General features: G+C 49.8%; 6 protein-coding genes and 1 non-coding gene across 14 annotated transcripts in view; 4 read left to right on the forward strand and 3 right to left on the reverse strand.

Moving 5' to 3' along the window:
• The first annotated feature begins 3,792 nt into the window (after positions 1–3,792).
• Positions 3,793–19,291, forward strand: ROBO3 (roundabout guidance receptor 3). The gene is made up of 28 exons (XM_053928412.1): positions 3,793–4,139; positions 7,038–7,364; positions 7,738–7,895; positions 8,315–8,435; positions 8,529–8,667; positions 8,950–9,077; positions 9,322–9,446; positions 10,617–10,788; positions 11,105–11,310; positions 11,516–11,597; positions 11,901–12,066; positions 12,450–12,616; positions 13,065–13,186; positions 13,345–13,570; positions 13,779–13,900; positions 14,148–14,319; positions 14,433–14,618; positions 15,397–15,420; positions 15,503–15,545; positions 15,728–15,867; positions 16,163–16,357; positions 16,485–16,623; positions 16,761–16,973; positions 17,333–17,484; positions 17,595–17,705; positions 17,913–18,074; positions 18,554–18,738; positions 19,039–19,291. Exons 1-28 carry the CDS (start codon positions 3,980–3,982, stop codon positions 19,048–19,050), a joined length of 4,155 nt encoding a protein of 1,384 aa, XP_053784387.1. The 5' UTR covers positions 3,793–3,979; the 3' UTR covers positions 19,051–19,291.
• A 1,554-nt stretch (positions 19,292–20,845) lies between these two features.
• ROBO4 (roundabout guidance receptor 4) lies at positions 20,846–39,863 on the reverse strand. 2 transcript variants are annotated; one of them, XM_024557368.4, is made up of 19 exons: positions 39,469–39,863; positions 33,544–33,791; positions 32,876–33,205; positions 32,453–32,610; positions 32,138–32,258; positions 31,714–31,841; positions 31,386–31,614; positions 31,028–31,140; positions 30,463–30,631; positions 30,120–30,305; positions 29,952–29,994; positions 27,937–28,073; positions 27,552–27,815; positions 23,978–24,085; positions 23,664–23,799; positions 23,285–23,518; positions 22,832–23,190; positions 21,620–21,825; positions 20,846–21,502 (listed from the first exon to the last, which is right to left on the reverse strand). In XM_024557368.4, the coding sequence occupies exons 2-18, from the start codon at positions 33,611–33,613 to the stop codon at positions 21,668–21,670; spliced, it is 2,943 nt and encodes a 980-aa protein (XP_024413136.2). In that variant the 5' UTR covers positions 33,614–33,791; positions 39,469–39,863; the 3' UTR covers positions 20,846–21,502; positions 21,620–21,667. The 2 variants fall into 2 exon arrangements, with proteins under 2 accessions (XP_024413136.2, XP_045048834.2); XM_045192899.3 differs by having other exon boundaries at positions 27,937–28,076.
• Positions 39,604–40,635, forward strand: HEPN1 (hepatocellular carcinoma, down-regulated 1). The gene is given in 3 exon segments (XM_053928178.1): positions 39,604–39,607; positions 40,344–40,378; positions 40,381–40,635. Coding segments are annotated over 3 exon segments (294 nt in total).
• Positions 39,918–54,525, reverse strand: HEPACAM (hepatic and glial cell adhesion molecule). 2 transcript variants are annotated; one of them, XM_024557200.4, is made up of 7 exons: positions 54,235–54,525; positions 44,620–44,961; positions 43,629–43,910; positions 43,265–43,364; positions 42,544–42,773; positions 42,332–42,402; positions 39,918–41,758 (listed from the first exon to the last, which is right to left on the reverse strand). In XM_024557200.4, the coding sequence occupies exons 1-7, from the start codon at positions 54,317–54,319 to the stop codon at positions 41,468–41,470; spliced, it is 1,401 nt and encodes a 466-aa protein (XP_024412968.3). In that variant the 5' UTR covers positions 54,320–54,525; the 3' UTR covers positions 39,918–41,467. The 2 variants fall into 2 exon arrangements, with proteins under 2 accessions (XP_024412968.3, XP_045048835.2); XM_045192900.3 differs by having other exon boundaries at positions 42,332–42,399; positions 54,235–54,515.
• A 3,630-nt stretch (positions 54,526–58,155) lies between these two features.
• CCDC15 (coiled-coil domain containing 15) lies at positions 58,156–111,867 on the forward strand. Of its 4 annotated transcripts, none has more exons than XM_053928773.2 (14): positions 58,156–58,709; positions 64,436–64,624; positions 66,783–66,932; positions 69,950–70,126; positions 76,603–76,716; positions 80,723–80,845; positions 81,099–81,716; positions 83,273–83,383; positions 85,233–85,352; positions 90,452–90,544; positions 91,696–91,799; positions 103,625–103,801; positions 104,088–104,236; positions 105,446–111,867. In XM_053928773.2, the coding sequence occupies exons 2-14, from the start codon at positions 64,457–64,459 to the stop codon at positions 105,568–105,570; spliced, it is 2,229 nt and encodes a 742-aa protein (XP_053784748.1). In that variant the 5' UTR covers positions 58,156–58,709; positions 64,436–64,456; the 3' UTR covers positions 105,571–111,867. The 4 variants fall into 4 exon arrangements, with proteins under 4 accessions (XP_053784748.1, XP_045048838.2, XP_053784749.1 ...); XM_045192903.2 differs by lacking the exon at positions 58,156–58,709 and adding an exon at positions 63,912–64,058; XM_053928774.1 differs by lacking the exon at positions 58,156–58,709 and adding an exon at positions 63,912–64,058 and having other exon boundaries at positions 81,138–81,716.
• LOC112301969 (small nucleolar RNA SNORA72) lies at positions 101,121–101,252 on the reverse strand. The gene has a single exon (XR_002974523.2). It is a non-coding gene; the product is annotated as a small nucleolar RNA SNORA72 (small nucleolar RNA).
• A 13,330-nt stretch (positions 111,868–125,197) lies between the features above and the next one.
• SLC37A2 (solute carrier family 37 member 2) overlaps positions 125,198–138,518 on the forward strand; it is a 24,429-nt gene continuing 11,108 nt past the window's right edge. For all 3 annotated transcript variants that reach the window (XM_053928781.2, XM_053928782.2, XM_053928783.2), the window contains exons 1-2: positions 125,198–125,529; positions 138,454–138,518. The exon at positions 138,454–138,518 is cut by the window's right edge and continues 17 nt beyond it. In XM_053928781.2, the coding sequence (XP_053784756.1) occupies positions 125,471–125,529; positions 138,454–138,518 (124 nt within the window). In that variant the 5' untranslated portion in view covers positions 125,198–125,470. The remainder of the gene's footprint in view (positions 125,530–138,453) is intronic.

The following is a 138,518-nucleotide window of genomic DNA, read 5'->3' on the forward strand; positions in this document are numbered from 1 at the left end:
CTCTCCCCACAGGCTCCCCCGCTGGACCCCTGTGGGGAAGGGGGTCCTCTTGGGCAGGGGGCCCTGCCTTATTATTTCAGCAGCTGCAGGGCTTGAGCCAACAAACCCTGGCTCCTGCCAGGGGCAGGCCCCAGCTGCCTGCTTTCCTGCATCGGATGTCTGCTCTTTGCTTTCCAAGTCCCCCTCCTGTTTGGCCCTCTGGCTCCTGCTGGCTGGTCACTGCCCTGCCCCCTGGCATCATAACTATGAAGCCAGCAACCCTGCTGGCCATTTACAGGCATAGCCTAGTGAGGGTGGGGGACAGATGTTAGTTCCTTGTCTCTCCCTCCTCCCCACCACCACCAAAACACACACATATGCTCAGTGTGTCTCAGTGCCCTGGGAAGGGGTCCAGGCAGAGAGAGTGATGGGAAGCTGCAGACCCGAGGGGGATGTAAATGGACTAGGCGGTGTGTGTGTGTGTGTGCATTGGGGAGGCCAGTGGAGTAATCAGTATGAGATGGGGGGGTGGGCAGTATTGTCCTCAGGCTGCCCTCCCGGGAAATTACATGCCAGCAGCTTCATCCACTACCAGCTGGCATGCAGGCTTCGGACCACCAAGAAGCCTCCCGTATAGTTCTAGCCCAGTCCCTGAAAATTCCCGGCTACATTTTCTGGCCAGTGTGCTGGCACTAACAAGGAAGTTGGCCTGGTGGGGTCACTGTTCCCTCCGTCAACATACACACGCAGGCACACACACTTCTTCCCACCAGATGCCACAACACGATCAGAATGAACTTACCCTCTACCTTCCAGACTGAACTCTCCCCAGCTACCCTGCCCCCTCTGCTCTCTCTTCTTTCTGCCAATGCCCCTTTAAAGCCTCCTTTTCTCCTGTCTGCCCTTTCTGAAGTGCAGACTGTTGTCAATATAACCCTTGCAAAGAAGCAGTCTCCTGGGGCAGCAGAAGGAAGGGGCTCTGAACTCGGAGTCTCTCTTCAGCCTGAGATGGAAACTTCTAAGTCACCTGAACGGAACCCCAGATGAAGGCCCTCCGGTACAGTGCAGGTACTCGGAGTGTTTTACCTGCTACACAAGCACCCATATGCGGCCCAGCATGGCTGTGAATGCGGCCCAACACAAATCATAAATTTACTTAAAACATTATGAGATTTTTTGGTGTGTGTGATTACGTGTTACAATGTATTTAACGTGTGGCCCAAGACAACTCTTCTTCTTCCAGGGTGGCCCAGAGACACCAGAAGTTTGGACACCCCTGGACTACAGGGTAAGAATGGACACAGATGCAGAGATCTACCTATCTAAGCCACAGGTAGAAGCAGAGTTGCGTGGGTAATGTGGGGGGAGTGGGCAGGCAGCGAAGAGATAGGGAGGCAAACCCCTTCCAGAACTGCCTATGGGCACAGGCTGCAAAGGCGCAGGGTCAGGAAGGCAGAAGAAGACTGGAGACTGGCTGGAGGGCGTGACCCTGCTGGGCCTTCTCTGCCCACTCCGCCCCACTCCCTACTGGGCCCAGGGCCCTAGGAACATAGGGTGAGGGGGGGAACTTAGGCTATGGGGGGCAGGTATTTATTCTTCAGGACACCCCAGTTGAGTGTTCCACCCTCTTTTGGCATTAGGTTTGGGTTGGTTTAAAGGGAGAGCATTATGAAGCTACAGAGAAGTACAAAGAAAAAAGAGCAGAGAGAAACAAGAATAGAAGTGGAGAGAGGGGAAGGAGTATGGAGAAGGTGTGAGGGTAGAGGAGGGATAGGAGATGTGGGCCGGGAGAGTGCTGGAAAGAAGGAGAATGACCCCACCGTTCGTCCAGCCCCCACGCCCAGAAGATGGAGATCAGGAAGCAGCCTTGCCCAGGGGCTGAGTCCCAGCCTCCACTCAGGGAACCCTGAGCAAATACTCCCTTATCCCCACATAAAAGGCCAATTAACTGCGACGTCTCTGCGAACAAATCCGCTAACAGGGTGACAAGCCCCTAGACACCAGCAGGCCCCGTGTTTGCTGAGGCTGATGGGAGCAAATCAGGGGATTAGGATGGGCAGGGGCCACAGGCAGCGTGCTGCTTCCTGTCTTCCGCAGCCCGCCCAGTCCTGCAGGACCCCAGGGTTTCTGTCCCGGTTCAGCCTCTGGTGTGAAGGAGCCCAGGTGACCCAGGAATGAGAACCTGGAGCCTCCAAGCAGAACAACTGAGGTCCAGAGTGGTGGTGTCTGCTAACTGGGTTGGTCATCCCAAAGCTATCCCATACCATCTCTCTTACCTGAATGCAACCTGGCCCTGGAGCAAGGGGCTGATGTCAAATGACATCTCTTAGTATACTGGTGCTCCCAGAGGAAGAGGCGTGTCACTAGCCCTGTTCCCACCTGCCCTACTCTCAGCCTCAAGGATTGAAGTTGTCTGTAGGGGCCAGATTCCCAGCCCAGCTCCCACAGGGAAGTGCTGCCTCTCTCCGTGGGGCTGTTGGGCCCCAAGCCTCCAGCACTCCGTGTTCCGGCCCTGCTACGTCACCAGCAGAGCTGAGGCAAGGGGGTCGAAGACACCTAACCACCAGTTAGAGGCCCCTAATGGCTGGCGTGTGGGTTGAGAGAGGACAAGCCCCTACCCCTTGAGAAAGTGTGGGGTTCCCTTGAGGGCTGTCTGCCTGAGATACTCCAGCCCTGGACTCCGCTTACTCTGGAGTCTCTGGCTGTGGAGCATCCGCTTCTCTGGATCTAGACCTGTTCACCTGCCCCCTCCCGGTCAGAGGTGGCTGCCCCACCAAGGTGGAGTCATCACACAGAGCCTGAGGGCTGAGCCGTCCACCCACCACTCAGCAGTCTGCAGGGCCTTACCCCAGATAAGAAGGCTCTCTCTTTCCCTGATACCCCAAGGCCATCCTAGCCCAGGAAGGTGTGTGTGTTGGGGGAGGGTCACTGGGAGATGTTTAGGTATACAGAACGCTGGGTGAGGGGTCATGCCCCGCCCCCCACGCCCCAGAACGACACTATCAGGTTCGAACAGACTTGCACAAGTTTTGCACCAACCCTGCCTCTTCTCTTGCACTTGCCCTTAGAGAAACAACATTGCTCTTTGTCTTTGTCCCGCATTCCCTGTCTACCCTTCAGTCTCCCCCAAAAGGTGGAACAGTGTAATAAAACGTGTCGTGTCGTCGGAGAGGGATGCAAAAGTATGCAAATCGATGCGACCTGCCTGGTGTCCCTGGGCTTTCTCCCTGCAGTTTCATCCCTGTTCGGTGTCTCTCCAGGAACTACTAGGTTAGGGTCAAGACGCCCCACCTCATCTCCTGGACTCTCCGTTGCAAACCGGGTGACTGCAGGCGAAGGGGTGGACGCGCGTGGAATTGTTCTCCATCCACCCCCAATTCCCGCCCCAAACCACCCGTTTCCCGCGTTTCCGCGGATAAATCTGGGGACCTGGGAGGAAGTGGAAGGCCAGGGTTTCTAGAGAGTGAGGAGCGACCCTGAGCTTTGCCTCGGGTTCCCTAAGGGCCGGGAAAAGGGAGGGAGGATTTCTGTTCTAAAGCCAGGCAGGACAGAGCCCGACCGAGCCGCCTTTCCCATTTCGCGGTCTTTAAGAAAGGAGGGAACTCCAGCGTCGCCCAGAACCGACTCGGGGCTCGGGGCGGGGACTCCAACTAGCGCTAAACTGCTCTAGTCTCTGGCCCTGCTAGTGGCCGTCGGGGAGGAGGTGGGAGGGTGGAGAGTGTCGGATTAATCCCTTAATTACGCTGTGATCGGCGTGGCACCTGCTTTCCGCCGCCCAGCTCCCGGGGGACCGCGGCTCTGAGCGCCGGAGAGAAGGACGAGGGAAGGCGGAGGGCACGCGGAGGCACGCGCGGCACCGGGCGCCGGCCGGCGGGACAGCGGCACCGTGGCTGGGGCGGAGCGCAGAGGCTGTAGAGGGGCTTGCGGCTCCCGGCCCGCGGGTCTCGGACCCAGGGCCCGGGCCCCGAGCCCCCTGCCCCGGTCCCGGCCGGGTCGCGCGATGCTGCGCTACCTGCTCAAAACGCTGCTGCAGATGAACTTGTTCGCGGACTCCCTGGCCACGGACCCGTCCAACTCCAGCGACCTGCTCTTCGGCTTCAACTCCTCGGGGGCGGCGCTCAACCACAGCCTGCTGCCCCCGGGAGAGTCTCCTCTCAACGGTAAGCCCCTGCCCCGTGGGGATGCCGGGTCCCGAACGGGCTGGGGTCGGAGGGCGGTGTGGAGGGGAGGCCAAGCGCTCCAGCCGCACGTCTGGGCCGAGGGGCGCCCCCCAGAGCCTCCCCGGGCGGTGGGCCCCAAGGGGTGGTTTGGGACTTTGAGCACCTGGGTGGGGCGGGGGGTGGTACCCGCGGAGAGCGAGGGTTTGGGAGGAGACGGCTGCCGAGCCCCTCCCTCCCCAGCTCCCCAGCCGAACCCCGGCTGTCCCAGCGCGGGGCGCCGCCCCTGGGGGTGGGCGAGGGCGAGCTGGGGGATGCCGGGACCCACTGCGGGGAGGGCAGCGGAGGGCCGCGGTGGGCGGCGGGCCTGGGCCGCGCCGAGCCACTTGGGGGCCCCCCCCGGCGGCAGGTTTTCCTCCGGGACCCGAAGTTTGCCAAGAATTCACTTAGGACGGGAGTGAGGTTGGATGTGTCGGCTAAGGGCTGCGACCTTTTCAGGACACTTACGAGTTCGCCCCTTAGAGAGGGCTCGCAGCCGGCCCACCCGGCAGAGCTGCGGCGGGCACGCAGCGCCGGCGGCCAGGTAGTCAGCGCTAATTATCGTGATTAATAAGTGGCCGGGGCCGCGCGCTCGTCCCGCGCCGCGGGAGCCGGGGAGAGGCCGGAGCTCGCCCCCTGCCGGCCGCGTCGGGAACTCCCGCGTTCCCTGGCACCTTGGCCCGAGGTCCCTCTGGTTCCTTCCCAGCCGGGCGGGACCAATTGGCTTCCTCCAACTCGAATCTGGGGCGACTGCTGTGCTGGAGACCCCAAGGCAGGGAGAAAGGAGACCTGGGCGGGCTGTGTGTGTGTGTGTGTGTGTGTGTGTGTGTGTGTGAACTCCAGGTGCTGGGGGGAAGCCCCAGAGCCCCATTAGCATGACCGTTAGCTATTCATTAGCTTCTGTGGAAGCCTCTCCTGAGACCCAGAATGACAGGGACGAAATTCCAGAGAAAGGGCGCCTGCAGCTGTGTCTACAGGAATTAGGGGAAAGCGCCCACCATAAAGGTGGGCTGCGCAGGAGGCAGCGGGAGGAAGGCGGGGAACGAGCCGGGAGTCTCCAATCTCCTGACCTCCCAGTTCCCCGGAGGTTAAGCACAGAGCCCTGCTCACAGACGCCTCACACACGCGCCTGCACCCACCTAGCGCTCTGGCAGAGTGGTTTCACTCTGCACTGTCTGCGTGAGGTTTGTAGGGAAGGAACTGATGGTCACTTTGGTGGCGAAGGAAACAAATTCAGAGAGGATGGACAGTACCCCAATGGTCACCAACGCAGGACAAATCTTGGCAAAACAGACCTGCCTATTTCCATCACATACGACGGCTATGCAGAGGGCAAAGGGGAAGACTGGGGCCGGGTGCAATCTGATCTGATGCAGGTAGAGACGGTAGGAGCCAAGATAAGGTCAAGTGGGCGGGGAGGAAGAACCCTTAAGTAATCTTAGAACGGTCACGTTTATTGAGCTCCCCGAGTGCTTTGCACACAGTGTGGTCTTATGATGACCCCTCACGACTTCCGCCTCACAGATAAAGAAGCTGAGACTCAGAGAAGCTCAATAATTTGCCCACGTTCTTACAGCAGCTAGTGTGGAAGTTTGAGATTCCCGCCCTGCTGGGTTCCAGCCAACCCCTGACTTCTTAACCATTTCCGTGCTGCTCGCCTCGGCCTTTACCTACACTGGGCCTGGGGTGGGATGGAGGGGAACTGGGTGAGAACCAGACGTTTCCATCCAGAAGGGAAGTCGAGAAAATTACTCTCTTTCCTAAGTGGGAGGGAGACCGATCTTCTTGTCCCTGGTCCGTTAGAGACGCTCCCCAGGAGAGCGGCTACAGGCAACCCATCCAGCTTCCTCTCCATCGGAACTCCTGAGTGTGGGCAGGAAGTAAAAAACGCAGCCCCACTCCGAGGCTGCAAGCAGAGGGCCCCGCGGATTCTGGAACAGAGTGGGAGAAGCGGAGTGGGGGCGGGGGGTGGGGGTGGAGAAGTCTAGTAGACGCTGATTGGAAAAGGATACAGATTGCGCGAGGCGGCAGCGGCGCCTGCTGGCCGCCAGGGGTCACAAAGCCACTTGCGATGAGGCTGGGGTACGCGGGCAGGGAGGGCTCTGCGATCCCGGGTCCAAAGGCACTGCAGAAGACCAAGCGAGCAGAAGTCTGCGGACCAGTGAGGGGCGGGAGCAGAACACGAGGTGAACGGATCGGAAAGAACCGGGGAAGGAGAGGAATTCCTTTCTCAATGGTTCTCAGCCTCTCTTGGCTGCATCCACCTGGAGAACAATCTGATGAACCCTGTGCCCTCCCAGAAAAAAGTGTTACTCACGTTTCCACTACTGTTTGCATTGGTTCAATTCCTGTCACTTCACAGGACCCCGAAACACGACTTTCTGGGGGTGTCAACAGCAGAAAGTGCCAGCTCATAGGCTCCCAGGCCCAGCCCATCATTCACACCTTCCCTGTCCCGAGGGACCCCAGGCCTGGACACGTTCTCCCTGTCGCTGCCCAAGACCGCGCTGAGGCGGAGAACCCAATTTGTCCCTGGTGCCCGAGTCACAGAGCAAGGACACCTGTGAACCAGTGCGGCTGCGGGATGAAACCAGTCAGCTAGAGGCGCGGGTGGCTCTTCACTCGCCACTAGACCTGGCTGGAGGGGAGACAGGTGTCCCGACTCCTTGACTTATCTGCGCGTCTGTAGGCACCTCCTTTCCAGTCCAAGAATGTGGGGGGCATCTTCCAAGAAGAAGAACACGGACCCTACAGAGAGAGAGGGTGGGCAGCAGTGACAGACAGGGTCCTTTTTTTCTCCGGAGCCTCCGTCTTTCCCCAGCTTCCCTGTCTGAATGCTCTGTGTCCCTCCCATCCCCCCAGGGACCAGGGTCGGGCCGGAGGACGCGATGCCGCGCATCGTGGAGCAGCCGCCAGATCTGCTGGTGTCGCGAGGCGAACCGGCCACGCTGCCCTGCCGTGCGGAGGGCCGGCCCCGGCCCAACATCGAGTGGTACAAAAATGGGGCACGCGTGGCCACCGCGCGCGAGGACCCGCGCGCGCACCGCCTGCTGCTGCCCAGCGGTGCCCTCTTCTTCCCGCGCATCGTGCACGGGCGCCGCGCACGGCCCGACGAGGGTGTCTACACTTGTGTGGCGCGCAACTACCTGGGGGCGGCGGCCAGCAGGAATGCTTCGCTGGAAGTGGCAGGTGAAGGCCCGTCGTCAGCTGGTTGCGCTAGAGCCTGGGGGCGCGCGGGAGGGCGCGGGGTTAATCCCGTCCAGAACTGGTCCCATCTCCACCGATTCAACGTTTTCCTTTGGAACCCTAACTTTGGTTTCTAAGGCCCACGCCTGGGCCTGGTATTTTCGCACCTGTGGCGGTTGGGGGGCGGGGGGGGGAACGGTTATATACAGGGGTGGGCAAAAGTAGGTTTACAGCTGCATTGTGACCTTCTTTTGAGTTAATGAAACTATTACAATAATAACCCACCTGTCTTTTTCTATACAAACAACTGTAAACCTGCTTTTGCTCATCCCTGCTTCCTCTCTCTCTCTCTCTCTCTCTGTCTCTTTCTCTCCAGTCCTCCGCGATGACTTCCGGCAGTCTCCTGGGAACGCGGTGGTGGCAGTAGGGGAGCCAGCTGTAATGGAATGCGTGCCCCCCCGCGGCCACCCGGAGCCAGCGGTGTCTTGGAGGAAGGGCAACGCCCCAGTCAAGGAGGAGGAGGGAAGGATCACGGTGAGGCCCCGCCCCGCCGGCAGACAGGAGGGGCGGGGCCCCGCGCTGGGGTTCCGACACCTGCGTGCTGCAGGAAAGCCTGAATCTGGGGGCGATGGAAGGCAGGGGATAGTGCTTGGGGCGACAAGGCAGGTTTGAGATCGGGATCTTGGCTGACTAGAAGCTGAGGGTGAGCTGCTCAGTGAGGGACACGGGAGGATGGGTGAGATGAATTTGGGGTAAGACGGCAGGGAGCATGATGCTCCCGGGGACCAGTGGGAGAAAAGACGGACGTGATCCCCACCTTGGGCAAAACAAAGATTCCTTATCTAGAATGGGTTTCCTTCCCTGGTTTTCTTGATGAGTTTGTTGTGAAAATCAAATAAATAAATATGCTTTGATGGCTACGAAGGACCAAGGTTACTGTTGTTACTCCGCAGATCCGTGGAGGGAAGCTGATGATGTCACACACGCACAAGAGCGACGCGGGGATGTATGTGTGCGTGGCCTCCAACATGGCAGGGGAACGCGAGAGCGCGGCGGCCGAACTTGCGGTTCTGGGTAGGCGCATGCAGTACTGGAGTTACGGGAGCAGAGCCTGGGGAGTAGCAGCCGTGCAAAACCCCTGGCTGTTCGCTCACTCCCACTCCGCAGAGCGCCCCTCATTCCTGCGGAGACCAGTGAACCAGGTGGTCCTGGCTAATGCCCCTGTGGATTTCCCATGCGAGGTGCAGGGGGATCCCCCACCTCGCCTGCACTGGCGCAAGGAGGACGGAGAACTGCCCTCGGGCAGGTGAGAATCCCCTTCCCCCTGCCTGTGAGGAGACCCAACCTGCTTAAGAGTGTGTGTGCCCTGCCCCAGAAAACTGGAAGGCAGACCCCTCCTCACACAGAGAAGTCTGTGCGCAGAGATATGTATGGACCCGCCCTCTCCAGTCCCCACCTCCCTTCATGGAGCTCCGGTCCCTGTAGAGGCCGGCCGTGTCTCTGTACCCTGCCCTGGTGTCTGTCCTGGGGGAGACAGAAGGGGTGTGTAGCTATGGCCAACCCAGCCTGGGGGTGGGGAGTGGAGCAGGTATGAGATCCGGAGTGACCACAGCCTTTGGATTGGCCGCGTGAGTGCTGAAGATGAGGGGACCTACACCTGTGTGGCGGAGAACAGCGTGGGCCGAGTGGAAGCGTCTGGCTCCCTCAGTGTTCACGGTGAGACCCGCCCCACGGCAGGGGTGGAGTGAGGGAAGGTGGCAGGTGGGCCGAAGGAGAGAACGAGGGAGAAAGGACAAGCCAGAGATGTGGGGTCACCTGCGACTTGTAGGAGAAAGAGACGGGCTAGACAGGTTAGAGCACGAGATACTCAAGCCAAGCTTGGGCCTCTATCTCCTGTTCCCTCGGCCTCCCTTCTTAGTACCCCCGACTCCCTGTTCCTTTTCTCCCCTCCCCTTGCCAGTGCCACCTCAGCTGGTGACCCAGCCCCAGGACCAGATGGCAGCCACTGGAGAGAGCGTGACTTTCCAGTGCGAGACCAAAGGAAACCCCCCGCCTGCCATCTTCTGGCAGAAGGAGGGAAGCCAAGTAGGTGCCAGCTCCTCGGCCCTTCCCCCCAGCTTCTCCTCTGGGTCTTAGCCCCCTCCCTTCTCTCGGGGTTCTGCTTTACCTTCTGTCCTCCCAGGAACACTTGCAGGTTATTTAGGAGCATTAAATAAGATTATGAACATAAAAAGACCTGGAATGTATCCAACAGTTTTTAAATAAATGATACTATATTTAGGTGGTAGGGAACAGTCCTGCATAGTAATTCCTTGGAATCTTTCTCTTTGGGTCAAGGCTGTCCCGCGGATGCAGCAAATCCAATCAGAACCCCCCTTCCCCAGACCCCTGGGGCCTGGGCTTTCATACACTGCTCTGGAAAGCAAGTGGCTCTGCGCCAAAGTTTGCTCAGGGCTGAACAGGACTTGCTCTTCTAGTTGTTAGAAGCCTCCACCAGGGGGCGCCCACAGTCCCCCCTCTTCAATGTTAGCAAACAAATCCCAGAACACAACTGGAGTGAACATTAACTGAAGTTCCAACCCAAGTGAGTTCCTGTAAGGGAAAGGAGGAATCTTGCTACTAAAAAACAAGATCAGTGTAATAAAATGACTTAGATTAACCTCACCCCACTGGGAAACCGGGCCACCTATTACCTCATTCCAAATCCGCTGCCACGATTTTCCCAGCGTCTCTAGCGTCAGTCTGCTGCATTTTCATTAGATTCTGAAATGAATAAAAACGCTGATGGTAGTAGAGGGTGGGAATGGGTGTCAGCCAGGGGCTCAGCATGGTGCCATTTACCCTGAGACCCAAACCTTTGTCACTACGTTCCAAGTATGTATCTAATGTAAGACGGTAGAGCCAGAAAGAAGGGGAAGGTATTGAACATTTATCACGCAATGTATTAAAAGAGTCTCATATGACTACTTCTTTTAGTCTTCATTACTATCCTCTAAGAGTCATATTTGGGGGAATTGGGCCTCAGGAAGTTTAAATAGCTTGCACAGAGCTGGGAAGTACATCCCAAGATCATCTAATAAAACCGCTCATTTTTGTGAATAGGTTTAACTAGTTTGCGCAAGGCCACAGAACTGGCTGGGGACGGAGTAGGAATTGGAACCTTAGGATGCTCTGGATTCGGGCGTTGGTGGGAATGGGGAGCCCTCTGCCAGCTGCCTGCTCTTCCCCTACCTTGGTTCCCTGCTCTGTCCCCAGGTCCTGCTTTTCCCCAGTCAGTCCCTTCAGCCCACAGGGCGCTTCTCAGTGTCTCCCAGAGGCCAGCTGAACATCACCGCAGTGCAGAGTGCGGATGCTGGCTACTATGTGTGCCAGGCTGTCAGTGTGGCTGGCAGCATCCTGGCCAAGGCCCTGCTGAAGGTAAAAGGAGGTATGTGCATATGGCAGTAAGCCAGGACCCGTGGCCCGGAAGGAAATGGTGGCTTAAAGCGATCTGTTTTTCTTGGATTCTCCATAATAAGTCTGCAAGGGGCGGGGTGTGCTCTTGACACAGGTCCTTGAAGTTTGGAAGTTCGGCACGGAAGTCGCTAATAGATGGCTGGTTCCAGGCAGAGGCTATAGCTGGTTATGGAGGAGGGAGAGGTGTGGGGGAAGGAGAGATGTGGAGGACCCGAAAACGGGGACAAGGGGCTGGTTGCCTGAACCGAGGATCCTCCTCTGAGATACCCAAGTTCTTCCTCTCTCAGCCTCGACGGATGGGCTGCCTCCCATCATCCTCCAGGGACCAGCAAATCAGACAGTGGCACTTGGCTCCTCTGTGTGGCTGCCATGCAGAGTGACCGGGAACCCTCAACCTAGTGTCCAATGGAAGAAGGATGGGCAGTGGCTGCGGGGGAATGACCTACAGCTCAACCTGATGGCCAATGGTACCCTGTACATCACCAACGTGCAGGTGGGTCTCACCCTGGGGCCCGAGTAGCTGAGAACGCCCAACTCCAGAGAGTACCCACTGGGACTCAAACTCCATTCTAACCGTCTGCTCTCTCAGACCACCTACAGTGTACAACCTCCTCCCCATCCTTCTGAATACCCGCCTCGACCCTCGCACCCTCCCTTGTTCCACACCCAGCGTGCCAGTCCTCTCCCCTCTCCTACAGGAGATGCACCTGGGCTTCTACAGCTGTGTGGCCCAGAGTTCCACAGGGGAGGCCGCCTGGAGTGCCTGGCTTAGGAGGTGGGGTGAGTTTCTCCTCCGCCCCCTACTTTGCTAGCACCGTTCTCCAAACATCCTTCAAGGCAGTCAATACTCACCCAACCCCAGGACTGGCTTTATCTTCCCAATGCTGTGGCCGTGGTAGTGGGGGGAGGAAGGCGGAAGTGGTGTCCTCGGGAGGCGGATGTGAGCAGCATGTGCACTGTGTCCCTCTCTCCACAGTCACTGTCACAGCACTGTCTGGTAATTCTCCCCAGGGCTCCTCTGGGGAGAAGGCAGTCTACATTCTTTCCCCATTCTTCTACTTAAACATTATCTCCTCACTGCAGAAGACGGGGGAGAATCACCAGACCCGCCTACAGAACCCAGTACCCCTCCGGGGCCTCCCTCTCAGCCAGTGGTCACCGAGGTCACCAAGAACAGCATTACCCTGACCTGGAAGCCCAACCCGCAGGCTGGGGCCACAGTTACCTCTTATGTGATAGAGGCCTTCAGGTACAGAGAAAATTTTGAGTGCAAACCTGGAATGTTAAAAGGAGGGGACCCTGTGCCCTTAAGGTCTTTGCTATTGTGGGGAAAGGCTTGCCCGTTCCCTATCCCAGGGTGAGGAGGCCATAGGGGGGCCATAGAGAATGGAGGAGCCCTGGCTGGTGTGGCTCAGTGGATTGAGCACTGGCCTGCGAACCAAAGGGTTGCTGGTTCGATTCCCAGTCAGGGCACATGCTTGGGTTGTGGGTCAGGTCCCCAGTAGGGGGCCCGTGAGAGGCAACCACACATTGTTGTTTCTCTCCCTCTCTCTAAAAAACAAAAGAGAATGAGAGGGAGTAGGCAGGTTGGAGGTTGCTTGGCTCAGACAACTCTGTCACTTCCCATTGCAGCCCAGGGGCTGGCAACACATGGCGGACAGTGGCAGACGGTGTGCAGCTGGAGACACACACCATCAGTGGTCTACAGCCCAATGCCATCTACCTGTTCCTGGTGCGAGCTGTGGGAGCCTGGGGCCTCAGTGAGCCCAGCCCCGTCTCTGAGCCTGTCCGCACCCAGGGTAAGGCTCGCGGGGACGACAGTCACACTGCACATGGCGCGGTGGCAGCTCTTTCCCGCTGTGCCAGGGCTACACTGGTGGCTGGCAGGTCATGCTTCTGTCTCATTGAGGGAACAAGAGGAGAAAGAGGAGGAGGAAGAGGGAGGAGAGGGGGAGGGAGAGGGCGCAGGGAGGAAGAAGAAGGAGGGGAAGAAGAGAGAGGCAGTGGCAGGAGGGTGGGGTGATTCAGCCACCTTGGTGGCTCCTCACTTCTGAGTGTCTTACCCACAGCGTATGTAGAGTATCAGGACTCCCCCCACACCAAGCCCCTCTCGACCCTGGGGTGTGCCCTGGAGCACTAAGCAGTGCAGTCTGTGGGGGGGGGCAGTCCGAGGCAGAACTTAGCATACAGTCAGTCCTGGCTGCCTGTCCCTGCGGGCCCCTGCTGAGTGGGCTCTTTGGTCAATAGACAGCAACCCTTCCAGGCCAGTGGAGGACACATGGAGAGGCCAGCCGGGACTGGCCGAAGTGGCTGTGCGCGTGCAGGAGCCTGTAGTCCTTGGGCCCCGGACCCTGCAGGTGTCCTGGACTGTGAGTGTGCTGTAGGGATGAGGTGAAGGGCACAGATAATGGTGGGGGACGTAGGGGCCTCCAAGAATGGGTACAGGAGAGTGGGAAGTGAGCGGCTGGGCCTGGAGGAATTGTGTGGCCCTAGCCTCTCCTGGTATGTTTCCTCTTGCCTCCTACAGGTAGATGGCCCGGTCCAGCTGGTGCAAGGTTTCCGGGTGTCTTGGAAGGTAGCAGGTCCCAATGGGGGAAGCTGGACAGTGCTGGACCTACAGTCCCCAAGCCAGCAAAGTACTGTGCTCAGAGGACTCCCCCCAGGGACCCGAATTCAGATCAAGGTGCAAGCGCAAGGCCAGGCGGGGCTGGGTGCTGACAGTCCCTTGGTGACTGGGAGCATTCCTGAGGAGGGTAAGGGGGTGGGGCACCGATCTGCTGGATGCACAGGAGGGAAGTGGGAGTGGGGGAGCATGGGAGTTTGCAGGGGAAGAGTGAGGCAGGTGGGTGGGAAGGGGGTGCTTTTGTTCCCGAAGGTGTTATAGCTGGGAGGGGGGAGCTTGGGGCCTGAGGGGCAGCTTGCAATGACTGTGTCCTGCTCACCGAGTTCTACCCTGACCAGCCCCCAGTGGTCCCCCCCAGGGAGTGGCAGTGGCCTTGGGGGGTGAAGGCAACAGCAGTATCACTGTGTCCTGGGAACCTCCACTCCCCTCCCAGCAAAATGGGGTCATCAAGGAATACCAGGTACAGGGTGTGCGAAGGGACTGGGTGGGAGGGGGAGGAGGACCAGGGCTAGGATTAGGAAGGATCTAGTGCTGGCTTTGTGGCTGGGGATGGGGCTCTGGGAGGGGAGAGAGGTTCCAGTGTTCCCTCTAGGCTGAATTATGCCTGGTTAAGCCCCGCTGTGCGGTTCAGAGCGGCAAGTTTCCACGTGAGGCCAGAATCCGGTTTCTGACTCTCAACCTGGGTCTTGGCCCCCCACCCTCCCCAGATCTGGTGCCTGGGGAATGACAGCCGCTTCCACCTCAATCGGTCCGCGGCGGGTTGGGCGCACTCTGCGGTGCTCCAGGGACTGCTGCCAGGTGTCCGCTACCGGACCCAGGTGGCAGCGGTCACCAGCGCTGGCGTGGGCGTGGCCAGTGCCCCGGTGTCTGTGCAGCTGCGTGAGTCTGGAGGTGGGGGGTGGTGGGCGGGCGCAGCTGGAAAGTAAAGGGGGTCCCGGAATGGCTCCTGGGTTTCCAGGCCCCTATGCTGCTCATGGCTCTGACCCCCACAGCGACCCCACCGGAACTGGAGCCCGCGCTCGAGGTGGGCCAGGGGCTGGCGGAGCGGCTGGCCAGGGTGCTGCGAGAGCCGGCTTTCCTGGCAGGCGGGGGTGCGGCCTGCGGGGCGCTGCTCCTCGGGCTCGGTGGCGCTCTCTGCCGGCGCCGCAGGCAGCGCAAGGAGCTGAGCCATTACACAGGTGAGAGCGGGCGTCGAGCCGGGCACCCACCGCGGATGGAGGAGCCTGTGGAACTCCGAGCGAAGAGTGGGCGCGGAGGGGGCGGGGCCAGGAGGGGCGGGGCCTGAGTCTGAGTCTGGGGGCGGGGTAGGGCTTGCCCTTAAGACGCCTTTTTTTTTTTAAAGTCTGGAAAGAATTTATTAGGAAGCTTTTTAGTCACAGTGAATGAAAAGCCATGGACAGAAGAACCGAGATCTCCAGATTCTGGCACTGGGCTTAAAACACTAGTTAGAAGCTAATAAACACTATCTTACCTAAGTCCCAATCTTACCTCAACCAGAGACGCCCACGAACATAGAAATGAGATGCCCGTGCTCCCCAGACTGCTTAACCTAAGGCAGTCGGTGTCCGAAAATGGGGGCCAGTCTGGAGAAGAAACGTTCGTGGGGGTGGACCTGGTAGGAGGGGGTGACCAGGAGCCCAGGCAGTACGTTGCCAGGCGGGGATCTGGTTGGAGACTGAGTTCTGCTACCTCCTAGTAAGGGGCGAGTCTGGAGAGATCTCAGTTTCCCTGGATCAGGGGTTCGCAATCTTGGCTACACGTGGGAATCCCTCGGGGAGCTTTAAAGAAACACGGATGCCGGAGTCCCTCTCACTCCCAGAAATTCTGATGAAATAGGCCCAGGGTGCATCCTGGGTGGTGGAGTTGGATCCGGGCCAAGGAGTGGACAAGAGTGTGGGTATTTCTGAACTTTTCCCATTTCCCCTCTTCTTTCTCCCATGGGATCCTTTTCGGAAGCCTCCTTTGCCTACACACCTGCAGGTAAGCCACCACGGACTGCCTTGTGGGGTTCAGACCCCAGTACTGGCTCTTCTCTGATCCGGTCTCCCCTCATCCTCCCCAGTGTCCTTCCCACACTCAGAGGGCCTCTCGGGAGCCAGTTCCAGGTAATTCTCTCAACTCATCTCCTGAGCATCGTCCCTTCTACCTTGCTTTCCAGGCCTCACTACCCCTTCTGCCCCAGACTCCACCACTACCGCTGTCCTATTGCTCCTGATCGCCCCTGTCCTCCTCTGCCTTCCCTGGCCTCTCAAGCTTTCTGCCCCAACGTTCCCATGCTCTCCCTCAGGCCACCTGTGGGCCTTGGCCCTGCTCCCTACCCCTGGCTGGCAGACTCCTGGCCCCACCCATCTCAAAGCCCCTCAGCCCAGGAACCCAGGGGAAGCTGCCGCCCCAGCAATCCCGACCCAGATGACAGATATTACAATGGTGAGGAGTTCTAATTCCCTCAAGGGCCCACCTGGCCCCAGCACCCTTCTCTCCTCTCAACCTACTGGGGCACACTGAAGGGAGCTGAGGAGCCCTAGTGTTCCTGAGGCTGGTGAGCCCCCGGGAGGATGTGAGTTGGGGGAGTGACCCCTGCATCCTGGTTTGGAAAGTAAGGTTTGGGGCAGGGGAAGAAGCGATCTGGCGGGATTTCCTTTTGCCCTCCATTCTGTTGTCCTCTGTTTTTCCGTGTCTGCCCCTGCCTCCTCCCCTGCGCCTCCCTCTTTCTCCTCCTCAGAAGCTGGAATCTCCCTCTACCTGGCTCAGACGGCCCGGGGCGCTGCTGCCTCTCCCGAGGGTCCTGTCTATAGCACCATTGACCCTGCCGGGGAGGAGCTGCAGACCTTCTACGGGGGCTTCCCCGCAAACTCCTCAGGGGACCCGGGAACCTGGAGCCCGTATGCTCCTCCGGAATGGAGCCAGGAAGACAGTGGTATGACTCCAGTTCCTCATGCCCCACACTTCTCCTCTGGGACCTAGCTCAGCATTTCCTCCTGACAAGTCTTACCTCGGCCTCCTTCCTGCCCAAATATTGGTGTGCCCCGTCCTACTCTCCTCAGGGCCCAGAGGAGGCAAGGTGAAGCTTCTGGGGAAACCTGTGCAGATGCCTTCCCTCATCTGGCCAGAAGCCTTGCCACCCCCTCCTTCTTCCTGTGAGCTGAGCGGCCTCCAGGGACCTGAGGAAGAGCTCGAGGGCAGGTAAGGATGCATCCTACAACAGATGCCCAATGTATGGGGCCAGCCCAGGGCCACCTTCAGGGCAGGGCAGAGAGCTGGGAGAAGAAGGGAAGTGGCCACAGGAAGGCCATCCCCACCCTCCTGCCTCTTTTCCCCAGCTCAGAGCCAGGAGAGTGGTGCCCGCCAGTGCCTGAGAGGAGCCACCTGGCAGAGCCCAGCTCCAGTGGAGGGCGCTTGGTCCCTGCATCCCGAGGGGAGACCCCTTCTCCCACACCTTCCTATGGACAGCAGTCCACAGCCACTCTGACCCCCTCACCTCCTGACCCTCCCCAGCCCCTCACTGACAATACCCATCTCCACCAGGTACCCAGGTAGGGAGGCCTAGGGCACCTTGCACATTGTAGGCCCTCGTACATACCTGTTCAGTGGGTGGATGGGGGAGGTCTCATGGCTGTATGAGGGTGGAAGTGTGGTTCAGGGAGGAACCCAGAGGCTAATGAGGTCCCTTACCCACTTCAGACGGTTTCTCCACTGGAGTGACTTTGCAAGCTCCTGGAGTGTTTCAGAGACGTGGCTTTCCTCCTGCTCCGCTAGCCCGGGAGCCCGCGTGGGGGGTGGCTACGTGTCGTTCATCTGGGTATTAGGCTGAGTGTCTAACACAGTGCCTGGCACGTAGTCGGCACTTGGTGTTTATGGAGCAGACACGTGCTAAGGCCTTATGTCATTGCAGGAGGGTGCCCCTTGAGCCAAGTTCCCCTCTCAGTGGGTCCCAGCCCACTCTGAATAGCCACGAAGCGAGGCCTGTGGGCCTGGCGGCTGGCCCCACAGCCTCCCAACACTTCAGCCCCAGCCCTGTCCCTGGCACAGCCAGCAGTGCCCCAGGTGAGTCTGTAGAACCTCAGCTCGTCCTGCTGTCCCTGCCCCAGAGCTCGTGTACCCTTCCTCCCAGACCTTCTCTCACATCGCTCCTCTCCTGTCTCCTAATGCTGCAGGGAGGACCCGACAGGTGCCTGGGGAGAGCACTCCTCCGCTCCAAGGGCCCCGTGCCCAAGTTCGGAAGAAGCCTAAGGCTGTTCCCTACAGGCGGGAGCATAGTCCTGGGGGTGAGGGGGCCATGGGCCTGGGGGGCGGTGACAGTCAGTAGCAGAGACAGGGAAACCAAGGGTGAGCCCTGGAAGCTAGGGAAGGAGGGAGCAGGCCAACCCAAATCTTGGGCTGTTCATTTGCAACCTCCTAGTGCCCAGGAGTAGGGGTGGGAGAGGCTGGTACCAGGGAAGCAGGAGACTCTACTGAAACAGGTCTCTCTGCAGACTTGCCCCCACCACCCTTGCCACCACCGGAGGAAGAGGCAAGCTGGGCCTCAGGGCTGAGAGCAGCAGGCAGCATGTCCTCCTTGGAACGGGAGCACAGTGGGGAGAGAAGAATGGTGCAGGCAGGGGCCCTGGGGACCCATCGAGGCCCCCTCCTGGACGGTAAGGAGGGCCAGGGCGGGCTGGAGGGCCACTGCTATGTATGAAGGTGGGCTTTAGGACTGGGGGCTGATGGGACGGTCCAGACAGTACCATCAATGGACTAACTCCAACCTAGCTCACCCCTCAGTTTCAGTTGGGTCCCCGAATTTGATCAACACCAAAGACACTTGTCTCTCCAGCTGCCTCGAAGCAAATCCCCCCGAGGTTCCCAAGGACTGAAGCCCCAATGAGGAAAGAATAGGGATGGGTGTTCTGTCCCTCCTTCCCCGAGGACAGAGGTCCCTGCAGGTTTCTGAACACACATTATGTCAAGGCCATGGGCTGGGCACCCTGCTTCTCAGCCCCCACGATGACCTGAGCCCTTTGCCCGCCCTCAACTCTTCTCCCAGAGCTGGGATGGTGGTTGGGGTGGCATAGCGACCCAGTGGTGGCGTTCTGCTGCTGCCTGGGAACAGCTGCCCTTGTCTCTTGTGCTGCAGAAGAGGCCTGGCCCCCTTACAGCCGACCGAGCTTCCTGTCCCGGGGCCAGGCCACCAGCACCTGCTCCACAGCTGGCAGCAACTCTTCCAGAGGCTCCAGCAGCTCCCGGGGCTCCCGGGGCCCTGGCCGGAGCCGGAGCCGGAGCCGGAGCCAGAGCCAAAGGCCAGGACGGAAATGCCGAGAGGTGGGGGCTAGGGATCACAAAACTGGGAGCGGAGGGCTAGGGAGGGGGGACCAAGGGATGACTGGAAAGAGGAGGATGAGGAGGCTTGCAGGAAGTGAAAAGGAGAGGGCCCAGGGAGTGAGGGGCAGGAAGAATCCTGGAGAACAGTGACAAAGGTCAAGACAAGATGACACATTGTACAGGAGGCTGGGGACCCACAGAAGTGGGTCAGGGGTGAGGCTGACGAGAAAAGAGGCACATCCCCTCTTGTGGCCTGTTTGCTCTGGGCCAGGCCTTGTAAACCAACCTTTCTCTCTCTAGGAACCAAGATAACCCTTGAGATGAGCTTTGATGAGAATATCCGCAGTTCCACGGGGAAAGGCTTGTCCCAGGGCTGGGAGCCTGGATGAGAGCCCCTCCCCTGGTAAACGAGGGGGTGCAAAGAGGAGCAGGGAGGGGTCTCTTCCCTCCCAGCAGTGAAGTGGGGCTCCCTGAACCATTGGCCTAGGAGCCAGAGAGATAGCGTCCTACCTGACACCCAGCTGCCAAAAAGACAATAAAGAGTCCCATCGGAGTCCTGGGCCATTTGTCTGGTTTTTGCAGGATGGGGGGAAAGGCGGTCGCGAGGGGTGTGTATCAATGCGCTTCCTTTTGAACTCTGTCAAAACTGTGCATGAGGACAGGGCTGAGACCCGACCTGTCCTGCCTCCCAAAGGAGCTGAAGTCACTGTCGCCCCAGTTACAACCAGAGGGACTTTCCAAATGACCAACCAGAGGAAACTTGTCCTATCCTCGGAGAACTAAGCCAGGTCCTCCCTTAGTGCCTCCTGGGGGCGGGGCGAGGGGAGGGGCAGCGTATCTTCTCTCGTGCAAGGGAACATGCCCTGGTAATAGTAATTTTTCCAATGGAAAGAAAGGAGGAGCTGATGGAGAAACCCTGGCGAAGAAGGAAAACCAGGCTTGTCAAACCCCTGGCCGCCTCCTCACAGGGGGTGTGTGCAGTCACCTGCTGGCCTGATCTGGCCGAGATGTGATCGGTTTGGCTGGCACAGAATTTCTAAAACTTTTGGCCACGAATGCCATAGTGCCTGTCACCCCCCCACTCACAGTCAATACCACTCACTGGTTGGCTGAGGTCTGTTTCCTTCTTGTCTGCTCCACCCCGGGTTCAGCAGCCTCCCTGGACTCTCAGGGCATTGCCCCTGTCCTACAGGGCCAGGCTCTGACCTCTCCAGCCGCTTTGGCCTGAACGCGTACAAATCCCTTTTCCTCCTTTGGCCTAGCGAACAGGGTTGGAATGTTTTTAAAAGGAATTTTACCAGGAAGCTAAAAGAAAAGTCAAGTCCTTAAAAGGAAAAGCAGTGAGAAAGAGGGAGGATGTGTATTTGCAGCGCTGGGCCCTGCCCCCACCCCAGGGCCACCCCCAGCAGCCCAGCCTGGCCAGAGGGGGTAGTCCTGGCAGCTCCAGCCCCCGCCCCGCCTGGCTCAGCCTCCAAAACAGAGTGGCCTCCAGTAGAGCTTCTGGGGTCTGGGGCGTTACCGTCCTCTTTCCAATGGACCCTCCATGAAGGAAGGTGTCTTCCTGTGGCCCTGGCCATGTTTAGCACATCCCCCCAACTTGTGGATTCGGCCCTTGACCTTTCCTGCCAGGTGAGGAAGGTGCCACTACCTGCCCTCAGGGACTTTCCGGTGGCTTAGGCCCTGGGAGTCCTGCTCCACCGTTTCTCTGGTTCGCTGTTTTGGGGGAAGGGCATTCACTGGCCAGCCGTGACAGTGGTCCCACTGTTTGTGGGAAGAGCTCCTTTGCCTCTTTGAAGAAACCACCTGTGACTTGTCTTCGGGGAGGGGCTGGGGCCTCTGAGAGCTGGGGCTGTCTTCCCAGGGGAGGATGCTAAGACCAGTGGACCCGGACAAAGCCCCAACTCTCCCTTTTCTAGATTCTGCTTAAAGTTTGGCTTCAAAAATGAGCATAATTCTCCCCTTAGTCATAGGACAGAGGCGAATGACACTCCAAAGTGCCAACGAAGCCTCCAATGAATGCTTGCTCCCTTCCTAGAGCAGGTGACTCTCCCCGATCTCCAGGGGCCCTCCCCAAAACGATGCTCCGGGGAAAGAGCTCACAGAACCCAAGTCATTGCCATTTTATAGCATCAATTCCTTAAGCTCACAGTGACAGCAGTGTGAGGGGGGTGTTTCTGTCCCGCATTCCACGCATCCCTCCCTTCAGCTCCCTCCCTGGGTCTATCTGGAACCTTGGCCTTGGTGCTGAGTTCTGCCTCGTGGCCTCGGGCTCCCTGCCCTGTATTTCCTTTGCAAGGTGCGATGGGAGCGGGGCCCCCCATGGAGCAACGGTCGGGGGGCTGAGGGGAGGCTTGAGGAGCCCTTTCTTCCACAAGCTGCCTCTGTCCCCCAGAAAGACCCCTGGCCCCCCACTTCTCATGATCTTCATGGGTGGGAAGTTAGGAGGCGGGCCGCTCCTGATGCTCAGCAGGCTGGCTGTGGGATTGGACAGAGCAGAGGAAAAGCGAGGGCCTCAGGTGGTGGGAGCTCTCTGCTGCCGAGGCTGCAGGCAGCTTAGCTCTGATCTTGTGTCGTTTCACTGGTTTTCGCAACCAAGGGGGGAGAGCTTTCCTGCAGGCCCGTCAGGCAAGATGTGCCCACTGCAGAGGCGCACAGACCGAGAGCTACGGCCCAGGGCCCAGCTGTCCCTCAGGGCCAGTGGCTGTCAGGAGAGGGAGTTCCCGCTCTCTTCTCGGGGGTCTCAGGGACATGCCTCAGGAGGAGTCTATAGGAGAATCGAACACAGTGGAGTTATCACCCTGCACCTATCTCTCCTGCCGCATCCCAGGCTCCCTTGTGGCTCCTCCTCAGAACCACACAAATGAGGCCGATGGACACTCACTGCCAGCCTTGGGTGCAGGACAGCTGAGATGACTCTCTGGGGAGAGTTCTAGGAGTCCGGGGGCCAGGGAGGCAGCCCCCGTCCCAGTTGCTGGATGTGGTTGCTCTCCACGTCCTCTAGCCAGGCTGACCTCCACTCCCACACGGGCAGGGAGAGGGTGGGCGTCAGGAAGAGGTCATCCCGAGGGGAGGGAGGTGGTGAGGCACCTGTGTGGGGGAGTAGAGATATTTGCGGAGGGCTGGCCTTCACCCCTGGGAACCAGTTTAGGGCACAAAGCCTGAGGCCAACTTAAGGCACCCACCCAACCCTAAACAGAATCTCAACGCAACTTGGCCCGCCAGTCTCAGCGGCCCCAGCCCCAGGGACAGGAGTACAGTCGGTTAGTTTGTTTAGAGAGAAGATCTCCGCCTGGCCTTCTGCCCCTACTCTCCCTTCACTCCCCCACTCCCTGGCACCCTCTTCTCCCTCCAGATGGGAACTTCTGCCCTGGATGCTCCTTGCTCTCTCATTCACCACAAGCCTGGTTGTTTTTCTTGGGGGCAGAGGGTAGAGTTAGGGTTCATAGGATGGGTATGGGGTACTAATAGAGCAGGTGAGGACAGGAACACCAAAGGGGCGGGGGGGGGGGGGGAGCTGACTGCCTCTGTTAACATGGAGACAGTGATCCCACTCTGTTAGACATGAGAAGGGTTGGCCTGGTTGTCCCTCCCCGCAGCCGCGGGAAGGCGAGAAGAAGGGCCTGGAAGCACAGCAGAGGTAAGACAGAAGACAGGACTTCCCACAGCGAGGAGGACCCTGAAACTCTGGGCTAGAGGAGAGGAGAGGCAGGGAACCCCCTCTCCTGGAGGCCCGTGTCTGGGGGAGAGGGAAGGGAATGGTGATGCAACTGGCTGCCTCCAGCCTTTGGACTTGACAGCTTGCCCTTGTCCTCATGGGTGACCTTGGGCAAGGTAATGAAACTGTTTGACTTACAATAGCCTCGCCTGGAGAAGAATAAAGACTATGCCTCATACAGGTGTTGTTATTGGATGTATGTAAAGTGCTTATCATAGAGCCTGAGACGTAGTCATCATTTAACAGAAACTAGCTGCGTTAAGGACAACGACAACCAATGACGAAGACCATGAGTAGGAGGCTTTGCCTCTTGGTTGGAAAGGAGGGGTTCTTATAGGAGCTGTGTCCGCTCCAAGGGGTGGGGGTGATCTAAGGTACCTGTGAAGACACAATCTGCCTCCCTGGGCTCCAGACCAAAGCCAAGGCTGTCCACGGCCACCGCCAGGGCCCGGGCGAAGTGGGCATCGGCGAGGAAGGAGCCATCGGAGGAGCTGACCAGGCTGGCTCTGGCACTGGGGGCGTTGTCCTCGGAGGCTGAGCCCCAGCCATTGGCCAAGGAGCCCTCACTGGGGGTGGGGGTGAGGCAGGGCCGAGGTGGGCACAGCAAACCCCTCACCTCGGACCCTGCCCCTCCTCCGGCCCTGCCCATGTCCGCGAGCTCTGACGCTGTTGGAAAGCTGATGTACCCATAGGTGCTGGGGGGTGAAGGAGCCCTTGGCATGGGAGACACAGCGTTCCTAGGAAGGGGCAAAATGGGAGACAGTGGGTAGGGGGGAGACATTCTGTCTGAGGGAGGGTGGAACGAGGTAGGGTTTTACTCAGGCCACTCACCTGGGGGTCTCCTCACCCTCACTGAGCTCCAGGCACAGGGCTACCTCCTCAGGAGTCAGCACACTGTCCTGATCCTCCCCCAGGGACGACAGTGAAGAGCTGGACAGGCGGCTGGAGGTTGGGCTGGGGCCAGAGAGGGAAGAGGCCTGGTGGCTGGAGTGGCGGAGAGTACTGGAGGGGATGGGGGTTGCTGGCAGTGGGAAGGAGGGGGAAACTTGGGGCTCCACCAAGTGCCTGATTGGGGTAAGACAGAGATGGCAGGGTGGTTAGAGCTATTTTTCAAGTCCTTGTTCACCCCTCCCCCAGCCCCGTCCAAGCTCAGCTAACACCCCCCGCCCCTCAACCCCCAACCCTGCTTTTTGACCCTGTGTCCTCTTACTGGGTCTGTTGATTCTGAGTGGGGGGTCCAGGAGAAGAGAGGGGTGCCGGTGGGAGAGGGCGAGTCAGCTCATTGGAGGAGCCGAGGATCTGTGGTCCCAGGGCCCGCCAGGCAACCAGAGCTCGAGGCACAGCTCCTGGCCATGAGAATGGCAGAAGCCCCATCAGCCCCAGACCCCAGCCTCCCTCTGCCCACCCCTCCCTCAGCTTCCTGTCCCTTCATCCCACCCATCCAGCTTCCTCAAGGACAGGTGAAGCCAGCTATGAGGGCTGGTGGGCCCTGGCACCCCACCTCATCACCTCTCTTCCTCTCACCTGGGCTTTGGGACAGGTTCTTGGAGCCTTTATTCCCCACCTCCCAGACGCAGAGCTCCACAGGGTGGCTGGCCCGGAGCAGCGGGGAGCTGTTGGCCTGGTGCAGCTCTGCAGAGGGAGAGCCAGCCATGAGAGGCAAGTCAGGGTGGGCCTCTCAGACCCCGACCACAGGCTTGGTCTTCAGCCCTGTATTCAATTACACTCTAGGGCCCCTGAACACAGGGAAAAGACGGAAGAACCTCCTCCACCTTTTCCCCACCCCCACTCCCCTTCAGCCTGGCAGCTGTGATAAGGTGGAAGGCGCATTAGGCTTAGAGTCAAAAAATGGGCCCTCATGGCCCAGCCGAGCCACGCACAGCTGTGTGACCTTCGGCAAGCCCATGAACCTTTCTGAGCCTCAGTTTCATTTGTAAGCACCCACCTCAAACGAGGGCTTTTCCCATTAACCAAAAACAGATCAGAGCCCCGGGCAAGAATCAATGAATGAACGCATCAATACATGGAACAACAAAATCGATATTTCTTTCTCTCTCTCCCTCCCTCCCTCTCTCTAAATTCAATAAATAAAAATTAAAAAAACAACTATTCTTGTTTAAATAAAACGTAGATCGGGAAGTTCCTGGCGCCTAATGGCTTTCTTTTCCTTTACTGTGTGCATTCCGGTCTTCCTGGCCTCTGCCCTCACGTGGCCGCTCTTCTCGGCAGTTTTGGCCCTGTGAAGGCACACACACACTCCTTCTTTCCTTGGAGAGAGCCTGTTAATTCCTGTCGTTGACACTGTGACAACCTCAGGTGGTTCTGGCCAGCCCTGCCCTGAGAACCCTGCGCGTCTCTCGCCCTGGGAGATGGGTTGCACGGTGAAATCGTGCTGAATACGGGGGAGACAAAAACAAGTCAGCCCAGGCCAGGCCAGGTGGGATGGGCAGAGGGACGTTAGAAGAGAAATGTGTGTTGGTCTGACCCAGAGAGGCAATGCCCCGCCCATAGATAGATAGTCAATATGTGTTGAATAAATGAGTGGCTGATGGATGCTATTATAGATGCAGATGTGAACATGGATGCATGTGACTCACACAGGTGAATCATGTAGGAGCTGGCAGCTTGCACACTCAGAGACCAGGCTGAGTGAACTCTGACAGTAGAGAAGCTGAGGGAGCTGAAAGAGCAGGCCCAGCTGTGTGCAATGCTTCCTGGTCAGACCAACACCCAAGTGGATCTAAGTTTAAACCAGAGAGGAACTGGGTCATAGAAACAGAAAACAATAGATTTCCCCAAGACCAGGAGCCAGGACACCAAGCAAAGGAGGACAAAGGAGGAAAGAAACAGCCTTCAGATTAGTCCCGTGATCAGAAGCCCAGACCGAAGAGCAGGCAGGAGCTGTCTAGCCTGACCTCACAGAGCTGGGGGCCACCGTGGGCAGTTCGGAGCAGGGGTGAGACTGGGAGCCCACCTGGGCCCCGGGAACCCATGTGTACAGTGGCCAGATCTCTGCCACTGGGGATAAAAACCCACACAATGGCTGGAGTTCCTCTGTCCAAGTTGGCTTTTGTACTTTGGCTGGTTTGGTTTGTATACATTCCCCGTAGCTGTCGTGCAACCTAGGGAGGCTGACTTCAGAGGCTCCAGCTCCGCTATCATCAGCTTCCTCTTCTCTAGTGCCCAGCTTTTTAACGAAGCTCAGAAATGGGGACCCTTGATGGGTGGGGGGTAGCACGGAAAGGGAAGGGAAAAGGCCATGTTCGTTCCGGTCCCTTTCATTTCCTCTAAAGGATTCTGGTAACAAGAAGCCTTCTCCCACTTTGCTTGGAATTACTTGGATTTTAGTTTCAATGTTCTTTGAATAAACTACACAATAAAAATATTTTCAAAGTTAGACCAAATCTCATTGGCTATGTCTGAATTGCAATACACATTGGTTTGAAATAATGAGGATATTCAGTCTCTGTATCTGGCAAAGTACACAGAACTAAGAACCTGATGTAACAGGTGAGACACGAGAGAGTGCAGTTGTGATATCGACCGTGGAGAAAAACCCCAGCTAAGGTCGAACAATAAGAAAAAGGAGTCAGTAAGTTGAGGGGAGCAGTGAGAGCCAGCCAGTTTTAGAAAATGAAGCGTCACCAGCCTGGGACCAGGGGACAGCAGGAGGGCCAAGGCCATGGCTGTGGACAAGATCAGAGCATGACCTTGCCATATAGCTGCTGAGGTCCAGGGAGGCAGAGGTGGGCCAGGTCTCCACCAGTCCACAGGGGTCACTGTGGTCCACCCGTCCTGGACAGTGGTGGGGTGGGGCTGGGCTGAGGAGACGCATGGCAAACGGAGGACCTAAACCCCTGAGGGACGTTAGGAAGCCTCATCTCAGAACTGGAACCTTTCTTAAGAATCGACGGCAGAAAACTCCTCACCCTTTTCCAGTAGTATTAATGCTCTAAGAAGGGCTTTACGCTACATTCAAGGCCACGCCGTTCTCTTTCGGGGAGCTGGTTTCTAAACGAGATTTACGCAACCTCTTTTTAGTTGGTATTGTATTGCCACCGAGAATTTCTAATGCGAAGGCTTTGAGGCAAAGCTGGGGGGAAAAATGCCAGCTTCACTAATATTTAGTGTAATAAAATTTTGAATATTGGATAAGCTCTTCATTACTCTGGATCTGTATTTGTCTTAATAAAAGTTCGATTATAAGGTTTGAGAAAATTGGCTGTTGGACATTTGTAAATCTCCCTAATCAGTAAAGAGGGCCCGTGAAGAGAGCAGATGGGGAGCAGGCCAAGGTTCAGAGGCGGGGGAAAGGAGTCAGCGAGAGGGCAGGATTTCCCGAGGACGCTCCCAGGGAGGCCAGTGTGGCCTTTGGGGGCAGACCTCGCTGACTTCTGCAGCTTACTGATGGGACATTTTGAACAAGTTACCCAGTTCTGCTCCTCTTTCTCTATCTGTAAAGTCCGAGAAATCTACCAAGCCAGCATGTCGTGAGGATTCAATGATGTAAAGATAAGGAAAGCACCTAATGCAGTGGTTGCTAAAGGAACAGGGCCTGGAATTATTTCTCTCTGGGAAGTCAGAGCGGGCTGCTGGAAGACGGGGACGTTTGGCAGAAAGGGAGTAGCCCTTCTCAGGGGAGCCGGGCCTGGCAGGCTCCTGTGCAGTTGGTCACGGGAGCAGGGGCTTCGTGCCAGCACTGTTCACATTCTGCCAGGTTCTAGAAAGACTAGTGTGCCAGTCAGGCACTTTCCTTAGGCTTTGAGCCCTTAGAGGTCAAGGACTGTATCTTGGGTCTCTTGGGTCCCTGTGTCTGGCATATAGTTGTGCTTACTAAATGTTTGTTGAGTTGAGTTGACCACAGAAGCAGGGCCCCCTACTGGCGTGGCCAAAGTGAAACATGAATGCCGTGTAAGGAAAAACTGAGGCCAGTGACTCCTAGCAGAGTGCTTTGGTGGTGGGCACCCCCAGGATGGGAGAATGAAAGCCGAGGGTGGGGTGGTACCTATGCCCGTCTTCAAGCTACATACCCCCTCCCCCCTCCCCTGGTCCCTCCTCCCACCTACGCCAGGCTGGGCTCTGTCTTCCCTATCCTTACCCTGCTTCTTTTTGGCTTTCCAAGCCTCTGCAGGGGCCCCAGAAAGGCGTGGGGAGGAGAGCCCCCTGCGGCCGCTGAGGCTGTCTGAACTGGCCCAGGGGCTGGAGAGCCGGGCCAGCTGGGCGGGGTGATGCCTGATAGTTGAGGCCTGGGGGCTTGGCCGGGCTGCAGGGCTGGCGGGCACCTCAGCGATGAGTGAGCCATAGAAAGTCCTGGTGTCAGGAAGCAGGGGCACACCAGGGCTGCGGGGATCCCAGGAGATCACTGCAGCAAAAAACGACAGGAGGCTAATATTACAGTGAACTCATCCTGTAGCCCCCGTCCCTCCCCAGAAGTGGGGTGTCTGCTCCACTGCTGGCCCTGGGCCCCCACTGGGCAGGCTCACGGGAGCGGCGATGGTCTAGTGGGTCCCGGGGGTCCACTCCCAGCCGGCTGCTAAGGCTGCTGCTGCTGCTCAGGTCCCGAGAGCCCGAGGTGGACCGCCAGGTGTCTGCCAGCCAGGGAGAGCCACTGTGATCCATCCTGCTGTGGTGGAGCAGTGGGAGGTGGGGGGAGCATGAGAAACGAGGGGTGAAGTGAGAACCAGAGGGTAGCTGGAGGGGCTGAGGGGATGGTGGCGGAGGCTTTATTCTGCCTACTTTTCACAGCCCTTCTGACTCCTTACAACCTCCACCCCAAACTCAGTGTCCTTAGCTATTCTGGAATCAGAGGACGTCCAGGTTGCCCAGAGCTAGGAGGTATTAAAGAGAAACAGCTGTGTGCTAAAATAAAAAGAACATGTATCGGGAGCCAGACAAACTCGGTTTGAAAATGCCCGTCTGCTGCAGCCCAGCTGTGCAGCCCTGGGACTAAGCTTGTCGGCCTCCCTAAGCCCCAGTTTCTGCTTCTGTAGAAGTAACAACCTTCGGCGCACGACTGATGCTGCGAGCTGGAGTGAAATGTGGCAGAGTAGGAGCTTGCCACGTGAATGTTCACCTCTCCCTCTAGTCTGCTTCCCTTTGGACGGGGTCGGGGTGTGCTGGCTGCCTGAGTGGTCTTTCAACAACAGGGATCAGAGTGAAGTACTTCTCTGCCCAAAACCTTCGGTGGCTCCCCATTTACCCAGAGAGAGCCCAGCTGCCTAGCATGGCTCCAGGGTCTTTGCTGGCCTGGCTTCCAGCTCCCCAGCCTTATCCTTTGCTCTTACTCGGCTCGCACGCTGTGCCCCAGCCAGACCAAATGGTTTTCTTTCCCTGTGATGGCAGAGGCTACTTCTGGCTGCCCTCTTTGGCCTTTTCCTTCTTACTGTCCGGGTACATGTGACATCTTCCTCCCGTATTTCCCCACCCTAGCCTCCGCCATGTATCTTGCACAGGCTGTGCACTTCCAGCTGTGGTTGCATTCACACACTAGCATGGATGTCTCTGTCTGGACTGAGTTCCCGGCAGACGGAGACTGTTCAAAAGGAATGAATGACTCTCCCTCAAGGTCAGGGATAAAGTCCCGGGGAGGAAGGGCAGAGAAAGTTCAGGGCAGAGCAGACAGAGCCCAGGAGTCACTAATGAGAAAGGCCGGTGAGCACAGAACAACGCAGGAACACAGCACCGGCTTGGGACCTTGCTCCGAGCTGAGAAACTGACAGCAAAATGGCCTGGCACATAGTAGGTGCTCAATAAGCTTCTGTTGAAAGGTGCAGACCCGGGATGTGAAACCTCCCAGAGGAAATCTAATGGCATAAAGAGCAGGAGGATGTGGGAAGAGAAATGGTTATTTAGTGTAAAGCTCATCCAGCAGGAGGAGAAAGGATGCTTTCTTTCTCTGTATTTTGTCTCGTACCTGCAGGCAGCCAATCACATTTGGAGCAGAAGTACCTGCAACTCCCGGTTGCTGAGAACAAGGAGTAAGAATCTACGCTGTAGGGGCAGAGTGCCCTCTCCCGGAACAGGCAGGTGGGTGGGTTATCGTGAAGGAAAGACGGCTCCATAGGTTGAGTGATTTACCGAAAGCAAAGGCACTGCTAGGTGAACACTGAGCGGATGGAGAAAATCAGAAATTAGGCTGGTCCTGCCGGGCTGGGTATTCTCCACCCAGGAGATTAGTCAGCAAGAAAGCGTAGTCAGTACATTAGTGAGAGAGAGGCTGGCACCAGGAGCACTGGATTAGGAGTCCAGCAGGCCAGCTGCGTGGCCTTGGGCAAAGTCACTTAAGTTTATGACTCTCAGTTTACTCTCCTGTCCAGTGGAGTGACAGCAACATCATTGAAAGCGAACATAAGTCTCACTTGGAGTCGAGGAGAGATCCGGGGCGAGGACTCCACACTGCCTGGAGTATAGGGGACTCCGTCCAATTCTCTGTCCTAGCTCCACTAACCCTTGTCCCCTGTCCCTCCCTCACCTCAGGCCACCCCCTGTCACCTCTCACCTGTGTTTTAGGATGGCGTCCTCACTGGTGTATCTGTACAGACCTGATTGGGGGCAGGAAAAAGGCTAAGTCAAGAGTCCCCAGCACCAGGCTGGAGAGCTCACCCCCCACAGTGCTCTGACGGGAACCAGGGGTCCTGGCCACCCGCAGTCCACTTCACAGTCTCACCTGGGCCCAGGCGCACCGCAGCTCGGCGCCGGCAGTGGACACACACAGCGATGCCCAGCAGCAGCAGCCAGAGCGCAACGCCCCCGGTGGCAATGACCTCTGGACGCCTCAAGGTGGCTCTCAGCTGCTCCAGGGTCCACGGACCAGGGTCACTGGGTTCTCGGGCGGCTTGCTCCATGGCCTGCTCTGTATGGGATTGGAGCTCAGGGGTAGGGGCAGGGGAGGCACTGGGAGTCGGGCAGAGAAGGGACAGGGGCTGGAAATGGGAGATGGGCGCAGGCAGAGAGGAAGGTGGGGATTGGGGCTGAGGGGTACAAGGGGGACCTGTGGATGCCGCCCTCACCTAAAATGAGGCAGACGGGGCTGCTGGGCTCCCCAGCCCCAGCCCCAGTGACTGCGGCCACCTGCACACAGTAGGAACCTGGCGACTGGGTGGCAATCTCCAGCTGGGTCTGCTCCCCTGCCACCGTCCAGTTGGTTGGGGTCGATGAGGTGTTGCCCAGGGTCCACACCTGAGGACAAGAAGCAGGGGTGAGCAGCGTCCCTGGGGCACCGTCCCAGCTGCTAAGCCTCTGCGATCAGACTCTGGTCCGGTGGCCATCCTGCTTGCCGTTTACCGGGGGACAGTCCCTGCTCCACTTGCACCCACACTTCGGTCCCTGTCCTGTGCCCTACATTTCCGACTCTAACCTCACTGTCCACATCTGTAAGTTGGGGGTAAGAGCCCAGGCGGGCTGAGATGAGGTGCGGTCAGATCGGTAGCCACTTGGCAGTGTCTGGCAGGCACTCACTTAGCAGCAGGAAGTGTTCCTTGCTTTCTCAGAGCCCAGCGCAAGGGTGTGCAGGATGCCGGGGGAGAGGGAGGTGCTGCCACCGCTAGGAAGGGGTGTGTCAGCCTGTGGGCGCACCTGGTAGCCACGGAGGATGCCATTGTGGTTCTCAGCCGGTGGTGGCACCCAGGTCACAAGGATGCTGCCATTGCCAGGTTTGAGGGTCACCTCCTGAGGAGGGGCACTGGGCACTGGGGAGAGGGAGCCAGGCTTTTAGGAATGCTGAGGGAGAGGACTCGGGGAAAGAGCTGGGATGGAAACACAGGGCCAGAGGCCACACTGATGGCAATGCGACCTCTGCTCGCCTGACCAGAGCAGGAGGGAGTCCAGGAGCAGGACCCCCCCCCCCAGCCTGGAAAGGGACAGTCTTCCAGGGCCCCCAGACAAGAAGGGACCAGAGGGCCTGTTATAGGGTCCCCGGGCATCTGTCCCTGACCTTGTTCGGGCAGCCTCAGGAGCAGCACGTTGCTGTCAGGGCCACGAGCCCGGCCGGAGGATGGCCTCACCTTGAACTCGTAGTCTTGGCCCCAGTGGAGGCCCCCCAGCTCCGCACTCTGCCAGCCCGCCAGCAGGGCCTCTGCCCATGGGGCGGCCTGGCCTCCAGGTACCGTCTGGGCCCTGAACAGCGCTGTGTAGGACTGAGCGGGCGCAGCAGGGCCGCTCACCTGGGAAAGCATCCGGAGAAAGGCACAGGGCTCAGGGACTCGTGACCGGTCCTTTCCTGAGCTCTGGCCTGGCTCCTACCCCTGGATGCGGGGCCTCACCTTCCAGCTGAGCCACACAGCAGGCCCAGCCTTGGTGCCCTTTGAGGGATCCGGGTTCAGCAGGGTCACGTTTTCTAGGTGAATGCGCACAGCCAGAAGCTCCAGGGGCTCCCTGTAGCCCTGAGGCTCTGTGGGAGAATGAGGCTGGGGTGGGTCTACAGGCCCAAGTGAAGGAAGGAGGAGCAGAGCACCCCTTAGCCGCCGAGAAACCCAAACCCCCAGGTGGCCCAGGACTAGAGCACAGCTATGTCCACTTCAGGCTGGGGAAACCTCCTCTGCAGTGGGATCCCCACCACTCGGATGCTGGCCCCAGCATGAGCCCCACATACCCCGACCTCAGCCCCAACCAGACCACACCAGCCTAACTGGACTCCCACCCACACCCCTTGCCACACTGGCCCTGACGTCAGCTACCCTCCCTTACCCTGGACCGTCACCCTGGCTGCCCGGCTCTCCCGTTGTCCTGCGTTGTTGGTGGCCATACACATATAGGTCCCTTCATCACTCTTCTCTGTTCTAAGCATCATCAGGGAGCCCCTGGACACCTGTCAGGGCCAGGTGCATCGTGAGTCACCCACGTGGGGAGGGGCTCTGCCTGCGGAGGGAAGCTTAAGGCCTCACTGCCTTCCTTTCCTCAAATGCTGCAGGGGACTTGAGGTGGGAAGGGGGGTCAGTGCCTCGGGGTATGCCCAGGAGTGCCCAGGACAAGAGGAGACATGGGGAAGGGAGCTACACTCACCGTGTGCCGCCCCGGCTGGAGGGCCAGTGGTTTTCCATCCTTCCACCACGAGACTGTGGGCTCTGGGTGGCCCCAGGGCGGCCCACATTTCAGGATCACTGGCTCGCCCACCGTGGCCACTGTGTCCTGAGGCTGGATCTGGAAATCCTCCCGAAGGACTGTGGGGAGGATGGAGGCTCTGCAGGGAGCAGTGTCCAGTCCTCCCCTCCCCAAAGGCCCCCTCGGTGTCCCCTGCCACACCTGCCCCATTCTGACTCGTATACACTCTCAGAGCCCCACCTCCCAAGGGTTCCATCCGGGGCCACTCCATCCTCTGTTTACCAGCCTGAGCCGCCCCTCACAGATAGCCCCTCAAACTTCCCTCGCTGCCGGCATTTCACCACAGCTGTGCCCTGCGCGCCGGCCTCCCCTCCCAGGCCTCACCAGGCACAGACAGCCGGGCACCACGGCTCACGGCTGTGCCCAGCTTGTTGCTGGCCTCACACGTGTAGATGCCCAGGACTGTGGAGAGGGCCTGGCTGTTGTGAGCACGTCCCCGGGCGGGGGGCTGATACAGCAGCAGGGTTCCATCAGGGAGGAGGTTGTGTACGTCCGGGGGCCCCATGCTCAGGGGCTGCCCGTTCAGTAGCCAGCGGATGGTGGGAGGTGGCTGGCCTGAGGCTCGGCAGCTCATCTTGGTGGGGCCAGGGTCCTGGAGCAGCTGGTCCTGTGGGTGGACTATGATCTGGGGTGGGGAGTCCTGGGCCATGCCTCCTGGAAGGGAAAGGAGGTGGAGCCTGGTCTGACTGCCCTCCCCTCCCCCGCTTCCCCTGCATGCCTTGTCTGCCCTCTCTCATCTGAGGATGAATTCCCAAATAACAACCTAGCTGAAAGGGGAGCAGGAGTTTTGAACTCTCAATCTGTCTGTCTCTCTGTCTTACACACACACACACACACACACACACACACACAATCATCATCATCATCATCATCATCATCATCTCTGGTGCCCCTACAGTAAAAGGGAGGCAAAGGAGCAAGGGGGCCTCTTCTTCCCTGGCCAGGCCGTGGATCGAGGAAGCTTGGGCTAGGAGAGGGGACGCCACACTCACCGGTGCTGAGCAGAAGCAGGAGAGGCAGGGGCCACTGGAGCCCAAGGAGGCCCGCCCCTCCGGAGCCCATGGCTGCTCTCAGGTCTCTGTCCTGGTCGCCAGCACTTTGTCCTGTTGCTCTGAGCTCATAGCCAGGGAAGGAGGGGCAGGCCGGGCCAGTGCTGGGTGTTTGCGGCTGAGACTGCCCGGGAGGGAAGCAGCTTTGAGGAAACCGATGCTTCCTGCCTGGCCCTCGGTGCCTTGAAGAACTGGGAGGGGCCCAGAGGAGAGAGACTCTCTGACCTTGACCGTTTAGCCATAACCCCTGACTTCAACCCCAGCCCTAAGGTTTACCTGGTGACCTAGTCTGGGATTTCTTTTCTCTTTTTTGATTTTATTTGTTTATTTTTAGAGAGAGGAAAGGAGGGAGAATGAGAGGGAGAGAAATATCGATCGGTTGCTTCTTGTACGTGCTCCCCATTGGGGACTGAACCCTCAACCCTGGAACGTACCCTGACCGGGAATTGATCCGGTGACCTTTTGATTTGTGGGACAACGCCCAAACCACTGAGCCACACCAGTCAGGGCTAGTCTGGGATTTATCAAAGGTAATCCTCACACTAAGCAAACCTCTAACCACAGCCTTGATCCTTAAACCCTAAGCCTCCATTTAAACTTTGAATCCCCACCCTTATTCCTTTGCTTCCGAGTGACCCTGGCTACAGTGGAACAGAAACCCAGAGGTGGAAGTTCTGGGCACAGCACAAAGGAGCTGAGGGCAGAGGAAAGTGGGCTATGGGCTGAGGAAACTAAGTGGGGTGGAGCGGTCAATCCTTGGTCCACTCCCCAAGGATAGATGGGGCTGGGGTGGGGGTAGGACAGAAGACAGGAAGGATTCAGAGGCTCTGGACAAGCTGGGGCGGCCACCGTGTATTCCTATTCAGCTCGGAGACAGGTGAAATAAGCTTCTGGGAGAGCTTGGGCACGTTCCTTAACCCCCACAAGTCACTCTCCTTACCTGCAAGGGGTAATAATAACTGTAGTGTGTACCTTGATGGCCGGAATGAGAATGAAATGAGATAAAACATAACTCACGTAGTGCAGTCACCTAATGCATTATAAGCGATCAGCGAGTTTAGCCAATATTGTTATTTTCATGCACGCTCCATCACTGCGACTATTCAAGCATCCTCGGCAGGGATACTTTTCAGGCCCTGGAATGGTGGTTAGAGTCAACGGTCTTGGAGTCTTTCCAGCCCTGAAACCCTGTGTCTGCTGCAGACAGGCCTGTAGCTTCTGAGCCCGCGATGTCAGTGCTCACACCAGCCCCCTCCGTAGAGAGAGGCTGCATTCTCTTCTCAGAGCCCACCACCTCCTGTTTACAGGTCTCTTCCTCCCAAATCTGGAATCTCAGTCATTTCCTGGAGCTGTTCCCGGAAAGCCAAGGCTGGGCTCTGGGGGCTCAAAGGAAGATTGTCCAGCCTTTGTTTCCAATTGTTCCTGGCCAGCTCCTCAGAGGGGCCCCTAACCCAGCTGACTCCCTCCCTTCCTCCCCTTCCCAGCCTGGCCTCACTGCCAGCCACAGCCCTAACAGCCTATCAAGGGTTGGGAAGGCCCCCTTTACAGCTCCTCTTTCCACTCAAATGCAGACCAAGACTGATGGAGACAATTGAAGCAAGAGAACACCCTGGTTTCAACAACCTGTGCGTGTCCATGGGGGCAGGGGGGGCGGCGGTGGTGGTGGTTAGAATAGAGTGAAAATAACAGGGTGACAGAGCTGGAAGGGTGGGAATTGGGGTCAGAGAGTAAGCTTGGTGTTTCAGAGGTGGAGGAGCTAAGGGCAGTGACAAAGTCCACCCCACGAGCGCCAGGCGGAGTGGAGTAGAGTGTATCGGGCCACGGATCTGCAGACCCAGGGTGACGAAGTGGGTATTCCTATGGACACCGAAGTCGGCCAAGGACGTGGTAAGGCAGATGGATTTAGTGCGCACACTGACAGCTGCAGCTTCCTGGATGCAGAGCCCCGAAGGCTGCCTGGCCCCGACTGCGTGCTCCGCAGGAATGCTGCGGTCTGCCGTCCCTCGTCAGTCTCTTCTGCTCATGCGCTGGACTTGTGGAGATGAGCCAAGTTCTCTGCTAACGATATAATGTGTATAATCCAGAAAGATGGTGTGAACTTCCCTCAGGGGAAAAGATGGCGAGTGCCAAAGGAATTCAGATTCATGGCTAGCCCTGTCCTCAGTCGAGTGAGAACGGACAGGTGATGCAGCAGCGAGGAGAGGTGGCAGGGTGGTACTGCAGGAACAGAGCCCCAGAGGCTATGGCGGCCTGAGCGCCGGCCCCTGCCCCACAGTCCCGGCCTCATCCCTGGAGATCGCCTGCATTGCGTTGCGCTGCTTTTTACCCCACTGCATTCTGCCGCGTTGTATTGCCTCGCATTGCATTCCATGACTCTGCATTCCACCGCATTCCATTCCAGCCTCTCCATCCCCAGGCTCTGGAGAGCCAAGTGCTAAGAACCGATGGGGATAGAAGGGGCCAATGCCTCTGAGCTATTTCTGTAGCACGTGAGGGCTCCTTCCCCTTACTTGGTTCAAGCATTGAAGGCACTCAGGGATCCAGGGAGCGATGGCCAAGGGGAATTCCCAACAGTAAGGTGAGTCTGGAGAGCTCCCAGAGACCACAGTGCTCATTTCCCACATCCTGACTGTTTCCTTTCCACGCACTGAGGAAGAGCTGACTGCATGGGTCAAAAGGACACTTAGTCACTGGGGGTTGCCGTCAATCTTGAGGAAGCTCTGCTCCTTGCCCAGGTTATGTGCTGACCCAGTGACCAACTGCGAGAGTACCTTGCATTCCTCTCTGGTTTTAAAGTTTTGTGTTTTGTGAGTGACTCATAGCTGCTTGTAAGAGGGGAGAGAGAGGACAGGGGTGGAGTGCCCTTCCCCAGGACCTTCCAGAGGAAATTTTTCCACCTCTGGCTCCGGCCTTCTTATTTCATGTTCTCTGATGATACAGCCAGGGAGGTCTGCTGGCCAAGCTGATGGGGCAAAAGGCAAGAATTCCGGGGGGACTGAAGCCAGGTTGAGATCCCGGAACCACAAGCAGAGAGACCTTGAATAAGTCACATAACCTCTCTGAGCCCTACTTCCCTTGTCTGTGAAATGTCTGTACGCACCCGCAACCTTTCGGTGTACAGGATGGCGCTCCAGCCACCTGAGCCACCCGGCCAGGGCTCTCCTTTCGGATTTTAAAGAAAATCCCTACCCTAGAGTCAAAACTATGCTGACATATTGTCTTCTTAAAGTGCAATTTTTTCACGTGCAGTCTTTGATCTATCACTAATTGATTATTTTATATGGCTTGAAGTAGGGATACATTTTGTTTTCCAGGTAGTAACCAATAATCCCAGCACTACTTATCGCTCAGTACCGGTCAGTGCCTGGTAATGATTTCTCAGTCACACATCAAATGTTCATATCGGTAGAGCTTGTTTCACTGGTCTATTTGTCCGTTCCTGTGTGAACACGCACCGCAGGACCTCAATTACTGGAGCTGTATAAGAAGTTCTGACGTTGTCCTATAAGCCGCAAAGGGTTTTTTTCTTTTTCTTTTTTTTTTGTAAAGCAAGTGCCTTACTGAAGCTTTGATTTCCAAGGCATCTATTTCAGAGTGGCATCCGCTTCAATGGAGGCTTTTAAAATAAACACATTGCCAGCCACACTGGAGACAAAGGGCCAGGCTGCCTCCCCCTGCTGAGTTTTCTTTGTTTTAGAGATCGTGACTGATTCAGTAACTGACCATTTTGGGCCACTTGTTGATGTTTTTTTCTTCCCTGCTTTCAATTTCCTCTCTTATGTTTTAAATTCACCAATCAAGAGTGATCCCAGGCAGCACTTGGCCCCCAAACTTGCTATGTGGCCCCAGGGGCGTGGGGGGGGGTGCTGTGTGATTTCCAGGTCCTGGGAGTAATGACCTTTATTTTTTCAAAGTTTCTTGGTGGCTTTTGCCGAAGGGCATCTTGCATTCGTAGTAAGAACCGAGAAGCTGGGTCCAACCACAACATCGGTTCCCAATACTCCGAGGGTGACACAGAACAGGTATCCGGTGGCTGATCCCTGCCCCCTTCTTTCTCAGAAGTGTCTTGGCTATTTTTGCGCCTTTCAGCTTGTCCTTGAAAAGCTTATAGAATTGACTGAATACATAGAAAGAACCGATACTGTATAACATTAACTCTTCCTACTCATGGACATGCCTACCTCCTTCTTTATTCAGGCCATCTTTAATGCCTTTTGATAAAGTTTTATAATTTGCTTTATATATAGATCTTCCGCACAAGTTGTGAAATGTATTCTTAGCTAACTTGTTAAACCTCCTGTTGAGATTATTTGCAAAGATTGTTGCGACAATCCCTACCATTCGGTATGCTTGTCCCTTTGCAACGCTTCTTGCCCCTCCGGTCAAGAAGTGGAATATTTTTCGGAACCCCTTGAAGCTAGGCTGGCTTTGTAAATTGCTCTGGCCCACAGAATACAGGGGAAGTGACACTGTGGAGCCTTGAAGTCTAAGCCTCGAGAGGTTGTGCAGCTTCTGCCCTTGACCTTGTAAGACGGCCCTGCGACAACCATGTGAAGAGGCTCTGTTTAGCCACAGAGAGCAGTGATGAGCGGTTCTAACTGAGAATTCGAAAACCCACTGGCCAACAGCCAGTGTGTATCGGCAGGCCTGTGAGTGAGGCCATCGTCAGCACCCAGCTCCAGTCCAAGTTCCTGGATGATACTGTCGCGCAAGAGACTTCACACAACACCAGCAAAGGAGTGGCCAGGCCGAGTCCAGCCCAAATTACTGACACAAAGAATGTGTTGAAATAAAGTGATTATGCTTTTCTAAGTCACCCAGTTGTGGGTTGGATTGTTACAGAGCCATGAAGAACTGACGTGCGCTGAGATCATGTCTAATAGTTCGTAGATTCTTCTGTGTTTTCTACACAGAAAAATCATACACTCTAAATATAATGACATTTTTGGTTTTTTATTTCCCACATTTATACCTTTTTGTTTCTTTTCTTGCTTTACCAGTACAATGTTGAAGACAAGCGGTGATTATGATTTCATATTTTTCGTCTCCTTGTTTGCGTGCACCTTATTCTGAGTAATTTCTTCACATACACCTTCCAATGAACAAACTCTCTTCATGTATACTTAATCTGTTAACTTTTTCATTTACACTTTATTTCAATAAATTATATTTTTATCTGTAAAAATTCTATTTTGTTTATTTTCAAATCTGGTCACTTCTGCTAGTCTCTGGCTGCTTGTTAATTTTTGTGATTTCGTCTTTTATTTATCTAATACAATTGTTTTATATTTTATAGCTGATAGTCTCAACATCCGAAGGCCTTGAGGGTCTGAATCTATTGCTTCTTAATCTGCTGACTCCTACTTGCGGCGATTTGTTTCCTTCTGTGTTTAACGACCTTTCACCTTTGGTTCGTCTCAATCCCTGAAAATTTCAGGATATGCTTTTCTCCAGAGAGGATTTGCGTTTTTATTTGAGAAACCTAGGACACTACCAACTGGGGACCCTTTCCAAGATACCAGCTAATGGAGGAGGAGTCTCCGGTTCAGCTCCCCGACCTTGTCACTGGTCCCCGTCTAGTTTCCACTACAGGGCTGCACAGAGCTTGTCCCTGGGCCACCCACGTTGTGTGAGGGCTACGGTCAAGCTCTTCTACACGCTGCTCCTTCTGCCTGGAACGTGTGCTCTTTCCTCTTCTTTTTTTCTCCACCCGATTAAGTAATCTTTCTATGGTAAGACCAAGTTCAGGCCTGTTCGCCCCCTAGGTACCCTAACCTGGGTTAGATACCACTCTTACAGGCTCCCAGAGCACCCCGCATCTACCTCTGCCATTGCGTTCCCCGTCCTGTATTGTAACAATCGGCTTACCCATCCGTCTTCCTCCACGAGACCTGGTTTGGGCAGGAGCCATGGCAGAGTTTCCCCAGCGTCTGTCACAGGGCCTGGCCCCTGGTCGATTAACGAGCGTTTTTGAATAAATGAAAAGAATACCTGAATAGATGAATGGGTGAGTGAGTGATGATTTTGGAATGGACAATTTGGGGTTTGCAAAGAGGGTGAAGGATGGTGAAGGAAGAGGAGAACAAAAGAGAAAAGGGAAATGACTCGTGTTTGAAAGTTTGTTTTGTTCTCCTTGCTTAAGTGGAAGAAAGGTGTCATTTCATTTCGTCAAAAGTTTATTGAGCATCCAGTCTGTGCTAGGCACTCTGCTAGATGCTAGAAATACAAAGATGAGGATCCAAACAAAATAAAATAGAAACAAACCCGACTTCCTCACTCTCCCACCACCCCCAGCCCGCTCCCCCCACCCACCCCAGGCAGATGTGGCTGGAGCCTGGGAAGCTGGGCCTGGGCCCCAGGGATTCAGCAGCAGGGCATGGAGCGCAGCAGGGCTCTCATCTCCTCTCACGCTAACCTCCACTCCTGCCTCTCAGGGCCGACCAGCACATACCCCTTCTCCAAGTGCTGCACCTCTCACCTGCCTGAGCAACCCACCCTGCGTGTATCACCTCTGGATGAGGCACCTGGGGAGGTTAGGGGAGTGCTGGTTAACCGAGGGAGCTGCGAAAGCACACCTGCCCAAATGAGCAGAGAGCGGTGCACAGGCACCGGCTGCTGGGCTGGGCAGTCTGACAGGTAAAGGTGGAGGGCCCAGCTGGAGATATTTTTGCCCTTGGTGCTGGGACAAAACTTGCTCCGGTGTGAAGCGTGGGGAACAGGGGCCTTGGGAATTGCTCTGTGAGATGGTGGGGAGCCAGAACTGGAGTTTAGGAGGTTGAGGAGGGGCCAGGGATGCAAGGACCCCTAGAGGCACTGGGGAACAGAGGTCAGAAGACCCAGAAGGTCTCTTCCTTCAGCTTTTTAGTTGCCCTCTCTCCTCACACAGTGGATTATTGTCTCTCCTACAAACTGTTCCATAGGCGGGGGCATGGGCAGGGCCTGGCTACACAGTGGCCAGCTTCTCTGAATTCTGATGTTGGTGTGGTTAGGGAGTCTGCCCTTCTCCTGTCCCTTGCCCTTCTCCTTGGGATCTGAGTATCTGGGAGCAGTGCAGGGAGGAGGCGGGAGGGCTGCATCATGTCTCCCTGATGTCCTGGGGAGCCGTGAGCCTTCCCCACCCCCCACCCCCCTCCACTTCTCTGCAAAGTCAAATCTCACTCTCTCACAGCTGGAGGGAGCTCAACAGCCTTTCCGGGAGGAATGATTGTTTGAAAGGCTCGTTTTGTAAGGAACTGGGAGAAAGCATAGGTGTGAGGGTTTAAACACAGTCCTTCACTTCATCTAGCTGTCTGGGCCCGGGGAGGGAGTGAGAATCCCCTTCCCTCTGGGAATAGACACAGGAAGAACGCTTAGGAACAGCACGCTGTAGACACTGTAACTGGCATTCGACTTCCGCTTAGTTTAGACAGTTGTGCGTTTTGGGCAGAAGGCCTCTCTCCTCTGGGCTTGCCGGAAAAAGTGCCTGAGTCCTTCAAAGGGGGGTGGGGAGGTGGGTGGGAAGCAGGAGAGCTCCCTAGGGAGGGCACGGGATAGTAACAGGAGTGAGGTTACTGATGTTAGTTTCCCTAAGACCCTTGAAGGACTGGGCTGGAAATGTAATATCTATATGGTCCTAAGGGGTACAATCCGTATTCACCGGAAACACCGCCAGTGAATCGGAATCAAACGCGACCCGGTTTCCTCCCCAAATCCTTCTCCGGCGCCCCTCTGCGTCCCCCATTTGCACTCGCTCACCCACGTCTTCAGACGAGACCCGTGCGCCTCGAGCGCCCCCGCGGGGACCTCCCCTCGTCCAGCTTTATGGCCTCTCCGACCTCCCCGGCGGCAGCGCGCGTGTACCCCTGGGGGAGGGCGGGTCCCGGGAGGTTCAGGCGCTGATCCCCACCGGGCCGGCCTCCTCCTGCTCGCGGATCAGGCGCGCGCCCGCAGTCCGAAGTGCACGCGAGCGACCAGGCGAGCCGGGGGCCCGGGACGGCGACGAGTGCGTTCGGCCCGGGGCAGGGGAGGGCACGGGCGAGCGCGGGTACCGGCGGGCAGAGCGCACGGGCAGCCCGGGCGAGCGGCCGGGAACTGCCGGTGACACGGAGTAGGCGGGCGGCCCGGGCTCCGTCGCGCTCCGGGGCTCTGTCGCAGGCTCCTCCTCGGCCTCCGGGACGTCCTGCAAGGACAGGAGCCAGGGTCAGCGGCCGGCGGCCGGGTCTGGGGGCGCGACTGGTGTTCCAGGGCGCCGGGAACATCGAAGTGAAGCAGATAGTTCGCTCCATCCTCCCACCTCTTGGAAGGGGGCAGAGAGAGGTCTGATTTTCCCGTTTTGTTTTTTTTGTTTTTGTTTTCCATGCACGACCCTTAGCGTGGTGCCTAGCAGATAGTAGGTGGTCGGTAAATACTGCAATGCGTTAACTTGAGTGCTTTGTCTCCTGACTGTCCCCCTTCCACCTGTCTCTGGCAGCCTGGGACAGAGTTAGGTATGGAATAGAGGTGGTGTCCAAAGACCTAGGCTGGAAGCCTGGCCCTGCCACTTAGTTCCTTCACTGACCATGGGCTAGTCATTTCACCTGTGTCGGCCTTATTTCTCTAATCTATAAGGTGGAGGTGGCAGGAATATTTCTCAGGTTATTCTGAGTTCTATTAAGGGATATCCGCGTGGTATGGCTTCCTAGTGCCAGGACGCGGTAGGGGCCCTGGGGTGGGGGGATGGGGTGTGCAAGACACCCAGCCCAGAGCTGCTCACCTTATCCTTCAGGATATAGAGCGCCATGGGGTTCTTCCGCTCCTGCTCCGCGCTTCGGGGAAGGGCATCTGCTGCACAGGACAATGAATGGGGTGGCTGGCCTGGCACAGGCCCTCTCCCCACCAGTCAGCACCTAGACTCCGCTCCCCAAGTGGCCAGTCAAGGCCCCACCACAACCACCACCAAAGACTCCACAACACGTGGGCTCCTACCTTGGACGCACCGCTCCCTGCTCTGCAGTCTTCGGGCCGTTGGTGGAGGAAGGGGCCCGGCAGAGCCGGCTTCCTTGTGGCCCACTTCTGCCTTTTCCCAGCAGCCCGCTGGTCTGGGTGAGGACTGGACGGGTGAGTGGGCCGCTGGGAGCTCACCTTCTGGTTTCAGGCCGTCATCGTTCTGGTCCATGTGTTCCAGGGAGTTTTGCTTCTCCAGTTTCCTCTTCTTTCTGTAAAGCCAGCCGGCACCCCATGAACAGAGCTGCCGAGTGTGAGCAGGAGGAGGTCTGGGGTGGGGGACAACGGGCGGCATGATGGCCTGGTGACAGGAGCATGGGCTGGAATGAGTCACCTCTGAGGCTGCATCCTGCCAGTTGCAAGCGTGGTGACTGTGGGCGAGTCATTTAACCCACGTGAGTCTGCATCCTTACCCTTAAACTATAGGTGGTCATACTTAAAAGGTGGCACACGAACCCCAAACACACTGCCCTGCCCACAAAAGGTGCCCTGCAAGTGAAGCCATTGTTAACTGTGCAGGGCAGACAGGGGCTGTGAGCGCAAGGGATGGTTCCATTCACAGTACACACAGTGGTGGGAGGGGTCTCCTGGGAGGAAGTGCAGGGCCCTGGGAAGGAAGCCATTTAAAGAGACTTAAGAAGAGAGCTTGGGGTTGTGGATGGAAGGATGGGGTGCTCAGGGTGTGTAGAACTTGAGGAGTTACCCAGACTTTTTGGAGGGTTTCCAGCAGGCACAGACCGTCACCAAGGTCACAAGGAGGAAGATGCCTCCTGTGGACAAGATGATGTAGAGTGAGCTTCTTCCTAGGGAGAGAGAAAGGCGGAGAAGTGAGGGAGACTTCAGAGGAGGCACAAGGTGGGGTGAGGAGAGCTTCCTGCAGGGGATGGAAGAGAGAATGAGCCCCAGGCCGCATGGCTGGCCCATGGCAGAGCATGCCCAGAGCCCGCCTCCCACCTGTGGCCATCCTCCATGGAGACTTGGCCCCATCTCTCTCTCCCTCTGTCTGGGATGTCTGTAGTACTGTCAGGGCTTTGGGTCCTGAAGGGAGGGCAGGCAGGGAGACTCACTGTACACAGTGATTTTGATGGGCAGGCTGCGGCCCTGGCTGATGGGGTTCTCCACCACACAGCTGTACAGGTCGTCGTCCTCCATGAGCACGCGGGTGATGGTGAGCACCTTCTGGTCAGGGGACAGGAGCATTCTCGAGTCATTGAGGAGGGGCTTGCCACCCTTCAGCCAGGTGTAGCTGGGCTTGGTGCCATTCTCGTGAGAGCAGTTCAGGGCGAAGGCTTCGCTGAGCTCCAGTACGGTGGTCGAAGCCACTGACACCTGCGGCCTGGAGATGGGCACTGAGCCCAGGGAGGGGAGCCTGTGAGCCACGGGCCAGAGAGCTTCTCTCTTCCCCTTCTTCCCACCTTCAACACAGCACAACTCAGTCTGTGCTCTGAGAGGCCCTTCAGAGATCATAAGCTGAGTTCTTTACCACCACCCGCCTACCGATCCGTCCGTCCATCCATCCATCCATTTATTCATCCATCGCTTGTTTGCCAGCTATTTTTTGAGCACCTACTAAGCACAGGAGGTACGATGCTGAATAAGACAGCCATGGCCCCTGTCTCATGGACCTTCCCTTCCCTTCTCCCCAAATACCTTCCTAAGATGTCTTAAACCTTCCCAGCGTGGAACTGTGAAGCCTAAGTCCCGCTGTCCAGGTTCAGATGTTGGCTCGATCACTTTCTAGCTGCATGACTCGCACAAGTTACTCAACCTCTTGTGCCTCAGTTTCCTCTTCTGCAAATGGGGATGATGATACTAACTCTCCCTAGATTATTATGAGCATTAAATGAGTCGGGATATGCAAAGCCCTTAAAATAATTTCTGGCACATATCATTTTATCATTTTATCATTTTGCTGCATCCTCCTATCTGCTAACTGCTAACATCCAGCCAACTCACTCCCAGCTCCCCGGTGGTTTGGGTGTTGGCTCTCCCGGGCTCCAGCAGACCCTTCCCAGTATCAGGCCCGGGCCCAATACCTTCCCTGCCAGCGCGTGTTACCGTCGACAGTGAGGTTAATGGTCTTCTCCCCGGTGAAGGTGTCATCAGTGATGGAGATCTCAACCTCATAGGTGCCCTCATCCGCCAGCTGCAGGTCGCTGAGCAACAGGGAGCCGTTTTCAAAGAGGCGGATGCGGTCTCGGTAGTCAGGCCGCAGGGTGCCAATGACCTCTGTGCCGATGGACTGTACCACGGTCACTGGCTTGTCCCTCTTCAGCTGCCACTTCACCACAGGCTTGTCGCTGCTGGTGCTGCTGTACTGCACAGAAAGCAGGGCCGACTTCCCCACCGTGCCATGGATCAGGCGGACCGGGCTGGTGATGTTCACCCCCTGTAGGGGCTCTGGGGACAGAGGCCCGTGGGCAGAGGGCACCGTCAGGCACTTGGCTTCTGCCCCACTCCCACCATTAAGTCCTCTGATCTCTTCGTGCCTCCCCCGTTCTAGGCCCATCACACCTGTCAGTCCCACCTTCTTAGTCACTGCTGCCGTCTCTTCTCCCCCTGTGGCTGTGGGCCCCTCTGTTCCTCCGTCATCCCTCACACCCATTCCAGTGCCCTTGACCTTTCTTCTAGCTGGCCCTCTGCCTCTGGCAGTTTCCCTCATTGCCCTCCTCTTGAGGAAGATTCCAGCTCACCCACACCCTGAGTGCTCCATTTATAGAAATATTTATCGAGCACTTACCATGTGCAAGATGCTGTTCTGTATCCTTGGGATACATCGATGTGCAAAACAGACAAACAGACAAAGTCTTTAACCCATGTAGCTTATAAGTCATTAGACCATAGGGTGAATCTGTCAGGTTTTCTTATTGGTTGGGAATTGGAAGAGTGAGGTGGGTGGGGCCGTGGAAAAAGCATAGGGACAGAGATTCACAAAGAAAGGAGTACATCACAGGACAGCGCCAATAAAGGGGAGTTTAGGGACTGAAGACCACAGGGCCACCCTCCAGTCAGACCAGGAGCCTCTCCTATCCTTGCCTCAACTGCTTGTAGCATCTTTCCAGGCCCGCCCAGTGCAGAACAGCCCTGCAACCGGGTGGACAGTTTTGGAAATTCACCCCAGCTCCAGCCCAGTGTGTATCCCCTTTAGCAGAGGGATTTAGGGTGGGCAAAACCAGAAGTGTGGGATCAGCAGGCCCGGTGAGCTTGGGCTCCACCAGCCAACTGGCTGTGTGGCTTTGGGCAAGTCCTCTTTCTAGGCCTCACTCTCCTCGTTTAGAAAATAAGGATAATAACAATAACGAGGACAACTGCTGTGTCAGGTGCACAGTGGAAAAATGTAGTGTGTGTGTCAGTTGTTGTGTGGCGCAGAGACACAGAGATTTGACATCGGAGAAGTCACTCATGTGTTCAGGGCTCAGGTTTTCCATAGGTCAGAGGAGTAGTGATTCGCATGGTTTCACTGGTTTGTTTCCGCCTGCAATTCTGGGATTTTACCATCTCGTCCCATGGCCGCCCCAATGGCTGCCCCGTCTGGAGCCACATCCCACATGTCAGGGGTGTCTGAGGCACTTTGGGGCCTGACACATGCTGTTTGTTGGTGTCACCTGGCCTCGAAGAGCAGCACCACCACCTGAAGAAGAGCCTTCTGAAGAAGATGACAGTTGGGAATGGGGCTGAATTTAGCTGGACAGACACATATATGTCAGGTCTTAGTCCTTCTGTGTCCCCAACTGCTTATTTTGACTGTCCCTGCCTCTGAAATTCCCTCTGTCTCCACGCGCCACCCCACCGCCCCCAGCCCCCAGCCCATTTCCTACTCCGCTACCGCTGCTGCTGTCTAGGTTTGGGCAGCTGTCTCCCTCCATTCCTTGTTCCTCTTCTTGTGCTGAGAGGGCCCAGACCAAGCCCAGAGGCAATTACACTAAAAGGTCAGTTGTAAATTTAATTGAGTTCAATGAATGCGTTCAATTCACTTTTAGAACAAGTGCTTTGTTAAGCAGTGAGATCATAGTTTTTTGAAAATGGTCAAGAAAAGGCCAGTTGACTATTCTTTCACGTCTTTGTGCCTCAGTTTCCCTTGTGTTTCATGAGGTGGTGGGACCGCATGATCTTTAGGGGTCTTTCAACTCTGGCATTCATTACCTGCCAGGCAGGCTGGAATCATAAAACTTTCAGTGTAGAAGCGACTACTCATGATTAAAGCCACCATATGTATAAATAGTATGTGCTTGTTATTGAGAGGAGTCAATTTGGGAGAGGAGAATGGATAATTCAGTTATTTTCAGTTATTTTATGTTATTAAAAGCATTTTTGTTCCCATAGAACCTTACATAAAAATGAAAAGAAATGAGATCTAGCTCCAGCTCCCCTGATTTGGCGGAGAAGGTGGTGGGTCCCCGAGTCCCATCATCCCCACTAACTAGGAGAGCCACTAGAAATCCCAGGACTCTGTGGATCAGACTGAGATCCATGTGACCACAGGGTCCTTAAGATTTCTTCCGGTTCCGGTTCCCGTTTCTGTGGTTATCGTCCTGCCTAGCAACTGCTAGTTCCCAGACTTAGCTTGATTTAGAAAAGCAAGCTTTTAACTTTCCCTGAATAGGCAAATAGGCCTGGTTATGTGTGACTTGGGGTGGCCCCGAACAAAATCGTTGTGCCCCCTAAGTCCATGATGGTGACGATCAAATCTTTGGGAAATACCTAAGCCCCTGCCTCAGGACCCAGTCCGGAGCAGTGGGGTATGCACGTGAGGGTCATATCTGCAGAGACATCCTGGGGCTGAGGAACCCCAAGCACAGACTCTGAGGGTCTTATTTCTTCCTTCCAGGCAGCTGGACCATGACAGTCCCAGCCCCAAGGAAAAGTGGAAGGCATTGCCCCTCCCCCTTCTATCTTTGATGGCTGTCCCTTGAGCTTCCCCCGCGTACACTCTCTCCTGCCCCATACAAAGTCCTACCGATCCTTCTGTGATGTCTTTCCCCCGCAAGCCTGCTCTTTCTACCAACTTAAAGTTGATTTTTCAGGACGCAAACACTGGAGAAGCTACAGCATATGGACTGTGCCAGGTCTTACCCTCCTCCAGGTAGGGGCCTCCCCTTCCTGGGATGCACAGGAGTGTGCCTGGGTGTCAGGGGTGAATGCAGCGGTCTTTCTCAGAAGCTGACAAAGAGAGCATTTTGTCCAGCAAACACTGTTTCCCAAAATTCTTGCCAAAGCTGGAGACTGTATTAAGGTCAGGGTACCACCACTCTCAAGGGACACAGAGAACTGGGACGGATGCCAAAGCAGGACACAGAAATGAGGAAGTGGCTAACAACTGTGATCCACTGTAGAAATAAAAGGGACCAGGACTATTCAACCTTGAGAAGTGATTAGCTTCACTATTGTCCCCTAGTCTCTGAGGCATCATTTTGTAGGAAGTTTCTCTTCCCACTGGAGGCTGAGCAAAAGGAAACGGACATTGCGGCAAGATGTACCTGTCACTTTAAACAGTGCCACACTGGGTCAGGCAGGTGGCTTTCCTCAAGTAGGATTTTGACCTGCTGTGAAAGTGGCCGTGTCAAGCTTTAAAGTATAAGACTATATCTGCCAATAGCCATGGGCTCCCCTAATAGCCTCTCCCTGCTCCTCCTTGCTTGGCAAAGGTTTCCATTTACTGATGTTTGCCTTAAATTTACCTTTTAAAAGTGCCAGGGAGACGGTGCCAAACATGTATTGTAGGATTTGGTCTATGTACAGCTGACCCACAATCTCTAACAGCACAGACTGCAGTTCCATCCCTTTCTCGGGTGAAGGAGTTTTTGTTCTGTTTGAATCTGTCTCCACAAGGAAGTCCCTCCATCCCCTTGGCCACATGGACACCCTTCTCTGGACTTTCTTTTTTGAGGTGTGGTGACCAGAAACACATGTAATAATCCAAGGGCAGTATGCAGTATGGTTTTCTAAAAGAAAAACTATTGCTTTCTGATTTTTTTTCTTAAAATCCAATTACCACATCCCAGTGGGGAGAGTACTAGTGTTGCACCATCGACACCGCCCGGCTTTTTTTTTTTTTTTTTTCTTTATTCTCACCCAAGGACATCTTTTCATTGCTGAGAGACAGAGAGAGAGAGAGAGAGAGAGAGAGAGAGAGAGATGCAAGAGAAACATTGACTGGCCACTTCGCACATGCACCCCAATCAGGGATTGAACCTGGGACCCCTTCATGCATGGAACACTGTTCCAACCAACTGAGCCACACTGACCAGGACTGATTTTGACTTTCAACATCCTTCCTAATGAGTGATGCTCTGAGAAAACGGCCCACTCCCTGGTCCTGCTGTACAAGGGCATCACCGAGTGCGAACATGTTGGGGTTATGGTGTTGCATTCTTATGTTGCTCCTGTTGAGACCGACGAGGGTCCACAAGAGTGTGAGATCATTTTAAATTTTAACCACTTAGTAATGTAGGAGAAAACCAAGGAGCAGAAATTGTGAAGAAGGCCTCTGGGATTCGGAATGGAAGCGATTCCTGGTAGCTCTAAAGAGTATAGACGTTCAGTAATGTGCGCCCAGCCAACAGTATCACAAACGTGGAGTACACAGAGAACTCGATGTTTGGATTGGAACAATCACTGTGGTTCAGCTGTCAATTCTCCCAAACTGACGTATGAACTTAATACAATGCCAAACAAAGTTCCAGGCCGTTTCCTTTGTGATGTTGGCGCAGACACACAAATAGATCAATGGGACAGGATAGAGAGTCCAGCAACAGACTTGTATACAACCGTTTGACTCAGGACAAAGGTGCCATCGCCATGTACTGGGGAAAGGACTTTTCCCCCAATAAATAGTGCTGGGCCACGTAGGGAAAAGGGGAATCTTGACCCTTCACACCTTACACAAATATCAGTTCTAGACAGGTTGTAGATCTAAGTGTGAAAGGTAAAACAATAATGCTTTAAAAGAAAAACAGAGGACACTATCTCCACAACCTGAGGACAAACACAGATTTCTCACAAAGAACACAAGAGGGCGGCACGCGTGAAAGAAGGAAATGACATGTCGGACACAATAAAATCAAGAGCTTCTGTTCATCCAAAGACACCCTGAGGACAGTGAAAAGGCAAGCTGTGGAGCAGGAGAAATTTCTCATACATATCCGAAAGGGAGCCATATCCTAAATATGATTTTTAAGCTCCTACAAATCAATAATTTTGTTAAAAATTCCGGAAACTCAATAGAAAATGGGCAAAAGACTCGGAATACGTCTTTCACAAAATAGGATATCCAAATGACTAATAAAAATTTGAAAAACATGTAACTTCATTATAACCATGGAAATGCAATTTTAAACCATACTTTGATACCACCTCAAACTCACTAGGATGGTTAAAATGAAAAAGAAAGATACACCTTGGCTGGTGTGGCTCAGTGGATTGAGCACTGGTCTGCAAACCACAAGGTTGCTGGTTTGATTCCCAGTCAGGACACATGCCTGGGTTGCAGGCCAGGTCCCCAGCTGGGGGCATGCAAGAGGCAACTGATCAGTGTATCTCCTATACACTGATGTTTCTCTCCCTCTCTTTCTCCTTCCTTTCTCCTCTCTCTAAAAGTAATAAATAAAACCTTTAAAGAAAACGAAAGATACAGGTGTTGGTGGGAAAGTATACTGATGCAACCACTTTTGAAAACTGTTTGACCCTATCTACTAAAGCTTAATACGTGCGTATAACTCAGCAATTCTACTCCTAGGTATGTTCTCCAAAGAAAGGTGTATGTCTGTTTACCAAAAGATACACACTACAATGTTTTAACAACTCTATTCATAAAGCCCCAAACAGGAAACGACATGGATGAACACATATGGTGTTCAGTGAAAGAAACCAGACACAAAAGCATGCCTACATGTGACTGTGTTTGCATAAAGTGCAAAGACAGCCCTGGCCCGTGTGGCTCAGTTGGTTGGGGTGTCATCCCATAAACCGGAGGGTCATGGGTTTGATTCCCAGTCAGGGCACGTGCCTAGGCTGTGGGTTTGGTAAGGGCACGTATGAGAGGCAGTCAGTTGACGTTTCTCTCCTTCCCTTCCCGCTTCTGTAAAATCCATGAGCATGTCCTCCAGTGAGGATAAAAAATAATTAAAGTTCAAAGACGTGCAAAATTAACCTGTATTGGAAGTTAGGGTATCACCGAAACCCTGCAGGGGAGGGCAACCGCAACCGAAATTGTGTGGGGGTTCTTCTGAGGTGCTGAAGTGTTCTGTCATTTGATTGCGGGCATGGATGACGTGACTTTGTTCACTTTTGAAAGGTTTATCAAGTTGTATCCTTATGCTAAGTGCATTTTCCTGTGTGTAATTTTTAATTGGAAAACAAACAAACACACAATAACACCTCCCATGTGAAGGTGATACTCGGACTGAGAGAGGGGAACCTGGGCAAAGGACTTCTTTCTACTGGGTCCTCAGAGAATGGAATAGTTACGGGATCCCAGGGAGCAATACGTTGCAAGCCAGATTATCCAGGTTTATGGCATGCGTGTTTATGTCTATAAAATAGTGTCCCAGCCTCTAGAAAAGCCTCACTTGCATGTTCCACGAATTGGGCTGTGATGAATTTAGGAAAGCTTCGTTAGTCCACACTGGGGCCCGAGCAGCAAAGACTGAGTGTTACTTGTCTGAGGCTAGCTTGCTGGTTGCTGCCACAGCATGGGAGATTAAGGTGAATCTTTGGGAGCTGGGGTGATATGGTCCAAGCCCCCCTTTTAGAGACAGTCTTAAAAGCCGTATTTCCCAGCCTCCTTTGCAGTTAGGTATGGCAAGGTGACTGAGTTCTAGCTAACGAATCAGCGGAAGTGAGAGGTACCACTATAGGCTGGTTTAGGGCCCCCTCGCCCGCATTTTTAAAATTCTCTACATGAAAGAAAGAGAGATGAACCTCAGGGGGACCTTGGGGAACACAAGTCAAAGCTGACTGAGCTCCGTCAGCTTGGCCCCTGAAAAACTCCCTGGAGCAGAGTCCTTCCTCATCCCAGGCCTAGCCTGGGACTTCGTTGAGCTACTCCATGCTTCTTGCCAAGAGCTTAAACTTGGGAATTTATTTGTCACAGAAGTTGGCATTTTCCTAACTAATATATTGATGATGGCAGAAGTTTCTTATAGAACCTCAGCCCTTTATTGCTCTGAATTCACAGCAGTACAATGGCCTGAGCCTGCACTTATTTCTTACCTGTCATAGGTCATATTTCTTACCTAGGTCATAGGTCATATTTCATATCTTATTAGCATAGTTTATATTTAGAATTTTTTTGCTATATTTAGTAAGTTACATTCTCCCACACTTTGGGCCCTTCGTCACCTTTTGTTTTTGCACAGTAACACCGACAAACAACACCTTTCTATAGTTTTTTCCGTATCCTTTGATGACGTGTAGGAGTTATGGTCATCTCTGATTTGTATATTGCCCATGCACTTCCTATTCCCAGTATCCTGTATCCAAACCCACAGCTCTCACTGTTACCCCAGGTCCCGGTAATTTCCACCGAGACCGTTCTCAGTAAGGCTGGTAGCAACCCCTTAAATGCCATCTCTAATGGACTCTTCTAGGTCCTTATTACACCGAACTCTTCGATACCTCTGATGTCGATTCTCCAGAAAACTCTCAACTCCCTTGACTTCCTGGGTACCACAGTCTTGTAGTTCTCCTTCTGTCCATGGACTATTGCTTCTTGGTCTCCTCAATGGGACTTTCCCCCCCACAAATCTTGGGGTTACTCAGTGTTCAACTTTCAACCCATTTTTCTCATCCTGGATGCTATTATCCAATCTCATTGTTTTAAATCTTACCCGTGGGCTAAGAGCTTCCACATGCCTCTCATCAGCCCTGACTTCCCTGCCCCCCAGCTTCAGGCTATTCAACACTTTCTCACAGGTGTGTTGTAGGCATGCCAACCTCGACATGGACAATAGGAATTATTGTATCCCCAACATCCCCTTGTTCATTTACTGTTTCACATAGAAACCTTCCCGCCCTCTCTGGACCCTCCCACTTCTGACTTTCCCTCCAAAATATTATCTCAATACATCTCATTCCCTCTATCTTTATTCTAGTCCCAGTGCATGTTATTTCTCTCCTGAACCATTGCATTAGCCTTGAATTGTGTCCCTTCAAATTCATATGTTGAAGTCCTAACTCCCAGCACCTCAGAAGGTGACCTTATTTAGCAGTGGGGTCATTGCAAAGGTAATTAGCTGAGATGAGGTCATACTAGAGGAAGGTAGGCCCATAATCCAATGACGGGTGGCCCTGTAGAAGGGGGAAAATTGGACGCAGACACAGGCACAGGGAGAATGGCATGTGAAGATTGTAGTTATGCTGGCACAAGCCAAGGAATGACTAGAAGCAGCGTTCTAGAATAGATCCTTTCCTAGCCCCGTCAGCTGGGCCTGGCCGACATCTTTGTCTCAAACCTTTAGTCTCCGAAGCTGTGAGACAGTAAAGTTCTGTTGCTCAGCCCACCCAGTTTGCGGTTCTTCATTCGCGCCACCCTAGGAAACGTGTACAGGGTTCCTTTTCCGTCTCGTTTGCCCCCAATTTCCCCGCCGACGCCTCACTGCAGAGTGAGCCATCCACAGTCCACTCCTGGCCCTGCCAGCCCCCAGACTGAAGCCTTTCAATCCTCCCTGCTCCATCGCCTACGGACTGCACTCTGGTGGACTTACTGCCATTGACGCGGCCCTTGCCTAACTCAGCTCACTCTTTCCTCTCCAGCAAAGGAGAGTGGCTGGGCTGTTCCCAGGCACAGGATGCCATTTCAGGCTGCCGACCTTTGCCCATTTTCCCAACTACAATGCCCACTCACGTCCTGCCCCCACCTATTTTTCTGCTCCTTCGGAATTTAGTGCAGACATTCCCAGGTGACCCCTCCTGATATCCCCCCAGCCTCTCTTGCACCACCAGCACCGGTTCCTGCTGGGGCAGGTGACCTGTCTGGGATCCGGGCATCTTCTTCGTACCTGACTCGTAATAGTTTTGTGTTTTTATTAAAGTGATCTTCGCATCTGTTCGCCCGACTAAACTGTGAATTCCTAGGCTCTCTGGAACAGTGTGTGCATGTGTGTGTATGTCAATAAATGTACTTAAAATAAGGTGAATTCTCCAAATAGTTGGCAGGGGGTGGCATAGGAGGCAGGTGTCTATGGTGCGGGGTGACTTATGAGTAGTCTGGTGTTCATCTCCAAAATCAGGAGGCTTGTTATCTCCAAACATCTTACATCTCTCACTGTTTTACACGCAAAGAAGCCAAGGTGGGGGGCTGGGGAAGCACAAAACCAAGAGTCCCCTATCCCTTCCAGCCCCACCGTAATCCTTGGAAAGAATGCTGAATTGGCCCGTGCCAATGAGACGTCCTATAAGAAATGGCTCATTGCCCTTCATCTAATGTCCTGAATGCCGTGGGAGCTCCAAAGTCATGCAGCCCGGTGGGGGAGTGGGCAGGGGCCGGGCAGCAGGCAACAGAGTGAAGAAATACATTCACCACTAATGCCCGAGTTCACTGAGATTCTTCCCACGGCGGCAGCTCTCTCCCCTCCTCCCCTCCTAAAGGCATTCTGGCCCTGCACGCTCCCCTCCCTCACCTTTGGGAGCCCCGGTCCCTTCTCCGAACCCTTTCTTACCCTCCTGGTCTCCTACCTGTCTGGATCAGGATAAGGTACACGAAAGGAGTGAGGCGCAGGGCGCTGAAGGCTCTGGACAGGGCTCCCCTTTCTCTCCTCATTTTGGGTGGCGTTCTCCAGCTCTGGTGCAGACAATTAGCATGATTTCTTCACTCCGGGCACGTCCCTTTGTACCACTCGGAGTTTCTCTGCCCGAGCACAACCCTGCCAACTTCCCTCAGAACACACAGAGCTTTGTGTATTGCTGGACTCGTTGTTTCTTCTCCTTCAGACCTGGCATCTGCTTGTTTCAAAGCCCTGCACCCCCAGTTCAGAAGGGGGTATCTGCTGAGGAGATAATCTCCAGCGGGGGCGCCAACCTGACGGGTCCCCCGGGGGGCTCAGCATTTCTTCCCTGTCTGTGCTGAGCCCCACACTCCGGGGGGAGATGAGGATTGGGGCTAAATGGGGACTGGGCCGGGACACAGGCTAAATTGTCCCAACCTATGCTGTCTCCACTGCACACTCCTTGTTTCTGAAAAGGGGTGTGTGTGCCGGGAACAGCCCTGCAAAAGGTCTTCAATAGGGAAGTATAAGAGCTTTTAAAAGGCTGGGGAATGAGGCCTGACCAGTGTGGCTCAGTTGGTTGGGTGTCATCCGGCAAAGCGAAGGGTCACTGGTTTGATTCTTGCACACGCCTGGGTTGCAGGTTTGGTCCCCCGTCGGGGTACCGATTGATGTTTCTCTCCCTCTCTACCTCCTGTCCCCTCTGCCTAAAAATAAATAAATAAATAATTTTAAAAAAATGGCTGGGGAATGAGAGACTCCAGAGAACTGCTAAAGAAATGAAAAAACCCTTGTTTCACCCCAAAGGAAGAAGATTGGACCATGGCCTGAATCCTATTATTTTCATACATGTCAGGTCCTACTTGGGTCCTATTCTTATCCTAGAATCACACGGATGCTGGGGTCCTCTCCCCAGAAGCCACTGCGCTGATTCTTCCCCGGCCTCCAGCTAATTTTCTACAACATGTCAGAGCAATGATAAGGTGGCTCCAGAACTCCTGGGGCCCTGTCACCAGCGTCTCGGCCTGCTTACCTCCTTTCGTCTCCAGGCTTTGCTAAGGAGAGTCACCCCAGCTCTGTCAGGCCCCCTCTATTAGCACGTCCAGCATTCTCAGGAGGGCCGTCTGTAGGACAGATGGTCGCTAACTACACCATCTTGGGGCAGGCTCAGCACCTTAACCCTCAATTTCACATCTGCGAAATGGGGAAACAGCAGCTCCCTTGCAGGAATTGGTGGGAGTACTAATGAAGATTTGGTTCAGGGAGTGCCTAGGAGATTCTTTGTTACAAAGACGACATTATAAGCTTTAAAAAAAAATGCCTTAAAAATTTTGTTTATTCCTGCAGGAAATCTTTGTGTTGTGATGAGACCAAAGTTTACAGCTCCCCTTTTGGTCATCTCTAACCCTCGCCTTAGTTTTGCAGTGGTTACCTCTCAAAAAATACTCATTTTACATCCTGGAGAAAGCCTGAGTAATCCAGGTTTCTAGAACTAAAGACCCACTGCGTAGTCCAACGAGCCGAAGGATGGGGAGAAGAGCTGGGAAGCACTGGTTTTGAACTTCACAGAGGAACTCCAAGAAACATTCTGATTTACGTAAATATGATTTTCCCCCCTTTTGTGTTTCTGTGTCTATCACTTTTCCCTAGACAGCTTGAGGCACCGGCCTCCCTCTGGAAGAGCTAACATTGCTTCAGCCGGTAAACAACGAAAAAGAGAAAGTCAATCTTTAGCTTCTGACATAGTATTTTAGAGTCCGTAGCAAGAAAGCCTTGAAAGCCAAGCTCTGTAAGGGACAAAAAGACATTTTAATTTCTTTTATCTACCCCTTTGAAGTATCATAGAACAATGGCCTGTGGACTGGATAACAGAGTTCTCATACAGGACTATAGACAAATGGCCTCTTTTGTCTGTGATGGCCAGGCCTTAAGGCTTATTGTCTGAGGGTACAAGGAGTATATAACCTTCAGGGAATAGCCAGAAGTCTGCTTTTTTTTAGCCTAAAGACTGTGGAAAGAAAAATGTGATAGAAGAAGACCAAAGAGAGATATAAATTCTCAACATCCCCCCTTCCCCTGCCCTAGAAATTAACCTAAGCTCCTTCTACCCTCCTTCTACCCATGGAGAGTATGCAAGTGCCTCGAGTGCCCAGGGCTCCCTTGAGGGGACCCGGAGGAGCTAGAGGGTAAAGAACTGGCAGAGGGCAAACTTGGAGCAAAGGGGCCACGCTGCGCAGGCAATGACGGGGGCCCTGCTGGGAGTCATGCAAGCAGCGGCTCAGACCAGGGAGCCACCAGACTCCTGCGGAGACCAGTGGGAACCCTGAGACCGCCACGTAGGTCCGGGCGCATTGTTTCCTTCCGTTGCCGCAAGTTCACCAAAGCCATATCGCCTGTACGCACGCCCACCCTCCTTAGAGAGGAGCTGGGCTGCGGGAGGGAATGCGAAAGACTGACTGAGCAACTGCCAGAGTTGTCCAAGCAGAGGCTGAGCTTCCTCAAGGGAATGTCCAAGGGGTTGTCAGACTGAGCTTCCCAGGACGGATTAACGTTTAGTTTTCCTCTGCAGGCCCTGGGGGTGGGAGGCTCCTGGGAAGATCCTGCGAAGGCACAGAGGTACTACAGTTCCTTTGTACTTCTGAATGTAGTAGGAGCAATTTTGCAATTCTGTTTCTCGTATTTTTAAAGTGAGTAGACCTATAGAAGTTTAATTTTAATTTTTCTACCCCCACCTGAGGACATCTTTTCATTGCTTTTAGAGAGAGAGGAAAGGAGAGAGAAAGAGAGAAACATCGATTGGTTGCCTCCTGTATGCACCTGACCCAGGATCAAACTGGTAACCTAGCTACGTGCCTTTACCAGGGACTGAACCCACAACCCTTTGATGTATGGGGCAACACTCCAATCAACTGAGCCACTCAATACTTTTTTTAACCTTAAAGTGTATTTATACTTGTCAATCTGCCTGTCCAGCTTTTGAATCCTAAAATGTGGTTACTGCAGCCATCTCCTCATTAGCCTGGGAAATTCTCTGGGGCAGAACTGTAACTCTTTACTCTCACGGGTCTCCTCAGAGGGCCCAGGTTCGAGTTCCACATAGTGTGGCTGCTGAAACGATGGTGCAGACAGACTGCGTGCCCACCAGCAGTCGTGGCCTTGCTTGGCCGAGGCTCATGCCCCCTCCCCCTCTGAGCATTACGACAGATGCATTTCCAAGGGCATTGTCCTCTTCTGGGCAGCACAGGCCAGTCTTCCTGGCCCGTCTGCTGTACATGGTTGCTTCAGGCTGCTCCACATTTGGCACCTGGTCTGGGACTCTGGGATCCTCACTCCTCACCCCTTTATGGGGGCAGCCCTGGCCTGCCACCCTCAGACCTCTGTGCTGAGCACTCAGACGTGCCCCTGAACTCAGAAAGCAGCTCCTGCCCCAATACACACACACACACACACACACACACACACACACGAATGATATGTAAGTAACTGCCGATTTTAATAACTCGACTGTTAGATTTCAGGATGTCCCCACCCACTCGGCCTGTTCCTTTGTTTCCAGGCTCCAGGAAGAATGTTCTGGCCCTGACGTTACTACGAGAGAGGTTCTGGCCTTACTAATGCCATGCATGCATGACATCAGGGGTGACTTTTATATATAGCATGTCCCCTCCATTTCTTTCTTCACTTCCTGTTATTGAGTCACACCTGTTTCCTCCACTGAATTGTAAATAATTTTTCATAGCAGAATGAAAAAAGAAATCTTCCGACAAAGGACACCCAAATGTCTCTTCCAGAGGGAATGGTCTTTAGCAATAAAAATATTTAGATATGTCTCATGGAGTGGAAGGTAAGGTCTTAAGCACAAATAGTCAAGGAACAAAAAGATAAACCGCTGGGTGTTAGAAATAAACAGGAATTTGGGGGTGGGGAAAGACAAGAGGAGAGAAATGAAGCAGGGGAGAGGAGATGGGAGAGCCACAGGGAGGGGAGCTGAAGCAGACTGAAGAGCAGCTTGTATTGGTCCACTGTAAAACCCTTCCTCTTCCGTCTTCTTCGAGACTTTCCGAAAAGTTCACCACACAGCAATGCAGCACGCGTGTGCTCTAGCGGATGGCATGCAGCTGAGGATAGGGTAGCCACCCCCTCGATTAGGTTATATTATGGAAGACCCAGACTTAGCAGCCCAGAGAGAGAGAGACTGTCTAGTTGGTGCCATGTTGTGAAAGGGCCACAGGGCAGCAACGGCTGGTAGCCTCGAGGTGCTGAGAGCAACCCTGGGCCAACAGCTGGCAAGATCATAGGGCCCTCAGTCCTAAATCACAAGGGACTGAATTCTAACAACCACACGAGTTTGGAAGAGGATCGGAGCTCCAGAAAGGAACACCCACCAGCCAACACCTGAGCCGAAGACCCACCAAGCTGTGCCTGCACTCCTGACCCACAGAAACTGTAAGATACTAAATGCATGTTCTTTCAAGCTGCTAAACTTGCGGTGTTCTGTTGTGCAGCATAGAAAACTAGTACAGGTGAGAGAGAGAGATTATATCCTGTGAAAACAAGAATTAGGAGTCAGAGGTTGTCGGGAGAACCTAGGACTTTGGAATTTGGAGCAATAGTGGTTATCTTAGTTTGGATTCCAGAGGCAGACCCTGTGGCAAGAAGTTAATTAGTTTATTCAAAGATGAGCCCAGTAAAACCAGGTGGTATATTGGGAAAATGAGTCAGGGAAGGGAAGGAAGACAATAAAGGCTGACTATCTTGGGCAGCTACAACCTAATCCTTTTAGGGAACTCAGAGAGATAGTGCAGAATGTGCTTCAGAGTTATCCCATCCAAGGGGCTGGGGAGTTGGGATATTAGTCACCATCTGCTCCCAGATGTGGGCTGAGGGATGCTCCTGTGGGGTGAGGTGAGGCTAATTCCTCAGACCGCTGACTGAGCTCACACAGAGGCATCTTGTCCAACTCTCCCTCCTCGAACTTCTTGCAGTGTGTGTGCATGCACACGAGTGCGTGTGCGCATGTGTGTGTGTGTAAGCCCCTCCTCACTTTACTCTGTCAGGCACTCGGTACCTATTTGTTTATTTAATTCTCCCAATACTCCTTTTAGGTAGAGATTATAACCCCATTTTACAAAGAGGAAAACCTAAAATTTTAGGAGTTTAGCCTCTTGCGAAGGTCCTATAGATGCTAAGTGGCAGAACTTGGATTAGGAACCCAGCTGATCACCACCAGAGTTTAGGCTTCCCACGGCCTCCCTGACTCTCAGTGGGGAGCTGCCCTCCTGAATGTGTGAGCTTCAGGCCTGGCCTAACCTTTCACCTCTGGCATTTACTCTCTGACTAAGCTCCATGTTGGAAGGTGGCCTCTCTGCCCACTCCTCATGCCCCCTACTACTGCTGAAACTCTTTTTGATTCTTTGTTCCATAAACCTATATGTGAGTGGTGCCAGAGTCGTCCATGCCATAAGTTCAGTTTGCCAGGATGGAGAGAGAGGAAGGTCCCAGGAAGCCAATGTCCGCCGGAGAGTTTGCCGAGCTGTGGCATTGCCTGGGAAACAAGGAGTGTGTGAGGCTTTGTGCTGAGAGGGGGCAGGGCCTTGCTGCTCCAGCAGCCACCAAACAAGAGACAGATTAGCTAGCTCTCTTTGGAACAAAACAAGTTTCTGTGGGCCTGGACAGTGAGGAATGGCCCTCCCTGAGAGCATTTTTTCTTTCCTTTTGCTTTTTTTAAAGTTCTCCTAGGTAGCCCTCCTCTTGATCGCTATTGAGAAACATCAAATAGAAAGCGGGGATCAGGTCAAATGTTCCTCCTGCCTTTCCATAGCCTCATCCTGAACACTGGTTTGGCTGCCTGCCGATGTCTGTAAATGTGAGGAGTCTCTCAGAGGAAGAGCATTCTGCAGAGATATGGTGTCTCCGTATGGGTTTGTTCGGAAAATATGTGATCAGCGTGGTATGCGGTCCTGGGTACATTTCTGCGAGGTGGAGAGGTGGTGCTCTCATTTCCATACTGGAAAACTGGACAACACCAAAGCCTTTTATGCTGAGAGTAAATATTTGATTTCTGAATAGAATTCCTGCCCCCTCAGAAACTGAGCGGAACTCAGGCTTGTGTCCATGGTTGCTGAACGTGCCCTATTCAGCAGCTCTCCAGAGGAACAAAGAAGAGACATTAATTGGCTTTAAAGTGTTGGAAAGATCCAGTTTGCTGACCTATTTAAGATGAAGCCAGGACATTCTAGAGAGCATCTCTGGAGTTCTGTTCTTCTAAAGCTTCAGTGATCCAATAAAAACAGGTTGAAAAATCATAGAGGAGCCACACACCATCCCTAACGCATGCAAGGCTTCCTTGTTCCCCTTCTCCTGGGTCCTCAGACAGAGTCCTCCCACCAACCATGTCCCGGACAGATTTACTTCCATCTTCCCTCTCTTGCCCTCTGCCCAAAGAGGGAGGGGCAGAAATGGAAATCAGCTAGCCTGCTGTGTGAAGAGTACTCCACATTCCTGAGATTAGTAATGATGCTGGTGGAAATGGGGTCCTTTCGCGGAATTGCAAGAAAAGTATTCCTGGGACCTATGCCTGGGAGCATGAGATGTGGTGGTATGATTTATGGGGGTTGAAATAAAAGACTTCCCCCAGTTTCCCAATGTCTCATCTTCATCTGTCTCACTGTGGAAGAAGTCCAGCCTTGTCTTCATCAAGCCCAGAAGAAGGGCCAGGGTCCAGAAAGTTTAGTCCAGTTCAGCCTCTGTCCGAATCCAGCTAGCTTAGTCTCTGTTTCCTGCTGCACTCCAGCCAGCGCTGCATTGCTGTACCCAGGTTTGCACTTGGAGCTGTGTTTGGAACCTGCACTTGGGCCTGCATGACTGCTAGGTTTGTGTGGCTGTTACAGAGAGAGAACCCATGAACAAATGGGCGAGCACATGAATGAACACGTGTTACTGAGAGAGAGAGGTCTTTATTAAGATATGATGATGTTAACTCAGGGTTTCAAAGTGACCAATCTATTTCCAATCATTTGAGGGCTTGTGCTGGGTCCTCTCCCTAACCAATCCATTTCCTAGATCTTCCAGGGTTTTGTGCCTTTTATTCAATTCGATCTTTCCCAGGCTAGAGGTCTCCCCGCTATGGTTGCCATCTTGGCTCCTAATGCACATGCCTCATAGTAAAAGGACCTCCCCCTGCACTGTCTTGGCTTCCACTGGCCCTGGTCCCAGCAGAGGAATTTCCCCTGCTCCTCCCCCTAATAATCCAGCTACTGGGATAGATGAAATTAAGTCCCTGTGGTGAAGGATGCAGTGGTCCCCAGGGAAGCCTTTGAATGCTGTGACTTCCTAATGAATCAGGCCTATTGTCTGATTCAGTTCCCTAGTTTATCAGGCTTACTGTCTAATTCCATTTGCTCCCTTCCTTTATTAATACTAACTAGCTCCCTGCACTAACAGTAAGAGGAGTGGGATGTGGGAAAGGGGAAAAGTGGTTTATTCTAAAGTAACAGAAGCCACAACCCCTGTCTGTGTGCTTAAATATAGTTGGGAAAGCAGCATCTAAATCTATAAGTATAATTGGTGACACATTTGCATCACCCTTTACAAATTGCCTTTTCAAATATTATTTTATCTATTCTTTTAACAACTCTGTGTGTGGGATTTTGTAAAGGAGAAATTGGAGCTCAGAGAGGTTAAGTAACTTGCTCAAAGTCACACAGTTTGTAAGTCCACATTCTTCAGACCCAGCCTGTGCGTCTTTGTCTAGCTTCTCCACTCCTGAAAGAAGTTGCCTTCAGTCAGAAGTAAAAGTCAGTATAAAAGGGAAGGCTCTGAGACAAGATGTGAAGTGGGGGATAAGGTGGGCAAAAGGACCATAAAAACCAAAGCTTAATTAGCAAGAGAAACATTGGGTCCTCAGTGGTGAGTCCAGGGACACTAAGAAGATAGATTGTCATACACAGGATTGAACATAGAGAGAAACAGCTTTCTTAAAAGGCCTCAACTAAGTCGCTAGGGGAGAAAGCCTTGAAGCCAAGCCAACATTTTCACTCCTGGTGGTTCTTACAGGGTCCAGCTTGGTGTAGTTTACAGATCCTTGCAGAGGTAGCCCTCCAGGAGTCTGCATCTGGTTTGCTGCCCAACAAGCTAAGGAATGTGATTTGTCAAGATTTTTTGGATGTAAGTGACAGAAGTTTAACCTGAACGATTTGAAGGAAAAGAGGAAGAATTTCTTCCATCGTGTAACAAAATATTGGAGGGAACTGGAATAATAGGAAAGCAGATTGTTAAAAGCCTTCATGGTTATCACTCATCTCTCTTGTTCAGCTCCTGGTGTCAGCTTCATTTTCTCAAGCCTTTGGACACTTAGATGGGAGCCATGGTTCCGGACACAGGGTCAGTGGCTCTCCATCCCAGCACCTTTCAGTGGCTAACGATGCTCTACATGATTGCCACCCCTCGGCTTTTGACCCCGTCTCAACACTCCCTGTCACCCTGCTCTCATCACACCAGCATTCTAGCCAGGCAGGGCCCACTCAGCTCAGAGTGATTACACTCGCTGTTCCCTCTCCCTGAAACATTCCTTTATAAAATTCTTCCTTGAAGATTGCAGTAGCCTGCCTGTTATCTTGAGACTGCACTGGAGTTTTTGCTGGAGAGAGCCTGGGAGAGGCCTTCTATCCTATCTAAAATGTCATGTCGCCTCCCACTAACACGCTACCCTTTTTCTGTTTTTCAATACTCATCCGATCAATGTATTTACTTATTCATGTGTTTATTTGGTTACTACTACATTGCAAATTCCATGAGCAAGGGATATTTGTCTGTTTTGTTACTATTTATTTTTTCCAGTGCCCAGAACAGTACTGGTATATAAAAAGCTCTCAAACTCTATGTTTGTTTTTTTTTAAGATTTTACTTATTTATTTTTAGACAGAGGGGAATGGAGGGAGAGAAACATCAACACGTGGTTGCTTGTCATGCACCCCCAACTGGGGACCTGGCCTGCAACCCATGCTTGTACCCTAACTGGGAATCGAACTGACTACAGTCGGTTTGCAGGCCAGCACTCAACCACTAAGCCACACCAGGCAGAGTTCAAATGCTGTGTTAAAGGAACGAATTAGTGGGTATTTCCCAGGGATGATAAAGTGCCGAGGATTATAACAGAGCTTGGAGCAGCAGGCGTGGGGACCACTCACTAGGCTGCGAGGTTCAAATACATGAATATGTAAAAGTAACGAGGCGTGCAAAGGATGACTATGACTTATTGCTCCTCCACGAAGCTCTGTCAGCTCCGCATTTTTTCTTCCTTTTCCCGTGCTCCCCTCAATTGGGACGCCTGCCGCCCAGCCTGTCAGCTCTCCAGTCCGGCGAATCCCCGTTCCTGGAGGATTTGGGAGGGTCTCAACGTTAAACCTATGGCGGCCCATCAGTCCGCCAGGCACACCGCCGCGACAAGCCTGGAACGCTGTCCCGCGAACCCACTCGCTTCCGCCCTAATCCTCGCGCCCTCACAAGTCCCGCCCCCGCAGCGGAAGTGACGGACACCTAACCCCGCCCACACGCCCTACCAGCCCCAGGGAGGTGACTGGTAATCCGGAAGGGGCGGGTTCAGGAAGACTGAGGGGCGGGGCGGCCTACCCGAAAGTGGCGGTTTATTGGAGGCGGTTGCTTTGGTGTCTAGAGTAGCTCGAGTCTGGCGAGTCGCCGGTGCTATCTCAACAGGCGTGGGACCCCGAGGCCTCAGAAGTAGGCTTTTATCTGTCCCGAGGCCCCCTCCTCGTTCAGCGTCTCCCCCATAAACGGGTACGGATTATTTGGACTCTGCCTCACACCCAGGTTCTCACCCCCGCCCTCCCAGCCGCCTTTCTCTCGGGCTGCTAGGCTCAGTCCTCCCCGTCACCTCGCTGTGCCACTGCTGGGGACAGCCCTCGTTCTGTCAATCACACCTGCCTGTCTCTCCCTGTGCCCCCCATCATTCCTTCCACAAGGCTATGTTTAAGCCCCCCGCCTCCCCTTATTCCCACTTCTTTTTCCATTCCTTCTTCCAGAATCTTCGTTCTTCCACTCGCTGCCTTCTCCAAGGCTTCTCTCCGTTTCGGGACACTGTGGCTCATGTGTTAGGAAGTGGAGCTGTCACGCGATCGTTTGAAGGTTTTATGCTTTTCCTTTCTCCTAACCAGGAGTCACAGGTGCCAGGAAGTATGGCCTCCCTCAGGAAGCCTCGAAATAGCACCAAGTTGCCCTTGGCTTTAAACCCCTTGAAGAGCAAGGACGTGCTGGCAGTGCTGGCCGAGAGGAACCAGGCTGTAGTGCCAGTGGGCGCGTGGGTGGAACCTGCCTCCCCACAGAGTTCGGAAATCCCAGCCTATGTGAGTGTCAGCGTGAGCCAAAATGGTGGTGTCCCGCCCCATCTTTCTTATCAGCCTCCTTGGTGTGCCATAAATAGATATATTCTTGCATTAGGATTATAGAACAAACACGTATGTATTGGCCGAGACTTACATGCATGTTATATATTTCAGTTTGCGTCACAAACTCTTGATTGCTTGTTATGTACATGCAATCGGCACTGTATCTTCCAGGCATTTCTGCAGTGTCGTCCAGGCGACAGTCGGCCTCATTGCATGTAACGTTAGTTGATTGCTTCAAGTTTTTGGTAAGTTTGTAATGGGGATTCAGGCAACAAGCAGCCATGGAATAGAGGAGGAAGAGATTACTTCTGACTGGGGTTTTGAGAAAGCTTAGCTGTAAGCTCCAGGAGGACAGAGACCTTTATGTTGTGTTCATTGCTGTCCCGGCTTTAGTGGGTCTGCAGGGAATGCTGGCTGAATGAATGAATGAATGAATGAGGAAATACGCTCTGGGTCGGTCCTTAGAGACTGGATATGCTGTAAGTTAAAGACAGTAAGGAGGAAGGAGCATTTGGAATGAAGGGACAGTTGCCAAGTTTACCTGTGTGCCTGTTTCCATGGTAACGCTCACTTGCTCATATGTACTAATGAACGCACCAGGACAATTTCGTAACAAGACTTTTATCGTCTTTCACCAAACTGTTTCACTTAGCTATGTGTTCGAATTTTCTTGTGGCACTTACCGTATTACATTCACAGCAAGTTGTTTACATATCTAACCGCTGGATCGTGAGCTCCTAGATCACCGGGGAATAATCTTATTTATCATTGCGTTTCCACATTTATCTTAGTGTCTAATAAATAGGGGCATTCGGTAAATATTTATGGAATGCAGAATATGCGTGAAGGTCTTCTGAATGTGTAGACAGGGTGGCGAGTATGAAGGGGAAAAGTATGGGGTTTGTTTACTTAGTGGTCCTTGTTATCAGAAAAGAAATATGTTTCCAGCAAATGTTAAACAGTAATGCAATGTTGTAGATTCACTTATTTTATTTATGTTTGTATGCATATATGCACATATTCATTTATTTATTGCTGCGCTGCCTACTTTCAGGAAGGATTTTGAGAGTCTGGGTACTACATGATTAAGTGCTAAGACTGTGGTATTTAGAGAAGAAAGATAAGACTTTGTGAATACTGATCAGGGACTCAAATGGGATAAAATGTTCCAAATTGCTTAGAGTATGTTTTGTAATTGAGCATGACTTAAATATTGAGTACTGTTATGCTCAACCTCTGTGTTATATACTGTAGAGGAAATGAAGGAGAATTAAATATATTTCCTGACCTCAAAGAGATCATGCTCTAATGGGGGAATCAAGAAAACTGTATTCAGTTAACATTCATCAGAGGTCCCGTAGCATAAGAGACCCCAGAGCAGGGGTGTCAAACTCATTTTCATTGGGGGCCACATCAGCCTCATGGTTGCCTTCAAAGGGCCAAATGTGATTTCAACTCCTTAACAGTTAAGGAGTAGTTACATGTATACAGTCCTAAAATTATTTCAGCCCTTTGAAGGCAACCGCGAGGCTGATGTGGCCCCCCACCCCCCGTGAAAATGAGTGTGACACCCCTGCCTTGAGAAAGAAAGGATTGTGGAAGGTACTGGGAGGTGAGTATGAGGTGATCTTGAAGACTGAGTAGGCCCTTCCTAGGTAGAGATTACAGGGAGAGCATGCTGGGTTAAAAATGGGGCATAATTCTGAGTGTGAAGGCATTTAGAATAAGACGTCTTTGGTGAGTGGCGAGCAGTCTGGGGTATCTCTACTGTTTTACCCTCTTTAGAAGATGTATGGCAAAGGATAGATTTGCATTGGTTTATTAAAAATTAATGAAGGTGCTGTTTGTTGTCAGTTCAGTGAAAAATTGAGATTTGATTTGAGTCCTCACAGATTCCAGTTTTGAGTTTGTGATTTGCTTTGAAGATCTCGGTACTCACTAGCTATGTCTCGACTCTCATCTCCGAACCCCTGTGATTTCCTTACTCAACTGGGAATTTTGGATTATAGAACTGAGTTATTCTTTTCAGGATTGTTTCCCAACTGGTTTGTGTTTATAACAGAGCCCTAATGGGGAAAACTGTTGACATTTTATTTTCTATCTTTCCTCTTTGAAGACTTCAGCACATATGATTGAAAAAGAACTAAACGAACACCTAAGAAAAAAACAAGAAGCTTTGAAGCATTTTCAGAGACAAGTCAAATACCGAGTAAATCAACAAGTCAGGCTGAGAAAGAAGCAACAGCTTCAGAAGTTGTACGAAGCAGTAAGTGCAAAGTGAGCCCAGAGTGAGTGGCAAGTGTGCATGTTATGAGACAAGTGATCCCGTGCCTTAGATTCCATGCTTTGTATGATCGATTTGCTAGGGTGGGGAGGGCAGTGGATGTGCGTGGAGAGAAACCGTGTTTTATTCCTGTGTTGTTCTGGCTCATTTTTTGCTTTCCGTAGTTAAAAACTGTCAGAGCTTTGGATTCAGATTTAGGCTTGACTTCTGGCTCATGCTATTTTTTAAAATTAAAGTTATTGATGTAGCCTTGGTTCATAGTATAAATTTCAGGTGTGCCACATAATTCATTGGCTGTGTACTCTACTGCGTGCTCATCCCCCAGCGTCCAGTTTCCCTTTGTTACCAGGTATTGGGCCCTCTCTACCCATTTTGCCCTTCCCTCTGGTGACCGCCATTCTGTCGTCTGTTATCTCTGAGTCTGTTTTTGTTCGTTTTGGTAGTGTGCAGCTTTTTGGTTGATATTTCACATACGAGTGAAATACACTTTTTGTCCTTTTTGAGTTATTTTACTTAGCATAATACCCTCCAGACCCATCCATGTTGCCACAATAGTAATTTGTGTGTGTGTGTGTGTATTGTATATGGCTAAGTAGTAGTATTTGGTTGTGTGTGTGTGTGTGTGTGTATATCTCACATCTTCTTCATCCATTCATCCGCTGACGGGCACTCAGGTTGTTTCCGTGTCTTGGCCGTTGTAAATAATGCCGCAGTAAACAGAGGTGCATATATCTTTATGAATTAGTGTCTTTATACTTTTCAAGCAAATACCCAGAACAGCAATTGCTGGGTCATATGGTAGTTCTATTCTTAATTTTTAAGGAAATCCCTATACTTTCTTCCGCAGTGGCTGCACCAATTTCCGCTCCCACCAGCACTGTACAAGGGTTCCCTGTCCTCCACAGCCTCTCCAGCACTTGCTGTTTCTTGTCTGTTTGAGAGTGGCCACCCCGACAGGCGTGAGGTCGTGTCTCACTGTGGTTTTGATTTGCGTCTCTCTAGTAACTACTGATGTCGAACATCTTCTCGTGTCTGTTGGCCATCTCTGTGTCTTCCTTGGAAAAATGTTTAGATCCCTGCACATATTTTAAGCCTATGTCTTTGGTTTTTGTTGTTGTTGAGTTATATGAGTTCTTTCTATATTTTAGATGTTAACCCCTTATCGGACGTGCCATTTGTGAACATCTTCCCATTTGGTTGGTTGCCTGTGGCAGACTCCGGCCAGCAGAGTCTGTGTTGTGGCTGAGGACCAAATGCACACACACTACAGCCGCCCTGTGGAGAAAAAGGGACGGTACGGTCCTCTCTGAGGATGAGAGTCCTGTGGCCACTCTCTCAAGGGGAGAGCGTGCCAACCTCGCCCGGACGGGCTTTTATTGTTTTTCTCGGGTCTTACATCAAAGAAAGATTTATTATCTATTACATAGAATGTTGTCTACATCTTAGGTACAATCAAGGAGGGAAAGGTGGCGAGTTGATTACGCTCCGTCCTTGGGAAAATTCATACAGGCTTTGGCAAGACAGGCAATAAACATCGACTGTTGCAGACCAGGGTGAGGGAGTCTTAGCAAGAGCAAGCCACAACCGTCTGAATGTACTTTCTAGGCCTGGTCCCCACGGGAAAACCCGGTCTGAGGGTCTGGCTCCTGCCCGCCACTTCGCTGCTGTAGGCTTTCGATGCAAGGCTGAGTCACATTTGCCCCAGTTCCCTACAGCGGCCCCTTTATTTTGCCGATGGTTTCTTTCGCTCTGCAGAAGCTGTTTAGTGTGATGTAGTCCCGGTTGTTTACTTCTGCTTTTGTTTTCCTTTGGAGTCAAATTCACAAAACCATCTCTGAGGCCCTGTACACCCCCTGAACTATTAGGCCCACCCAGGCTGTTTCCAGTAGCTTTTCCATAGGAATGACTTGTCTTGGCTCGTGCTTCAGATTTTCTTAAATTCTTTCAAGTAAGCAGCATCTGGCCTCAGCAAACCCTTAGCTCTTGCTGAGTGGCCCCAAGCCTGGCACTAGCAGCAGCTGGCCTTGGTTCACAGCGTAGCCTCGCCTGGGCACCTCCAAGAGTAGCAGCCATCTCTTTGCTACTTTGTAGCTCCTGTACAACTTTTGTTTTCTTTCCCTGGGCTGCTTTCCCCTGGAGGTGGTGTTCCTGTTGTGAAAATTGACTTCTGAGTGACCAGGGTGGTGAGTGCCCCTGCTGTGTCCAGGTTGCCTTGGTCTGGGGGCACCGCCTTATGGGTAGGGAGGAGCTGGGTTTGCAAGCCTGCAATGCTGCCTCCTTGTTCCTAGTGGCTGCCAGCACCCCTGTGCTCCTAGACAAATCTCTGCTGCGGCTACTGGGTCCCGAGCAATAGGGGGTGGTGGGAGGGGTAGGGAGCCAGATTCTTGGGCACTGAGGCGGCTTCTGCCCCTCTGAACCTCTCCTGGGCCATAGTGTGGGAACTGCCCTGTGACCCCTCCACCGTGACTGTTAGCTGGGGCCACAGGGGCTGTCCAGCTGCATCTGTAGACACCGTCCTTGTCCATCCCTCCATCCTGTCTCCCCTGGGTGTTCCAATATGCCCACCTCAGATGTACCGATGTGTGGGTCCTCAGCTGTGTTTGTGTGCTGAGCAGAGGACCTTTATTGTATTATAGATGTCTGACATGCTGAAAATTTAAGGGGAGATGCAAAGGGGTCTTCTCACTTCTCCGTGATGCTGACCTGGCTTATGCTATTTTATTAGCCATGTGATCTTGGGCTAATGACTTCACTCCTCTGGACTGTAGTTTCTTCACCTATAAAGTGGAGATATTCTTGTCTTAAGAGGCTGTTGTGGGAATTGGATAGGATAAAGTTATAGCATGTGGTAAGTACCTGGTAAATGTTACTTTAAAGCTTTCTGCTACCTCCCCCGACACCAATTTTGAACTTTGGGCTGCTTATAGGCATTATTTGATTGCGCTGGATTGGAGTTGAATCTTACCAGAATCATGTCACTTTCTTTTTTTGGTGTGTAGGCAGAAAAAGAAGGCTCTATAGCCATGCATTTTTCAGATCCAGCACACTTAACCCCTAAAAGAACGAGTGTTTTCCCCAACAATTTGAATGCTGCTGGTGGAAGCACTTCCCAGATGCTTGGGGACGGACTAGAAGACAGAGAGAACCAGAATCAATTATTCCAACAAGCCCAGGCTGTAAGTACATATTGTGTTTTACGTCTGTGATTTTTTTTTAGATGGATGACATATCTAGGATATGAAGTAGAGGTTAGGAGGTATCATAGTCAACTTCACTTTTTATCACCTCCTTTTATCTTTGTAAAGTGCAGAATTAATGGGATGATGTTTATTTTCATAAATATTTTTTTAAATGTATATTTATTTTTATTATGATACTTTGAATCATCTAATGTGAGGTGCTAAAGTATTAAATTTCAAACCTTATTAGAAAAAGCTTTGGGTCAAAGGACATACATTTTCCCAATTTTATTTGAATTGTGTTTGGGTAAGTTTGTAGCATTTGGACAGAAGTGATTCCTAACCACTGTTGCAAAAAGGTTTAATACATTCATTTTCTCTCCTTTGATGAGTAAATAGATCCAAAAGTCAAGTAACAATATAGGAAACTGTCAGTTAACGCATTCAGAGTCTTTTTAAGCTTGGCTTGTATTTAGTGATTCATTTAACGTACCCGATGTTTAAAAATTAACCACCAAGTAGTAGATCCATCCACTTGACTCGTGTGACGCCATCCCATCAACTCCCCTCTTCCTGCGCCTGAGCTTTAGTCCAGTTGATACATTTTTCGGGTTTGTTATGGGAATTATTCTTCATCTTATCACTGAAAGATTGTATTCCTAGTGATAGTGAAGGGAGAGTGAAATGTGGGAAATGGTGATTATGTGAAAATGAAAGTTGTGTAAGTGCCAATGTGCTGGTCCTAAGTCTGAAGCAAATGCAACTGTGCTAATAGAGTAAACAGGGAGAGCTTTACAAGCACGTTATGCTAATTAGTTTTAAAAAAAATGTGTTTTCTTTGTCCCAAACTACAACTTTTTCTTGTCTGTTTGGTTTGTAGCCATCATTTTTATAATCATTTTTCTTTTCTTTTGTAAGACTATGAACACTTTGTTGAGCAAATAGTTATTGAGCCGGGCACTGCGTAAAAGAAAAGGGATAGAACGTCGACTAAGACAGACATAGCCCTTGCCTGTGTTGGCCTTGTAGCTACGAAGTCCACGGAACTGAGGATTTTTCTTTGCCTGTACAATACATGAATAGATCAGTCCACCAGATACATTGTTTGTTAAACATTGTAGAGATACTAATGGAATGTGAAATAGGGCCCTTTGTGGGGTTTGTATTTACAAGTAGAGACACAAAGCTAATAGACCTCCAATTTATTAGATATTAAGATAGAGACATTTGCTGTGTCGGGTGATAAAATTGTGGGAGTTCAAAAACATTTAAATTCCAAAGGACTAGTTAGGGCAGAATTCCTGGAAGAGGTGGACTTGAGCTGTGTATTTTGAGTTGTTAAGCTGAATTGAACTGGTAAATGCAAGAGAATTTTGAGATAGGAGGCGCAGTTAAAAGTCTAGAATAGGTAACGGGCTTGGCGTATTTGGGAACAAGTGATAGAACCTTTCTGATGATAGTTTACAGAGGAGAAAACAGCAAATGCGGTTAGATACGTAGGAGGAAATCAGGTTAGGAGAAGCTTAAAGGTTACAAAACTTTAAAAAGTTTTTATACTGTTTTTTCTTAAAAGAAGATGAACAGCTGAAGAATGTTCAGTGACTGAAACTACTTTAAGCCTATAAACTTGCCCACACAGTATCGTGACGATGCTTGCTAATTTTACCGTTTCTGTTGCGGTTTTTGTCCACTAGATGGCACTAAGAGCTAGGCAATGAGACCTCAAGCTCCGATGCCTTCGGTTTATCTATTAAACTGATTGAATAAATGGTGAATGCAATTCACTTCCTTAACGTTAGTGGCTTGGAGTGATAAAAACATAGAATCTTGCTTGGAATAATTCGTCCTTTATTTAAGGATGAAATGGTTTGATTTCTGGGGTATATTTCAGCTTAACAATAACCCACAACCTTCGGACCAACTTGATTTCTGGGGTATATTTCAAAATAATGTAAAGGTGAGGTAAAGTAGGGGGTTATAAATCAAGATTAGCTGGGAGTTGATTTGTGAAGTCTGGTCGATGTGTATGTGGGGTTTGTTGTAGTATTCTGTCTACTTCTGTGTATGCCTGAAGTTTCCAACATGTTTGAATTTATTTGCATTTTAAATTAAGTGTTAGAAAAGACCTTTTCTAGTCTAACCTCTCTCTAAGGAATTCTTTTTGTTGTAGAATGTCTCAGATATATATCTGTAAGTAAGAGTGAAGATATACATATATTTGAATATATATTTATATTTGAATATATATCAAACTATATACATCTAGTTTCTGCTAGAAAACACTGCCACTATTGATCAACTCACTTTTTAGATGTTTATTTAATTTTTAGAAAGTTTGAAATTATTACAAGTCTTTTTTCAGTAAAGTGGGTGAAAATCTTCCTCCCTTTAATTTTTACCCTTTGGGCCTCGTTTCGTACTCTCAGGTAATAGAGAATAAAATACCGTGGTGACTTCTAAGAATACGTCAAGGAGATGATTGTACCTGTTCTTTTTCTACTTTTGGACTTCTCCATTCCCAATGCCCGCTTGTTTTCACATGAGATAAGATTGGGCCCCTGAAGTTAGGGTCCACAGTTCTAGAACTGGGAGAGACTGCAAGTGCTCGCACGGAGCTAGCCCAGCCCCTGGGCTGATGCCTACCGCTAGGGGCTGGGTTTCTGCGGCGTCCCTTGGTAACTTCATTTCGGTGAGGAATTGAACAGCTGACCTTTCTTACCATATACTAACTTTCTATTTATCTATAGACTATTAAGTTCGCCACCATTTCTTTTCTAGCATGGTATATCACAGCTTTTTGTTTTTGTTTTTCATTTTCATTTTCTTTTTATAATGCAAGTTTTTCAGCTTTTTCAAACTGGGAAATAGCAATTAATTTTGGTAGTTAAGTGAAGGTTTAAGAGATGTGGGGATAACCTGCTAAGTTTTCTGTAATCTATCATTGAATAAAAACAGGCATTTTTGGCTGCAAGTGTTCAGGCTAACCCAAGCAAGGGGTACGTTTATTTTAAGCATGTGCATGGGGTAATAAAGGCAGAATCACAAACTCACACAAATCGAATTCCTTTAGGAGCCTGCAGCCAGAGGGACTTTCTGGATCTGCAGTAGCTCTGGTGATCCCAACAGCATGGGACCTTTGACCTTCACACTAGTATTTGGTCGTTAACTTGATTGGTTCTCCTGTTCTCTGAGGGTGCCCAACCTTCCTGAGCTTGAGGGGTCTCCCAGGACCTGAAACCTTCATTGCTAAACCTCGCACGGTTCCTGGCAAACTGAGAGACTTGGTCTCCCTGTATCTACATGTGTGCTTCTCACTTACTGATTTTTCTACTGTTACCTGGTACTCTCATCATCACAGCTCTGAAACTTTGGCGTACTGGAGACGTCTTTAGCCTTGTTTTTCCGGTTTAGCACCTCTTAGGTTCGGTTCCTGTCTCTGACTACTTCCTAGCTCATCAGGTAAGATAAGGAGTCTTTTTTGGCCCAGCCTGCCTTTTTATATTAGGTCTCGGCTACTAGCCAGCCTGTAGCTTGGTGTGCCTACTTAATGGTAAAAGAAAGCTAATGCAATTGATGCATTGCTTTGGGGTTCATGGGATATAATTAGGTAATCATGTGAGTTGAAGTTTTAATTATATACTATTTTTGTGGCCATTCAAAAGTTAAACACATTTAAAAATCAGTCTGCTGTCATTTGCAAATGAGCTGCATTGTACCTTGATTGTAACTTTGGGTAGACTTGTATGGCATTAACACACATTTAAACTTGGTATTAGGTCCTCATGGCAATAGAGTAAGTGGAATTCCATAAATGTGAGAATCGTCTGTACTCTTTTCCCATGGCCTATGTAGTGTTACTACACTATGTTTCATTTATACAGTTACATATAAATTCCATCTTTCTAATCCCTCAGTGTCTAAAAAATTACATTAAAAAGAACTGAAGAAAATAGGAACAATGAATGGGGAACAATACCATAGACATACAATCTATACATTTGTTTAACTGTATACTATATATTTGAAGCTTTAAAATTTCATTTTACTATGTGATCATTGTTTGCTTTAGATTTTGAGATTTAAGCCTCAAAATTTATTTGTATAGAACACTTTTATTTTATCAGCCAGAAATCCCTTTGCTTATTGGTAGTTATATTTACTAGGCTTTCTTTGTAATTATGAATAACTCATTTGCATCGGGGAGTCTTCAAGTCTTGGTTAAAGATTCAGTGCTGGTCTTTATTAATAAAAGCTACACAGGTTTGAAAACTGTGTCTAAGCTTTCAGTATAGAAAGGATTTGGGTCAAGTTTTGTGTTTTGAGGAGTCACATACAACACATGCACAGACACATAGGTATGTTTTTAACTTACATATGCAAATACATGCATGTATGTTGTGCATACAAATGCATATATACATACACACACTCACAAATGTATGTAATGCTCATCATTATCTTGCAATAAGATAAATATAATTACATACCTACTCATTTTACATAATTTGATTTGTAACATCCCTGCAGTTTCTGTTTTTGTTTGATGCTTGTTAACAGTGACCTCGGCCCTTGTATTAGTTTCCTGTGGCTGCTGTAACACATTACCTCAAACTCAGTGGCTTCCAAAGGCAGAAGTGTATTCTCTCACAGTTCTGAAGGCCAGCAGTCCACAGTCAGTGTGGGTGAGCCAAGGTCAAGGCATCGGCAGGGCTGTGTTTCTTCCGTAGATTCTAGGGGGAAATGCGTCTCTTGAGTCTTCCTGCTCTGGGTGTCTGCTGGCATTCCTGTGCTCGTGGCCACCAAAGGCCAGTCTCTGCCTTTGCCTTTCCATCACCTTCCCCTGTTCCCTGCGTCAGATCTTCCCTACCTCTTAGGAGGGTATTTGTGATGGCATTTAGGGCCCATCTGGATAATCCAGTATTATTTCCTCATCTCAAGATCTTTAACTTAATCACACCTGCAAAGGTCCTTTCTCCTTTTAAAGAAACAATGAAAGGTTTCAGGGATTAGGACCGGATATCTTCTGGGTAGTCATTGTTCAGTTCTCATAGCAGTTCATTGAAAGGGCCTTTGGGCTGAGGTTTGATGAAGGGTTTTGGTAATGACAGAGAACAGAATGAATACAATGTATATTCCATCGGCTGGACCAGTTGAATTCCTGTGTAAGGGACTAAAGTCAGTCTGTGACTCTAACAGAGGCTTAGACTTGATGGGAACGGGAAACTGTGGACTCTAATTCAAATCTGTTACGTCGTGCAGGGCAATGACATGCGTCGTACTTGGCAATGAGTACAAGTAGGCATGTTCATGGCTTTGTATTTTTTCATAACCTCAACTGCACATGTGTCTCTTTTTGCATTGTTAGTAACTGTTGTGACCTCTTCAGCCACTCCGTGCTAACTAACCAAATGTAGAAATCTTACTCTTAGAATAAAGAGTGATGTTTCAAGCTGATTTCTCTGGCTTGAGGTAGAGACCTTCCAAAAGCAAGGACAAAACAGTGGTGATATGCTGAAAGGAAACCGGGCTGAGAGTGGGAGTGTTTTTATCCCTAGTCACTGTTAGGAACAATCATAAAGCATTTATTATTTATGTCTGTAAACCATAGCCATGATTTCCCTTCAAGGGGGAATTAACCTCTTCAGACTTCCACTGGCTGGGTTAGAGCTGGTCCCTGCTTTGCTCTCACTTTACTGAGTGATGGAGGGATATGCTTTTCTCCCATGTGATAGGTAGTGTCAGCCTGAAAAAAAAAGGTACTTTGCTCATTTCTGTATTTTCCTTAAAGGAACATTCTATACATATTTGTGAAAGCTGTGCTTCTCTGAAAAAGAAATCAAAGTAGGTGCGGACTGAAATGACTGGGTAGCGATTAGGAGTAAACGCAAAGTCAACAGTTAGTATTAATGCTCATTATCAGCTGCTCCTTGGAGTACTTAAAACTGATGGGCTCTGTTGAGACGCTTGAGTTTGCGTTCTTAGTTAACTTAGTGGTGAAAGAGGGGTTTATGTCAATAGAAGAAAAGAATTTTAGGAGGAATAGAGAAATCTAGCAAGGAGTGATAAAAGGCAATTAGGTGTGCAAGGACCAGTTGAAGAAATAAAGGAATAATTCTTATTGAGAAGATGGATAGAAGGTAAGGAATGTGTCTGTTCAGTAATTTCTAAGTGTATAAATTCAAACTTTCAGGTTCTGATATTTTTGTGCACATAATATAAAACATGCATTATTATAAAATAATTTGAGTAATAGCATTTATAATCAAGTTATGAAATCAGTCTGTCAGAATAACAAAGATAGTGTTGTAAAGACATTATCAGCGGGTCCCAGTCTCCTTTGCAAGTAATCCTCTTGTCTTAGGCCTGGCATTTTTTCATAACAGGGGCCTGTTTTCGTGTTGGAACACTTTAGTGGATTTGGTATTAAGACTTTATCCAGTTTTTGTTTGCTTTTTCCCCCCTTTTGCTGGCAGCTGAGTCAAACCATGAAACAGGCGCGTCACCGGCTGGCGTCCTTTAAAACTGTGAGTGAAAAAAATGCATCAGCGTTTCCAGATGATACAAGGAAGAGCTTTTCCACCCAAGAGGTAAATTAATTTTTAGTAAATTGTTTTTAAAAAGAGATAAAAATACAGATGAAGATTTATTGATATCTCATCTCACCATTATTTAGATCTATAAAATAATTGGAAATAACCTTAAATATTCAATAGTAGGGAATGGTTAAAAAATTATGATGTATTTCTGTATAGCCAGTCTAAAAAATATCGGGCTTTCAAAGAACATCTGAAGACAAGGGAAGGTGTCTGCAATCTAAAGGTCAGTGAAGAAAGTAGGGAACAAAATTATATACAATAGAACCTCAATTAAACAACTCATTCAGCCCATGTTGAAGGGACATCTGCAATTGCCAAGGCATTGTCCTGGGGGCAGGGTTTGCAGTGGTGGAAGGGGGACCGGGATCCCTGGAGGAGGAGCTTCTGTGCTAGTGGGGCGGCCTGTGACAAGTGAGTGAGTAGATGTCGATTCTATTCTGTGAGGAACATCATTTCAAATGGTGAGTGTTATGAAAAAAATAAAGCAAAACAGAGGGGTGGGGAGAGGACGCCATGTGCGTAGACAAAGAGGTCAAGGTCAATCCATACCAATTGTTTCTGGGTTGTTTTACTGCAAGGGGGTTTTATTTTCTTCTCCTGGTTTTCTTCAAAAATTTTCTGTATTGTAGCTATTTTGCTTTCTGATTAGGAAAAAATGCCAGTGTTTTTTTTTAATTGTTTTGATTCAAAACATAAGGTAAGAGTGAATAGTGGGAACCCAAATGTGGAACTAGACTTAAAATGATATTTAAGGCTATAGTTGTAAAATAGCATCACTTTGGGACCTACTTATTTCGGGGTTCACAAATTTAGATGCTAAACTCATGTACTTTCCTGTGTTTACTTAATTTTAGGATTGATTTCAAGTTTTGATAGGCAGAATCTCGAAAAATGGACCATTAGTCTTTTTTGCTCTTCTTTTTTTTCACATCATCACCTGTGTCTTATTTAGTTCTTTCTCAGTGTCGCTTCCTATTTGGTATTCTTTTACATTTTCCTAGGTTATGCATGTATGTATTAGTTTTGGTATTTTTTCCTTAAGTATTTCCACACAACAGTCAAAAACACCTGTCCCTTACATGTTTGCAGTTGGTAAAATACTAAACTGTAATGTCTTCCTCTCCAGCGTGAGGTAAGGCATTTACGCTGAAACATGAAAACACAAGTGGACGTTGTGTTTGTGCACGAATGCCATTCCATCTTAGATGCTTCAGAACGGGTCCGTTTTCCAGCATCGTCTCGTTGCAACTCACGGTGGATTTTCGTTTGTACTTACATTCTTCTCAGCGACTTACCCTGGATTTGGCCCTAGTGTAGTTTGGGCCAGCGATTGGCTCCAGGATCCCGTTAGAATGAGGCAGTTGGACACATTCCATTAAACCAATAAAAAGCGTTATCAGCTTTTAGAGACCAATATTTTATATGGCATGGAGCATGTGCAGACCATTCAGTTGTTTTTCTGCGAAGAGTACTGTTCACAGGTCCGACTGAAATAATTACCCAGTAGAAGGGAGGAGGGTTAAGTCTGAGATAACAGTCTCGCGTAAGCCAGTTTTATGTCCAAGATGCCATTTAAGTGTAATACATTGTTACTATGACAATGATGAGGATGAACTCAGTCCGCTGCCTGATTCCGAACAGTGTATGTGTGGTTTTTGAGTATAACATCAGAAACAAATGTACTCTTAGAATTTAGAATGATTAAGAAATCAGGGGAATTTTTCTGTATATCAAGAATGTAGTCTTTCCCTCAGATCCGAAGTTTCCTATTCCCTCAGTTGTCTGAAGTGGGGATCTTCCAGTCAGAAGGGCAAACAGCCTGTGACCTATTTGAGCTCGGGTTTCCTTGCCTTGTCAGACTTGTTTTCACTGACATTACGCCCTGTCTGGTTATTGCTGTTCCAGATCTGAAGATATAAATCGAAGATATACTTGCTCGCCCTGTGTCAGGTCACCGAGACAAAATCATAAGCCTTCCGGAGTAGTTACTGGCTAGGATAGGGGCAAATTGTCATTGATACACGACAGCCTGCTGCACTCCACGTTTCATGTGTGAATGACTTATTCATACAATTGTGCACTTGAAGTCGAGCTATTTGGGTTTTTATTCTGTATTAGACTACCATAACCTGCTAGATCAGGCCAGATCTTTCCTACAAACCCACCTTATTCTCGTGAGCGTACTGCCATATTGCTTTCCTAGGCCATTTATATTCGTGTTGATTTTTTTCAGAAAGCACTTTGTAGGAAACCAGCATCCATCCGGGCAAACACAGGGACAGAAGGAGAGCCACCCTTTAAGGGTTATCGAGGTCTTTGAGAACTGCAGGGTGCCACAGATTTGTGCCATGTCAGGGTGGAAAACGTAAAGCGTGGAGGGGAGAAAAGAATGGCTTGTTAGAACTATCCACAGGTATTGAAGGATGGTTTTTAAACTATTTTATTGAGATTCATAATTCACATACCCAACAATTCACCCATTTAAAATGTACAGTTCAGTGGTTTTTAATATATTCGCAGGGCTGTGTAACACTCACCACAATCCAAATTGGAGCGTTCTCCTCACCCCTGAGAGAAGCCCCGTACCTGTTAGCTGTCGTTCCCAATTCCCTCCGTCCCTGTCCCCAGTCCTAAGCACCACCAATCTACCTTCTGTCTCTGTAGATTTGCTTGTTGCAGTATTTCATGTAAATGGAATCATAATATGTGGTCTTTCGTGGCTTCTTTTCCCTTGCCTAATATTTTCAAAGTTCACTCACTTGTAGCGTGTATCAGCACTTCCTTTTATTACCGAGTCATATTGCGTTGTGTGGCCACATCGCATTGGCGTACCCATTCCTTCAGTTAGTTGATGGACGTTTGATCGTTTCCACTTCTCGGCTTTTGTGAATAATTGTGCTGTGAGCAGTCATGTACGTGTTCTTGTGTGGATATGCATTTCTCTAGTTAGTGGAATTTCTGGGTCATATGGTCACTTTGTGTTTGTTATTATTACTGCTGATAGGAAACAGCCAAGCTGAGGGTTTCAGTTTCCTTACACCCTCTCCCATACTTGCCCTCGCCCCCTTTTTGAGCATGGCCGTCCTGGTGGGTGTGAAGTGCTATCACTCTGTACTTTCGATTTGTATTTTCCTAATCTCTAATGATCTCGAGCATCTTTTCATGTGCTTGTTGCCCATCTGCATATTTCTTGTGGAGAAAATATCAACATGATATCCGTTTTTTAATTGGGTTATTTGTCTTTTTATTATCTAATTATAAGAGTTCTTTACATATTCTGGGTACAAATCAGATACATGATTTGCAAGCATTTTCTCCCCTTCTGTGGGCTGTCATTTCACCTTCTTAGTGCTGTCATTCGCAGCACAGAGTTTTGCATTCGGGGTAGTCCAGGTTATCTGTTCTCTCTTCCGTTGCTTGTTCTTTCGGCGCAGCACCTAACACACCACTGCTGCACCTGAAGGCACGAAGACTGCCTCCTGCGTGCTCGTCTGAGAATTTTGTAGCCCGGCTGTTGCCTGTGGGTCTGTGGCCCATCGTAGTTCATTTTTATCTGTGGCGCGGGGAAGTGTTCTGTCTTAGTTCTTTTGCGTGTGGATATCTACTTGTCCCGACACAATTCTTTGAAAAAGCTATTCTTTCTCCATCTAATTGTCTTTACACTCTTTTCGAAAATTAGTTGACTGTAAATGTAAGAGTGTATGTTGTCTTTGCAATATTGTCTTCAGAGATCCACGAAGATGGAGATTTTTCTGTTTGTTTAGATCTTCTTTAATTTGTTTCCACGCCATTTTACAGTTTTCAGTGTACCTGCTTGCACGTCTCTTGTGCTGTCCTGTTTCTATAATATTTGACTATACTGACCTACTAAAAGTATATCAGTAGTGTGCTGACGCCTAGGGTTTTATTGCAATCACATTGTTTTTTCCTGAAATAGATACATTTGGGATTTTTCAGATTTTTTATTTAAGAAATGTTTCGTTTGTGTGTTCTTTAGGAACCGGACTCTGAGGAATCTTCGTCCATTACAATAGACAAGAGAGGGAGAGAAAATTTGTGTTGGTCGGACCGACAGGATCTGCTTTTGGGGGACAAGGACAGACCTTTCGGCAGAGTTCGGGTAAAGCAGAGTGAAAGGAGATAGTGTAATAGAAATTAAACTAATTGCAGTTTGGACCAGGGATGCCAGTACTGTCGTACCGGTTTGGGATTGTAGGTCTAGGTTGAGCTGAGCAAAGACTATAATTTCACATTTTATTTTAATAATTGTTTGACTGCCATATCCTCTCAAGATCGTTTGGGGAGTCTTGTGGAAAACCCAGAGTGGTGCTACTACCTGGAATTCTATATTTGATGTTTATGTTCACTTTTAGAAAATACAGTTCAAAAATCCATTATTTGCTGTGATGAAGGAGGAAGAGCCAAAGAAGGCAGGCCTTCAGGGCCCCCAGGATGTTCTGTCAGAAACCCAGGATTCCCTTCCGGAAGCCCCCAGTGATTTGGCAGGAGTCCAGAGCACTGAGCTGGAAGCCTGGAATATTGAGCCCGGAGGCCAAGCTGTGGAGCCCAAGGCCCAGGTCATTAAGACAGAAACTCAAGGTATTATGCTGGCAGCCCAGAGTGTTGAACTTGAAGACGAAAGTATTCATTTGGAAGTCCAGGAGTTTCTACCCCCAAATCACGCTTTTCTACCCAAAGACCAGAATGTTCTACCCACATGTCAGGACCAGACCTTTCTGCCCAATGACAAGGATATTCTACTCAAATGTCAGGACCAACATTTTCTGTGCAAAGTCCAGACTATTCAACCCAAATGCCAGGACCCGGCTTTTATACCACAAGGTCCAAACGAGGATTTTGTGCCCAAAGACCAGCATATTCTACTCAGATGTCAAGAGCAGCATTTTCTACCCGGAGACCAGTGTGTTTTGACCAGAGAACAGAATTCTCTGCCCACATGTGAAGACCAGGACTTTCTACCCAGATACCAGGTAAAACAGTGGAAAGGAGATATAGCAAGAAGAAATAAGCTACTTAAGGTTTGGAGTTGGATTTACGGGGACTATATTGTGACTGACTTGGAGATTAATAGTTGGAAAAATCATTTCCTGGTTGATTTCTAAAAGCTCTAGAGTTCTCATTTAAGTCTTAAAGTAATATCAGCAGCATATTACCCCTGTCAGGACAATTTACCTTAAAAAAACCCTTCATTAGGGAAACTATTTGTGGCAGCTGTCATCTGCCTTGACAGTGGAAGGGCGGGTAAAAGAGTCCCCACCGCTGTCCAACAGCACCTGTCAACCCAGGTTCCCAGGCCAGCCCACCACCAGACGTCACTTAGGCCAAAGTAAGGAGAAAGGGATCAACAGGAAGTAAATTTTGGGGGGCGGTTCTTAGTGGCTGGGCTTATGTGGACTAGAGTATAGAGTTTTGTTTTATTCCATAAGATGTCCAGTTAAACTCTGACCTCAGATAACTCCGAATTCTCAATGTAGCCTAAAGTAGTATTGGTTTAACTGTCTTTCTTATCTGAACAGTTGATGTTTTGTGTTCTTTTTTTAAGAAAGCAATTTAAAGCAGCCAGCCTCAATTTCGGTTGGTAGGAGAGGGGAGAGGTATTTCCTTTGGAGGCCCATCGGGTCTTCCCCACAGGCGACAAGCTCAGGTGTCCATCAGGCGCCAGCAGGAACTGAGTTGTTCCGGGTTCAGTTTGGAGCTTGCAAAGATTGTTCTCAGCTAGACTCTAGAACTGACAAAAAGTATGGTTTTCTGCTTTATTCCACAGAATTTCACATTATCCCGAGTTTAAAAAATTACCATAAGGTTCTCAATGAAGCCTGGAATATTATTGCTATCATATTACTCCTACTAAACATTTACAGTTTGTATTTTTCCTTTTACAAAGCATGCTTTGAGGAGCCATATTATGATGCAATAAATGAGAAAGGGGAAGAAAGATGACTTTTCTCCAGCGGGTTGTCAGTCTCTGACTCCTAAAGGCCAGGACCAGGCCTTCCTCAGAGATCGGGCAGAGCAGGATAAGAGAGAGATAAACGGGAAATCAAGTGACTGGGTTTTAGAGATTCTCAACCACTGGTAATGCGAAGGGTGGAGTCAGGTGCAAAAGTCCCTAGTCTAGTGACCTGTCTCAGTCAAATCAGTTCTGTCGTTCACAAGGCTGATAAGTCGTGTTCACATTCTTATTGTAGAACCAGACTGTTTTAACTTACAAAGATGATGTTACAACTTTTGCTGAAGTCTGTGGCATTACCTCCCGGTAATTGCCCCCTACACGAATCACGTGGGAAGGAGTTACAGATCCTCAATAACTTAAAATTTGAGGAGTTTGTCGTGTATATGGTTTGGGATTAAAAATTAAGGTCTACAGAGCTGAGCTAAAAATGGAACATCCTTGTTCAGATGAAAAAGTATCAGAATATCCTCACCTGGTACCATTTCCCTGGAGTTCTCGCCGCAGCCTACAATATTGTGATTAGCACGTTGCCCTGGGTGGACAATTTCTTTCCTGTGTTTGCCGTTCCTTTAGAACACATTGTTCAAGCAGCCGGCATCTTTTGTGAGAGAAGAGACAGGGAGAGGTGACTTGCCTCTGGAGTGCCGTCACCGTGTCAGCCCTCACGCCACCTCTGGAGACCAGGTACAGCAGGACACCGTGGGAGGGCTCTCGCTTTCCAAAAGAGAAAGAGACAGAATTACTTCCGATTTGGGCTGGAGCTTGTCAGGCTGTATACAGACATGCATGGGATGCAGAGAATTAAGGCTTCTAGAGTTTGTCTATTTCAAAATGAGCCCATTCTGAAGACTCCAGGTGAGAAAGCATCCCTCTTTCATTTGGGCTAAATGAGAGACGGGTTTCGTATAATATAGGTTGGTTAACAGTAAGTTTTTTGTTTCTAACTCAAGTCGTTTAGCATGTTTATTTGACCTTATACATTGTCTTATAGTACCGAAGGGATTCTGTTCTCTGTCAGCTGAAGCAGTTTACCAAACCCAGGCGTACAGTTCGCAAACAGTTATGGTGAAGGATAAAACAAGCTGTTTGCTGCCTCAAAGCTTCCAGAACCTTACCACCTCTAGTGTTTGTGCACAGAATGGGGACACCAAGTAGGAGTACTTGTGGAAATGCCACCGGCTCGTGGCCTGGCTGCACCTTGGGAAAGTGCTGGCAGTATTATAAAAACGTTGCCTTGTTACCTTATTTTCTTTCCAATGTGTTGTTGAATGAAGACTTTCCCCATGCAGAAAAAAAGAAAAGTGCCAGAATAATCTGGGATTTGCTTTAAAACACTCCAGGAAAAAAGTGCGAGAAGAGATAAATGAAAAAGTAAAATGCTGCTAACTGTTGAAGCTGGGTGACAGGTACCTTGGGGATCACTGTCTGTTTGTACCCCCACTTTGTTGTGTGCTTGGAAGTTCCATATCACACACACACACACACACACACACACACACACACACACACACCCCAACCGTTAAGTTACCCCCGTGTCATTATTCTGGGACTGTCACTGTGGTCTGTGTTCCTGTCACTAACTCCTCCTTTCTGCTCAGACAGTTAGTTTTGTGTTTTGTTATTCCTTTAAAACAAGTATATTGAGCAGCCTGATTTTTTGAGAGGTGAGAGTTTGGAAGAGGAATTGGTTCCAGAGTGCCGTCAGTGTGTTTCGCCCGGTATTCAAGACCAAGCCTCTCCCGGAGAATAAATGGAGCGAGCTTCGGTGCGGAGTCAGTGGCCGGGAGTGAATTGCTTATGTTTTGGCTCAGGATGGACAGGGCAGTGCGGTAGCCGCTCCGGGGCTGAGTTTTGAGGTCAGGAGTAATGGACGAAGGTGCAGTATCCTGTCATTCTGCGAGGTGCCACCCCGTTCTGACCTGTTGCTGCCCTGATGATGCTTCTGCGTGGAAAACCGACGTCCAGTGTTACGTTGCCTCCTAGCACGGGGACTCTGAGCACGCCCCACCCTGGAGAGGGGGGTTAGTTCTGGGGGGCTGTGCATATGTCTCACGTGACATCCAGGATCCAGGCTCTGTCAGCGAGCAGGCAGAGCAAAGAATGAGCAGCAAAAAGTAAATTGGAGTTTGATCTGAGCTTGCTAGAGCTGTGCTGCTGACAACAGTGATGATGATGATGATGATGATAGCATTGTCTCTTATTAATAATATCAATATATTAATATTATGATTAACAGCTTACATTCTTAAGCACTTAGCCATGCTAAAATTGTTTTACAATTTTGCATCCATTGTCTCAATTAATTCTCACAATAACCCTGGGAGATAGATTCTATTATCGTCCTCGTTTTATAGATGAAGAAACTTAACGATTGCTTTGTGGATACTGTTAAGATCCATAGTACTGGCAAGAAGTATAATGTCTACTTTTATGCCGTAATGTGTCCGACTATTCTGACCTCTTTAGATGACCTCAGGGCTACCGATGCAGCCTACCGTATTTTCACCTGGGGGGGCGCTTCTGTGTCTCTTAGAGCTTCTACCCCAGGCAGCAGCCGACTGCCGGGACGGCGGAAAGGAGGGGAGATCTGCTTCTGGACGGCCACCAGCATCTTCCACCCAAGCACCTGCGAGAGGTTTCCGGCAGAAGACAGGTAGAGCAGACCGATGAGGAGGAGCCCTAGGTTAAAACAGGCCGATAGGCACTCACTGAGCTGGGAGGGGTCGGGCTAGCAAAAAGCAGGTTCTTGTTTGATTTCATAGCGTGTGGAACCTGGACTGACCTAAGGTGGTTCCAGGGCTCTCACTGAAACCTGGGGTATTGCCAGGAGTACTGTTGCCTATCGGGCAACATATTTTATATGTGTGTTCCCTATAGAAGGTGTATTTCTGGTGGCCATTGTAGTTATGGTGTGAGAGGAGAAGAAATGAGTGGTTTTGAGGGGGAGGGGTCAGGAGGATCTTCTGCCAGATGACCGGGACTAGATCCCCATCAGTGACCAGGACTAGATCCCCGTCAGTGACTGGGACTAGATCCCCATTGGTGAGCTGGTGGAGCGTAAGGCAGGGTCACCAGGAAAAACACTGCTCACAGTCTGGGCTGGAGCTTGTTGAATTATGGTTTAGTGCCGAAGATTTGGTGTGTTGAGTTAAGATCAATAGTTGTTCAAGAAAATACTAGAATACCTTGGCCTGCTATGATTTTTCCAGGGCTTAACTGAAGTCTACTTTATTCCCGTTAGAATTTTACCACTGTCTGGATAATTTCTATATTGCAGTTTTATGTTGTTATCTTAAAAATAGCCTTCAGGCAGCAGCCAGCATTGTTACAATATATGAAAGTGATAAAGAGAAATTTCCTCTTGGCCCTGTTAAGAGAGCAGAAAGAAAAGGAGGCAAAAAGGCAGAAAGTAGGCTTCGGGCCGAGGTGTTCAGAACTAAACTGTCACTCTTGTGACTTTTCGTGTGTGTCTGTGAGGTCGGCCTGAGGGGACGCTGTCTGTGTTTCTTCCCTACGTCGTCATTTGTGTACCCTGCAGAACGCCAGGCACATTTCTACCTCAGGTCTTTTGCATATTTTTCCTCGGCCTGGATATTCTTTTCTTCTTTTCTTCACAAAACTGGTCCTTTCTCATCCTTCAGGTTTCAGCTAAAACGTCCCCTCCTTAGAAAAGACTGCCCTGAGCAATTGATCAAAAATAGGTTCCCCCCTTATCTTTTTATCCCTGCATTTGTTGCCTTCTCAGTACACAAAACACTTCGTGCGCTTTGTAATTATTTCCTTACTGACCTGTTTCACACCGGCCTGTAAGCTTCGTGAGGGGGGGAGCACACCCGCTCAGTTTACCAGTGTGTGGGCGGCCTTAGCACAGTGCTGGGCCCTGCCGTCTCTTCCTAAATATTTTGCATCAGTGCGTGAGTCGCACTGAGCACCTGTGAGGGGCTAGCTGTCACCCAGGTACAGACTGTCAAAGTCAGAGCTCTGGACACGACGCAGCACGCGCATTTCTGAAGGAGAGACCGAGACGTAAGCAGATGGTTATGAAGCAAGGCAGCTAGATGTAGAGGAGGCGCACGCATTGAAGATCTCAGCCCTTGGTCAGTCCTTTCTCTTCTTTTTTTTTAAGATTTTATTTATTTATTTTTACAGAGAGGGGAAGGGGAGGAGCAAGAGAGGGAGAGAAACATCAATGTGTGGTTGCCTCTTGCGCGCCCCGTGCTAGGGACCTGGCCTGCAGCCCAGGCTTGTACGCTGACTGGGTATCGAACCCATGACCCTTTGGTTCACAGTCCGGCACTCAATACATTGAGGCACACCAGCCAGGTCTCGGTCAGTCCTTTCTCATTTTAGGTTCCCAAATGATTGAGCCTTACGGAAGAAAACACTTTGTAGATTTGAACCACAGTCATACCAGCGTTTACAGTCCCAGCTGGGGCCCTGGTACTGCCTAGCACTGTCCTTGCCTGCCCTTCCCATAGCCCACACGGATAATTCTAAACCTTAGACACCTCTTGAAGTTCTTGCTGCCCCCCCCACCCGCCCCCGTAGTCTCTGGCTTCCCTAGAGAAAACACAAGCCATTACGCAGTAACTGCCTCGGCCGTTTACTTTTTGCCAGGCTTCCTATTCCTAGCACCTCGGAGGAAGCGTCGTCTCCCTTCGGACCCATATTCCGGACTCTCTTGCCACCTTTTCTTCTGGGCCCAGTTTTGAATGTTACATTGTAAGAGGCTGGTTTCTGTTAAAATCCTCTACAGAATGGCGCATCTTTTTGTGGGTTTGTTGCAGCAGGCATCAGCCTGGCTAGGTTCAGGCCCTGAGTCGTCCCTCACCCTCTGTGGACAGTGGCTCCAGAGCGAGTTCAGTTCTCAGAGCCTTCGTGGGACGCCTCCAGGCCCAGCCCGTGCACGCACACGTCTCGCAGTGACGCTGGGGCATGTGCCGGGCTGCATGCAGAATTGAAGGGCCCATTTCCGGCTTGCTCCTCTTCAGGCTACCCACGCCCGGCACGCTGCAGACACCGCAGGCCACATTCGCAGTGACCATCAGCGAGGTGGAAGGAGGCCAGCAGTGGGCTCGCTCCTTTGCCAATGCTGCAAGTCCGGCTCTTACTTTTTTGAAAGCAGAAAAGAATTTCATTTTTATTGTAACAAAAGTAAACAAAGAAAAAACCCACAAAAAACCCTAGAGAGAACCATTGTGAGCCTTTGCTATTTCTTATTTTCCAGTTTTGTCTAAAACAGACAAATAATTTTGAAAATAATAACCTTATTGAGTGCGCAGTCTTGTTACTCACGGTGGTGGTCTGCAGCGTGGCCTCCCACACCAAAGGAGCGGACCCCGGGCTTTCGCTCCCAGGGAGGCCACCAGGGTGAGGTTCCTGTGTGCCTCTGATCACGTTTCTGTCAGCTGATCAGTATGTTACCTTGTTTTATGTGGGTTTCTGCTTAAAGACCCCTTATTTTAATATATAGGGTGGGGCAAAAGTAGTTTACAGTTGTGAGTACGAGAAACACAGTTCGTTCTTGTATTATCACTTACTAATTACTGTATTATTTTCCATATGAACAACTGTAAACCTACTTTTGCCCCACCCTGTAGATTGTTGATTAGTTAACATTGAACTTGGGGTCAATAGCACCGCAGCTTAGGCCTGAATAAAGCTTTTCTAATGCAGGTATATTCCCCACAAGACGCATCACAGCCTTCTCAGGCTTAGGAATGCTAGATAGTGGCGTTGTGCTTTGGGGCCGTTTTAAACAGAAGTTCACCAACAAAAAGCAAAAACCTTGCTCTAAATGTACCCTGAAAAGGCTTCCAGTTTACATATGAAGGCCGAAACAAAACCTTGTCCAGCCCCCGCAGATAATGCGCACACCTCGCAGCGCAAACGCTCACAGTCTATGCGCGCCCGCAAGTGACCACAGAAACACCGCGAGCGTCCATCCTGGGATTCCAAAGAAATTTTAGCAAATAGGTGAATGAATAAGTAAGGAATATAGGAATAAGGAGGACCGACTATAGTTTACACACCCTACAATTCACCCACTTAAAGTGTACAATTCTGTGTTTTTAATGTGGTCAAAAGGTTGTGCAAACATCACCTCAATTTCAGAACATCAGCATCCCCCCAAAAGTGCTGTACTCACTAGCAGCCCTTTTCCCCTCACCCTCACCCCCAATCCTAGGCATCCGCTAATCTACTTTCTGTCTCTCTAGATTTGCCTTTTCTGGGCCTTTCATATAAATGGGATCATGCCATATATGGCCTTTTGGGGCTGGTTTATTTCACCGAGCATCGTGTTTTCAATGTCCATTGACCTTGTAGCATGTAGTTCTACTTCATTCCGTTCCATTGGATACTATTTGATTTTATGCATTTAGCGCCTTTTATTTATCCACTTGCCAGGATAGACACTGGGCCTGTTCCACTCCTTGGCTGTTATGGGTAACGCTGCCGTGAGCATGTGCGTGCACCCTTCTGGGTGACATGCGTTCCCACTTCTCTTGGGTGTGCTCGTAGGGGTGGAATTGCTGGGACACGTGCCACTGTATGCTGAGCCTTTGGAGGAGCTGCCACGTGGGTTCCCACAGTGGCCATACAGTGCTTCATTCCCGCCAGCAGTGAAGGGGGCTCCAGCTCTGTACGTCCTTACCACCATTGTCGTCCCCGTCTTTTTAACTATAGCTGTCGCAATGGGTGTGGTGCGGCACCTCATTCTGGCCTTGACTTACACGTTCCTGATGGTTCATCTTGAGCATCTTTTCATGTGTGTGTGTTGGCCATTTGTGTGTCTTCTTTGGAAAACTGCCTCAGGTTCTCTGCCGAATTCATAATTGGGTTATTTGCCTTTTGACTGTTGAGGAATGTGAGTTTTTATCATATTCTGCACACAGGTTCCTTACTAGTTATATGATTCATAAACGTTCTGTCCGTCTGTGGGTTGTCCTTTTACTCTCTCGGTGGTTTCCTTTGTAGCGCAAAAGTTGTTAGTCTTGACGAAGACCAGTTTATCTGCTTTTTCTTTTGTGGCTTGTGATTTTGGTGTCGTGTATAAGAGACCATTGCCTAATCCAAGGTCATGAAGATTTACTCTTTTGTGTTCCTGTGGTAATTTTATGTCTCTTAGATTTAGGTCTGTGATTTACTTTGAATTAGTTTTTATATATGGTGTCCTATAGGGGTCCAACTTCATTCCTTTTCATGTGGATATCTGGTTTCCCAACCACTATTTCTTGAAAAGATTATTTTTACCCATTGAATTCTCTTGGCACTCTTACCAAAAATCATTTGAGTGTAAAAATATAAGGGTTTATTTTTAAACTGTCATTTCTGTTTTGTTGATCTAAGAGTATTTATTTTTAGAGAGAGGGGGAGAGAGGAAGAAAGAGAGGGAGAGAAACATCGATGTGAGAGAGAAACATCCATGTGGCCTTCTCATATGCGCCCCAGCCAGGGACCAAACCTGCAACCCAGGCATGTGCCCTGACCAGGGATTGAACTGGTGACCTTTCACTTTGCGGGACGATGCCCAGCCCGCTGAGCCACACTGCTCAGGGCTCTGTCTTATTGATGTGTATGTCTGTCCTTACGCCGGTACCACCCTCCCTGGATTACTTTAGTTTTCTGGTTAAGTTTTGAAATTGGGAAGCATGAATCCTCCAACTTTGTCTTCTATTTCAAGATCATCTCAGCTATTCTGGGTCCCTTGCAATTTCATATGAATTTAAGAATCATCTTGTCAATTAACAGGTTTACGATAAATACCAATCAAGATCGAACAGTGAATTCCAGATGCCACTGGCACTTCAGCTTGGAGTGGATCAGGAAGAAGACAGAAAGGAGGTATGTAATGGTAACTGCCTTTGGACACCAGCGTTTCTACTATAACAGTATACATGAAATGGGGAACAATTTGTTGTGTCCTAATAATTAAGAGTTAATACTACAAATTCCCTAGATAAAGGCAAAGAAATTACTTGAGTCATTATAATAAGTTAAACTTCTCTTCTAAGCTCCTAGGATTTCGGGTACCTTGATGGGAAATCAGAGATGGGAAATCAGAGGTGTAATCCTAGTGAACTTCAGTTACTGATATTGGCCACAATAACTCATTCAAAGGAATTAGAGTTTTAATTATGGCTTGTTTTTTTTTTCTTTTCCATCCAAAGGGTGTTTTTGACACTGGCCACATACCCAAATCAGATGTGGGACTTTTTTCAGATACGTTTTTTTCAGACTGGAGAAGACAAGGTGGGGGCATCTGTGTTTTAGCAAAGCACCACTGGAGATTGTGCTGCGTCTTCCACACTGAGAGCAGCTGTTAGACTTTTCACAGTTTTACTGAGAGCACACTAGCTACTCAGACGGCAAAAACATGTCCGCGTATACTAGGACCACTTGAACGAATAGCTTGTGACCTTGAAAGAGAACATACAAATCCAGAGGTGTGAATGTTTCACACACGTAGTCGTGGCCCTGGCTTTCATTACACTTGTTCCCTTCAAAAGCAGAAATTCCTCAGTCCTCCTCTCCTGCCCACCACGTCAGGCCAGGCGTAGGGTGTGCTGTGGTGTGGTTTGAATTCTGAAAAGTTAGAGCGACTGTTTTGTTAGCATATTCGTCTCACATTCTTTCGGGGGCCTTGCTTCCGTGGTACTTACCGCTTGGGAATAGTAAATACGGTATATATTTTACCATATCAAATATAGTCATTCCCTCGAGTGCCGCTGCCAAAGGACCACACTAAGGGCAAACTAAATTAGTACTTCTTTCTCTGACTTGTTCGTAACATCTAACAACTATGTATTTGAAAATATAAAGCTCTTGCTGTATGTGATACTATCCTGAGCCACTATAAATAGAAGGAAATTAAGGGCCTAGTCCCATGTGGCTTCTGTGTCATATAGTTTTCTTGTCTAAGACACAAAGATAATTCCTCCCTTGGAAAGTCCTTTGAGAACAGAATCTTAACAATTTTAACTTCCTTCCTTTAGCGTCAAAAGCAATACCTGAGATACAGACGGCTGTTCATGGACATTGAAAGAGAACAAGTAAAAGAACAACAAAGGCAAAAAGAACATAGGAGGAGAATCGAGAAGTGAGTTTTTTCATCCTCACTGTGATCTTTAAACTATCAGTTAAGATGACTTTGGAAGCTAAGGTTTAGAAATAGCCAGTGGTTTTGCCTTCTGATCCATAGTGGGAACAACTAACTTTAATCCAGATAGAAATATTCGTAGATGGTTAAGAGCTATGTTTTTTTAAGTAGACTTAACTTTTTTGGAAATAGTTATAGGTTCACAGCAAAGTTAAGCGGAAGTACAGAGAGTTCCCATTTCCCCCCTGCCTGTACACACGGGCAGCCTCCCCACTGGTACCGTCCTGTACCACCGTGGTACCTCTGTTACAACGGATGGACCCCCTGTGGACACACTACACCCCATCCTTCCCATTCAGATTCACTTGTGGTGTGGTAGGTCTTCACAGTGTCGACAAATTGTAATGACGTGTGTCCATCGTTACAGTATCATGCGGAATAGTTGTGCTCTGTTCATCTCCCCCTCCCCCGGCCCCGGCAACCACTGACCTTTTTACCGTCTCCACGGTTTGCTGTCCCCAGAATGTGACAGAGCTGTAACCATGCAGCATATAGCCTTTCAGTTGGTGCCTTTCACTTAGTGATATGCTTTTAAGTCCTTCCAGTGCTTTTTCAGGGCTCGCTAGCTCATTTCCTTTTAGAACGGAGTAATAGTCTGTTGTCTGAATGTGCTACAGTTCATTTATCCATTCCCTTACTGAAGGACATCCGACCAAAGGACGTGGGGTAGCTGGGTGGATAAGAACACAAGACCCATATATATGCTGCCTGCAAGAGACCCACTTCAGATTGAAAGGCACGCAGAGCCTGAAAATAAAGGGTGCGTAGCGCAGCAGAGGGAATCCAGTCACCTGATGGTGTAATAAATGTATCTGGTGTCAGGTGGGTGCTGGCAATATTGCGGGGGACACTCTGTAAAGTGTCCGATTGTCTAACTCTTATGCTGTCCCCCGAAACTAATTCAAAATAATACAGAGTTTAAACTCTAAATGAAAAACGAAATGTAAAAGTTAAAAAAGGCTAAAAATCAGTGTTTTTGATTTATATCTTAAGAAGCTCGGGAAAAAGCAGCAAATCAGACCTGAAGAAAGAGGTCGTACCGTTCGCTCGGACACGTAGGTCAGGTTTGTCACACTACAGGCTAGTTGTTCAGCCATAACTAAAGATAGAAGGGAAATTTAATTTAGTTCATTTAACTGAAGCCAAGACATCCTTGCTATGGGCATCTTATGTCCAACCTAAATCTTCTTGTGGCGTGTCTGCCACATGGCGTAGTCAGTGGGGAATTCTTCTTCAGCTGTACTGCTGACCTTTTTGGAAGCTTTTCTGCTTAAGGCTTTTGTTATATTGCCATTTTCTTACTGGATAATCTTTTTTCTTTTTGGATTTATATGCTCGATCCTAGAAAAAAATACGAAGGTCTCTGTCTCACAGATGGCACCAGAAAATTAAATCTTGTTGATAGTTTGCAAATAATTAAAAATTATTTTTGGCTTTTTTCTGCTTGAAGAAACGAAATCATTTATGCCTTCTCTTGAATGGAGGTTGTATGATTTAAAGTCAAAAGCACTTTCACAGCATTCTAACACATACATTTGCTTTCTAAACAGGAACTGATAAAAGCTGCTTTACCTCAGCCAGTTGTAATAAGAATCAAATAACATGTTTTTATTCTTTCATTTAGCAGCTGTTTATTGAGCATCTATTAACTGGTAGATATGACGCGAGACTTAGGGGGTCTTCAAGAAATGAAAGACGTGAGCGCACTCTTCAGGGTCTTACTAGATGCATTTTACTGACTGATGGGGAGGCAGATAAGTGAGCGGATAATTACAGTACCTTGTAGTACGTGTTACAAGGCAGTATAGCATGTGGTTAAGAACACGGACAGATATGTGTTCAAGTCCCTGCTCTGCTGCTCAGCCACTGCGTGACTTTGGGAAAGAACATGTCTGAGCCTTAGTCTCTTCTCTGTAAAACAGGGACAACAATGTGGTATGTGTAACTCATGACGTGGCTGTGAGCACTGAATAACGTAACATATGAATGTACTTGACACAGAACCTGGCACGGAGTATGTGCTCAAGAAATGCTAGTTGCCGCCCTGGCCCGAGTGGCCCAGTTGGTTGGACATTGTTCCACAGAGCGAAAGGGCGCCCATTTGATTCCCGGTCAGGGCACAGGCCAGGTCCCCGGTCAGGTGCGTGCGAGAGGCAACTAATCGATGTTTCTCTCTCTCTCTTTCTCCCTCCCTCCCCCTCTCTATTAAATAAATAAATAATAAGTAAGTAAGTAAACAAATAAATAAAATCCTTTTAAAAAATATTAGTTGCCAAATATTTAAGGGAGAAAGTTACACCAAGTTTTACATAAAATATTCCAGAGAATAGAAAACAGGGAATACCTCCCAAATAATTATAGAGGTCAGTATAACCTTAATACCAATCTAACAAGGACATTTATAAAATAACAATGTTATAGACTAATTTCTCTTATAAAATCCTCAAGGAAAATATTAGTAAAATAGAAGAATTTTTTAATATCTCTAGAAGAAAGACATCACTTGACTATACGAGAGCCTAGAGACTGGGTTGTGAACCCACAGTTGGGCCTGTAGTGTGGCAGGACAGAGAAGGCTTCCTGAGCTGCGTTTGGAAGGGTTCGAAGCAGCAGTGTGAGAGGAAAAGGGAGTTGGGTTGGGGGAGGGATACATGGGAGTTCTGGCAGAAGGAACGGCACTGCGAAAGCGCTGACTCTGGAAGAATAGGACAGCGCTGGCCCTGCTGGGATCGGGGCGCACACAGTGGGAGGAGGCGAGCTTTGAGAAGTAAGCGCAGACAGGACCCCAGAGAGCTTTGTGTGTCGTGAGAAGGAGTTCGGGTTTCACCCTGCAAACACGAGCCATGGAGAGGCATCACAGGGAATGATGACTGAAACTGGGTGTTAGGAGGTTATGGAAGGAATACACTTACAGAGAAGACGAGCAGTGAAATTCGTTGTTTAAAAAGATCATTCTGTATCAAGTCCTTACTCTGTGTCAGGCACTCTGCCTGATGGTCTCTAGTTGACACACAGTCCTGCAGGGCAGCGGTGGCCGCCCTTTGCTGCATGTTTCAGAGGCATTCGGCCATTTCCTCACTTCACTACCCTTAGGGGATAAATTTTATTCTTTCCATTTTACAGAGGAAAATAATTTGCCTAAGTCTCACTTAACAACGGCAGAACTGGGACTCAGCCCCAGATTTATTTGGCTCTATCATCTAACCCCTTTGGAGTCCGTAACACGGCCTTTCGGAGAAGCCAGGGCCAGGGAGGCCATGAGGAGGAGGAAGTATTTAGAGCGTAAAAGAGACAAGTGAAAGGATTTTGTGAGAGAAATCAAGGATAAGTCCCAGGCTTATGGCTTAGACCACCAGGTAAACGCAGTATCATAGAACAGATTTGCCAGGAACAGGTGGTAGAGGTGGGGAGTACCCATTTAGTTTGGAGCACTTTGGGTTTTGTGTGCTTCCAGGAAATCCGAGTAGGGAGTCCAGTGGGAACTGTTCAGTTACTTTCGGGAATGATCTCAGAAATCACTAGAATACTGTCAGCTTCAGGCACTGGGGGACAGGGAGAAAGATCGAACGGAAAAACAGGATCAGCAGGCCCAGATCTAGACCACGCCAGATTAGACCCTAATCCTGATCCCTCAATGAGGAGGACTCTGCCACTTCCTCGAGAAGTTATTTTTCAAGCGGCTCTTTAACCCCCAGAACAAACCTGTTTCTTAATCTTAGAAGCACAATTCCTTTTATTTGCTAATAATGGTGTTGGTAAAGTTACGTGACTGCTCAAGAAGAAAGAATCCATAGAGATGTTATACATGTGTGTATATATGCACATGTGTATACACATGTGTACGCACACACGTGTGTACACATATGTATACACATACGTGTGTGCTCACACACACACATACACCTTATTTTGGCTTCAGATCTCTATTTTAGTTGAACTTTGTAAAGGGTCAGTAGTATGGCCAAGTCATATGGCAGGTGACCGAGTAACAAGAAGAGTGTTTGAGTTGTTGAAATTATAAGAATACTATATTTTCAATGTAGTTTGCCTGTGATGCCACTTTATTTTCAGGCATCTCTTCAAAATGTAAATAGTGACCTCTACTTGTTGCTTTGTTGTACAAACACCTGGGATGGCAATGTTTTATATTCTTACTCCCTTAAAAATGTTAAAGTCACAGTTGACATTCAGTGTTATATTCATTACAGGTGTACAGCACGGTGGCTGGACATTTATATAACTTACAAAGTGAAATCCCCCAGATAAGTCTAGTTCCCACCCGGCACCATACATGGTTATTACAATACTATTGACTGTCTTCCCCCTGGTGCACTTCACGTCCTCTGGACTATTTGGTAACTGCCGACCTGTGCTTCTTAAGCTCTACACCTCCCCCCACCAGCCCCCAGACTCCTCCCATCTGACAACCACCAGTTTGTTCTCTGTATCTGTGAGTTTGTTTCTGTTTTGTTTATTTAGTCTGTTATTTAAGCTCCACATATAAGAGAAATCATATGGTATTTGTCTTTCTCTGACTTCTCCACTTACCATCATACCCTCTAAGCCTATTCATGTTGTTGCAAAGGGTAAGACTTCATTCTTTTTTATGGCCAAGTAATATTCCAAGTGTGTATGTAGCATATCTTTATTTGGTCGTCTCTCCTCAAGCACTTAGGTAGCTTCTGTATTTGGCTATTGTATATGAACCTCCTTCTTTGTCTCTTGGTACAGCCTTTGTTTTAAAGTCTATTTTCTCTTACATGAGTATTGCTTCCCCAGCTCTTTTTTTGGTTTCCATTTGCACCGAGTATCTTTTTTCAGCCTTTTTTCATCCCTTTACTTTTAGTCTGTGTGTGTCTTTTGATCTGAAGCGAGTCTCTTGCAGACAGCATGTGTATGGGTCTTGTCTTATATATTCAAACTACCCTGTGTCTTTTAATTGGAGTATTTAATCCATTTACATTTAAAGTGATTATTGATAGGTTTATATTTATTACCATTTTATTCTTTATAATTATGTTCTCTCTCTTTTCTTTCTTCTTCTTAAAGAAGTCCCTTTAACATTTCTGGTAATACTGCTTTGGTGATGATGAACTCCTTTAGCTTTTTCTCTTCTGGGAATCTCTTTATGTCCCCTTCAATTCCAAACGACAGCCTTGCTGGGTAGAATAGTCTTGGTTGTAGGTCTTTGCTTTTCATCACTCTGAATATTTTGTGCTGGCCTCTCTGGCCTGCAAAGTTCCTGTTGAAAAGTCAGTTGACAGTCTTCTGGGACCTTGCTGCTTTGTAATTCTCACTCCTTTTTACTAGAAGTCTGACAGTGGTTTCAGAACGCCTTTGGCAAGCCAGCAAACCGCTATAATTGCATTCACGTCAGTAAAAATATAATTGTATGTCATGTCAATGTAATTGTATTCGTGTCAGTCGGGAAAAAAACATATTGACATGTTGATTTCTGACCTAGTTTAGTTTCTGCTGTGTATAAGTCAAAGGTATATTTATGCAAGTGGCCTTAAAAACATCAGATTAGATTACAAACGTGTTTATAGAATGATTGTTTGTATCACCTTTTTTAGGTAGCTTTGTCATTTTTGATTTTGTGGTCCTTTTTGAAACTACTCTGTGGCAGTTAGTTATTAACCTGAGAATCCGAGCAAAGCTGTGGGTTCTTTTCCCAATTATACCATTGAAGCCCTGTGGTGGGGACGTCAGCTTGGCAGGTAGTTAAATTGGTTTGAATTCGGGGCAGTGGTCTGTGACGGAGCCTTAGCTGTATGAGCTCTCGGTGGCAGTGGGTGGCGACCGAGGCAGATGACAGACAAGACGTCACGTAGGGAGCAGGTACAAAGGAAGAAATGGAGAATGCCAGATACAGTCCGTTTCTCTCCCTGTACTGGGACTTTGGAAGGCCACAAAGTGTTTTAACATCTCAGATTTTTTGCTTCTTTGAGTCAGTTTTTGCCTCTGTGTACAATATTGAGAATGTGTGTGCTAGATCACTGACTTTCAACCCGTGTGCTGCAAGAATTTTTAAAACATGCAATACCTGACTATTTAGTCAGGGGTAATGACCTCTTTTCCCTTAGATTGTCCAATAAAAAATGACAACAGCCAACACAACACTAGCCATCCTGTGTGAATAAGTCAAAATTATACCTATTTTTGGGTCAGATCAGCAAAAAATATATATTTTTGGTGTGCTACAGAATTTTAGTAATTAGCCTGTGTGTGCCATGAGATGGAAAAGGTTGACAGTTGCTGTGCCAGACGGATTAAATGACCTATAGGCCGCTGGTGGCCTGAGAGAGAGCTGTTTCGGTGGAGTGACTGATGGGTCGTGAAGCCCAATTGGAGTGCGGGAGGCTGTCGGGAAACAGACAGGAAGTCTAGATGACTCTCAGGTGTGCAACTGTGAGGAGAGGAGTAGCTCCGGGACAAGGCGAGGGGCTGAGCCCGTCATTTGTAGTAACCGTCCTGTTATTAAGACCTAAGATGTCAACGTTTGAAAAACAATGCTGATCTGTTTCCTTAGCTCTTAGTTCACCGGTATAGAGAATTATAACAGTGACTTAGCTTTTCTGTTTGTGTTCACTTGGTTCCGTTTACATTTCACCACTGAAAGCCTCAATTTGGTTAATTATTTGCAGAAAAATCTCTTTTTCCCCCCACCACAAGGTAAGGAGTTAGTGAACTAAGCGAATATGAATGTCCTCACAATACTTTTCTTTACTGGCTCTCTTTGGAATAAGACCCCTGTGTACGCAGGTCCCTAGCCAAGGGCACCTGTGGTCTTTTCACTCCAGTACTTTTCTGGAGAGCAAGGCGATGCGTGTTTTCCAGTCGGTTGTGAATGAGCATGTGCCTGTTTTGGCCCTTCCCCTATCACCTCTCACACATTCCTCTCTCACATCACCTTACAAGCCTTTAAATCTTGATCGTCACAGGTATAAAAACATACCTCTGTGCCCACGTTGCAATAATGGGATCCTTACCTCTGCCCTTTACTACAACTTTATATTGCATTCGAGTTTGGACCCTACCAGAAGGGCTATGTTTACGTTCCGTACTCATTGAGACAGGGTAGATTTAAGCATTTGTAGCTCAGGAAAGAAGAGCAAGCGTGGGAGAACAGGGGTAAGGAAATTCTTGTTTAAAGTAGCGTTGACACTCCGCTGGGGATTAGCTGTCAGAATCCGGACAGACTTAGCTGTTCATACAATACGGCTATTGTGTCTCCTGTACTTTTCCGGGACCTGATCTTTTAGCCTTTGTAGGACGGTTCTGGCTTTCAAATACATACCTGTGTTAATCTAACTAAAAGGAGGGCCTTAATTCCCTTGGAGTAAATAGCCTGCCAGTAATATAACCCAGACTTTTTAGCACTCAGTGACTTACTGAAGAGGTATGGGTGTGAACGACCTCATACTACTGTTCAGAAAACAGTAACTCATTTGTTTCAGTGTAATTTTTAGCAACTTAAATTATTAGCCTATGTTTGTAAGTTTGAGTCCTGAGTCAGTTGTGTTTCTTAACAAAAACTCTTTACTTAGGTTTCTTATGTGTTTCTCAATGAGTTACTCATTTCCTTTCTACTCGTAGGTGGTTTTTAAAATAAGTATAATTGATATTCAATAAACTGCACATAAAGTGTAAGCATATAGGAGTATGTGCATGAAACCACCGTCATAGTCGAGATAGTGAAAATCTCCATCATTCTCAAAAGTTTCCTCACGCCCTCGGTAGCCCCTCCCTGTCCCATTCTCCCCCGCCAGCCACTGGTTTGCGCTAGGTCGTAAAGATTCGTTTGCGTTTTCTGGAATCATGCAGTGTGTATACACTCTTGTGCCCGGCTCCTTTCACTCAGCGTGTTATTTTGAGAGTCATTCTTCTTGTGTGCATCGAGACTCCACTCCCGGGTGCTACCGAGGAGTATTCCATTGTCTGGGTAGACCACGACTTGTCCGCCCATTCATATGTTGGTGGACATTTGAGCTGCTTCCAGTCTTCGGCTATTACAAATAAAGCTGCAATGAACAGTTGTGTATGAGTCTTTTGAAATATGTTACCTTTTCTCTTGAGTTAATAACCAGAAGAAGAAAGGCTTGTCATATGATAGGTATCAATTTCATTTTTAAAAGGAACTGTCACACTGTTTTCCGGAGAGGTTATACCATTTTATATGACCAGTTGTGGCAATGAAAGAGAATTCGAGTTCCCTCACATCTTCGCCAGGACTTCACATGCTCAGTCCCTTTGATTTTAACCGTTTGAACAGGCGTGTAGTAGTATCTCGTTGTGGCTTAATTTGCATTTCCTGAATGACCGACGCTCTTCTTTTCATCTTTTCATCTTCCGATCATCTTTTCAGGTGTTTGCCATCTGTATATAATATTTTTTTGGTGAAGTGTCTCTTCACACTCAAATTTTTAAATTAGTTGTCTTGTTGAGTTTTAAGAGTTTTAAAATTAATTTGGATACAAGTCCTTTAACTAATATGTGCTTTGCAAAAATTTTCTCCCAGTCTGTGACTTGTCTTCATTTTAATATTGTCTTTTAAAGATTTTATTTATTTGTTTTTAGAGAGAGGGGAAGGGGGAAAGAAGAGAGGGAGAGGAACATCAATGTGTGGTTGCCTCTTGCGCCCCCTACTGGGGACCTGGCCTGCAAGCCAGGCATGTGCCCTGACTGGGAGTCAACTAAGGACTCTCTGATTCACAGGCCAGCACCCAACCCACTGAGCCACCCCAGCCAGGGCTTAACATGGCCTTTTAAAGAGCTGAAATTTTAAATTTCAATAATTTCTGATTTTTAATTTGTCCTTTTATAGATTGTGCTTTTGGTGTCGTATTTAAAAAATCATTGCCTAACCAAAGGTCGCAAATATTTTTTTTCTACAAAAGTTATCATTATAGGTTTTACATTTAGATCTGTGATCCAGTTTGAGTGAAGTTTCATATATGGTGTGACGCTTACTTTTCTGCCTGTGGATGTCCATTTGTTGAAATGCTGTCCTTTCTCCACTGCATTGCTTTTGTGCATTTGTTAAAAAGCAGCTGTCAACAAACAATAAAAGAGAAGATTGATAAGTTGAACTTCATCAAAATTAAAAACCATCAAGAAAACAAAAAAACAACTACAGAATGGGAGAAAATATTTGCAATTTATATATCTTATAAAAGGCTTTGAATATATAAAGAACTCTTACAACTCAGAAGCAATAAGCCAACCCAATTAAAAAGTAGACAAAGGGTTTGTTTGTTCGTTTATCACCAGCATTTATAAAACCAGTCCTAGGGAAGGAACCAGGTCTCAGGACACATGCAAGGTCTTAATATAGCAACTGTTTAGACTGCGCTGATTATTACAAAACCAGAACAGCAAGAATATTCCCAGGACAAAGGATTTAAACAAACATTTCTCTCGGTAAAATATGCACACGGCTAGTAAGCACGTGAGAAGGTACCTCATTAGTAATTGGGGAGGTCAGAATCCCAATGGGATAACACTTCGGCACACTGCAATGGCTTTAATAAGAAACTAGTGATCGTAAGTGCTGATGAAGATGTGGGGAAATTAGAATTCCCAGACATGGTTGGTGGGGAGTGCAGAATGGTACAGCCACTTCGGAAAACAGTTTGACAGTCTCGCAAAAGGTTAGACATGGGGTTTCCACGTGGCTCAGCAGTCCCACCGCGGGGTGCACGTGTGCCCAGGAGAACTGCCAGTGTCCCTCCACACCAAAACCCGCACACATGTCACAGCAGCATCGTTCACGGCAGCCAGGAAATGGAAGCGTCACGAATGTCCCCAACTGACGAATAGATAAATGTAGTATATTTACATAGTGGAATGTCAACGATAAAAAGGAATGAAATACTGTTACATGATACAACATGGATGGACTCTGAACACTTCGTGCCAGATGAAAGAAATCAGTCACAAGGGCCACATATTGTATGATCCCATTTATATGAAATGTCTAGAATAGGCAAGTCTACAGAGACTGAAAGATTGGAGGCTGCCTTGTGCTCTCGGGAGGGTGTGGCGCGATTGCTAGTGAGGAGTACCAAGTTTCTTTTGGATGTGATACAAATGTCCTCAAATTGCATTATGCTGATGGCGAACTTAATGGTATGCAAATTATATCTCAGTAAAGGTATTTAGAAAATGAGTTGTCCGTATATGTGTGGGTCTACTTCTGGACTTTCTTTTCTATTTCATTGATTTCTACTTGTCTATTTTTAATACCATGCAGCTTTGACTAGTGTAGTTTTATAATAATGCTTGAAATCAGGTAGTGGGAGCCCTCCAGTTTTCCCCCAGTGTTGTCTCGGCTCTGCTAGGCCCTTTGTATTTCCAAATGAATTTTAAAATCAGTTTGCCAGTTTCTATCAAAAAAAAAAAGAAAGCCTTCTTAGATTTTGATTGTGATTGTGTTTCATCTACAGATAATTTGGGGACAACTGACATTTTAACAATGTTCGCCTTACAAACCTTCAGCGAGGTATCTCTCCTTCATTTTGCTCTGATTTTTGCCTCTGTGTTCGTGAGCAATGTTGATCTGTAGTTTTCTTTTCTTGTAATATCTTTGTCTTGTTTTGGTATTAGAATGAGTTAGGAAGGATTCCTTTCTCTAAAAGGCATTGTAGAGAACTGGTATAATTTTTTCCTTAATTGTTTGGTAGAATTTACCAGTAAGCCCGTCTTGGCCTGGTGCTTCCTGTTTTGGGAGGTTGATTATTGATTCCATTTCTCTAATAAATATAGACCTATTTTTTAGTATATTTTTCATCTCAGAAGTTGTTATTTTCTTGAGAAGTTTGATTTCAGTTTTTTTATAGCTTCTGAACATAGAGAAAATAGTTGTAATAACTGTTTAATGTTCTTATGTGTTAGTTATAATAACCACCAGTTCTGTTTGGTTTTGATCGATTATTTTCTTCATTATGAGTTATGAGTTCCTTCCTCTTTGCATGCCTGATCATCTTTGATTAGGTGTCCAGCATTGTGAATTTTACCTTGTTGGTTGCTGGCTATCTTTGCGTTCTTACCGATTTTCCTGAGCTTTGTTTTCGGATGCAGTTCAGTTACTTTGGGGCTTTGCTTTTGCAGTTTGTTAGGTGTGTCTGGAACAGCGCCTAGTCCAGGACTGACTACCGTTCCCCACGGCGGAGGCAGCTCCTCCTGAAAGGAGCCCGGTACCCTGTGCGTTAGGAGTTTTCCGAGTCCCGCTGGCGGAACAGGCACTATTCCCTGCTCTGTGTGAGCACAAGGCACTGTGCTCTGTTACCCTGTTATTTTGTTTCTCCTAAATTATATTTTATTGATTATGCTGCTACAGTTATGGCGCCTAGTGTCTAGAGTTTTGAAAACGATTGTTCTTTGTGTCTTGTCTGGTTGATTAGTTGGTTGGTCGATTTGTTTATTTATTTGATTATTTAGGGTGGGAGGGCAAATCTAGTTTCTGTTACTCCATTTTTCTCTGAGAAAGCTCTTGTACTTGGGTTCTTACAGAAGAGCTCTTGGTTGTAGCCACTGGTCATTTCCACTGGGGAGGCAGTCCACGTATGTGTACGCGCACCCACGCACACGAGTTCTAGGACGAACTCAAGTCGGCCAGCGGTTTTTGAGGCTGTTTTAGGGGTGTTAAACTGATTTTCTGACTCCCTTATTTCTAGGAATTTCTTGAATTCTTTGGACCTAGAAGCTAATTCTAAATAATGATTTTATAAAATTCCTAACCATGTTATGATTTTTATCCTCAGGATTAAGAAAAAGAAGGAGCAGCAACGTTACGCAGAAGAGCAGAGGATATTAAGAATGAACTTGCCTGAAGAGCCACATTCGGGGGAGAAGATGAGTGAGCTGTTAGCCCAGCTGCAGCTCTCGGAAGTAGAAGGAACCAGACAAAAACAGCAACGACGAGAGAAGGAATACCAGAGGTACTCGGACAAGTTTTGCATGAAGTCCGGATCGAGAAGAGACTCCAGGAAGTCAGTGTTCTTTTCCTTACAAGGGTCGACTGTGGCTTCTCATACTTTTGGGGTACAGACCTTCACCAGATACTTCTTGGGAATAGCACTACGTATTTCTAGTGCCATTTCCCAACCCGAAGGGGAAGGGCCAGGCACAGAGTGTGGAGGAGTGTTAGCAGTCAGAGCTGGTAGTAAAATCGGGACGCCAGCTCATTCCCTTTCTAGTGGTTCACTGCCCGTGCTGTCCCTGCAGGTACGTGGAAGCTCTGAGGGCCCAGATCCAGGAGAAGATGCAGCTGTATAACATCACTTTACCTCCTCTGTGCTGCTGTGGTCCTGGCTTTTGGGATGCTCATCCTGATACCTGTGCCAACAATTGTATTTTCTATAAAAACCACGGAGGTGAGTTTCTTACAGGAATGGTGGGGGCCTGGTGGCAATTTTTAAAAAAGTAGTCATCGTAGTAATTTAGCATTTATTGAGTGCTTACTATACCAGAGACTGTTAAAACCCCTTTACAAGACAACTCTGAGGCAATAAAAAAGGTTCTAGTGAGTTATACTTCTCTTTGAGGTGTGTTATCATCTTGTCTCCATTTGTGCTGGGGAAGTATTTCCGGCTTACTCTACTGTAGGAAGACTTGGGTTCCAGGTCCTCCCGGAAATGAGGAATATTAGAGCTTGCCTTTTAGGGCCATTAAGTTAGGCTTCTATCCAGTTGAATTCCCTGTTGTCCAAATACCTACATGTTATCTCACACAGGCTTATTACTGTATCTATCCGCATTAGACTGCCCGTCTCCATTTCTCTCAGGGGACACTGAGGAAAATGAGGACCAGCATGAACTCTGGTTCCTGTCTTCATCAGGAACCCCAGCTAGAGAGAATGGGGCCCTTCCCGTTGCCGCGAATGTTTCTGTTTCCTGTTTGTCCTTAAATACATTGGTTTGCGTAGCACAGAGGCTGTGTAGGCTTGATGCACACGCTGAAAATACTGCAAGTATTTGTGTTCCTGCTACCCCATCTCTGTGACTTACGTTTTAAAACCACAGATCTGATGCTGCCATGTCCCCTAGTTTCAAACCTCTAGGTTCCCACAGCACAAAATACACAGCATGTTTGGCATGCTTTCTCTCTGGCCCCAGGCGAGACCCCAGCCTTATCAAACTTGCTATTGTCACACACCAGTATGTGTCCCTTTTCTTTTTATGCCTTTGGCACCTCACACATTGACTTCTCTGCCTAGAATACTTTCTGTCTTTTACTCTTATTAAGCCTTGAAGACCATCTGAAATGTCCACGTCTGGAAATCTGTTCCCCCCTCTCTTAGATGGTCTTTATTTATTCTGAACTTCATTACGGGGTGGCATTTTGCCCATGTCTCTGGTTTGGAAGGATTGCACCACAGTTATTTTCATCCGTTTTTGTCCATCCTCTCTGTTATCTTTCCTGTCCTCGAGGAGCGCTGAGCATGTCGCAGTGCTCAGTAAATATTTACTCAGTGGGTAGTTAAATTAATAGCTGTGGGCCTGGGTAGAGGAGCAGTACTAATAGGAGGAGGGCTGGGAGGTAGAATGTGTCTTCATTCACCACTGTGCGAACCTTTATTGCAGCATACACCCGGGCACTGCATTCAGTCCTCAGTTCCTGCGACATCCCTGAGGGGAACTCAGCTCTTCGGGTCGCCATTCATAATTTTGCTTCTGCACACAGACGGACTTTGAAAAATGTATCATAAGAATCTGAAATCAACTGCTAATATTTCAGCCTTCACTTAAAATCAAGTCTGAGAGATTATTCAGGAAAAGCTGAGGAAGTATGTAAGGTGTGCGATCTGGAAAGACTGTCCCACGTAACAAACCTGGCCCTATAATTAGATCAAGCCATTGTCTCGGTCTCCACCTTGGACCATGATGAAGAGTTGGCCTCCAACTCGTCTCTTTGCTGTGAAACACATGGAGTCTATCGTTTCAAAAGTGATCAGCCAGACCAGTAAGGTTTCTCTTACTTTGCTGTGCCCTGGTCAGAAGAGATCGTGAGACACCTTTGAGATGGTCTCACTCGCTGTCCTTCTGAAACCGTACCTTTGCGCCGGGACACAATTGAGAACGTCTGGGGAAGAGAGAAGATGACGAGATGAGACGGGCTTCTGAGCACCAGGGGCCGATGGGTCGCTGCGGCCTCCAGTTGTGTCTAACAGCCAGAGACGAGAAGACTTGAGTTTGATGCGCGCTTTTTCCTCAGAACCTCTCCTCTTTTTTTTAACGCATACCTGTTTCCTCATCCATGACACTAGACATAAGACTCTTTAATTTTATATTATTTATTGCCAAAAAAAGGAAGCAAACCCTCTGTCTTTTGAGTCCCTTCTTCGTGAAATAATTGTGACATTTCAAAAAGTGAAAATGAGGTCAAAGTGAGTAAAATCCTGCCTTAGTTCCCTGCCTTTTAAAAATTTGGTGAATGGCATGCCTATAGGACAGATGAAATAAAAATTGCTGTAGTTAGTGTCAGTTTGTTATTTCTCCAAAGTACTTTCTGACACAATATATGAAAAGGTTTAATGTGAATTAAAAATACGCCGGCAGTTTCTTCCCTGTGCCTTCCCTAATGGTCAGCGTCGAAGAAGCACTGAGGTTCTATTTGGAAAAACGCCTAAACATCCAGCCAGGTCACAGAAAATAAGAGAATTACCTGAATGGCAAGTTCGATTGGTTATTTAGCCAGATTCATTATCCAGTTTGGTCAAAATCCTTAAGTAACTGTCTCTTTGATGCAGCCTTTCAAGTTGTCTTTTTGAACAGCTTTATTGAGATATAATTCATATACCATGCAATTCACCCTTTTGAGATGCACGATTCCATGGTTTTTAATGTATTCTAGGGTTGTTGGAACTCGCACCACTATCAGATTTTAGAGCCCTTCCGTCACTAAAGAGATGCCTCCATGACCCAGCAACCCCACTTCTGGGTCTGTATCCAAAAGAATGGAAAGCAGGGTCTTGAGGAGATGTTTGCACGGCCACGTTCAGTGCGGCACAAACTCACAGCAGCCGAGAGGCGGAAGCAGCCCAAATGTCCATCTACAGCGAATGGATAAACAGGGTGTGGCTTATACAGACGATGGGGAATCCACATTGAGGATGATACACATGTTTTTATATCAGAGTGATGATATCGACACCACAAAAGTTTTTAATTTTGATAAAGTCTCATGCATCTACTTATTCTTTTGTTGCTTTAACCATTACCTAGTCCAAGGTCACAAAGATCTCCTGTGTGTTTTTGTAAGAGTTTTAACTCTATAGTCTTAACTCTTACATTTAGATCTCTGATGTATTTTGAGCTGTTTTTTGTATATGGTGTTACTAAGGGTCCAACTTTATTCTTTTGCAAGACGATCTTCAGTGGCCCAGCACCATTTGTTCAAAAAACTATTATTTGCCTCATTGAATTGATGTGACACTCTTGTCGAGAATCAGTGGGCCGTTAACAAAGGGGTTTATTTTGAACTCTCGGTTCCTCTCCATTGATCTTCATGTTTATTCTTATACCAGTAAAATCCGTCTTCATTACTACTTTGTAGTAAGTTATGAAGTTGGGAAGTGTGAGTCTTCCAGCTTTGTTCTTCTTTTTCAAGATTGTTTTGCTCTTATGAGTCCTTTGCCATTTTCATGTGAATTTTAAGATCACCTTCCTGCAAAGAAAGTCAAGTGATACTTTGATAGGGAATTTATAGATCAATTTGGGAGCTAAAGCCATACGATCCACAAACATGAGATGTCTTTCCATTCATTTAAGTCTTTATTTTCTTTCAACAGTGTCTTTAGTTTTCAAAGCACAAAACTTGTACTTCTTTTGTTAAGTTTATTTCAAAGTACTTTATTCTTGTTGATTTTCTTTAGATTTTATCGTCAGGGTTCATTACAAGTGTATAACATACAGTTGACTTCTGAATATTGATCTTGGGTCTTGCACCTTCATGAACTCACTTTTTACTTTTAATAGTTACTAGGGGATTCTTTGGGGGTTTGTTTTATATATAAGATCTTCTCATTCATAAATAGAGATAGTTTTATTTCTGCCTTTCTAATCCGGATAACTTTTCTCTCTTTTTCTTGCCTGATTGCCCCGGGTAGAACACCCAGTACAACACTGAGTAGGGGTGATGAGGTGGACGTCCTTGACGTGCCCCTGGTCCTGGGTGGGAAGCATTGAGTCTGGTGCCAGTAGCTGTGACGTTAGCTGTGGGTTTTCATCCTTTGTTTCGTTCATGTGGTGTATCACATTAATTGATTTGTGGATATCGTATTAACCCTCCATCCCAGGTATGAATCTCATTTGATAGTGGTGTATGATCTTTGTAACGTATTGCTGAATCCAGTTTGGTCATATTTTATTGAGAATTTTTGCATCTATGTTCATGAGGAACGTTAGCCTATAATTTTCTTTCTTCATAGTGTCTTCATCTGGTTTTGGAGTAGGGATAATGCTGGCCTTGTAAAATGAGCTTGGGGGTCTTCCCTTCTCTTGAATTTTTAAGAATAATTTGAGGACAGGTGTGTGTTCTTCTTTGAATGTTTGACAAAACTCACCTGTGAAGCCATCCAGTCCAGGACTTTTGTCTGTCGGGAGTTGGGTTTGTTTTTCAATCCTCACCCAAGATTACATTTTTACTGATTTTAGAGAGAGAGGAAGGGAGGTGGGGTGGGGGAAAGAGAGAGAAATGAGAAGCATTTATCAGTTGCCTCCCATACACGCCCCTACTGGGGATCGAACCCACAACCTTTTGGTGTGGGGGACAATGCTCCAGTGAACTGAGCCACCCGGCCAGGGCTGTTGGGAGTTGATTACTGCTTCGATTTCATTGGTTGTGGGTGGTCTGTTCAGATTTTCTGTTTCTTTTTTATTCAGTTTTAGAAGATGGTGTATTTCTAGAGATGTATCCATTTTGCCCAGATTTTCCAATTTGTTGGCATGTAGTTGCTCATAATATTTTCTTATAATCCTTTTGTATTTCTGTGATGTCAGTTGTCACTTCTAATCTTTCAGTTCTCATTTTATTTATTGAATATTTGAGTATTCTTTTTTTTCTTGATGAATCTGGTTAAAGGTTTATTAGTCTTGCTTATCTTTTCAAAGCTCTGACCACCCCCTGCTTCCGCCTGGACTTCATTGAGAGCTTTCCCAGAAAGACCACGTCATAGTCCCAAGCTGGCCACAGGCTTCAGACCCCTCTGCAGAGTATGAGGCAGGCCTGGGCCAAGGGAGCCAGGAGGATGGGGCTAGCTCATCTCCTCCGGCCTGTGCTGTGGGGGAGGGGCTCTGGTCAGGCACTGGGGGTGGGGGTGGGGAATGGCCTTTGCCCTAAGACTACTTCACTCCGTTTCTCCCTGTGCATCTGTGTCACCCCGAGTCAGCCTGGTCCTTCTCGAGAGCCTCCAAGAAAGTCTGCAGTGTGAGCCCAGGCTGGCCGCAACTCATTGACCCCTCCGCCGGCAGGAGCTTGGCAGGGCGGGGCCTCTGAGAGTCAGGAAGGCTGGGCTAGGGCACTGCTGCAGGACAGATGGTGTCTGAGGGCGGGGTGGGGGAGGGACACAGCCCAGGGACCTTCCTGGCCATCCCTCCAGCCCCGTCTTCAGAGCTACACAACCAGTTTCTCTCTGTGTGACTCCAGCCCACTCTGAGCCAGCATCCCTCTGCCGGAGCCTCGGGTGGTGCCTGTGAGTGAGATTTGTGCTCTGACCCTTTGGGAGGGCACTGGCTTCCTAGCAGTCTCTCGCAGGGGAAGGGAGGGGGAAATATAGGGAGAGAAACATCGATGTGAGACAGAAACATCAATCGGTTGCCTCTTGTATGCACCCCGACTGACTGGGGACTGAACCCACAGCCCAGGCATGTACCCCGACCAGGAATCAAACTGGTAGCCTTTTGCTTTGCAAAACTGCCCAACCCACTGAGCCAGTCACTAGCAGTTTCAACCTGGCAGACAGAGTCCCTGCTGATTTTCACAGCCAGATGTTACGTGTACTCCTCTTCCTGGCACTGGTGCTCTGGGCTGGGGAGCCTGGCGTGGGGCGGAGACCCCTTGCTCCACGGTGGGACCTTTGCAGCTGAGATACCCCTCTGGATTCTCCACCGCCAGACGTGAGCACGGGGTCAGGCCTGCGTCTCCATCCTTCCTACTAGTCTCTGTGTGGCTTCTGTATCTCCTTCGTTGTATGACTTCTGCTCAGCCAGCCTTCAGTTGGTTATTCAGCTCCCCTGTTCTATGATTTAGTTATAATTCTGATTCGGCCCTGGGAGGAGGAGGGGAGCGTAACTTCCACCTGCTCCGCTGCCATCCTGAGCCCACTGAGAGGCTTTTTCTTTCCGTGTTGGCTCTGGCTATGGACATTTTTTCGGGTAACACTGGGCTCACTCTCTCGCCTCTTCCAAGTCTGGATGCAGATGTATTTTCCAGAAGGGCCCTCCCCAGCCATCCTATTGTAAATGCAGCCCTCCCCACCCCCGCGCTCAGCTAGAACCTCGGTGATGCTTACAGCTGTATGACAAGCTACGTGGGTTGCCCTGTGCGTCTCCCTCTCCCCGCTGGACTGTGCACCCCGTGGGCCCGGGTATTTTGTCTGTTTTGTTCGGTGCTCTCTCCCCGGCTCTTAAGACGCGTCCTGCACATCACTCGTCCTCGGCAGATACTTGTTAAGTGAACATCTTTGTCTTTTAAAAACTCCAGATACTTCTACATGGCTAGTAGCTTTACCTAATGTCTTCTATCTTTACTTAAAAGGTCTTTAGACATTTAACTTTGTCTTCCATTCTCTCGGGATTGCGAGTTGGGACAAATAATTTAATTTCTCTGGGATACAGTTTTCTCCTCCGTAAAATAAGAGGGTTATATTACACTAAGTGACGTTCAGTCTTCTCGGTAGCTTTAACATTTTATGAATTTATTAATTATGTTTTATACTTTGACCTCACCCCCCAGTTTGTCTCCTCATTGTCCTTCATGCTGAGTGTGGACTGGTAACAGGTCTCACTGTGGACAGTGAGATGGGGGTGGGACAAGCTCGTTCTCCTCTGCGCTGACTTCAGCACTGACCCCGTCGTCAGGGCAGAACAGGAGGAAGGAGGGAAGGATGGGCCTAGGTCCAGTAAGAGGAGCACAAGCCCATTTGAAAGGCTTGGCTGTGCTGTTCCCAGAGGGAACTTTATCAGCTTCCGGAATCCAGGCCAGGAGACAGAACACGTATGTGACAGAAACAGTGTCAGAATTATGGCGGTGGCAGAGGTGGCCTAGGTTTCCAGCAACAACGAAAATCAGAAAGCTGGTGCGGAACACACGCGTTTTCCCGGACAGTCCAACCTGAAACAGCGCGCGCCAGTTGCCCTGACGCAGTCGGCAGCGCCCTCTTTCCTGCACCGTTCTGGCATATTACGCACTTGTCCAGCCTTGCCCTTGCCCTTGCCCTTTGTGATGGGCAGGAATAAGATCGCCCACTTTTCTTTACTCCCCACTGGGTGAAGAGGCTAGAAACTGCTGCTTTCATGTCTTCTAACCATTTAAATTATTACTTTCCTGTGTTTATGTAGATTCTGTTTTGGAAGCAGAATATTTCCTTTAGTTTTCCTGTAAGTGTAGTGAGCGTAGTTTTTCTTCGTGGCCCATCTTGGGCATTTTTTTCATGCTTCTCAGAAAAAAAAAAAAGATTTGGAAGATTGGAAATGTTATAGAGGAGGATAAAAGCAAATGTTTTCCTGGTGTATTAGGCCCATTCTTCTGGGTATAAGACTTTGAATACGTCGACTTAGATTTTTAAAGCTCTCTCTCGAGGTATTAATGAATGGTTGCCGTGCCTGGGGTGACTCAGTGGGTTGAGCATCGTACTGTGAACTGAAAGGTCACCGGTTCAATTCCCATGAGGGCACATGCCTGGGTTTCGGGCCAGGTTCCTGGTTGGGGGGGGGGGTGTGTGTGAGAGGCAACCAATCGATGTTTCTCTCCCTCTCTCTAAAAAAAAAAAAAAAAAAGGCCCAGAAAGGCAAAAAAATCTTCCTCCCTCCAAACCTTAGCTCATGTAATAAAGCTGTTTATAAAAAAATAAATGAATGGTCTAGCTCCTGTCTTTTCTCAGTGTTACTGACCACGATCAGAAGGGGGTTCCAAGGAGAAGTCAGATTGATTCCTTCTGATTAAGACAGTTTGTGGTGTGTTGCGTGAGTCATCTTCCGTCCCTAACAGGCCCCCAAGGTGAGATCACCCTCGGTAGAAGTTGACACTCAACTCTTGTCTTAGGTTCCTTCCTCACCGCCCCCCCCAACACCTGCAGCAGTCATTAATGGTGACACTGTCATCACCTAGGCCCACAGCCACGCCCACATCAGTAAAGGCGAGCAGACGTGCCTCCTGGTGTGAGGCAGTGTGAAGCATACGGCACCTTCGGCGAGGTGTGTTTGCCCCTCCAAAAGCTGGAACTCAATGTAATCAAACCTTGAAGCCTTTTTCATTTGGTTCTGGGACAAAATTAAGTCCCACTGCCCTAAGGAATTGATTATATGTAATAAATTAACTTCTAGTCACATAGAACGGTACAGTTTTGCACCATACTTGGGAGAATTGAAAACATTGTCATTCAAATAATTTTCTCGGTTTTTTGGATGAAGATAATAACAGGAGGTTTAGATAGGAAAGTAATGTCCCTTAATTGTGGGACTTTTGCCATGGTGGTTATTATCGGGGTCATTAGGACCTAGAAGCCGCGGCACTTTGTGGCTTTTCTCTAGGAAAGATGGATTGAATAGGACTAGGTTCATCCCAGCAGGCCAGGTCTGTATGAAGTTCCCTGGCTCATATCCTGAGTGATCAAATAGGCACCCCATCTCCTGGTTTTATAATCTGGTGAATTCCCAGGCATATAAAAGTTGAGAAGATCGGGGTGCAAGACCATGGAGAACATTAGGGCATAAATGACAAAATGAACAAAATAGTAACTTAATAAATGAAGCTTTGAAATCTTAGGGTGAGACGGGAGTAAGAATGTTTACATGGTTCAATTCAGGGACAGGCAAAGTCATTTATATTTCTATGTTCCCTCTGATTAGAGTCTTCTAGAGATTGAAAAATTGTCCTTTATTGTCAAAGATCTTTCTTGCTGTTTTTCAAAGGCCCTGCTGCTCTGGGGCAGTTTGCGTGATGGTCAAGATCACAGTCGCAGTTTAAATCCTGGTTCTACCGCACTTCAGTTGTGCGACCTTAGGCAAGTTACCTAAACTCTGTGTGCAGTTTCATCATCTACAAAATGGGAGTAATGATAGGCTGGCCGTGAGAATTGAGAGAGAGAGTGCACGTACAGTGGTCCGCAGAGTGCCTGCAACATGTAAAGGACCGTCAGAGGCAAGGCCTGCTTCGCTTTCCTCGGCGAGCCGCGTGGAACCTTGATGTTTCAGATGTTTTAGCTGCGAGTGAGCGAGGTACGTCTAGCCACACAGGGACATCCAACCTGACTTTCCGTGTTAATGCCTAAGAGAAAAAGTTTCCTGTGTCCCTCGGTTACGATGGCATTTGCATTTGATTTGCATTTGGTTATTTGATTTTACTCCTTGCTCAATCCTTTACTAAAATTGACTAAAGTCATTTCTTTTTAAGGTGGAGGTTTAAAGGAAGAGAGTGCCTAGTTGCCAAATGATTGGGTGTATTATTTAAATTGCAAATTAGCACGCCTTCTTTTATTGCTCAACCAGAGGGTGAGATGATGCCTGCATTAAATCCTCCGGATCTGACAGGATCCACCCACCTCGGTCCTTTGCCAAGATTGAGATACGTACGGTTCAGCCAGAAGAGGCACATGCCTCACCCCGTTTTCCCAGGAGGGCACTCTGGGAATTGCCATAGATCTGATCAGCACATTTTTACCTGTCACTCAGTGGGACTTCCTAGCCTACACATAAAACCTGATTGTTATATAGCTCTCTCTTTCAGGGTTCAGGGTCAGGGAGTCTTTTTTTCACATAAGGTGACTTCTTTTTCTTGCCTTATGTGACTTGGGCCAGGGATTATAGGTAAAGGAAGACCAGAAACAATTGAGATGGGGGTCAGGGGTGACACAGGCAAATGGAAGGAGCAAGACTGAGGCTGAGATTAACAATGGAAGACCAAGGGAAGAGGGAGGTTGAAAGAAAGCAGGATCAGAGCATGAACCAACACATCAGGAATCAGTAGCTTGGCGAGACACAGGGCTCTGACAACTGAGGGTGTTTGTTGTTAGTAGACTGACACTTAGGGGCTCGCTCTGTGGTGTCTGCAGGAAAAGGAAGTGTAGAGCAAGGAGAGGCGTGCATGGAGTGGCTTAGGCTGGAAGATCCAGTCGTGAAGGAATGTCCTCTGACAGATACACAGTGATAGCTGGAGACTATAGTTAATGCTTTGCTAAATATGTATGTTCCTACCTATTACATTGTCCAAACCCCTTATCTGCTCCTTCCTCCCGACCGTCGGCAAAATGGAAATGCGCACATCAACAGCTGTCAGGAAATTTAGTTGGACTCCAGAAGTAAGATGCACTGAGACTCACACAGCATACACCTGGCCTACCGAGGCGGCAGGGGTAGGGAACTTGTTGCGGCTCAGCCAGTCCTGCTGAATGGCGTGCGGGAAAGAGGTCGCGATGCCCCTGTCAAGGCACACTGCTCTGAACTGATGGGCCAGCCATCCCAGTTACCGACACGCCTCACGCTCCTCGTGCCTGCCAGGGGCCCTCGCTCGGCTTTGCCAGGCAGGATAATGTATAAGGAGCTTCTCTGGGATGGGTTCCAAACTGGGCATTGCTCCCACATGAGTCTCATAGGATCGAGTCCGGCCTTCCCTTGAGACGGTGGTGCTGTGTGCTGGCTGATAGCATTTGGGTCAAGAGAGCCCCTTAGGTTTAGCGGGCCTTCGGTTTGCCTGAAATGCCCTTCCAGTGCTGAGTCTTCAAGTCCTACTCACTCTTAAGGCAAAGTGTTGCTACTGCTCTGTGGTAGCTTAGTTACCTGCCCTGTGAAACCTACCTGGTTTCTCTCAATCAGAAGCACCTACTCCTCCCGGCCAACCTTATGTAAGTATAGGCAGCACATATTTTTTTGCCTTACATAATAATTGTTTATATATATTAAAAGATAATTTTCAAAAAAAGATAAACTCATGACTCATAGATATTAAGTGAACATGTGTTAAAGACTAACGCATGAGGGAAATGAACATGTTATAACTGGTTACATAAAAAAAGTAAAAGGAAAAACTCACTAAATGAATATTTGAAGTCAAAATGGAGGGAAAAAGGATCTTTTCCATAGTTATTTACAATGTGAAGAATTGTAACGTAGATCAACTATAGACTACAATCCGATCCCCTGGAGGGGAGCCCTCTGGACAATGCATAATTTCCCACTGGAGCACAAAATGGTTTTTGTAGCCTTCCTTCTTTTTAAATCAAAAATAATCTCAAAGGAAGATAATTCTTGTTTAGAATTTTTATTTGATTGATTTTAGAGAGAGGAATGTAGGGAGAGAGACAGAGAGAGAAACATCGATCTGTTGTTCCACGCATTCCTGCATTCACTGGTTGCTTCTTGCACGTGCCCTGACTGGGGATCGAACTCACAACCTTGGTGTATCAGGACAATGCCCCAGTCAATTTAGTTACTTGGCCAGGGGAAGAAAGATAATCCTTGATCACAAACTAAGGCTGGTCTCATTAGACTGGATCTGATTATAAAGGTGAACAAGAGTGTTAAATTTACCACACAGGTCCTCTTAAGTTTGTGTTGCTGGAAGTTTCCATAAGGAGTCTCAGATTTGACCTTTTAAATGCTATGCACTGTATTTTGCTGTGTAGAATGTGCTCCTGTGTATAGTACATACCCATGATTTTGGCCCAAGCTTTCAGGGAAAAAGTCTTTTGTTTTAATATTTTAGTTCAATTATTTATTTATTTATTTATTTATTTATTTATTTATATTTAGATGCTTGTTTAATGTGTTATAAAGGAACTCTAGCTTTTATTTTTGAACATATTATGGTACAAGACATTTTACGTAACAAATAATCACAAAACACAAGAGTAGATACAAGGTGTTTCAGGTACTACCCATATATAATGTGCATCCTTATTTTTCCCTCAAAAACTTGGGCAAAAAAGGTGCGCATTATACATGGCAAAACATGGCATTCATTCATAGTTCATCTATTTTCGACCCGATTGAATTTTTAAATTTTGAGACTCGCGTGTGCATCTTAAATTTCATTCTGTGCAATAAACAGGCAAGGACCTGATTGGACGGGAAGGACTTAAAGGCAGCGCAAGGACTTGAAAGAAACTGATGAATTTCCTGTTTTTTTTTTTCCCAGAGAAGCCTGGGCGCCCCCCCCCCAATCTTTCCCCACCAGAAGTCCTGTCACTATAAACCGAGAAGAACCTCTCCAAACTCACTAATAGGAAGCGGGGGGGAAAGGGTTAGAAATAATGATCAGTAAATAGAAATTACGAGAGCACACACTGCCGTAAAGGTGAGCATCTCGATGATACTGAGCTCTCCAAGAGGAAGACTTGGGCCTGAGAGTAAGCATTTCTCAGAAGGTAGGTCTCAAGTTAGAACTCTCCCTCCCGGGAGTTTCAATCTCAGACTTGGTTTCTGCACCTTGTAGCCCGTTCTTCATGCATTTCACCAGGAATGCCCACGATGTACTCGGAGCCAGAGATCTGAGGCCAGTCCTGAAGAGTTTTGTGGAACATTTCTAGGGTGAAGGTATTGCTGGGCAAAGGAGATGGGAGAGGTTTTCCAGATCGGGGCCTGCCTTTGCTGCCGTAGACGTCCGGGGGTAGCAGGCATGTCTTCAGTCCCTTACTCTGTGGCTCTGGTTTGCTCATTCAGACCTCCTTTAACCTTACTAGTAAAAGTCTCTCCTTAAAGACCTTTCAGCCCTTGCCTGTGAAAAAAAAAAATCATTGTTCTTTAAAGTCACATTTTTCTGGTTTCTAAATCCAATTTTCAACTTTCATTTGTCCAACCTGTTTTATTGCTCTTGCTTCACAAAATTACAAAAAAAAAAAAAAATGTGTTCCCCATAGCAAAGATAAAACAGTGAAAACGGAAGGCAGGTCAGCAGTCCCAGCGTTACCCTGGGTGCTGAGAAGGAGTCTGATTTCTCCTGGGAGAGCCAGCATCTCACCTATCCACCATCATTTTGTGACTCTGGTGCCAGTTCTCCTTGTAAGCCTAAATACCCTTGTCTGAGGGATGCAGAGTGCGGTCTCCTAGCCATCCAGGGGTGGAAAAGCAGGAGTTAAATAAAAGCAGGGTTGAAATAACTTGAAATCGAGTGGTGGTCTTGAAAGCTACACTGATGAGTTAGATGTTACCTTGAGTTAACGTGCTGCTGCATTGCAGTTCTCAAAAGATTTATAGTTGACAGCTAGATCCCTGCCATCCCTTATTTCTAGAACTAGCAAACTGGGCCCTGGCCAGTGTGGCTCACTTGGTTGAGCATCGTTCTGCAAACTAAAAGGTTGTGGGTTCGATTCCTGGTCAGGGAACATGCCTAAGTTACGGGTTTGGTCTCCGATTTCTGGTCAGGTTGCTTATAAGACGCAACTAGTAGATGTTTCTCCCTCACATGGATGTTTGAAGTTTCTCTCCCTTTCTCTCTTCCCGCCTTCCCCTCTCTCCAAAAATCAATAAGCATGTCCTCAGGTGGGGATTAAAAAAAAAGGATTTGCAAACTGAGAACTACTAGAGAAGGAACTTAAAGGTTGAGGAAAGGGCGGATCAAAGATCTTGAAGGAGTAAGTGGAAGTTACACTAACCTCCCAGGACCAAACTGGAATTCCAATTAAATTGTAGAGAAACCATCCAGAATAACCAACTGAACATTAGCTGGAGAGAAGCCTTATAACCATGGACAGACTGAAGAAACCACTTCACTACAGCAAGACTGGTAGGGAGTGTGGAGGAAGCACAAGAGGGCTGGCTGGGCTCCCTAGGGCAGCAGCTGAAGTTCTGGAGGGATATTTCAGCAGCTGGGGGGTTCCCCCTGAAAAGTGTGGGGTCTAAACCCAAAGCTGGGCTCCCCAGCCTATGGCACCAGAACCGGAAAGAACCCAGATAACATTCAGCTGTGAAAAGCATCAGGGTTTCTGTCTGCCAGGGAGAGCCTCTTAAAGGGTCAACACACAACATTTCATCTGCAGCCACTTACCCTGGGCTACGGCAGAGGGAAGGCAGAGTGGACTAGAGATGCTTGAGGAGAGTCTGGGGCCGGTGGCTCTGGGGAGAGAACTGCAGGAACAGCTGCCGGGATTGCTATGCTGAACCATACCACAGAAGCCGACTTTCTCAGGCAAAGCGCTCCTCTCCAAGTGACATCAGCCTGAAGGGAAGCAATAGCCCTGCCCCACCCTGTGGCGCTTAAGTTGGACTGCTGGTCACAGCTTGATTAGATTAACAACTGATAGGTTTAGTGGCTGATTAGTTTAACATCTAAAGTGCAAAATACAAAGAAGTAGTCAAAATGGGAAGACAGGAAACAGACCCCTGATGAAAGAATAAAAGAAGTCTGTAGAAGAACTGTGTGCAATGAAGGCCAGTGATTTATCAGAGAGTTTAGAGTAATGATTATGAGGATACTCAGAAGCATGAAAAGAGACATAGAAACCATAAAAAAGGACCAGTCAGATACAAAGAATGCAATATCCGAGATAAATAATACACTGGAAGGAACAAACAGTAGGTTAGATGAAGCAGAGGACAGAGTCACTGTTTTGGAAGACAAGGCGAAAAAAACACCCAGGTGGAGCAGCAAAAAGAAACAAAAAATTTAATGAGACCTTAGAAACATTTTGGACAACATGAAATATAACATCCACATCATAGGAATACCAGAAGGAGAAGAGAGTGAGCAAGAGCTCGAGAATCTATTTGAAGAAATAATGACTGAAAACTTCCCTAACCTGGTTAAGAAAAAAGTCCCACAAGTCCAGGAAGCTCAGAGAATCCCAAATAAGTTGGACCCAAAGAGGCCTACACTGAGGCACATCATAATCAAAATGACAAAGCTTAAAGACAAGGAGAGAACCCTAAAAGTTGCAAGAGAAAAGCAGGTAATTACCTACAAGGGAGCACCAGTTAGGCTGGCATCTGATTACTCAACAGAAACATTTCAGGCCAGAAGGGAGTGGCATGAAATATTCAAGGTGATGAAAAGCAAGGACCTACAACCAAAGCTTCTTTATCCAGTGAGGCTATTGTTTAAAATCAAAGGAGATATCAGGAGCTTCCCAGACAAGAAAAAGGATGCAGAGAAAGGGGACCCTCATGCACTGTTGGTGGGAATTCAGGGTGGTACAGCCACTGTGAAAAGCAGTGTGGGGATCCCTCAAAAAGTTAAAAATGGAACTGCCTTATGACCCAGCAATTCCACTTCTGGGCATATATCCAAAGGAACCCAAAACGTTAATTCAAAAGAATGTAAGCACCCCTATGTTCATTGCAGAATTATTTACAGTCGCCCAAGTGCCCATCAATAGCTGAGTGACATTTACACAATGGAAAACAGCTGTGGGACATTTACACAATGAAATTCTACGTAACCATAAAAAAGAAGAAAATTTCACCCTTTGTAACAGCATGGATGGACCTGGAGAACATTATGCTAAGTGAGATAAGCCAGTCAAAGAAAGACAAATGCCAATGATCTCACTCCTGTGTGGAATCTAATGAACAAACTGAACTAACCAGCAAAACAGAGGCAGACTCAGGTAGAGAGCAGATGACAGCTGGGGGCGGGGGATGGGGACTTGGAGGGGTTGAACAAAAAGGAAAAAGGACTCATGGACCCGGACAACAGTGTGGTGATTTCTGTTGTCCACACTGTTGGGGGAGGAGGTACAAGGGGACTAAATGGTAATGGAAAAAATACAATAAAGATTAAGTTTTATTTTATTTATTTTTTTTAAAACTTGGGACCTAGGCAGACCTGAAATTAACTATATACCACTAAGCTAATACTTTATTCAGTAGGTACTAGAGTTTATTATTTATTTATTATTTCTTTTTAGAGAGAGTGGAAGGAGGAAGAGAGGGAGAGAAACCTCAATGTGTGAGAGATACATCGATCAGTTGCCTCTCACACGCCCCCTACTGGGGACCTGGCCTGCAACCCAGGCATCTGCCCTGACTGGGAATCAAACCAGCGACCTTTTGGTTCACAGGCCAGCACTCAATCCACTGAGCCACAGCAGCCAGGGCTAAGGATTAAATGTTTTTAAAAAGTTGACAAAGGACTGATTTTCCCCACTCCTTTCAAAACTTGGTATAAAACAATTACAGATCTACAGAAAGTTGCAAAAATAGTCCACACAGTCCAGGATACCAAGTTGACCTTGGTACAGCGTGTGTGTACAAGTGAAGTTCCCTGCGTGACATTTTCCCACGTGTTGATTCTGTAAACACATCCACAACCGACACACAAAACTGACCCATCGCCACGAGCGCCTCCCTGGTGCTGCTCCATAGAGCGGCGATTTTCAGCCTTTCCATCTCCCGGCCCCTGTAAACTAATTACCAGGATTCCGTGGTGCACCAAAAACTATACTATATTTTTGCTGATCTGACAAAAAAAAAAGGTAAATTTTGATTGATGTACCAAAAAAGAAATAGTAGTAATTACTTACTCTTTTTGCTGCAGAGTGACTTTTTAAAAAAAACCAGGTGCGTACACTTGAATATATAAGGATTTCTGGTGCCAAGAATTAACCAATCAGATGCGGCCTTATGAAGTGACATGACCAATAAAATGAGACTATTAAATGACCTCTATAGTTGTGGTTCAAGACAGGGCATTCACACCAGACGGCTATGGCATGTTGGCTGTTGTCATTTCTTCTTTGACAATCCAAGGGAAAAGAGGCCGGTGCCCTGGACTAAGTGGCCAGGCATTGCACGTTTTAAAGGTTCTGGCAGCACTCGGGTGGAAAATCACCGCTGTAGCGCCCTTCCACACGCGTCCCCGCCACCACCATCCCGAACCCTTGCCACCGCCAGCCTGTTTCCATCTCTGTAACTTTGTCCCTTTGAGGATGTTATGCAAATGGAATCACAGGACGTGGCCTTTCGAGATTGATCTCTTTCACTCAGCATCATGCCATTGAGCTTCATCCGGCGGTCACGCGTGTTAGTGGCTGTTTCTTCTTATTGCTGAGTAGTATCCAATGGAATGGATGCACCACGGTGTGTTTGACTGTTCTCCTATTGAGATACATTTTGGTGGTTTCCCGTTTTTTGCTATTACAGCCTGCTATGGACATGATGTACAGGTTACTGTGATGGACAGAAGTTTTCATTTATTGGAGAATAAACGCCCAGGAGTGCAACTAATGCGTTGGATGGCGAGTGTATATTTAATTTGTTAAGACAGTGACTGCATGTCGTTGGATCCGGTTTTTACTGCTCTTTTCAGGTGGGCTGTCTCAATCCAGGTGTCCTCGTTGGCTCGGTGGCTACGCCCGGCAGGGTGGGGAAGGGCACCTGTGCTGCCTGGAGAGTGGGAGTCCTGGTTTTCCACCGGGCCTCTGACGACACCGCCCAGCATGGGCGGGGGCAGGCGCCTCTGTGCTGCTTCCAGGCTGGGGTGTCATTTGCCGTGGAAGGTGGTGTAAGTCCTGGCTTCCTGCTTGGAGTTCCCTGACACTATCCCCAAGGTGGGGCTTGGGACACTTCATCACAGCCAGGTGTGAAGGAGGCTCCACACTGCCTTTACCTCTGTTCTCGGGGTGTTTCTCTTCCTTTAGCTAGATAAAGCCAGCTTTTATCGGTGCTCCCTTCTCCTCCTCCTCCCCCTTCTTCTTCTTCTTGTTTGTGCCGTTGGCACTTCTGGGTTGCGGGCCCCCCCGGCACCCTGTCGAGGACAGATGAAGCAAAAGTAAACCCAGACACATCACTACTGTGCCTTTCCTCAGATCCCGAGGTTCCTCACTGACCTGCCTTCCTCTCTCTACTCTTCCAGAGTTTTCTGATGTTGTTGTATGTCTAACGCCTGGGGGTTTTAGCACTTAGCAAGTAGATTAAGGAGAAGTGCATCTATCCCATCTTGGCCTAGAACCAGAAGTCTGACAAAGGGCTTTTAAATGTCCATTTTGCCTCTGAGAACATAGATCTGATCGTGTCTCACCCCTCCTTAAAAACCTTGTCACCTTGGCCGGGTGGCTCAGTTGGTTAGAGCATTGTCCCATACAGCAAAGTGACCACAGCAGTGTGGACATACCTCTGCAAGTTATTTCTTGTTCAACCAGAGCTCTTGGAGGTGGAATCGCGTCTCTCTGCAGCTCTGTCCCGTTCAACTGTAAATTCTCTGAGGCTCGGGCTGTGTCTGCCTTATTCATCAGTGTGCTCTCAGCACGTAGCACTGTGCCTGGCACAGAGGTGGCACTAAGCAAGGATATGTTAAATGAGTAAATGCATTGTGACTTTCAGACACAGGAGCAACCAAAAGCTGTCTTCATTGTGTGTGACTGGGCCACCTGAGGCTGCCTCCCTTTTGGCATTACCCTACATTCCTTTTCATTTTCCTCCTGAACAAAGTGACCTGGGGAGACTGTAATAATTTCACCACTGGCCGAACCTTCCTGGGGACTGCCTGCTTCCCGGTTTTCCGCATATGTGCCTGCTACCACCACCGGTTGGCCATGTGAGAGCAGGGCTGCCCTCTTGCTTGCTGATGGTGGCCCCCAAAGCCCACTCACAGGCCACGTGACCCATCATCAGCCCAGTCTTGAGTAGATGGCAGCCCCTACTATGGCCAGTTACATCAAGGCAAGGACTGTCTTTGCCAAACCCTGCTAGGAAATTGCCTTTTAGTGAGAAATGAAATCTTTTTGGAGGCATGATTACCTTGCTTATCTATCTTTTGACCGTGTTAGCTGAAAGAAAGTCAATAGCCCCCCTTCTTAGTAACACCTCAACATCTGACTTATCTGAGATATAATAGCTTCGTCCATTTTTATGACACTTACTCACCCATACTGTCATCCCTGTCGGCTTGAAATTGTTCAGCGTGTCTTATCTTGATGCTGACAATGACTCGGTGAGTGGGGTAGTATGTACACACACGTACACAGGTACCCGCATACACGCACACTCATGCACACACAGATGAGCACACGGGACATTAAAGATTCGGCGGGTCAGACCTATTCTGTTGCACCTGTCCACACCGTAAGAACTCTGCTCCTCTGACCCAGGCAGTCTGTCCTCACTTCTAAATGCCATGAGTGGCCATCAGCTGTCACCACTGTCCGACCCTCGTACCGTACATAAGCTCACGCACACATGGCGGTCGCTCCACCCACCGAACCCACTTGATGTGGCCCCACACTTTGTAGGCATCATGTTTAGTTCTCACAGCCGTCCTGCAAGGTGGCTGTCATCTTCCTCACCCAGCAGACAGGGGAACCGAGGTGCGGAGAGGTAGGCGTGCCTGTGCCAGAACCGGCCCGCTCAAAGCCCATGTTCTTGTCACTACACCACTCTCAAAAAGCCTAACGTGCCCTGGCTGGTGGTGTAGCTCAGTGGATTGAGTGTAGCCTGCAAACCAAAGGGTCACTGGTTCGATTCCCAGTCAGGGCAGGTGCCTGGTGCCTGGGTTGCAGGCCAGGTCACTAGTAGGGGGTGTGTGAGAAGCAACCACACACTGATGTTTCTCTCCCTCTTTCTCCCTCCCTCCCCCCCTCTCTAAAAATAAATAAAATTAAAAAATAAAGAAAAGAAAAAGCCTTTTGTGACACTGGGCCTTGAAGAGGTTGAATCATCTCTCTTTCTCCTAATATCCCAACTCCTACCTCAAGGGTCTTGATTCTACCACAAAACATTTAGGAAGAGAGCAGGGGGAGGAAGCAGGTATGTTCAAAGAATGATGCTTGTGTGTGTGTGTGTGTGTGTGTGTGTGTGTGGTGACATTTTGGGCTTCTGGGACCTAGTGGCTCATTCCCGTGGCACTTATTCTCACAGACTTTCTCAGGCAGTCAGGCCCCTGCGTCCGTTTGAAACATCCAGCGTTGCCGTGTCTGAAAAGCCTGAACAGAGAGCCGGCTGCCCAAAGCTCCTGTGGACGGTCAGTAAAACTCGCCCGTGGTAGGAACTGGTGTTTCGGGGGCACAAGGGCCGTGCACAGCCGGCTCCTGTCTTACAGGGGTTTGATCCTCTGAAGCCATAGAGGGCATTTCTGGAAAATTATAGGTCTATTCACAGTAAGAACGAAGGATCTTTTCCTTTGGTTTCTGATCCAGTCGCTCATGCCTTCCTGCCCTTCCTCCAGGCACCGCTGCCCTCCCCCGCAGGTGTGTTAAGGAGCAGGGAGCTGTGCTCTCCCTTGGCCGCCACCCTTGTCTGTGCCTCACAGCATCTACGACAGGCTCCTTGCCCTGTCTCCTCTCCCCTGCATCCCGCTGCCTCTGGCCTCTGCTTGCTGCTGTCTTCCTTCTGCCCCGCAGGCCCACCGCTGGCCGCCTGGCGTTCACAGAGGGCTTTCCAGCGCGCTCCCCTCACTTTGCTGGTAGCAGCCAAGCTCATTATTCCGGGTCCTAACCGGTTTGGTGGAGGTGTTGCTCCCCATCCCGACCTTACATCGAGGCCTGGGCACTCCCAGGAATTAGGGGCAGGGCAGGGTCAGGGTTGGTAGCCATTCGCACAAACAGTGCTGTTTTATGTTCTGTTAACTTCATTCTCAGAGCCAACGCTTCCCTCTCCACCTCTCTGTAGTTCGCCCGTGGCTTCCAATTCAAAGATCTCACGGTGTCTTCTTTTCATAGGTGGAACACGCGGGAGATTTCAGGCTAGAGGCTGGAAGGGCGCTGTTGAGAGCAGAGAATTCTGTGCCCTAGAGTGACCTTCCACTGGCCACGTCGTGGCAGCTGCCTCCGGAGGGAGACACTGGCCGCGGCGCTGTCGCCGCGCTGTCACCGGGAGTGGACGCAGAGGCCAGTCTCTGTGCCGGGCGTGGTGCGTCCTGTCTTTCTCAACCCGCAGTGTGGGGTCTGAGGGACGGGAAACTTCTGCCCCGGCCCGGAGGCGTATTTGGGACCAGTGTTGTAACTCCCTGCAACACCCCCTGCTCTCCGAGGGGCGCCCACACTCAGCGGTGTAAGGGAGGGCCACCGGGTGTCAGCTCCAGCCCTGCAGCCTGCCCCAGTTTCCCGTCTCTGTAGGGCCACCACTTCTCGGGACCGGAAGGCGCTGCAAAAACAGCTACGACAGACGGGTCGTCCCGTAGAGCTGAGACGTATGGGCTGTGGCTTTCGGTTCCCTGTGGGGCGTTGACCGAGGAACTCGGGCGGGAGTGGCCCCAGAAGTTCCGCGCGCTGCGCGTCCCCAGCCCGAGGCGAAGCAGGAGAAAACCCGGGGCTGGCGGGGCCACCGGAGGATGGGCCGTCGGTTTGCGCCTGTCCCGGACTCGAGGGCGGTCAGGCGCCAGGGGGCGGGGGCTGCGGGCCAGCGGCGGCGAGGCCGGGGCGGGCCGGCCGGCGGGGCATTTAAACCCAGCTGCTGCCGGCTGGGGTGCACTGCCCTACGCCCGACTGTCCACCTCGCCGCCTCCCTCGGGCACCAGCAGGCAAGATGCGGTCCTCCTTGGCTCCGGGCATCTGGTTGCTCCGCACCTTCTCCAGGGACAGCTGGTGAGCAGCGCTGGGGAGGGAGGCGCGCCGCCCCGGGCAGCTCCCTCCCACCGGCGGGGAGCAGAGGCACCAGGGACTGGGTGGCGGGCGGTTTCGCAGCCCTTGAGCCGGGGTTCCTTCAGCAGCGGCGGCAGGAAGGTGAAAATGAATGGCTGGAGCGCACACACGCACAAGCACTCACGCACACACACGCGCGCGCGCACACACACAGCACCCCGGGGCGGACTTTCAGAGCCCCTCACTTTCATATTACTGAGCATCTGGGCAAACTTGGACTTGCGGGCCTGCGACCCGAGGCCGGGATGGTAGAGTTGCTGAAAAGTGGCCTTTGGAGTCGCGGAGTGTCGCTCGTGGTCTTGTCGCCCTTGGATAACACAAAGGCCAGAACGCAGCGGTGGGCGCTTGCTTTGAGGGCCTCCAGACCCCGAGAGACTTACCAGGGAGGGCTTACCTTTCAGATCAGAGGAGGCAGCTGCTCCTCAGCTGGGTGGTCACCCCCACCATGGGCAACCCCAGCAACGGGCCAGACACTTCCACAGTGGCTTTCCCCTGACCAAGGGAGGCTGAGGAGACCACTCATGCTGGGGGTGCGGGGGTGCAGAGCCTGCAGCTCACTCTTCAGAGGTCACCACTGGAGGGGTTTGCTGAGTCTGAAGAGAGGGGTTTATTTTTGTTTGGTTGGTTGCGTTTTTTCTTTTTTTAGTATTGTGTTAGTTTACACATTTTTTCATCATTTACAAATTATGAAATTTAACATAAATAGCCAGGTTCCTGGCTTCTCTTGAAAAACAAGTAGAGCAATACTGGGCCTAAATCCCCAAATTTTATTAATAGGACTTCAGGAGTCCCCTTCAAATAGGGCAGGTGCTCCGAACACGGCCCACTGCGCCTAGTTCTGCAGCGGCAAAGCCCCCATTCTTCACCCCGCCATCCTGGGCCCTCGGTCGCGCCAGGCGCCTTCCTGCTGGTGACGGTCCTCACGCCTCCCTGCCTCCCTCACTCGAGTACATGACTCATTGGGTCCCTTTGAGTTTGGGACTGTTAAAATATGTCTCTCAGCAAAAGATAAAACCTGACTCTCAGGGGGATTGAAAAGTGAGCGTGTGTTGAAGATTTTATTTTACTCATCATGAGGGACTCAGAAGGTGGTGTAATCTAGGAAAAAGAAAATGCAGGGGGAGGGGGGGTGGGCAGTCACTGTTTGGTGGGGACAGAGCGTCAGTCTGGGAAGGTGAAAAGATCCCTGAGACGGATGGTGAAGACGGTTGTACAACAGTGTGAGGGAGTTAATGCCACTGAACTGTTCACTTAAAAATGGTTAAAATGGAAACATTATGTTACATGTACAGGGTCTGGCAAAATATCACCCCTTTTTATTACACAATTGTAAGCGTGCAATTCTGTAATATAACACTTATCACACGCAAGCACACCATATGACATTTTAGGTAATACGTTCAAATGAAAACTATAAATTATTACACCCATATTATTACCCTACCAACCACAGGCAAGCAGGCCTTCCTTCTGCCTGACCCTGCATTTTACCGTAATTTTAAAAAGAGAGACTCCAAAGAGCATGCCCACTTATAAGTCAGGTTTCACCTGCTCTCCCTATAAATTCGGGCAAATTCATCCCTTCTTGAGGTCCCCCAAACATCCTGAGGCCCTTGGGCTGGCCAGGAAGTGACCTTCCTTATCTGCCTGTAAGAGAAAACAGTAAGCCAGTCTTCTTGGGAGGGTTTTATTAGTATTGGCTTCATGGAGGCCACCTTAGTTCCTTAAAAGGGGCCGGTTCTACCTGATTAAATGAGCATCACTGTCAGTTATGACATTCTAGGGAAGGCCTCAGTTGCATAAGCAATTTTCCTAACAACGCTGTGGTTGAAAACAAAAGTCTTACTGGACTTTTGCAAATAACTAGATTGCTATGAAAAGTAAGAAGACTCCACAAAAGCTGACGAATTCTAGGGAATCAGGTAGGGAGGATATTCACAAATGCTTCATTTCCGTTTACGAAAATAGAGTCTGCTAAATTGCCCTGGGTTACCTATAGCCTAAGAAGAAAAAGAAGGAGCTTCTTCCTTTCTATACCCAGAAGAGAGAACACAAGAACAACACCTGCAGAATTCCAAACGCACACAGTAACCACCCCTCATCCCTTATTCCGTTCTGTGTGGTTAATTCTTGTAGCGCCGCAGCGGGTTAGCGACCTTACAAACCGGTCTGCTTCTGGACTAAAGGGTTTTGACAGTCCTGACTTCGTCCATTGGTGTGTCCTTGAAGACGTCTTAGGTAATGTCACCAGAAGCCTGTGTCCAAGAGGAAGTTCTTGGTACAGTGTTTTCGGAGACAGTTCTTGGTTGTTAAAGGTAAGACCTTTGGCCTGTAGCTGACTGCAGAGACTCTGGGAAGCGTCAGAGTGAGACAAAAACCTACTGCAGGCGACAGAGACCTGAAAAGGTGCAGAGGGACTTATTACCAATAATTTTCAAGAGTGAATGACCCGATGAGAATTCGCGACAAGAACAATGCGGCTGACAAGAAACTGTCGCTGTTCCTGAAGTACGCAAAACAAGATGAAGCCGCCTCCTCACCCCCAAAATCTAGACAGTGGCCAAAAATGTAATGAGGCTAATTTCAAAGAAGACAGTGAACATAACATCTGATTTATTAAAAACGGATGAACATACTTTTTATAGAGGAAGATTCTGGAGATATATAAAAATCCCGAGATGTAATTTACGTAACATACCGAGGATATACCAAGAATATCAACTGAAGAGATTCAAGAAGTCGGAGTAAGTCCTACACATCCGTTAGGATGCACATCCTCTGGGGGAAAACCGCTGACCTAGAAGGAGCTAGACTCCCAGAAGTAAGGCTGCCGCCGGGGTAACATTTCTGATCATAACTGAAATCGTGACCGGTAACGCTATACTCCCGTTATTGGGGAAAGCATCACCAGACACCGGCACGTAGAAACAGGTCGCGGACCAGAGAGGGCACTGCGAGATCCACAGAAACTTCTCACACAACATATAATTTCTGAACTGTTAATATAAATAACGACATTTACCTTTTAAAATTTAACCTGGAGCCCTGGCCAGAGTGGCTCAGTTGGTTGGAGTGCTGTGCAGTAGGCCAAAAGGTCACGGGTTCAATTCCCAGGTTGCGGGTTCAATACCCCGTTGGGATGGGTATGAGAAGGGAACCAATCCGTGTTCCTCTCTCACATCAGTGTTTCTCTCTCTCTCTCCCTTCCTTTCTCCCTAAAGCAATGAAAACATGTCCTCGGGTGAGGATAAAAAAATGTAACCTAGAGGAGATTGAGTATCTCTTCTTATGTCACAATTACTTCCGTGCAATCAGTCAACAATGACATGAAATAAACCTGATTATTTCTAGCCTCTCTTTTTAAAAGGCGAAAGAACTGATCTTTGTGATTTTTCCAAGAGCTCTCTCTCTTGGGCATCTCAAAGATAGTCTTAGGTACAAAAGATATCCTGACTGTCTCATTTTATTCTGTGTCTAGGGTTTGATTTGGGGAAGGCAAAATCAGGAGTGGTTAAGAGATTTGGATGCTTATCACGCGTGCTAAGAAGCAGTACTTGTCCCACGCATTTGAAAGTGACAATAGTTCATTTAAAAATGAAATGGAAGGTAATACTGTAAAGAAACACCTCTTTCCTAAGAGGGAGTTCTTTGTTTTAAAAAGTACGGAACGTTATTCCGGTAAGACACGGAATATGTGCTGTCTAGGCCGATTCCACAGGAGGTAAAAAAAATAACATTTTATAATCTCTCATTAAGAGCAGGCGATAACCAATAATCAAGAAAATTTCATGATTTTAACAGACAGAAAACCAAATTCTATTTTTGCGTTGACTTTATACTTGATACTAAAGGAACCATAGCCTCTTTTAAAGTAATAACGTGAATAAAATAAAAACTGAGCCAGCTTTGACAAAATTCCTGACACACTTAATTGCTTCTCTTTAGACTCACTGTTTGCACATACTATAATCCAAGGCAAATCGAATTCCCCATTCACAGCCTACAAATCTACGTATTCAGATTTTCTCCTTCATTGTTCTCTCCTTATTCTGGAACAACCAGTCGTTTTAAACAACTTGTTTTTAAATCCTCACCCGAGGATGTTTTATTGATTTGAGAGAGAGATATGTGAGAGAAGAACATCGATCGGTTGCCTTCTCTTATGTGACTCCACCGGAGATCGAACCCACAAACTTCTAGTGCGTGGGACAACGCTCCAACCAACTGAGCACCCTGGCGGGGGCCCAGTTGTGTCACTTGAGGATGAAACTTCTCTTTCTTCTTCTTAATGAACATAAATCCATCTAATTACCAAGGGTACAAAGTTGTACCTCTCTGACGCCATTGTTCCTAATAGAGACTCATTCATAGATATGAATCGTACCCTTTAACCAAACTACCTTATATTTCAGAGTGCATGGGGGCAGGGGATGCGGGGAGGCTGGCTAGTTACAAACAGCCTGAACCACACCAGCATTTCAGAAGGGCTAACAAACACAGACCTCGTTCACACACATCCTACAGCGGGAGCCCGACCCCCCGTGCTTGCCAGCATCTCCCAGGGGGACCGAAGCCCTTTCACCGCTGTGTGCCCTGTGCGCTTGGCTCTTCTAAGCCTCAGTTTCCCCATCAGTAAAAGGCAGGTCCTGGGCCATAAACATGGTATGTGACCATTCTTGACCCCCTGGGGCTAATGAGGGTGCTCAAGAACTCTTCTCTCTCTCATTTTTAAAAAGATTTTATTTACTTATTTTTAGAGAGAGAGGTGAAAGGAGAAAGAGAGGGAGAGAAACGTCAATGTGTGCTTGCCTTTTGCACACCCCGCACTGGGGACCTGGCCCAAAACCCAGGCATGTGCCCTGACTGGGAATTGAACCGGCAACCCTTTGGTTTGCAGGCCAGCACTCAATCCACCGAGGCACACCAGCCAGAGCACAAGAACTGTTCTTTCACTTCTTTGCTCATGAACGTATGTTTGGACTCCTATCAAACACTCCGTGTTACTGTAGTTCCTACTGTAGGCACATTATTATGCTGAGATTTGAGATCTATAAAGATGAATAAGACATGGTCCTACCTTCTTGGAACTAAGGATCAGACTGGGGAGAGGGTGTGGATGCTTATTATCAAATTTACTGCTTCCACAGGTCCCCAAGGAGGGCATGGAAGTGAAGTGAAGAAAGCAGGCATAGCTAGACCTTTGGATTCCTCATCTACAAAGTGTGAATCCTAGTAGTACCTTCTCATAACACGTGGTGAGGATTAAAGTACTCAGATCAGCGACCAGCTCGGGTTAAGTACTGACTAGACCCTAATTACGGACTGTTCCTCTACTTGCTTTTCCTCCTTTGTGTCCCGCATTGTTGATTTGTAGTTCACCGCAAAGTGTCCCCACCTACATGGATATACTGAGGCACAGGGAAGCTATGTTGCTCACCGAGCATCGCCCAGCCCATAAGTGGCAGAACTGGAATTTGAATCCAGGTTAGCCCGACTCCCACACTGTCCTGCCCATCAGAGCAGGGAAGGGGGGAAAGATCAATCACATGGCCATCTGGCCTTAGACAAATCGCTAAGTCTCTCTAAGGCTCCAGGTCTTTGTCCCTAAAATGGAAATCACAGGGAACCTATATCACAGGGTTGCAGTGCAGTTAAATGAGAGCCGCTTGAAGCACTTAGCCCAGTGCCCGGCTTGCAGACAGTCCTCGGTAACTGCCGGGTGCTTGTGAGTGTCCGTGGAGGCAGGAATTCCCCCTCAGTAGGGGGAAAAGGTAGCTTGTAACTTGGTGGAGCTGGAGGTATTAGGAGCAGAGGGCACGGAGCAAAGGCCTGGAAGTGAGGGCGCCGCCCGTCTGTTCAAGAGCATAGGGTGCAGCTGCAGCTGGGTGCAAGGGGGCTGCGGGAGCACTTCCAGTCCCGGGAGACGTGTGTGAGCGAAAGTCACAGACTGCAGAATTTCTGCCCGTCTCCCGCAGGCCCTCTGCGTCAGGGTGGGGCGGAGAGCTAGCTGCTTCACGGCCTTTCAGAGTCCTCCACAGCTCTGGGTCCGGTCAGTGCCCTGCCTCTGTGTCCATGTCTGCGCGGACATGTCTGGGGCAGCTAGCAACATGGGCGTCTTGCCAGAGACATGACTGGGGCTGCGCTTATGGGGCTGTGCCCATTTCCTGGGGCCCTGCGAGTAGGAACAGCTCAGGACAGGGAGAAGGGAAGCCTGTGGGAGGAGGGACCAGCTGGATGAGCCAGGATGGGGGGAGGGGAAGCAGGCAATCAGGAGTTGTCAACTCCCTCCCACCTGGCTGTCTCCCGCCTGACTCCTTCCCAGGTGAGCTGGGAAGGCCAAGGCTGGCTGGTGGCTGCTGCTAGGGTGAATGGCCCTGTCCTGAGTTTGCTGAGGGCTCACGCTACCAGGTCCACTGTATCTTGTGTAACCCTTCTGACAGTCTTGTGTGGCAGCGGCTGGTTATCTCATGTAAAAGAAGATCCAACAGAGGCTTAGAGAGGTCAGACAAGTTGCCCAAGGTCACAGGAAGCAGCAGAGCCGGAAACTGAGATTCACCCTCGTTTGGCCCAAACCTCATGTCCTTCTCCCTGTTGTGCGACCACCTTGGATCAGGGGTCCCCGTGCTGCCCAGACAGCCCTCTTGGGTCTTATTTTCCCAGTTACTGCTGAGAGGTGCCTGGGCAGGGTAGCAGCAAGGGGCCCCTTAAATCGAGCTGTGATAGCGAAAGCTTCTCTGAACAGGGAGGAGAGCTGGGGAGCACACCCTGGAGGGCCAAGCCGGTTATCCTCATCCCTCTCCTCCGGGCCCACCCCGCACACACTCAGAGCGCGTGACCCCGGCTCCCCTCCCCCACCCCTCGTGAGCTTGCTGTGCTCTTCCCCGCGGCTTCTGCTTCCTCTTCCACCCTGCTGTTTCCTCTTTCCCTCCATACAGACCAGAATGCTGTGCGCCTTCCTGGCTTTGGGTGGCACTGTCTGACTCGGCCCCTGGAAGGCCGCAAGGGTTTGGGAATGGTCTAAGTGGTCGGCCAGGGCCTTATTTCTTCCGGTCCGGCTGTGCCAATGAGCACTGAGGTCAGAGAGGAACTGCCTGAGAGTCCCAACAGAACCGAGGACAGACACCTGAGATGGAGTCCCGGACTCGGTGTTTGGGGCAGAGTGGGCACGGATAGTATTGCTACTCTTGCTTTGGCCTCCAGCTCAGGCCTCATCCCCGACGTCCTTCCTGCTCTGGGGGCGTGGGCGAGGGTGAGGGGTGAGGCTAGGTCCCCATGGGGTCCTGAGAAGAAGGCCACCATCTCCCTCCCTGGGCAAGACGCAGCTCTGCCGCTATTAACACAATTCCACCCGTGCTGCCAGCCTAGCCTTCAGGAGAACGGCCACCTCTCACACCCTCCCAAAGTTATTCCAGTTTCCTGAGTAAAACCTCATGCTGACGCTTAAAGCCAGGTCCTTTCGTTCTGTCCGAACGCTCTGGGTCCTCCTACTTAGCTTCCTTCTCCAAGCAAAGCAATCCATATTTTAATCTTTCCTAAAGAAAGATCATTCTATTATCTGCTCATTTATCCTATAAGTCCTGGGCTCCTTGTGCCCCATGACCAATGGCACCCTCCTGTGGGAAGGAGCTCGGGGCCAAGCGCTGACTCAGCGCCATCTCTCTGAGTGAGCGCCCGAGGCCACACTGGAGGAAGGGCAGCAAGCAGAGGGCTCCTTGGGCTGGCTCTCGGTTCCATGTCCTCAGTGCTCGGAGGCTGCCCAGACCAGGACTGTCCCTGCTGCATCTGGTACATGGAAGGCCTAGCTCAGGATTCCCCCCTGTGCTGTCTGTCTGGGGCAGACTTTTGCCCACCGTGAAGTCTCCCAGAGGCAGTGGGGATTTGGCAGGGGGCGGAGTTGGGGGCGCCGTCACCGCTGGCCTGGTTCTTGTGGCTCCCAGCGCTCTGTCCTTCTCAGATCTCTTGAGTCCTAGAACAGGCACATCCAAGGACAGGCCACCGAGTCTGATCTCTCTGGGCAAGTGCCGAGGTCACCTGCAGCCACAGCCAGCCCAGCCTGTCACATGGCCACGTTAGAAGCCCTAGACACCCACCAACAGCTCCTGTCTAAGGCAGAGAGCGGTGGGGGTGTACTGATGAGGGAGTGTAAGTCCCCACTGGCCCTACATGGGCAAGGGGACTGTCAGCATGTGGCTGCAAAGCAAGGAAAGGGGATGCAGGGAGCGGGCACAACTGGCTGGGTAGCTGCTGGGGAAGGGACCCCTTCCCGTCTCCCGAGGTTGGTGTCTCTGCTGCGCTGTTCCTTGTCATATCCTGTTGTGCCAGTGGTGGGTCCTTTGGGTGGCAATAGGTCCCTATTTGTTTGTTTGTTGTCTGTCGGTGCTTTGTGACCATTTGTTCTTGGCTCCCACATTGGAAGCATCCTTAGTGCAAAGTCTTAACAGGCCTCATAAAGCCATGATCGTGTTCCTTCAAAAGAGTAAGTTGGACCACGGACCTCGCAACACATGTCCGTGGTCCTTGGGCCTTCCTGTCACGCTGGCCTGACCCTGCACCCGGGCTGCCGTCCCTTCCCCTCACAGCCACCCTGGGGGAGCCTGGCAAAGCCCAGCTGTGCACGTTTGCCCTCTGAACCCCCGGGGCCTCCGCAGTGTGCAGGCAGGGCTGCACAAGGAGAAGTGAAACCTGCAGCTGGCGCTGCGGGAGAGCGTCAGCTGTCCTTCCTGTGCGCTGCTGTGAGTCTGGCGGCCGTGGCCTCAGCTTCGCCCAGCCCTGAACCTGACGGATGCCCCAGTCCCCTTTGAATGGTGGCACCTTGGTCTTTTTCTCAGGACAGCTGCTGGAGTGGAACAGAAAGAGGGTGGGACTGAGAGGAGGCCTGGCTCCGAGCGCACTCTGCGCAGCCAGCTGTGGGACTCTGAACCCGTCTGTCCGTCACTCGGAGGCCAGGCAGGAAGTCCCAGGGAGTCTGCTGCCAGGTCTAGCGTGTCCCACAGGCCGTGGAGGACCCCCTGCCCCCCGCCCCTCCCCCGCTCCCATCCCCAGGACTCATGACTCTCCTGCGCTCTTAGTTGTTGAATTTACAACTCAGGGTTGGGCCTGGAGCTGGGAGCTGGGAGAGAGGTTAGGCCAGGCCCCCGGGGAAGGGCAGGTCTGGACCCCTGTCAGTCAGGGTGTCAGTGTGGATGTCTGCTGAGCCTCCTGTCTGCTGCCAAGGGAACCCTGGTACCCTGGCAGGTGGCCTGTGGGCACTGGACCCTGCTCCAGGCAAGAGGAGGGCAGGGCTAAGTCAGCAGCTAGCCCAGGTGTGTGTCCTGGGGAAATGGGCAGGAGGGGGTGTCCTGGCCTCCAAAGCCCGACCTTCCAGGGAATCCAGGGTCTGGAACTCCCACCACGGAGGAGTGTGGCACCAGCCCACCCCACTCACCTCCCATAACGGAGCATCAGGGGCTGTTTCGGCCCCTCTAGCTCTGCTTCCTCATCTCCCTAACCTGTCAGTAGCTCTGTGAGGAAGGTGATAAAGTCTGCTTTTCAGATGAGCGAACACATGTAAGGAGTGAAGCCAGGTTTTGCCTGAGTCCTAAGTCCTTGCTCTTTTCTACCGTATAAATGAACTCCCTGATATGGACCACCGAGGGCCCCACGTGAAGCCATGTGCCTGGGGAGGGGGTAGCAGAACGGGAAAAGCAGAGGGCGCTGGCCCTGCCTTCAGTGAGGAAGCCTATCTCGGGCTTCCCAAAACAGAGAGCAGAGCAGAGCCTCATGCCTCACTCAGCTTCGCCTGCATGGTGTCCAGACCTCTCTGATCTAGAAAATCCCGGCCCCATACCATGACTTTCTGTCACTGTCACCTCCACCACTCGGCCCCACATGACCTGTCTGTCCCCTGCCTCCTTTGCAGCTTGGCTCAGCTCCACCTCCTGCACATCGGGGACTACCTGGAGGCCCCCAAGCAGGCAGTGTGTGTTATTTCACACTCTCTGCCTTTGCACGCGCAGTTCCCTGTCCCAGACATGCTCCCGGCCCCCGTGCTGGTTGACCTGGCGCTTCCTGCTTGTTCTGGAAGATTCAACTACAGCCTCCCCTCTAGGAATCCTCTCCTGACCCTGCTCCTACCCTAGGGGCCCTGGCCTCCCTCCTTTGTGCTTCCTTGTCATGCACAGTTGTCCACATTTATGGCGCTGTCGCCCCAACTCTGCCCGTCTCCCCACTGGCCCGCGAGCACCGGGAGGGCAGAGATCTCTGTTCCAGCTCCTCTCGCTCGTCGCTGCGTCCCTGCGCGGTGCCCGTGTGTGGACACGGACGGGGGAGCCGTCTTGTGTCTGCTGACAGGATCAGGCTGTCAGAAGGTGGCATTATTGTGTCTGCTGCCCTGGTGCCGCCCCTCCTCCTGGGCCGGGAGAGGAGTGCGGTGAGAGGGGCGTGGAGCTGAGCAGGGAGAACACCGGGGCCATGGGCAGGAGAAAGCCAGGGGAGGGTGGCCTGGGTGCTTCCTAGGTGGGCAGGGCCTGGTGCTTGGGTGGGATCCGTGTGTTGGTGGCAAGTGGGGGTGCGGGAGAAGGGGGGCTGGCAACGGAAGGAGGCTTTGAGCCCCTCGGTGGCTCTGACCGGCCCCTTGGAGGGTCTGGCGTGTCTGCTGAGGTGCAGCCTGGCGTCCCGGGAGATGCCAGGCCCTGCCGGGGGAGGGGCCTCACTGGGAGAACGGTCAGAGAGAACGGTCATGGGAGAACGGTCAGAGCTGAGGCCTGGGGGACCTTTCAGGTTCAGAGAAGGTGCGATTTGTCACCGGGGTCAGTGGCTGCTGCCATGTCGCAGCCGAGATAGGCTCAGCTGTGCCCCAGGAGTCTTAACAGTGATGTCACAGGGACCTAGGGACTAGGGGAGAGTAACATTGTGTTCGCCTTTCTTTGAGATAGGTGTGGTTGACGCTCTCATCCGTGTGCACTTACGGGGGAAACCAGGGGCAAGGAAGGGTGAGGGACTCGCACTGGGTCAGTTAGAGGCCTCCCTCCAAGCTTTCCGCCTTTCCCAGGCTAGGCGGCCTCCCAGGCGGGGCACCAGTCGGAGTTTTCTGTAGGGCTGTGGTTTCCTTCCACCCCCTGCCTTTTGAAGAAGCCAGGCGGGCACCCTCTGCAAAAGCCCCTCAGGTTCTCTAAGCCCTTGACCTGGGAGTCCTGAGCCATTTGCCAATGGGTGGGACCTGGGAAGCATCGCTGTGGCCAAGCTTGCTGATGCCGGTCACTGGGACAGCCTGGAGTAACCCCAGAGCCCCCGGAAAACGCAAGTCCCTGGAGAACCCACGCACCCTTGGGAGCCGGGAGCCAGAGGCGCTGGGTAGCAGAGGGACGTGAAAGGCAGACTACATAGGAGTTGGAACTTCGTTCCTAACAGAACGGAGGGCCTCTGAGACTTTTCAAGCTGGGTAATGGCGCAGGGCAAGGGTGTCTTCCCTGTTACAACAAGATGAACCGGGGAAGTGGAGCGAATGGAGACAGGAAGCACACATCCAGGGGTGAGTAGAGAAGGGCCTGGCAGCCCAGCCTAAATTCAGGCTCTGCTGAAATGCCCCTTCATCTCGCAAGCTGCAGCCTGCACGACACAGTTGGAGGCAGTGAGTTTGTGCTTTAGAGGCAGATCCCAGAAATCACAGGTGGAAGCCACAGTGTCCTGCCCCTTAGGTTCATCGAGCTGAGGGCTACAAAGGGCATCAGGGTCCCTCCTGCCCTTCCTCCCCACCCTTCTCCATGAGATCTTCCCTGAACTGGGGTTTGGGTCTTTTCCTGTGGACCGGGAGACCATCACGAAGCCCGTTTTCCATGCGTTTCCTGGCTGCTGGCTGCTGACTCTGCTCAGCCGATGCTGTGCTGGGGGAGCAGACAGTGACTCAGAGGCACGGAGCCCCTTCCCAGAGTCTCAGGAGAAGGGCGGCAGCGGGGCATCTGGCTGATTTGTTCTTTCCATCCCAGACCAGTGCATGGGGTGAGGAGTGGGGGATGGGAGAGGGCACATGTGATGTGTGAGCCACAGACGGAAAGATGACCTGCTGACTGGTGAGGTAGACGGAGCCTGGGGCTGGGGAGAGGATCCTGTCGGCAGCGTTCCCACGGGCTCCCCCTCCTGGCCGCGTCTGGGCTCTCTCTAACATGGCCTTGTACGCCCGCTGCTGTGCTCTGAGCCCGAGAGAGACACTGGCTCGCTGTGAACGCAGACCCTTCTCCCCCTGTCAGCCTCCCACCCGCTCCTGTCATTTCTGGCATTTTAAAAAAGAATATAAGCCCTCGCTGGTGTGGCTCAGTAGACTGAGCGCCAGCCTCTGTTGAACCAAAGGGTCGATGGTTCGATTCCCAGTCAGAGCACATGCCTGGGTTGTGTGTGGGCCAGGTCCCGGTGGGGTGTGCATGAGAGGCAACCACACATTGCTGTTTGTCTCCCTCCTTTTCCCTCTCTCTATAAAAATAAATAAATAAAATCTTTAAAAATATAAAAGACTTTAGCTCCTTGACCCCATCTCCCTCACATACACATACACAAAAGCCCCTCAGGTTCTCCGACCGCAGTGAGGCCAGGTGGCCACAGAGGTGACAGAGGGGGCAAGAGCAGGAGCAACACGCTGGTGTTGGCCAGGGTGCTGGTGCTGGGCCCGCCCCGTCGGAAGCACTCAGACGTCAGGACCCGGAAGACAGGGCTCCCTGAGCCCCCTGACCTCGGGCATCTCTTCCTACCATCCCTGTGGCCTCTGCGCAAGGCACTTGCATCTGAAGGGGAGCCCAGAGGTGGAGAGCTGGGGGTGCCAAGGCCCTGAGGCTGCCAGAGTGGGCACAGGTGGCACACGACCTTCCTGCTCATCCAGATGCCCACCTCTTCCTGCAGGTACCGAGGCTTCATCCTGCTGCTCACCTTCTTAATTTATACCTGCTTTCACATGTCCAGGAAGC

The sequence above is a fragment of the Desmodus rotundus genome, chromosome 7 (assembly GCF_022682495.2).
Source record: "Desmodus rotundus isolate HL8 chromosome 7, HLdesRot8A.1, whole genome shotgun sequence".
NCBI lineage: Eukaryota > Metazoa > Chordata > Mammalia > Chiroptera > Phyllostomidae > Desmodus > Desmodus rotundus.

Coding starts and splice junctions, on each gene's coding strand:
- ROBO3 (XM_053928412.1), top strand. CDS start 3,980: ATGCTGCGCTACCTGCTCAAAACGCTGCTGCAGATGAACTTGTTCGCG. Junction 9,447..10,616: donor GGCAGAAGGAGGGAAGCCAA/GTAGGTGCCAGC, acceptor CTCTGTCCCCAG/GTCCTGCTTTTCCCCAGTCA. Junction 13,571..13,778: donor TGGGAGCATTCCTGAGGAGG/GTAAGGGGGTGG, acceptor TACCCTGACCAG/CCCCCAGTGGTCCCCCCCAG.
- ROBO4 (XM_045192899.3), bottom strand. CDS start 33,613: ATGGGCTCCGGAGGGGCGGGCCTCCTTGGGCTCCAGTGGCCCCTGCCT. Junction 30,632..31,027: donor GCATCCTCCGTGGCTACCAG/GTGCGCCCACAG, acceptor TCTTGTCCTCAG/GTGTGGACCCTGGGCAACAC. Junction 29,995..30,119: donor TGCGGTGCGCCTGGGCCCAG/GTGAGACTGTGA, acceptor GCCCCCAATCAG/GTCTGTACAGATACACCAGT.
- HEPACAM (XM_024557200.4), bottom strand. CDS start 54,319: ATGAGGAGAGAAAGGGGAGCCCTGTCCAGAGCCTTCAGCGCCCTGCGC. Junction 44,962..54,234: donor CCTTATCCTGATCCAGACAG/GTAGGAGACCAG, acceptor CTCTGTCCCCAG/AGCCCCTACAGGGGGTGAAC. Junction 41,759..42,331: donor TCTATATCCTGAAGGATAAG/GTGAGCAGCTCT, acceptor CTGTCCTTGCAG/GACGTCCCGGAGGCCGAGGA.
- CCDC15 (XM_053928773.2), top strand. CDS start 64,457: ATGGCCTCCCTCAGGAAGCCTCGAAATAGCACCAAGTTGCCCTTGGCT. Junction 91,800..103,624: donor CATAGGAGGAGAATCGAGAA/GTGAGTTTTTTC, acceptor TTTTATCCTCAG/GATTAAGAAAAAGAAGGAGC. Junction 104,237..105,445: donor TTTCTATAAAAACCACGGAG/GTGAGTTTCTTA, acceptor CCTTTATTGCAG/CATACACCCGGGCACTGCAT.